At 43.8% G+C, this 142843-nt stretch overlaps 1 protein-coding gene across 1 annotated transcript; it reads left to right on the top strand.

Annotated features, from left to right (window-relative positions):
* The first annotated feature begins 45974 nt into the window (after window positions 1-45974).
* Stat4 (signal transducer and activator of transcription 4) lies at window positions 45975-141990 on the top strand. Its single transcript, XM_052749429.1, is given in 25 exon segments — window positions 45975-47035; window positions 49737-49865; window positions 51811-51955; window positions 97870-97968; window positions 100987-101079; window positions 105474-105552; window positions 108811-108896; window positions 110437-110588; window positions 112383-112541; window positions 113142-113234; window positions 115929-115988; window positions 116238-116255; window positions 116351-116444; window positions 117729-117773; window positions 129055-129138; window positions 130481-130579; window positions 133124-133259; window positions 136458-136507; window positions 136734-136828; window positions 137123-137259; window positions 137478-137669; window positions 139825-139871; window positions 139873-139892; window positions 140285-140393; window positions 141701-141990. Coding segments are annotated over 24 exon segments (2244 nt in total). The 5' UTR covers window positions 45975-47035; window position 49737; the 3' UTR covers window positions 141725-141990.
* The last annotated feature ends 853 nt before the right edge of the window (window positions 141991-142843 follow it).

The raw sequence follows: 142843 nt of genomic DNA, 5'->3' as shown, positions 1-142843 counted from the left end.
CTTAATGTCTTCCTCTCCCATAGTCTCTTTTATTTTTGTAGGCTTATCAGAAAAAAGTTATAAAAGTTCTTCCTGGATTAAAAAAAATGGCATGACCCACTTAAAAGTCTCTTTAATAGTGTCTTTCCTGGATGTAATGCAGTAAACTAAAGTGTGTGTACTCTTCGTGAGCACACAACCAGAACACAGCCAGGGAATAAGTGTGCAGGTCTGTACACAACCAGAACACAGTCAGGGAAGTGTGCAGGTTTGCACACAATCAGAACACAGTCAGGGAAGTGTGCAGGTCTGCACACAATCAGAATACAGACAGGGAATAAGTGTGCAGGTGTGCACAAACCAGAACACAACCAGGGAATAAGTGTGCAGGTCTGCACACAACCAGAACCCAGACAGGGAATAAGTGTGCAGGTCTGCACACAACCAGAACACAGCTAAGGAAGTGTGCAGGACTGCACACAATCAGAACACAGCCAGGGAATAAGTGTGCAGGTCTGCACACAATCAGAACACAGTCAGGGAAGTGTGCAGGTCTGCACACAATCAGAACTCAGTCAGGGAATAAGTGTGCAGGTGTGCACACAATCAGAACACAGCTAAGGAAGTGTGCAGGACTGCACACAATCAGAACATAGTCAGGGAAGTGTGCAGGTATGCACACAATCAGAACACAGCCAGGGAATAAGTGTGCAGGACTACATTCCCAAGTTAACTTTCACCAGTCAAATAGTGGTGGATATAGTTTGTTAAAAAACTCCATGAAGGCAATTTAGAACATTTAAGTTCCAGGCTTACATGGAAAATAAAAACTTTTAGAATCATCTAGAGTCCAGATTATGCATTCTTCTGTGTTTTCACTTAACTTTTAAAGGTAGTTGCAATTTTTAAAGGATCCTTCCTATGACGAATTCTGCAAGTCAATGCAGAGGAGATAGAATTTCTCAGGATATCTTAACCCTGGAGCACATTTGGTACAGTACGGAGTCTGGTTGATAAGTAGTTATGAGACATTTAATACTTCAAAATAACAACAGCCGAACTCTGTTATGAGCCAAAGGTGTGCCAAGTACTGTTCTTGGTAATCTTCATAATGACCCTGTTGAAGACGGCATCGATGTCCTCATCTGACAGGTCAGAACACAGAGATGAGTAGTTACCAAGGTCACAGAACTAGTAAATGATGGCATCCAGGTCCAACTCCAGGCTTCCTGGACCCAAGATCCCAAGTTGTTTCTCTACAAACCTGTTCCTAGATGATAAACTCACTTCGTTATATGATTCCCCCAGCACAGGTGTGAACAATTTCAGGTGTTATTTGGTCAGACTCTTGATGTCATTATTTTGTTTTCTAAGTCTGAAGGTAAAAAAGATGATATTTAATGGTGACATTATTGTTAATCAGCCTGGATTCCTGTCTACATCTGAAATTTCATTTTCCACCTTCTCCATGCCATTATTTGCTGACCTCTTTTGCCCTGAAGCTTTAAATCTTTAGTGTTATGACTTTTAATTTCTACCAGTAAGCTTAGACCTTCCCCAAGCTTCTGAAAGGCAATCCTGACTCTAACTAGACTTTATGGAATAGACTTTATGGATTCTTTCCCATAGCATCAACCATATTTGATGAGAACATAAATCTCATGAACGTCATTGATTCTATTGAGTCAAAATCTTCTTTAACACAGTTTTTATTCTTTAAGAATTTCATACTTGTGTGCAAAGATATATGATCACATCTACCCCTATTTCCTCCCTCCAACGTCCCCTGTATTCCCCAACATCTCTCTCTCTCTCTCTCTCTCTCTCTCTCTCTCTCTCTCTCTCTCTCTCTCTGTGTGTGTGTGTGTGTGTGTGTGTGTATAGGTGTGAGGCCATTCACTGTAACACAGGGAACCTGTCAGTGGCAATACCCTCAAAGAAGGTTTATTCTTCCTTCCCCTGCAGCTAACAACCACCAACAGCGCCTCAGTAAGTAATTCACCCTAAGCATGGGTGACACCATTTCATGGAGGTATGTTCTGGCAGATCAAAAAGGAGAAAGACTAGACAAGAGCAATCATGTCTCTCTTCTTCCTGATGGCAGATGCAGTGTGACCAAGTACCCCACTCTCCTGCCACCACGATGGGCTGCACCCTCAGACCATGAGCCCAGATAAGCCCTTCCCTAAGTTAGCTTCATTAGGTATTTAGTCAGGCAACAAGAAGGGTGACGAGCACAGCATCCATAGTCCTTTGCACACACACCCGACCTTGGGTGTTCCCTGCGATCACTTGGGAGCCTCACTCTGAGCTCTAACTTCTCAGAGTCTGATTTGTCTCTGGGGTGGTCTGGATACAGGAGTTTTCAGAGTTCTCCAGCTGATTCAAATACATATCAAAGACCAGATTTATTGTGTGAGATCTAGAGTCCTTCTCGGACTTGAGTATTAGAATCACCCGTGGGACCGTGAATGCCCAGGCTGCTGGCCTGTCCCTCAGTCTCTGATCCAGTAGGTCCTAGGTTGGACCTGCAGAGGCACTTGCTGCTGAAGTTCCAGGTAATACTGGTGACAGCGTTCGGCAGTCAGACTCTGAGAGCCACTGGCTTAGTCCTGAATCCACCCACTGCTGGGTTTTAACTGAGGGAAACATCTGCCACCTTCCATCCCCAATCTAAACACATTTGCGTGTGTTCGTCTACTGTAGCTTGATGATTACCATTATAAATAGAAGATTTACTAACATGTTTTTTTTTAGAGGAGATTTAGCTTGAGATTGAGGGAGTGAAATCAGCATTTATTTCGAATAGATAATCGTGCTTCCTAAGCGAATTTCTCCATGTAAAGTGGGAAGGAATCAAATCAGTAGAGATCTATAAATATGTAGGTCGTCCCCAGTGATGCGTGTGCCTGCAGTAACAAGCCGTGGGAAGGAAAATGTTTTTGCACAAGCACATGGAGGAGTCTTGGCCTTTTTATTTGGGACACTGTGGTTAGAGACAATAGGTATGGAACTGATGCTTTAGGGACTAGGGACCATTGGCAAGAAGCAGGTCACCGCAACTGGCTTTATAGGCTGTGCCAAGCCCTACTACAGGGGCACCATGCAGGCTTTGTTGGAGTTACATTCTACCCTCTAGAATTATGACAGATTTTCGAGAAGACTAAATATTATTCTGGAGTTATAGAAACCTTAGCAATCCAGGCAGAAAGACCTGGAAAGAATGACAGCCCATGCCCACAGGTCAATGTTGAGGTGACTGCTCTGCCGTTACCACACACACTTCTGTTTCCAGGCACTGACTCTGGATGACCCCCTGGGGAGAGATGAGGAGGACAAAATAATCCTGGGGACATGAGAATGGATTTGGGTAAATCCTGGTATCAGTCCCCATAGCTCTGTATGCTATGAACGTGTTGCTCTGATTGGTTGATAAATAAAATGCTGATTGGCCACTAGCCAGGCAGAAAGTATAGGTGGGATAAGCAGACAAGGAGAATTCTGGGACAGGAAGACTGAGTGAGGAGATGCCAGCCCACCATCCAGGGAGCAGCATGTAATGGCACACTGGTAAAGCCACAGAACATGTGGCAACATATAGATTAACAGAAATGGGCTGAGTTTAAGTGTAAGAGCTAGTCAGTAGTGAGCCTGAGCTAATGGCTGAGCAGCTTTAATTAATATAAGCCTCTGTGTGTTTACTTGGGTCTGAGCGGCTGTGGACAGGACAAGACACAGGAAAAATTCAGCTACACCCAGGGACAGGAGAAGCACAGAAGGAGGCCTTTGAGTGGGGTGAAGACCATGAGTGCACAGGTCCTGAATATCCACCTGGAACCTCAGGGCCTTCTAGAAGAATGACAGAAGATCTTATTCCTCAGCTGTGCTCTTCTGTGCCTTCCTTCCTGAGGGGTCCTCTATTTCTTCAGATGTCCCCCAAGCCTATCTTAGAGCAATCCTAGACTGCTCATATCTGGGAATTTTCGTATTTTAATTACCCTTATCTGAGTTGAGACTGGGCTCAGTCCTTCTTCAGCTCTGGAAAGGTAGGCATTATTGAATGCAGCTTGAGGACAATCAGGACGTTTCCCCTTTATGTCTTCTTCTGTCAGATGCTCTTTCTGGAACCTGCATGAGCATCATGCATTCTCCTGGATAGAAGCACCTTCTGAGACGGGGGAGCAGAACCAGACTGTAGGGGAGTCATGGACCGGGAGTCATTCAAGCACACAAGTCATCTGTTTTTGTGCTAATCTTCCAGGAAAAAAAGAATGAGACATGAAATGATTGCTTCTTCCAGGCATTTCATCTCAAACCCATTGTTACAGTCTTAACCAAAGGTTTATTCACCCAGAATTCATATCTTGAAATACTACATCCCAGTATGGCTGCATTTTGAGATAAATGAAGTTACAAGAATGGGGCCCCAATCCACTGTAATTAGTGTCCTTATAAGAGGGGACTCCAGACAGCTCGTTTCTCCTACCATTTCAGGCTTATGGTTACACAACTGCTTATCATTAGTCCCTAAGTCAAGAAGACAAGCTTCAACAGAAACCAAGTCAACCAGAACCTTGATCATGGATTGCAGGGTTTAGAAATGTGAGAAAATAATTCCTGTTGTTAAGCCACTCAGTCTGTGGTATTTTATTACTGCAGCTGTAGCAGATTAATAAATTGACATTTCTCTTCTCTCCTATCCACAGTGCAGGGTTCACCAGGTTAAAGCTCCTCATTGCTCTTCTATGGTATCTCCCTTTCATCATCCCTGCATTATAAATAGTATAAAGGACTTCCATAAACCCCCCACACTCGGCAGGTTCTTCCCCTGCACTAGCTCAGACAGAACACACAGTGATGGGCAGCCATAGAGGGTACAGAAGAAATGTCTGTGAGGGCCTGTTTGCCAGTAACATCTAGTAGTTACTGAGAAAGCATCTATCCTTTTGCTAAAACTTCAGATAGCGTAGCTGGGAATGGCTAGGATCCCAGAGCAATAATCAAGTAAACAGAGGTTATCATGTCAATGTGGAAGACTTCATCTGCCTGACCCTCGGCACTTGTCTGTCATGCCTGGCTTGGGGTTGCCAGACTTCCTTTCTAGTGGACAGCTTGAGATCTAGGAGATAGTGGTACAGGGGACTTTCTCATTAGGAGCTTGGAGGTGGCATCACTGTGTCCCTGACTTGTCACTAGGATAATATAGCTAGTTCTTAACCGGAAGCAATTCAAAATCTCCACCGCCAGGCTGGGCAGTTGTGCACACAGTGTGTGCAACTGTGTCTGCACATAGCAGCTGCTCACGGAGCTGACCGGGTGGACTATCACTTCCTCCATTCTCATTTGTTTAACAAAAGTCATATAAACAGGGCGCATCTAGACCTAGACAGGTAAATCTCTCCTGTCACTCATCAGAAAACTCTAAGTGCCACCATGAGACTTATCCAAGAACTAAGCCACTAAAAGAGGTTGGAGGTAGGACCCAGTTCTAAATGATGCATGTGTTTAACTAACACAAATGTTGCTTCTAATTTTAAACCAAGAATAGGGAAATAAAGAAAGAATGCCTATAAAGGTCCTTGCCAAATACAAATATACTAAATAAACACACAAACTGCCATCTAATTTTCATGTGTCTTATTCCTTCTGAGCCTTCAAACACTGAAAGGAATAGATATAGAGAGATGTATTTAGGAAATACTCCAAACAAAATGTTTTGTTTAATCTTTAGAAACCATGAAAAGTAATATGAAAAAAATGGTTTCTAGAAGGCCTAGTGTGTAAATTTTGTAATCTAAGAATCAATGATAGAATGAATGTAACTGAAGTTAAGGATTCAAACCAAATTGTTTAGGCCACATAAAATTCTTACATATTCTTTAATTAAAAATAGTGTGTGTGTGTGTGTGTGTGTGTGTGTGTGTGTGTGTGTGTGTGTGTGTGTGTGTGTTGTATGTGTGTGTGAGTACTTGAACGCAGTATCTGAAGAGGCCAGAAGATTGCATTGGATCCCTCGGAGCTGGAGTTACAGGTAGTTGTGGACTGCCCAATATGGGTTCTGGGAATAGAACTCCCATCCTCTGCAAGAATAATACATGCTCTGAACAACTGAGCCATCTCTCCAGCCCTCTTGCACATTCTTAAGGCGCATACTTTAGAGAAACACCTGTACTTGAACTGCAACTATGGAATGTGTGTCAAACTGGGATTTCAAGAAATCCTAGTTTGCCTCAAAAATGTGTCAGAATTAGTTTTCTATCTATTCTATATGGGGAAGATTCCCGAAGACCTTGTAATAACTGAAAGATGTAAGTCAGCACATTCCATGCCCTTCATTTTATTTCCTAAGAGAAACCCACACCACCCAATGTCTGTATAACTTTCTAACAGGCTTGGATGTTTAATGTGGGTGTATGGGGTCTGCTTGCGGTTGACCCTAAGAGCCATTTTCCATTTCTACTTAGGGTCTGAAACTTAATTTATGAACAGAAGTCAGATAAGCCCTAGAAGACTACATTGCCCTCTCACAACTCTAAGCGGGAAAGCATGGGTCTGTACAAGCCAAAATGTGTAGAAGTCTAAAGAGCTCCCTACAAAGATGGAACCTAGTTCTTCTACCTTCTAATCTGCTTCCTGGAGTCTTGGCTCGGTGAGCCACCTTGGTCTGTGACAGCTAGAGCTACATCCTGAGGATGTTGCCGCAGTCTAGGAAACAGAATCCCCCTGATACTCAGGATGGACCACACTCAGCTCTGGGACTCTTATGCACAAGAAGAAGGCTGCTTCTCCCTTGTTTCAGCCACTGTAAAGTTTTCCTTTTCTTATTGTTTGAGAATTTCACACTACATATAATCTACTCTCCTTCCCTCTCCTCCAATTCTGCCCCATTCCCTCCACCACGATTCTTTCCCAATGCCACAAGATCTACTCAGTGTGCATGGGTGTAGGGCAGTCTCCTGGTGCACGCGTAGCTTCTCAGGGGCTACCCGAAGACAACTGACCCTCCCTCCACCAGCAGACGTCATCGCCAGATTCCTCAGCAGATGGGGAAATGCCTGAGCTGCTCCCCCATCCATGTTGAGCTCTTAGCTGGCTTGATCTTGTGCAGGTCTTGCGTGTGCAGTAGCAACTGCTGTCAGCTCATGTGTGCCAGATGCTGTAGTGACTGACCAATGTGACCACAGATGTCCAGATGCTGTAGTGAGTGACCAATGTGACCGCAGATGTCCAGATGCTGTAGTGAGTGACCAACGTGACCGCAGATGTCCAGATGCTCTAGTGAGTGACCAACGTGACCACAGATGTCCAGATGCTGTAGTGACTGACCAATGTGATCACAGATGTCCAGATGCTGTAGTGACTGAACAACGTGACCACAGATGTCCAGATGCTGTAGTGACTGACCAATGTGACCACAGATGTCCAGATGCTGTAGTGACTGACCAACGTGACCACAGATGTGCCAGATGCTGTAGTGACTGACCAACGTGACCGCAGATGTCCAGATGCTGTAGTGACTGACCAACGTGACCGCAGATGTCCAGGTGCTATAGTGACTGACCAATGTGACCACAGATGTCCAGATGCTGTAGTGACTGACCAACGTGACCACAGATGTCCAGATGCTGTAGTGACTGACCAACGTGACCACAGATGTCCAGATGCTGTAGTGACTGACCAATGTGACCGCAGATGTCCAGATGCTGTAGTGACTGAACAACGTGACCGCAGATGTCCAGATGCTGTAGTGACTGAACAACGTGACTGCAGATGTGCCAGATGCTGTAGTGACTGACCAACGTGACCACAGATGTCCAGATGCTGTAGTGACTGACCAATGTGACCACAGATGTGCCAGATGCTGTAGTGACTGACCAACGTGACCGCAGATGTCCAGGTGCTGTAGTGACTGACCAATGGGACTGCAGATGTCGTCAACCAGGACAGAAACCACTGTGAATTTTGCTCTGAATTGCGTCTGAGTTGATATGAATGAATATACTCAATATAAATCAAAAGCCGTCAGTGGTAATTTTATACTTACTAGATCCCTGTGGTATCAGGGAGAGAAGATGCTTGGTATTCTTAACAATGAAGGAGATATAGCAAGAAAAGAAAGTGAGAAAAGAAAAGCAACCCAACCTCTAGGCTTCCTCAATTCCATGCTAAGGAGGAACCCTTAAAGCATAATGTTCTAGCTACTCCAATTTAGGTAACTAGCCCTACAACTCTTCAGTGGGTGCTGAGGATAAAAATATGCCAAAGGAAAATTAGAGTCACCTGAATGGTAATGATGGCACAGTTCCTTTATTTATTTTTTAAGCAAAGAGCAGATGGGAACTGGGGAGATGGCTCTGTGGGTGAGTCACTTGCCATGCGAGCACCAGGTCCTGAGACCAGGTCTCTGCAGCCCAGGTAAAGCCCTGTCTGTCCTCTCGGGGCTGCTGTGGTAGGATGGGCAACAGGGACAGGAGACTCCCTGGAAGCTTGAGGGCCAACTAACCTGGCGCACTCACATAGCGGCAGCCAACAACACGACAGCAGGTGTTGTCCTGCGGCCTCTACACCCACCCACCCCCACTTACGTGTGCCCCGTGAATGCACAAGCGGGAGACATCATGTATAGACAGAAGATACACGATAAAGAGAGAACAGACCATGTTTGCTTTAACAGCTACCACAGAAACATTTTGATTAAAACTACCTTAGTATTCTAGAAGATTTCTTTCCCAATAAGTAATCAAAGGGAAAACATTTACTAGAAATTTTATAATAGGAAAGAACTTTTTCTTTTTGGCTTGCAGAATAAGTGAGATTTCATGCACATGATTATGCTGATTAAGCACTGTGCTGATTTTTATGTGAGAATTATTTTTTTGGAAGAGTTTTATACTTAAGTGTTGCAATAATTTCATTTTGGTCTGCAAAAATTTGTTTTCCATGAGATAAAATAAAATAAAAACACAAAATGATAGAGAATATAGAATTTTCAAATAATATACTTGAACCTTAGATTTAATAACAAAGATGTAATATTTTTCTTCCTTTTATCCTGTTTTCCGTTTCTTTTTTCCTCTCCTTTTCTTCCTTTTTTTTTCTTTCTTTATTTTAATTTAAATCATGTGAAAGTCTCACCTGAGTAAGACTCTACACAGACAGGCAGGGAGCCAGTGCTTTCTGGCAAGAATCAGAGGCAGGCCTCCAGGCAACTTGATCTTTAAGCCAAACTCAGATAAGTGGGAAACCTGTGACGAGTGAGGAACCTACTGAGAACTTGCTGGCTGCGTGCCAGTCTCCAAACAGAGCTGCAGATACCAGCAAAGTAAACAGTAAAAGCAAAAGGTTAAAGAACAAAGCCATTTGAATAAGTCCCTTAGTGCTGCTTTTTATGTAAAGGAACAGGAGCTCTTCTCCCCATGCCAGGCCTTCTAGGTGTCCCAGCTCTCACTCCCTTGTGATCTTTAAATGTTTGGAATTATTTGAGTCCCATCAGTTATCACATTTTTTTTCTCATGAAGTTATCACAGAGGCAAGAATTGTGCCCCTAATTCATGATCTACATAACAGCGTTAATTGCCTGTTATGTAGAGGCCTAGGACACAGTAGGCCGTGTTGGGTCAACAGGAAAATGGGAGGATGAAAGAACGATATAGAAAACAGAAGTCGGTGAGTTTGAGGACAGCCTGGTCTACAGAGCGAGTTCCAGCACAGCCAGGACTACACAGAGAAACTCTGTCTTGAAAAACAAAAACAAAAACAAAAACAAAACAAATAAAACAAACAAATAAACAAAAATAAAATTAAGGAGAAGGTATGACTAGGCACATAATAGGCAAGGCATATTTAACCTTAAATCACCCTGAACTATCCCCTTCAGCCCTCTAAAATGAGGAGAGAGCAGGGTTTGTTTGGGGGAAAGGGAGAAAAAAAATGAAAGAGAAAAAACACTAAGGAAATGTGATTTAGGCTGCTGAGAAGTTTGGTCAAATTGGCTGATACTCAAACACACTCTACACACACACACACACACACACACACACACACACACACACACACACACACACACACACCCCACATCTTCTAGTATCCATAGCTGTCCAAATGGAGTAGACAGGAAGGGTTACTCTGATAGGTTGTAGAAATTACACAGTTTCTGGCCCCAAGCCTGACAGTGGCCCTCAAAATCAGCCCTCTGATGTGGCAGGGTAAGGCAGGGGCCACAACGGAGGTGGATGAATTTGCATTTCTGCTGTTTTCCCTCTGGCTGTGGACTCTGGCTGATGAGTAACAGAACACCTGGAGTCTGGGCAAGAAAGAGGAAGAGGAGGAAAAGGGGCCTCCTTGTCTAGAAAGTGAGTCATACCTGGGGTAAACCACAGGCTTGTCATTCATTTTCCTACCTAGGAACACAAAGCTCATAAAAATACAGGCACAGAAAAGAGAGGCTAGAAGCATGATAGGCCATGTGACCCGCGTCAGGACAGCTATTGCTGTTCTCTTCCAGGCTCTCAGGACAAAAGCTTCTCCACGGCCACCTGCTGGAAGGGATGCAGCCGAGTGATTCGCTCCGTCAGTAAAAGTGACGTAAGTCACATTGAAACTGCGATGAGTCATCATTAAACATCCATCAGAATGAATAAAAAAACAAGGGCAACTCATGGGGAAAGTGAAGAGGGGCCGCCCAGCCGCTGCCCCAGGGATGTAACCTGATTGGGCACTCTGGGGCACGTCCAGTGATTTCTTGTGGAGTGGTGTTCCCTGGCTGCTAAAAAGCATTCGATGTGATGTTTGTGTCTCTGTTTAACTGCCCACAGATCAAGGACCCTCGATTCCTACGCTGGGTCCTCACAAAGGGATCGTCTGTGTACACACACACTTTCGGTTTCTGAGTACAACAGCTGTCCTGTCCTGTAATGTTTAATCTCATAAGACAAGCAGCGGCCTGCATGTGATAAGGCTGTGTGCACAGAGTGTGTGCTTACAGGGAAATAAATGGAAGAGAAACTGGGAAAACCAGGAAAGAATCAGTAGATTGTACCAACGTCAATCTTCTGGTCATGATGTCAAGTTGCGTTTGGCAAAGTGTTATCACTGGAGGAAGCTGAGTTGTGTATACAAAGGGTCTCTCTGCCGTATTTCTTTTAAGTGCAGAGAACTACGACAGCATCAGTTTAAGGCGTGCGTGTGTGCGTGTGTGTCTTGAGATTGTGGAATGATCGAATAACAATAAGTAAACGACACACCGTCCAAGTAAAGCCAACTCTTCTAGATTTCTGTGTTTATTTTTAATTTTACACTTGTTTACTCTTGAATCCTATTCATGTCATTCCCCTAAAGAACCTCGTTGTCCTTTATAAGGGTTAAAATTGTTCATGCAAATAATGTTGAATTGGAAAAGACTGAAAAAAATGCTGACAGAAAAATGATACAAATAAAATAAATTCACATCCAATCCCACCACGCAGTGGTAATTTGAATAATATGTTATAAAAAATATACCATAATAGCAGCTGGGAGATGGCCCATTCTTAAAGGGCTTGTCACACAAGCCTTAGAGCCTGAGTTCGGATCCCCAGCATCCCTGTTGAAAAAGCAAGATGTGGCAGCATATTCCTGTAATCCCAGCGTCAGGACGATCCCTGGAGCTCACTGGCCCGCCAGCCTGGCTGGATCAGCAAGTTCTCACTCGGTTCAATAAGAGACTGACTCAAAAAATAAGGTGGAGGGGCTGATGAGAGGTTCAGCTGGTGGGGGCACTTGCCATGCAAGCCTGGTGACCTGCGCTCGACCCCCAGGACCCAGGTAAAGGTGGAAGGAGAGAACCAAGCCCACAGAGTTGTCCTCTGACCTCCCCATGTGCGTCACGGTACATGTACACACAGCCTCGTATCAGGTACACACACAGTATCCGACACCCGCTTCTGGCCGGCACACCTGCCTGCACACGGTGTACTTGCATGTCGCAATCAGAGTTTCTATTGCTCTGATGAAACACCAGGACCAAAAGGAGCTTGGGGAGGAAAGGGTCTGCTTCAGACATGGTTCTCAGGTCTTTGTGAGGGAAGTCAGGGCAGGGACTCCAGGCAGGAGCCTGGACGCAGGAACTGAAGCAGAGGCTTGCTGGCTTGCTCTCCACACAAAAGAAATATGCCATCATAGTTATTTTTAGCTTTTACATTTTTTTTTTTTTTTTGCTTTTTTCGAGACAGGGTTTCTCTGTGTACCTTTGGAGCCTTTCCTAGAACTCACTTTGTAGCCCAGGCTGGCCTCGAACTCACAGAGATCCCCCTGCCTCTGCCTCCTGAGTGCTGGGATTAAAGGCGTGCGCCACCACCGCCCGGCTAGCTTTTACATTTTCATTATAATTAATGAGTAAGTGGACGTGTTTATTTATTGTGTATGTGTGTTGGCGTGAGTGTGCCAGCACACTTGTGGAGTCCAGAAGACAACTGACGGGAACCCATCCTTCCCCTCCATGTGGGTCATCAGGCTTGGCAGCAAGCTCCTTTACCCACTGAAGGCCCCAGTTTTATAACTCGTTTTCCTTAAATAATTAGTATTTTCGAGGCCACCAAGATGGCTCAGTAGGTAAGAGGCTTCTTGCCCCAGCCTGACAATCTGAGTGTGATCTTTGGCAGCCACGTAAGAAGCCGGATGCAGTGGCTCAGGTCCTGGAAGGTTGTTCTCTGACCACCACACGTGCATTGTGGCGCATGTGCACCCCCAAACATACAAATCACTCTTCTTCAGAAGTTTCTATTTTATTTACAACACTGTCCCTCCATGTTGAGATCAGTCAGTGGCGTCAGTGTCAACGCCTGGGTTATATGACAAGCTATAGTTTTGCGTTTATGCAGATGCTGCACGGGCTGCTTCCTCGGAATCATGGCCCTGCTTGGAGATAGCATCTTGCAATTTCAGACGCATGGAAACGTGGCTGTTACTTCTGCCTACATTGATTCCCAGTACCAAATAAACTGGGTATGATGGTACATACCTGTGATTTCAGCACTTGGGAGGTAGACACAGGGGGATCAGAAGTTTGAGGTCACCCTCAGTTACATGGCAAGTTGGAGACCAGTCTGGGATACATGAGGCCCAGTCAAAAACAAAAAAAAGGAAGCTTCAGAGATTGTTCCTCCTGGATTTCTGTGTGCCTTGCTAGACCTCCTGGGTCTGAAGAGTCTGTGCCCTCTAAAGTTCCCCAATATATAACAAAGTAATGAAGGTGACTATGTGATTGTGTATGCCTCAGATCTCAGCCTCCTGATGCCACAGGAGGGCAACCGCCTTCTCTACGTGAAAGGGATGCCACGGGCAAGGACACCTGCAGGTGAAGAGTCGCTATTCCTTCTGTTCCGGGAGAGGTAGCTTTTAGCGTGAGCACCGCCTGGTAGACCCAGAACCCAGCTCCATTAGTTCGAATGCTTGCCTTGCACAGCTGATGTGACACTCTTGCCTTCAGTGGACTGCGTTTACCTGCGTTTTCATTTTACATACTGGTGTATCCTCTGGTGGAAGGAGACACAGGGGAGACCAGAGAGCGTGGAGATGCGTCTCCCCGAGCTCTGCTGCTGTTTTCTCACTCCGGATTGCTTCACCATGAAGTCAGAAATGACGTTCTCCCTTTGGCAGAAGACACCCTGTGCCAGCCTCAGGGCATATGGTGGTTGGCACCTACTCTTGGAAATCTGAAGCCAGCTTATCAGTTTTTTTTCCAAGCTGAACTGGGGCAGATACTCAAACAATTAGGTTGCCAGGCTAATTTAAAACATGACAGGAAACAGATTTTAGCATGCTAGAAGTAAAATAAATAAATAAATAAAAAATAAAAAAATGCTTTTTTTTTTCTGATGGAAAGTAAAGCGAGAAGTTTCACGGGATATTATTTGGAATAAGAAGAAAGAAGGTTGGGGCTGGTAAGGAGACTTAATGGATAAAAATGGTTGCTGATAACTTGAAGACCCGAGTTTGATCCCCAGGTCCCACACTCAGTTTCCTCTGACCAGAGCCAACTCCCCACTCCAGTTGTCCTCTGACCTCCACACCTGCACTGTGGCATGCACAGCCCCCAGGAAAATAAATAAATAAGTACAGCAAAATTCTTTTAAAGAAAAAAAGAACAGTGGATCCCGTGGCAGCTTTGGTCGCTACGGACCTTGGGCGATGGAAGGAAGAGTTCAGACTTGCGCCTTTCAGCGCTCCGAACCCTTTAGCACAGACATCAGGAGAGCAGGAGTCTCCAAACGGTGTCCCAGGTCATGTCTCCACCAAGAGAAAGCAGTGTTGGACATATTTCCAAGAGACACGCTGTTTCTGTCCTGGGGCTCATCGGTCTTTACGATGGCCACCAATGTCTCCTTGCAGGCCGTGCTACAGGAGCAGACAGAGTCCAAGGCGTCAGCTGACACACGAATGCAAGAGTCAGGGGGAGAGTCTTCCCAGCTACCCTTGAGCAGCGCTTCACGGAATAGAAGGAAGAGAGGCAGGCGCCCCACCGCACACAGTGGCTTTTGTTGACTGTGCTTCCTTCTCTGGCTCATGCCTGATTTCATCTCTAAAGATGAGGAGGCTCTACCTCTGCAAACACAGCTTCTTCTTACACACACTGATTCATCTGCAAGGAAGGTTGATGTTGATAAAAGATTCTTCTTTTTTTTTTTTTTTAGCTCCCAAAACAACAGGGTTTCAAAACCACATAACATTTTCCCTTCAAGATGGCTTTTAGACATTACCTCACTAAACTAACACCTTCAAGAGACCTGTAAATACAAAAGTTGAGTGCTGGCAGCTCCGCCCACCTGCCTTATCAGTGTGATACTGTGGAATGAAGAATGGAATGGAGGGAGGCAGCCCCCCTGCCCCACGAGTGCTTATTTGATTTGGGAGTGTCTCTTAAGGCTTCTAAAGTTCATGCTTTCAGATGGAAAATGGAGAGTCTGAATCAAATGATTTGTATGGAACCTTTTAGTTCTTTAGGTCCGTGGAGTTCTGAAATGAGACAGGATCCTTAGGAAGACAGGTAGCGACCCATCTTTGCATCTTTAACATCTGAACCTGTCACATCAGGCTTTGTTTCCTTCTGGAAATCCAGATTCCCAGAATGTGTGCCCCAATTGCCCTTTCGGTGATTGAAATTCTCCCCCAATCAAAAAGACCCCCACAGTTCATCCCAGCACTACAGTATGAGTCCTGTCTGCTGCTGGGGCCCCTGAGAAGCACCAACAGACAACACCATCCCAGGAAGGAGACCACTGTAGGCACATGCTGCCCAGGCAGTATCTCAGAAGGGCAGGGGTGGCCCTAGATGGGGTTGGTGCACCTCAGATGTGGGGGAGGTGGGCATAATGAGATCTCTGAGCAATAGGAGATGAGAAATACAAGGACTTCTGAACAGGACGGCTTCCACCGCTGCTTGCCCAGAAGACTCTTCCAAGAAGCCATTGTTTTCCTGTGGTTTCTTTCCAGATGTCTTTGCGAGATTGAGTGACTGCGTGTTTGTCCTGGAGTTCTGGCCAGGCTGGTCACACACTCCCGAGTAGCTGTTTTTATATTCTTGGCCTCACTTCTCTTTTTCTCTGGAATCCTACCCTATAACAAAAATCAGCACATTAAAACGTCACCTCAGTTTCTGTTTTCCACAGAACCTGGGCTGGGACATTGTAATAGGAGCACCCCCAGAGAGCAGACCTCCAGAGACAAGCTTGGGTCTCCACGGCCGGCAGCTAAACCATCAGGCCACCATCTCTGGTCTGCAATGATAACAGCTAAAGTATCTGTCTGGCCTTGATTGGCATGTGGTGGAGGCAGAAGCCAAGATATTGTCATTTGAATTGGTTGTCGCTCTATGTGATCAGGACGAGGAAAATGATGGCAAGGGAGGTTTTATGTGGAAGTTGTTTTTGATGTCGTTGGGGTATTTGCAAAAATGAGTAGGAAACCCAAGGAAGCGAAGTGCCCATTTGAAAGACTCTGTGAAAGCCTGGGGGTCTCCAAGAAAGTCTTTAAAATCTTCCTATCTCCTGCAGCTGTACAGCAAATGAGAAAGACAATCATGTCCAGGGCTGCATGTTGTAAGGTGGTAAACCTATAAGGAAAAATGCACACTCTCCAAACAGCTCCCGTGTCAGTGAGGGCTGATAGAGAGTGGGTCCCTGGCATGGGGACAGTTGGTGGCTGTTATTGACATATAAACAAGTAACAGACTGAGCAGGTTACATTTAGTAATATATATATATATATATATATATATATATATATATATATATATATGTACATATACATACAAGCATGTAATACCAATCAGCAAAAAAAAAAAAGTAGCCATAAATCTGAAGGAGAGCAAGAAAGGCATGTGGGAGGGTTTAAAGGGAAGAAAGGGAAGGAGGAGATGACATAATCATATTATGCACTCTAAAAAGAAAAAGAGGGAGGCAAAGCTGTTTGCAAACCTTCCCCTGTGCCACTTGGACCTGGTATCCAGATCTCACCAGTCTTCCTTCTCCCAAAAGAGGACTCAGTCCTTCTGTTGAGGAAGCATTTGTGGAAAGCCCTCAGAGGCTTGGGGACAGCAGGTCCAGTGACCTGGAATCCAGGTGAGTGTGTGTGTGTGTGTGTGTGTGTGTGTGTGTGTGTGTGTGTGTGTGTGTCTGTGTGTGTGTATGTGTGTGGGGGGGGGGGTTGGGGTGAGTGAGTGTGTGTGTGTGTGTGTGTGTGTTGATATGGTATGGGCACGTTTGTATACATGAGACAGTGGTCCAGGGTAAATCGGAGAAGAAACTTTACTTTTCCCCTCAAGAGAACCAGAAGGGCCGAGTGGGAAGACCCCAGGAAGAGTATAGCTATCTACACACGAGCTTGTTGAGACGTGAACCTAAGAGGAAGAGAGAAGAGGGTTCAAACTCTGTTCGTTATGGAAATCGCTAGGCTGCCAAGCCACTGGATTGAGAGTCAGATGGCCGGAAGGGCTGTCCTTAGAGAGAGGCAGTAAAAATAATGACCCAGGGTCAGAGGAGCATCCAGTCTGTGGAGGCCAGGATTCAACGAGCTAACCTGGGTGTTTCTACACAGTTTGGACCACCCCCTTTTTTTTTGTATGCTAAGCACACAAGCATGTGATGAGCTGTAAGAGGACTCAACAAATATTTGAGTGACAAGTAGTTATTTTGAAAAACTGTGGAGAAATTGCTTTAAGCATTCAAAGATTCAAACTTTAGCAGGCTGATAGTTCTAGTAAAAATCTCCTCCCCCCCCCGTCAGTTCCATACATGCATATAAAAATACATATGTGTATGATAAGATAGAGGGGAGGGAGGGAGGGAGGAAGGGGGGGGGAGAGAGAGAGAGAGAGAGAGAGAGAGAGAGAGAGAGAGAGAGAGAGAGAGAGAGGGAGGGGAGGGCCAGTGTGTTAGTCAGGTGGGCTTGGGGCCCAGGAAAGGGGTGCGGCTGAAGTGTGAAAGTGGTCTGTTGGCAGGATGCTGCCTTTGTGGGAGCGGAAAGAATTCAGCATTTGTTTCTGCTTGTTTTGTTTTTCTTCTATTTAGACTTTCAACCAGTTGGATGAAGCCCCCCCCCCCCCGCCCCACATAATGGAAATAATCTTTTCTCAAAATCTGATTTAAATGTTAGTTACATGTTAAGAAATATCCCAACAGAAACACTTAGAATGATATTTGACTAAACGTGGTAAACAGTACGTGAGTCTATTTAACTGGATTTTCATTTGTTTTTCTGCACTAAGACACTGAGTGCATTTGCTGAATCTGAGAGAGGAAAAACGTGACTGCTTTGACTAGATTACTAAAAAGCACCTTTGGAGTATATACACGGATTTGTTCTCTGGGCTGTCCCCACACATCATCTGGTCCTAAGTGTCACAGGCCAGCTAACATCCTAAAGTTTGTGCTGCTTAGTTACAAGGTGACAGTTTTTCTGGCTTTCCTAGGACTTTTGGGGTGTTGACATTGAAACCTCCATGCTCACAGAACCCCTCCTGTCTTGGGAAAACCAGGATAAAGATGGCTGTCATGTGTGTGCCATGCTAAACTGGCCCCCACTTCCCTCCAGAAGTCGAGAAATAAGATGATTATTGTTTGAGCAGATGGAAATCACCTTCCGAGGTTGCTCACCCTCACTGGCAGAGATGCTAACATAAGCAGATGGCCAGCCACATAGCGTTGCCCCTGCTTGGCTTCCTCATTTGTGAGGGCTCATCAAACACTTCCTGTGTTGTCCTGGTGATTTCCCATCCAACATCAGATTTGCTTCTGTGGCCTCTGGCAAAAGCCAGGGCCTCTCTGAGGGGTTCATGCCCTTGCCTCAGGCACTAAGCATGGCTTGTGATTGGCTCTGGTGTCCTCTGGGTCCTAGGATCACCCATGACAGCAGGGCAGGGGTCCTCCAGGTGTTCAGAGCCCTCCTGCCAGGCCATAATATTCCATCTGAGCAAAGACACAGAACTGTCACCTTCATGTGGCATCTGTTTGCTTCCTGGACCCATTCACTCAATCGTCGTGTAGAAGAACTTGGAGTCTTCTAAACTTAGTTTGGGGCCACACGTAAGAGCCACAGTGTCCCAGGAAAATGCCTGAGGGGAGAGACAGGATGGCGCTGATGTCTCAAGGACCCCCCCTTTCCTGTTGGCCAAAGCAGCACCCTTTTCATTTATTTTCACGTTGGGCACCCACATCAGACTGCTCAAAGAAAGTACGTGTTCTACTGAAAACGTGTTAAATAAAATACACGGTAAAGAGCGTGTAGAATGCTTCTCTCTGTAAACCTGACTATGGAGCCTTTGAACTCGAGTGTTAAAATGAACCCACTATCACTGTCTTCAACTACACAAACATCTTTGCCCTTTCCTATCCTCTCCGAACACAGAATCCCTCTCCTTTCCCGCCCCCTTTCAATGTAAGGAGCGAGAGCTTCCAGGTAAATTCAAGCTCCGTCCCTTTCTAACGGTGTGGCTGTGGCAGGTGAACTGCGGCTGTCGGGACCTCGGTTCTCGGTGGGTTCTGGGAGGAGTAGAGAGACAGTGTGTAGAGGGTGGAGTCCCTGAGGAGTAGACAGTGGGGTAGAGTGTGGAGACCCTGAGGAGTGGAGAGACAGTGTGTAGAGTGTGGAGTCCCTGAGGAGTAGAGAGACAGTGGTGTAGAGTGTGGAGTCCCTGAGGAGTGGAGAGACAGTGTGTAGAGTGTGGAGTCCCTGAGGAGTGGAGAGACAGTGTGTAGAGTGTGGAGTCCCTGAGGAGTGGAGAGACAGTGTGTGTAGCGTGTGGAGTCCCTGCCTGAAGGATGGTGGTGACAGCACAACCCCGCTCTGTACCACCATCCACTCCGCACTCTCCTCTCTCACCGCCCTCGGACGGATGGTCCACTTGGCTCTGGTTCGGGGAGCCCCTGGTGTTCTGGCAGAGACACTAAGGAACTACTGAAGGGACGCTGTGGGCTTAGGGAAGGGACGCGGGAAATGACAACTTACACTGCCATGCTGCCCCTACGTCTCCTCCCCTGCTTCAGATTTGAAGTTCCAATTTCTTTTAGGCCACGGTCCTGTCGCAGCCTGGGTTCAGGTCCCAAGACAGGGAAAAGGCGTCCGCACAAAGAAATGAATTGTCTGGTTACCAAACAAATTTCACACAAGTGGCCGGCCCTGCACAGCTCCAGCTGTCTTTATTTATACATCAAAAACAAGCATATGTTTTTCCATACTAACAAGTTTTTTTCCCATCCTCCAATGTTAACTTCTGGCAAAAAATATGTCAAATATGTTGCCCCCCTCACCCAACTTTTACACCAAAACATCCTTTAAACCAAAACAACACTTATCATTTTGCTAGCTTGGCCAAATACGGAGCCAGGTACAGCCTGTCGGTACAAAACTAAAAGGTGATTGACATAGGGACACATTTTCAAGGACAGCAATATCGTTCAAAACTTAACAAATCGATTTACAGAAATAGGGGCGAGTTGCCTCCAAACAGCTCCTAGGCTCTGCAGTGACAGCTGGTATCCCCAGACAAGAAACCTGAGACACATCAGCTCCCAAAGAATTTTAGGGGAAAATATTCAAGAAAAAATGGGGTTTCTAGGAACAATCACATCTGTCCCATGTGTGACTGACAAAGTGACACTACAAAACCTCCAAGAGAACTGTCAATATTACAAGAGAGAAGAGAGCATGCAGGCCACATGGTCCCAGCAGTATTCTGCGCTGTCCCAAAGTCCACTGGTCCTTGCTGAGTGGGACTGTCCCCATGGGCTTTTGCCTCATCTGGAGACCCGTTGGATAAGCACTCATACACTGGTCTGAAATTAGGCCGTGCGACTCCCAACACCTTTATGCCTCCCCCTGACTCGTCTCAGTTGTCTTTCTATTGCTCCACTGAATCACTATGACCAAAAGCAATTTGGGAAATAAAAGATTTGTTTCAACTTACAGTTTATGCTTCTTCATGGAGAAAAGTCAGGGCAGGAACTCAGGGTAGGCTCTAGAGCAGAAACTGCAGAGGGGTGCTGTTTACTGGCTCGCTCTCCATGGTTTGCTGCTTTCTTACAGCACCTAGGATAACCCGCCAAGGTGTGGCACTGCCCACAGGGAGCTGAGCTCTCCCACAACCACCATGAATCAAGGAAAGAGCCCAGAGTTGCCTAAAGACCAATCTGATGGCTGCAATTCCTCAAATGAGATTCCAAGACAAAACTAACTAGCACACCCTCGTATGCATGTGTGTGTTTGTGTGTGTGTGTGTGTGTGTGTGTGTGTGTGTGTGTGTGTGTGTGTGTGCTCACTTGTGTGTGGAAGCCAGAGGTCAACCTCAGAGGGCTTCTAGATTACCTTCCATCTTATTTTTTTTTTGAGACAAGGGTCTGTCACTGAACCTGGTGCTCACCGATTTGACCGGCAAGCCCCTGGAATCCACCTGTGTCCGCCTATCCCCAGCACCGGCACAGATACTCCGGCATCCCCAGCGCTGGGTTACAGGTGTGCACTGGCACACCCTGCCTTGACATGGGTCCCAGGGATCTGAACTCAGGTCCTCAGGGTTCTACAGCCAACACTTTACCCACTGAGCCATCTCCCCAGCCCTGGATCTCCCCCAACTGCTGGCTTGTTCCCTTTCTGTTGGTTTGGCTTTTTCTGCTCTTTTGGGGGCCCGCCATCCAGCTTCCAAATAAATCACAGATGGAGGCTTACCATTACTTGTAAATGAACGGCCTTAGCTTAGCTTGCTTCTAGCCAGCTTTTTTAAATTATCCCGTCTATCTTTTGCCTCTGGGCTTTTTCCTTGGACTCTTACTCCGCGGCTGGCTGGTGGCTGGGTGACTGGCCCCTAGCGTTGTCCTGTTCTTGTTCTCTTGCCCCTCGATCTCTTTTCTCTCTTTTTCTCCTTCTATTCATTCTCTCTGCCTGCCAGCTCCACCTATCCTTTCTCCTGCCTTGCTAATTGGCTGTTCGGCTCTTTATTAGACCATCAGGTGTTTTAGACAGGCAGAGTAACACAGCTTCACGGAGTTAAACAAATGCAACATAAAGGAATGCAGCACATCTTTGCATCATTAAATAAATGTTCCACAGCACAAACAAATGTAACACACCTTCAACTAATATTCTACAACACCCTTCCTATTTATTTATTTTTAAGTTAGTATATAAAATCCCTGGTTCTGTCTCAGCGTTTTCATACATAACTTGCTTTGTTTGTCCTCCTGACCCCTCTTCTCTGCCCTCCCACCTCCAGCAGCCTTCTCTCTCCTTCCAGTCACACATGCTTCTCTTCATCGGACTCATCAAACCCAAGGTTGACTCAGATACTAGCTCCTCGGGGAAGGTCCCCTTTCTCTTCCCATCTGGACCCGAGACCGTCCTCAGCGTCCTACCATAGGATGCATCGGAAGACCATGAATGTGTGCTTCAGTATTTCGCTTTCTGTAGGACTCCTGAAGCAAACAAACTTCAGTGAGTTCTAAAAGGATCATCCTACTGGAGATGGGGCTGGTGGCACTGTAGCCCAGCTCTCCGCCCCACCCACTCTCTCCAGCTGAGACTATCCGGAAGGGTCTGAGACCCTGACTAGAACCCCGTCCTGCCCCCTTACCGGGGCTTCCACCCACGGGTGTGCCAGTGTTGCCCTGGAACGTAGCAAGGGCACACGCCGCACCTGCCATCCTTAAAGATCTAAGTCAGATGTGAGCCCAGGCGGGATGATTCTGGCAAGAGCCAGGATGAGTGACTCTCTGAGACAGCGTGGAAAGAAGAGCTGGCTTCATTAGATTCTCTTTATTGGAAAATATGAAGCAAATCCTATAATCAATAGCGGGATGGAGCATGGGAGACTTTTATGAGCCTGCATGAAAGATGTGCAAAGTCAAAAGCACCACCTGGAACTACCAGGAAGCAGAACAAATGTGGCCCGTGAAGGAGTTGGTCACTAGAGAAGAGAGAACGGAAGTTATATGTGGAGAGAAGCTGACACCATGAGGCAGAGAGACTGGACAGGGCTGGAGCCTCACAGGAGGAAAAGAAGATGGAGAAAGAACCGAGGTGGGGAGGGGAGAGGACAGGTCCACAGGAAGAGTTGGGGTAGTCGGAGAGCTCCCTCTGGACTGTCGCCGCCGCCGCTTTGTCCCCCAAACTAGGAATCTCCGTGACTTCTCACTCACCACCCACATCCCCTTGTCAATTCACCCTCCCCCATGTCTCTGAGATGCAGTTTTCTTCTCCACTTCTGCTGCTGCCGCCTTGATGCAGGCTTTCCACAATGGCTGGTTCTCCTGCAGTGGTCTGCCTCAGCCTGTGCCCAGGCAGTCGGTCATCATACTGCAGTGGTCTGCCTCAGCCTGTGCCCGGTGCAGCTGGTCATCATACTGCAGTGGACTGCCTCAGCCTGTGCCCAGGCAGTCAGCCATCATTCTGAAGTGGTCTCCTCCAGCCTGTGCCCAGGCAGCTGGTTATCATACTGCTCCATCCTTTGGATGACAAAGGGATAGGTCTTTTCTCTCTGCCTGACATCCTGTTTTCATCTGCAACATCTGTCCTCCAGCAGACCTGATTTTTCCTGCCACAGTGTGTCTGGCCTTTGTTCCTGTGAATTCCCAGCCTTTTCTTCGGTTTGGCAGCCTCCTACTAAAGCCTTCGGAATCAGAGCTGGGGACGTAGCTCCGTGGATGACAGCACCATGACCGAGCCTGGTGAACTGAATTCAATCTCTGGAACCCATACAAAGGAGGAGGAGAGAACCAGTTCCACACAGTTGTCCTCTGACATCTACTTGTGTTCTGCGGCATGCACACACTTGTCCAACACACACACAAGCACGCACACACACATGCATGAACCGCCCCCCCCAGAAACACAGATAAAGAAACACACACACAGACACACAGACATAGACACAAGCACGCACACACACAAGCACACACAGACAAACACAGGCACAGACAGACAGACACACACACACACACCACCACCACCACCACTGCCGCCGATGATAATAAAAGGCTGTCTCAATGCCGTCTTTATCCGTCGCTTCCCCGTGGCTCGCAGAGGTCCTGCAGGGACAGGCCTGGGCTGTGAGGGAGAGCCACGGGGAGAGGCCGCCGTTCGTACAAGTGCGTATCTCCACCACCTGGACACACAAAAGAACGGTTTCTTTCCTTTCCACACTGATTCTTAAAGAAATGCCTCGGTTAAACAGCAACACTGGGCTGGTGAGAGGGCTCAGTGTGAAGAAGTCTGCCAGCAATGTGCTGGTCTGAACTAGACTGCCGGAGCCTCGCGATAGGGGAGAACTGACTTCAGCAAGTTGTCCTCTGACCTCCTCTGCATACCACGGCACCCTCGACACATTGCGCCATAAACAAACAAACGTTTAAAAGAGGTTTTTTTTTAAAGCACTAAATTAAACACAAGCAGCTGGACATGGAAGTGCAGGCCTGTGGTGATCCCTCCAGGTACTTAGGACACCGACTCCAACACACTGAACCTTAGAGTTCTGCTGTCAGCTGGACTATGCAGTTTCACAAAAATAAAAAACAAACAACAAACAAAAATCTGAAGTTTAAAATGAAAGAAAGAAATAGTGTAAAAACAGCTCATTCTCTTTGGTCAGAACCTGTCAGTCTCCAAAACTGTTTTGGAAAGAACTCTATATCCTATGGATGTGGAAACCCATTGTGATGCAGAAATGCACACACAAAGAGCTGACGACTTACATATTTCATTCCTCTGGAAAGTGATGACAGATTGAATAACATCTTCCTTCAAGAGAGGAATCCCAGTAGCCTGGATGGAGGTGCTGAACTTGGAAACCTCTAGTAACCGAACATGATGCGTTGAACATTAGTTCTAGGACTCATGAACCTGGCTACTTCCATTGGCTGAAAAATGATTTAAAGTCTTGAATTAGATGGCAAGTATTTCCTTTTGGTTGTGATGTCCCCTTGATGGTATCAGATAGAAAATGGGCAGGGGTGGACTGCTGCTGATCCAAGGGAGAAAGACTAGACTGGGTGTCGCACCATGTAGGATTCAAAATTTACTGCAAGCCAGCTTTTTCAAGGACTCACACGTGTAAGCTAGCACACAACCTCTCCTACAGTGAGCTTTGCTGTCTGGAGTGGAGTGTGCTTTTGAAATGTGTCAACCACCACGAACAGGGAGAGCATTCTGGGCTGGGAGACCAGCTTCACTTGGTAAGAAGAGAATGCCATTCCAGCTGGGAATGTGCTGACAGCCATTGCATTCAGAACACCCACCCACCCAAGGCCTCTCCCTCAGAAGAGGATTCCTGGGAAAGAAAAGGCTCCCCATGCAGCCCTAACTCCGAGAACTTCCTCAGAGTCTTGCTTTGCTAGTGTCCAGAATCCCAGCGACCCTAAAGCCTTTCTTGCTGAAGGGTAGCCTTTCTCCAACCAGCTTGCAAGGCTCCAATCATGCTAGCCACAGAACTTCTGAGTCACCAGGCACTCTTTGAGCTATTTCCTGCCACACCTGTGGCTGTGATTTCAGTGCCTTCCACACTAAAGGTTTGGGACCAGATCACTGTTTCCTCCTCTCTGGCTGGAAAATGAAGTACAGATCTGGTTGACACTTCAAAGAGGCCAGAGTCAAAGTTGGATTTTTGTGCTAATGTTACTTTTAAAAAAAAAGTGTTTATGTATGTGCACTTGCACATGAGCATGCACTCATGTAGTCCAAAGGTTAACCTCTGACATTGTTCCTCAGGAGTCATCCACCAAGTTTTTTGTTGGTTTTGAGAGAGAGTCTCCCCTTGGTCTGCAGTAGACTAGGCTGGTTGTCCGGCAAGGCCCAGGGATGCCCTTGTTTCTGCCTCTCTACACGCCCTACTTTTTATATAGGTCCTCATACCTATAAGGCAAGCATTTACAGGTGGAGCTATCCCCACAGCCCTAGTACTCAGTTTTGAAAGAGGTATGGAAAGAAGAAAAATCCATCAGCTGTTTTAGGGGAATAGAGACCTATCCCTATGAGATATATTTCCTCACATGGGCAAGACCTGTTGTGCTGATCAGGATGTGAAATGTCTCAGATCTGTGGAAGGATGATAAAGATCACGTAGATTTAAGAGCACCTGAGAAGATTTGAGAAGTCATAGCATCAAACAAACTCGATTTAGGAAGACTGTAGTCTAGAATTGTCACCTAAAGTGATGCAGCCAGAAATCCGTATTGGAGATGAGCCCAGAATTGTCATTTACAAATTCATATTTCTGATGACTTCTGAATACATCTATGTGCTGAGTGACATATCAAGTGACCTTAAAATCCCAGTCTTGCCTCTCCGTTGCCATTTGACCTTGAGTCACCTACTTGAACACCCCGACTCTCCATCCTCTCGTCTGTAATAGGGGGTAATAAGTATCTCCTGAGGATTATCTTAAGATGAAATGTAGCCAGGTCTCTCCACTCTGTTTACCCCAGTGAAGCTCCTGCCTGCTCCCAGCTTCGTGCTGAAGCCAACTGCCCCCTGTCTACCCCTGCTCCACATCCCATGTCTTCCCCCAGTCACAGTCAGAAACTCATTTAGTCTGAGTTCCAACCAGTCTGCTTAATTAGCTTGCACTGAGGTGTGCATGTTCTAGTCTCTGTCTGTTCTAGCAATGGAATAAAAAATGAAAGGAAGGTGCACAGCTTACACAAATTAGTGTCTTGGTTTTAACCTACTATGGCCATTGTTCACTGTTGATATATGTGACAACATATATACACGACAAATTATATATATATATATATATATATATATATATATATGTTGATATAATGAACTAAACAAAGAGATGAGTAAAGGAATCACATCTTGTAGGCACCTATATTATAAGGAAAATGTTTAGTAACTGCTTAATTTAGATGTTTTACATCAAGTTCATAAGTGAAATACAAGAATTCTGTTGAAAAGCAAAATCTTGCCAGAGATGTTCAGATGAAGTTTCTTTAATGAATTATTTTTGCAAAATAGCATGCATAATAACAGCAAGCCACAGAAAGTGGGAGTGTTATAGAAACATACATTCAAGAATAAGTTTCCAGGCCTGTAAGGAAGGTAAAAATAAAAACCAACTTTGGGAAGATTGAAATAATTTTCTTTCCATATGCTTTGTTCTCTCTTTATTTCTGACCGTGACAAGAGCAAAGACGGTTAAAAAAAATATATTTTTTTTTGTAAGAGCAAGGCACTGGGCTAGCAACACATGAAAACTGTCTGGAGCAACAGGCAAACAGTACTTTAGGAAATCTGATATCCCAACTGCTAAAACTCCAAGTCCGAGATAGTGCAAAAGATCCCAAGTTGTCATTGAAATGCTTGAGTTTAAACATTACACGTTTTTACTCAATTTTGTTTTTAAATCATAGCTTATTCTAAATCTTCAAAGTACTAGAAAGAGGCAATCCGGACTTAGTTATGCTATAACTTCTGTTCTCTGATTTATATAAAAATTAGTAGTGATAAAAGTCACAATCCGTATGCTTTCCAATACCACCATTATCATCAGGGAGATAGTTTATCAACCAGCTAGCTTTTTGTTTGGTTTTGCTTTGTTTTTCGAGACAGGGTTTCTCTGTGTAGTTTTGGTCCCTGTCCTAGAGCTCACTCTGTAGACCAGGCTGGTCTCGAACTCACAGAGATCTGCCTGGCACTGCCTTCCGAGTGCAGGATTAAAGGCGTGTGCCACCACCGCCCGGCTCCTGGCTATCATTTTTATTTTCTTTATCCCCAGTAACTCATTTTGTGAATAAAACATTTAGTGTGGGGATCAGATGAAGTCCTGAGTGGATGTGTATTATTGACGTCGGCACAGCCATTTCAAAAACCAAATTCTTAGACCCTATGAGTGGCAAAGCCTTTCCGGGTTAGAGGGATGGCAAGACAAATGCTGATAGTGTGTACAGAAAAGTTCCACCACACCTTTCTCCCACGGACATTTATGGCCTGAAGACTGCTTCCCAACAGAAACTGTTACTACTGAGATTAGCTAAACCTACCTCCTTGTTCAGCTGGGTACCACAAACTCTGCCTCCTTATTTGTGGGTAATACCGCTGTTTGCAATAATCCCACCCCCTGTTAAAACTCTGTATGGTAAACATGCTGAGCATCCAGGTGCTGTGGTTTCTCCACCAGAGAGCCCAGACCACGTGACTCCAGCTTTTCTGTGCCCCTGTGTTTGTCCTTCATTCTGTCCCCACCCTCGTTAGATCAATCCCTGAAGCTGGGCCGGACAAGGCAATTCAGACTTGCAAAAGAGACTATTTAGTGAAGCGCTCGCTGAGCAAGCGTGAAAACCCGAATTCTGATCCCAGCACCCACATAAAAAGTGGGGTGTGGCAGTGCACATCTGTAATCCCAGCACCAGGCATGCAGAGAGGCCCACCCTGGAGCCTTATGGCTCAGCAGCCTAAATGGACCCAGGAACTCCGGGTTCAGTGAAAGACTGTCTCACAAAATAAGGTGCAGAGCCATGGAGGGAAACACTATTGTCACTGACCTCCAGCCTCCAAACTCACATGAATATGTCCACACACTGAATAAAACAAGACATTTGGTAAGTATTAGTAAATAAATGGATTGTTGCAAAGAGAATGCAGAAACCGTACTATCAAAAGCAAGCAGCCAATGGCAGCTGTTTGTCTCACAGTTCAACGTCTCAAGGGAACTGAACAGTCTCCGTAGACCCATGCTTGGAAATTCATTTAAAGTTTTTAAAATTACAGTTTTCTTTATTTTGTTTGTTGACGCAGGAGGGTCCAGGCATGTCATGGTATACATGTGCCGGGTAAAGGACAGCTTGCAGGAGCTGGATCTCTCCATCTGTCACGTAGGCCCTAGGGACAAAACTCAGGATGTCAGGCTTGTCTACACAGATCTTTACCTGATGATCTCAGCTTCAGCCCAGAGATGCACATTTTTAGCAGCAGAAGATAACATAATATTTTAGATGAACTACATTTTCTTAGTTTTTGATCTGTGTTCCAGGTACGACCCTGGCTCTGTTCTCTATTTCCTTTACTCTGGTGTTCCATGATTCCTAGGGCCTGGCTGTGCATCATTTCCGCCCACGCACTTAGGGCCCTAGAGCTAATCCACAAATGTTTGTCGATCATTTATTGGTAGGTTAAGATATTAGATTGGCCTGGGAGGGTGAAGTTTATGTAAAATCAGTGTCTTCTTCTGTTTGTTATTTACTTACTGTGGCGTCTTCCTCTCCTGCTCTAAGAGCTGAACTTACAGGTCTTTTTTTTTTTTTTTTCAGTCTTTTTTTTTGTTTGTTTTTTGTTTTTTTTTTTTAATTTATTTTAATTTATTTTGCAATACAATTCAGTTCTACATATCGGTCACGGATTCCCTTGTTCTCCCCCCCTCCCGTCCCCCTCACCTTCCCCCCAACGCCCCCCCCCCCATTCCCATCTCCTCCAGGGCAAAGCCTTCCCCACAGACTGAGGTCAACCTGGTAGACTCAGTCCAGGTAGGTCTAGTCCCCTCCTCCCAGGCCGAGCCAAACAATCCTGCATAGGCCCCAGGTTTCAAACAGCCAACTCATGCAATGAGCACAAGATCTGGTCCCACTGCCTGGATGCCTCCCAAACAGATCAAGCCAATCAACTGTCTCACCCATTCGGAGGGCCTGATCCAGTGGGGACCCCTCAGCCATTGGTTCATAGTTCATGTGTTTCCATTCCTTTGGCTATTTGTCCCTGTGCTTTATCCAACCTTGGTCTCAACAATTCTCGCTCATATAAACCCTCCTCATTCTCGTTAATTGGACTCCCAGAGATCCACCCGGGGCCTAGTCATGGATCTCTGCATCCAGATCCCTCAGTAGTTGGATGAGGTTTCTAGCACGACAATTAGGGTGTTTGGCCATCCCATCACCAGAGTAGGTCAGTTCGGACAGTCTCTCGACCATTGCCAGCAGTCTGTTGTGGGGGTATCTTTGTGGATTTCTGTGGGCCTCTCTAGCACTTTGCTTCTTCCTGTTCTCATGTGGTCTTCATTTACCATGGTCTCCTATTCCTTGTTCTCACTCTCTGTTGACAGGTCTTTATTTTTTTCTGCTAAACCTTTCCCCCAGTTTTACACAACTATGTTACCTGGGCTCTCTCCCCAGGTGTCCTGGCACTTCCCCAGTCCTCCATGAAATGTTCAACAGTCGTTACCCTGCAGAGAAGTCAACCATGTCAGCAAGGACTCTGCAAAGTAAGTCTCGCCCCTTACAGGGTTGAATGTGACTCTAAAAGGAGTCTGCTGTCTCTCTGGTTTTCTTTCTAGAGCTTTCTATCTTCAGGCTTACCTCTCAGTCACAATGATGGAGTCAAGACTGGGTGACCCGATTGGTCGTCCAATCAGGGGTTCAAAGTAGAGGTCATTAAAAAAAAAAGTATGTATAGACTGAGGCTTAGGTGTTCCTCACAACGAAACCTAAAATGAACTGGTATCATGGCCACCACTCCAGAAAACTTCTCACATTCCAGGCCTCATAAAACTCACCTTGAAAATTTGAATTAACTGCAATCAGAACGTAAGAAGGCCATACATCTAAGAAGAAACCCCATCATCTGGAGGTGAGAAACTCGAGGTTTCAGCTGTGCTAGTGAGTAAAGAACAAGCCCGGCACAATGCACGCTCCGAGCCAGAGTTCACACAATGCAAGGCTCAGCAAAGGTGACTGCCACTCTTTTCCCAGGTTGGCTTTGTTTCACGGTGCTCTCAGGGGAAACCCAACCTTGAGTTTAGTGCAGGTACCGTTTATGAGAGCTAATTGCCTGCCACCAGATAGCACTCCTGCCCCTGGTTATCTCCAAGGCAAAGAGCAGCTCTGTTCGGAGTTCCCATTGAAGGCATTAAGTGGGGCGTGAGTAGAGGCAGCTAACACAGTTCGGTGCTGTCGGGCTTCGAGGGAGGACAACAGAGTCACTGTAGGTCTCACTCTTGGCTCTTTGCCCAAAGCACAGTGTTAAAGTTCCAATCTGGAGATCCTGCCCTTCGCAGAAAGATCAGTTGTCTGGATGATTTAATTGGGTTTTCCCCTGTTAATCCCTGTATGTAGCCCATTGTTACAGCTATTAGGCGGCATCCGGTGGAAATTTCTGGAAACGGTATAGAAATGGCTTGAAATCTAAACACGGGGAACTCGGTCTGCCCTGATGATGTCAGTTTCTGTTTTAGTTTAAATATTTTTAGTGGAAAGCCAAGTGAAGCCAGACTTCTTGTTTACAATGGGGCAGTATTGAGTGTAGACAAGAGGACAATGTACTTACAGTAGAGTTACCGCTGTGTGGTTGGTTCTGTCCAAGTTTCACGTTACAGCTCGTTAACTGGATGTTTCTGACAGGGCCAGACATGACAAGCTTCTCCACCCTGAGGGGATCGGCAGGCCAGGAGCCATCTTTTAGGGAGCCTGAACACATAGCTCTTCACTATATTACTACGGATCTCACAATCCCTGGTTTTGTTTAATCTGCCTTTACATAATCAGCAGTACTTGGAATTTTCTATCCTATGCATCAATGAGAAAGTGAATGCAGGGGTCAGGTCTTTATTATAAGTGAATTAGAGTTTCACGTAACAAAACAACCAACTTTACCGGCTCTAGGCCTTTCCTAAACAAAGAGCTTAAGAAACAGCAACTTATTTGGAAGGGGCAGCCAGAGCACTTGTCCGAGCAAGGGGCTTTGCTACGTGAATCCACCCTCTTTAGTTAGATGACTTGAAAGGTAGACATCCCTATAGTGGGTGCTATGAAGAGAGAGGAGGCCTGAGCCATCTAAGGAGTCACCACCCTCTGTAAATCTGACGTCCCCGAGCACCTAAGGCATAGAGATTTTGTTTTGTTTTATTTGTTTGTTTGTTTGTTTTAACCGAAATTAACCCAATGCCTAACTCCCAAGCATGCATTAGACAGAGGCACTGTTCAGGTGTCCAGCTTCAAGAATGCCCAGAGTAAACTCCCACAGCCATTTGGCGTGGCTAGTCCTGTTTCCTTCCCCTTTTCTCCCCTCCTACATTGTCCCTGGTGAATAGGATACCAGTACATTGCCTTTAGCCATACAGCAAGTTGGAAGGGTCCAGCTTGTCACTCTGTAAAACCTGTGATACCACAAGGGCAAAACATTACATGATCACAAGTAAGAAACTGCCAAGGAATAATACCATCTCGTTCAGTGTGAAAGGAATTTAGGAATAAGTGAAAATGATCCCCAGTCTCCATTGTCACGCTAGGGAATTAATTGCTTTCCGTGGGAAAATAGTGCCCCCTGGTGCACAGATAGCGTTCTCGTCTTCCTAGCGGGCCAAGGAAAAGGGACTTTTACAACTTGGCCAACATCAGACTTACACATGGATATGATAGAGTAACCATCCTTCAAACTGTTCTTCTCTATTACATATTCTTCTCTCACTGTGTGTGAGACCACTCCCCACCGATGATCTTGCATGACTCCAAGACTTTGTAGTCTCCACAAGATCAGTAAGGACACAGTCTGTGGCAGCTGGTCACGGATGATCTGACTCTACGCAATAAAATAGTTCTGGGAAAATAAGACATGCTCTTGAGGTTTCCTGGTTTCTGGGGCTGAATCCATTATTTTCACGCACTGCGGAGCTACCTACCTCAGTTCCACCGAACCTTCTTCTGGAAATGTCAAATTTAGTTTGACATTTATTATTGACCAGGTCTACACAAAGGAGACAGAGCACCATACTCTACTTCCTAATGGTGGATTTGCCACAATTTGGATGTTAGTTCCTTTGGGCAATTTCTGTGTGTAGCAAGGCTTTCCAAGTCTTGATGTTCATGTTAAGTCTTCTGGGGAAGGTCTGGTACAGTCCTTGCTCTGCACGACAAAGATGCAACTCTGGAAGCTTTGTAATAGAATCACGCTCACTACCAGGTAAGTCTGTGGTGGGTTGCCTCATTCTTCATGAGAAGACCAAATTGATTAGAGCAGAGATGTTTCCGTTCCCATCTTCCCAAATGCTCAGTGTTCAGTCGTCTTTCTAAAATGGGCAATGTTTGGCTGAGTTCCTTCGCCTTCTTCACATCTCCTCGCCTCTTGAAAGATCCCCAGTAGATACTAGAGAGGTGTGCAAGTGATCAGGGCTGTGTTAGCATGGGCAAGAGACATTAGCAGCTACACCAACAGATGCATGTTATTTGGCTAGCTTGTGTAAGCCTGTACTGTATCCGCAGCAGGGCGTGGGTTTACGTACGTGTTTCAATTTCTGTTAACCCAATGTAATCCAGGGTTTTCTTTAGAGGCCCAGATTCCAGCTGCCTGTGGGAAGGTGCTCCATGGGCCCCACTGTGGGCTGTATCGCCAGGCCTTTCAGTTTCCAGTTACTGATTTCACTGAATGATCAGACCACAGGGTGCTAGTGCTGAGCCTGAGAGGAAGTCTACCAAAATACTTTCAGCTCCATCACGCCTCATCTCCTTTGTTCCCTGCACCAGCAAGACTAAAGTTCCCCGATTCCTTCCTCACCTTCTTTTCCACAATGACCCGGTACAGAAATGTTCATGCTCCGTGTGCCTATGATCGTGGCAACAGCCCCGAAGAATCCATTCAATTAAAGAAGCAATCATTTGGAACTGCTTGGGTGGAAGACACTTGAGTTCCTTTCAGGACTTCAAATGTCTTATGAGATACCTTCCCCTTAGAGAAACCTCTTTATCCAACTAGATGGAGCTCCATAACAACAGGGCTCCTATCTCGGGAACTGGAACTGTTTACATATCAACCCCATTTGCCCTCAACAAGTCACTCTTGCTCAAGGGACAAATTGAACAACTTTTTTCAGAATCCCAGCACCAACTACATTTGTTTAGGATGCTCCCATAACACCCTGTATTCAGGATCTTTTCCTCACAGTGCAGAATGGTTCCCATTTGATGGATTTTTTTTAGAGACAAAGTCTCAAGGAGCCCAAGGTGGCCTCAAACCTCTATGGAGCTGAGGATGATCTTGAACTCTTGAACTTCTTGCCCCTGCGAGACCTGAGATTACGGGCATGCATCACCACACCATATCTGGCTAAGGATGCCAATTTCAGTCTTGCCTCAGCGCCGTCCTTGGGAAGACTGAACCTAGCACTTTCCCCTTGCCCAAACAGAGTTCTGCTTATGGACTGCGAGCTCTGTCCTGTGCAAACAGGAGCTCCTGAATACAGTTCTTCTATTCTTCTCTTTGTTGATGACAAACTTCTCCTGGCATTTGCTCACTGCAGTTCCTTTTAGCAATTATTCTGAGTTGTTGGGCATTTATTCTTGTTTGTTTGGTTGTTGTTTTCTTTTCAACATAATATTTTTATTGATTCTTTGGGATTTTCACATCATACACTCTGATCACACTCACTTTACCAGTCCTTCTATGTCCACCCCCTACCCTATCCCCTCCCTTGTGACCTCCTCAGCGTGTGTGCCTCTGCACACACGTGCATGCACACACACACACACACACACACACACACACACACACACACACACACATATACACACAGGTCCAATTTGTGTCATCTATAAACTCATTGGAGCATGGTCAAACTCTCAGTGGCCTGCTCCTTAGGTAAAACTGAGACCTTCCCCTCCCTCACCCCTGCCAGAAGCCACCAGTGAAGAGAGCTACGCTTCAGCATCGTTATCACATTTTTTAAGAGTTCTCTTTGATGGCTTCCTGTTTAGGCAGTTACTCTGGGGGGAAGCATTTCGGGCTGGGGGTGGTGAGTTGGCATTGTCACAGAAGCCTTCCTTGTCCCTTTCTCTCAACTGTGTGTCTGCAGTCATTGATGTAACTGCAGAAGCAGCTTCCTTGTTCTTTGTTGTTGTTCGTTGAGACAGTTTCTCTGTGTAGTCCTGTCTGTCCTGGAACTCACTCTGTAGACCAGCCTGGCTTGATCTCAGAACTCTGCCAGCCTCTGCTCACAAGTGCTGGTGTAAAAGGTGTGCACCACCTCATGCCACCATGCTGGGCTGGGCGTTTGTTATTAATACTGTTGTTCCACAGAGCCTGTGTTAGCTTCTGATACTTACTTTGTTTTCTCTGCCGGTCCAACCCAAGTCCGTCGTATTCTGATGAGCATGATGTGGGAACTCAGTAAAAATTTCACACTGAATTGAACAGATTTTAACAAGGCTACAGCTTTAGCACCTAAGAGAACCTCTGGGAACTTCTGCCATTGGATGTGATGAACTAACAGGGATTTGAATTTGAATTCCAGACCATCTTATAATATGAATATGGGTCATACATAGAGTAAAGAGTGTGTGCTTGATGTGGAATTCAAATTGAATGGGGGGTCTTGTATAATTCATTTTCCTTGCTAATCCTGGCAACCATTCTGGTATAGATTGATCCTCTCTTCTTGAACGGTAGAAACAATACAACAGGAAGCTGGCCTTCAGACATTGGCTGACAGGCAGCGCAAGGGTGTGATTGATCTCTAAGATGTGAACAGAGGAGGCAGCCATAACCGGATAGTGCTCCCTGGAGAATGTCCCCAAGCTGAAGAGGGAACTCATGGCATGGCAGCTTTTTAGAGTTGAGGTGGCACATATGAGCTTGGGGACACCTAGCTGGTTAGAATTTACAGAGCAGAATACCATAAAAGGTACTGTGACCCTTCAGTTAAGTGCTGGTTGTCCTGGACTGGGAGCGAACACTGCCATGGAGCAGGTGGAACAATTTTGAACCTTGCACAGGCAAGGCCTGGAAGGCAGGGATTGTCAAATTGAAAAAAAGCTCAAGATCCAATCAGATGCTCCCCATAAGAAATCCACCTAAAATATAAATAACTACGTTAAGTGAGCAGACTGGGCAAATGAGGCACCAGGCTCATGCTAATCACAGGAAGCTACAGTCCCTGTAAATATAGATCAAAAAACCAGCGGTAAAGTGGGCTGTGAGGGAATGATAGTCATTTCACAATGACCGAGAGAAAGGTACAACATGGGTTGGGGATGCAGCTCGGTGCAGTGTGTGCACTGTGCCCTCATGTCGATCTCAAACGGCTCCTGAACTGACCCCCCCCCCAAACAAACCTGAGTGTTTTTACAGTTGATAGAAGAGTTCTAAAAAATGTAAAATAAAGTGACAAGCACAGATTTATAACTGGAACTTTCAATAGTCATATGATATCAGATGGAGTAAATAGGAGGAAAACCAAGAAAAGCGTATACAAATGTGCAGAGACCTGCCAACCAGCTCGACCTGATTGCAATTGGCCAAACTCTCCATCCTTCAAGAAGCAGGAAAACAGTAGTCCTCAATATTTGACAAAGGTGGACCATTCTCTGTGTCATAGAACAAGACTCAATAAGCTTATTAAGATGATTTTAAAAAATCACCTAGCTATAACAGTAATGCTGAAAATATGGAAAAACTCTAGAAACGAAACCACACACCCTAAAAACCACAAAACAGAACAATAGCAACAGCAAAGTCCTACAAACCCCGTAACTTGAAGGAGTCACAAACAAACACCAAGCATTTTCTTCTCTCTCTCTCTCTCTCTCTCTCTCTCTCTCTCTCTCTCTCTCTCTCTCTCTCTCTCTCCCTCTCTCTCTCTCTCTCTCTCTCTCTCTTTTGCAGGGGAGGAGGTGCTTGAGATAGTGTTTCTCTGTGTAACAGTCCTGGCTGTCCTGGAACTAGCTCTATAGATCAAGCTGACCTCAACTGGTAGAGATCCCCTTGCCTCTGTCTCTCGGCTGAAATATTTTCAACACAATGAATGAAAATTCACATCCACTACACTAAATTTTCTGGAACACAGGCTGAGCAGCGGAAAGGGGGAAATATGAACAAGCTTATGGCAGGAAAGGAAGGCAGAAGCAGCCAGTCACTGATCTAAGTTCCTACCTAAGAAACACGAGATAGAAAACAAGCCGTAAGCAAACAGAAGGTAAATAAAAACAGAAGAAATACATTTTTTAAAAAAGGATGAAAAATCAATGAAACCAAAGTTTATTCTTCAATAAGATTGATTCTAGTTAGACTTTCCTGGGAAAAAAAGCCAAAAGGGGACACTGCTTACCATTATCTGGGCGGAGAGTGGTGGCCAATACATACCCTACAGGATTTTGTCTTTTTAACAGTTGTTGAATTTTGAAGCTGGATCTCACTGCTGTATCCTTGGCTGGTCCGGAACTCACTCTGTAGATAAAGTTGGCCTGGAACTCACAGAGATCTACCTGCTTCCCAAGTGCTGGGATTAAAGGTGTGTACCGCCATGTTTGGGACATCTTTCTCTCTCTCTCCTTCCCTCCGTCCTCCCCTTTCTTGTTTTGTTTTTGAGACAGGGTTTCTCTGTGTAGCCCTGGCTGTCCTGGAACTCGCTCTGTAGACCAGGCTGACCTTGAACTCAGAGATCTGCCTGCCTCTGCCTCCCAAGTGCTGGGATTAAAGGTGTGCACCACCACTGCCTGGCCCAGTTTTTTCTTTCTATTATGTGGGTTCTGGGGATTGAACTCATACCATCAGGCTTGGCTGGAAGCACCTTTACTTATTGAGCCATCTTACCAGTTCCTTACAGATATTTGAAAAGAAATAGTATAATTTTATGCCTACAATATCTTAGGTAAATGGATAAATCATTTGAGAGACATATGTTATCAACGTTCACTTGAGAAAGAGCAAACAGATAACTTCAACAGTGACAACCAAGCAGGGTTTAGTTCAGAAATGCATGATAGTTTTAACACTTGAAAACCAATTTAATTCATTATAGGAACAAACTAAGGGAAAAAATGCTTGTCTTAGGCACTTTTCTGTTGCTGTGATAAAATCATGACCAAGACAACTTATAAAAGAAAGCATTTAGTATGGTTTATGGCTTCAGAGGAGTAGAGTCCACGATGGTGGAGAAAAGGAACAGCTGAGAGCTCACATCTTGATCCACAGCCATGAGGTAGAAAGAAGGACACTGGGAATCACAGTCTTTTGAAACCTCAAGATCCAGTGACCCACCTCTTCCAACGATGATACACCTCCTAACCCTTCCCAAATGGTGTCACCAACTAGAGACCAAGCATTCAAATATATGGGGGCCATTCGCTTTATTTTTATTTTTTATGTGCATTGGTGTTTTGCCTGCGTGTATATCTATGTGAGTGTGTTGGGTACCCTGGAACTAGAGTTATAGACAGTTGCTAGCTTAGGCTTGTCTCAACTAGCTCCTATAACTTAAATGAACCCATTTATATTAGTCTGCCTTCATTCACGTGACATTATCTCTCTTCCATCTTCCATCTCGTTTCTTCTCCATGTTCCCTGGTGTCTCGCTGGCATAATCTGAGAACCTAGATTCCTCTTCCTTTTCCTCTCTCTATCTGAAAATCCCACCTATCTCTCCTGCTTAGCTATTGGCCATTCAGCTCTTTATTAAACCAATCAGAAGGCACCTTAGGCAGAGACATATCTTTACAGTGTACAGAAATATTCTGCAACAGAACACCTGCTCTATTCCAGGCACAGGTGGACAATGAGATGTGAAGAAAAATCATATTCCATCTTCATACTCTAAATATCCAGCTTTGGGAAGGACTAACATATAAACACACACATGAAATATAAAGTGACTAGGGAGAGTTTAACTGCCCAGACAAGTTTTGGAAAAGAACCTGCAATTCAAATATCTTGTCCACTCTTCAAATTTCTGCCTCAGCTGTGACAGTCCTCATGTGGACAATACAGATGATACTACAGAGCCAGACACCTTGCCAAATGTTTTGGATTCTGTCATCGTAGTATGTTGGGGCATTTTAAATGCATGCGTATGTCTAAGGATGCTGAGGGGTTGTGTCCTGGTTTTTGTTGTTTTGGCAACTTGACACAAACTAAAATCATCTGGGAGAAGGGAACAGCAATTGAGAAAACACCCCCAACCAACTGGCCTGTAGGCAAGCCTGTGAGATAATTTCTCGATGAATGATTGGTGTGGGAAGAAGGCCCAGCTCACTGTGGTGATGTCATTCCTGGGCAGGTGGTCCGAGCTGTACAAGAAAGCAAGCTGAGAAAGCCATGGAAAGCAAGCGAGGAAGCTGCACTCCTCCATGGCTGCTTCTTCCGTTCCTGTCCCCAGGTTCTTGCCTTGAGTTCCTGCTCTGAGTTCCTTTCGTGATGGGCTGTGATGTGGACTGTGAGCTAAAACAAATCCTTTCCTCCCCAAGTTGCTTTTGGTCATGGTCTTCCATCACTGCAATAGAAACCCTGACTAGGATGGGTAAACTCTATTTCTAACTAATGGACGATTGTGAGTGTTTTGAGTATGGGCCACAACAAGGTTGTGTCATGAGGATTAGGTAGACAGTGCAGATGGCGCTCTTAGCACCATGTTTGACAGAGTTCCAGCCAAGTGAGCCCTATGGTTTGGAAGAGTCTGATTGGTACATTGCAATGCTTGGACAGTAGAGGGAGCACAATCATTAGGAACGAGACTTGAGAAACCTTAGCTCAGAGTTCTCAATCTGTGGGTTGTGACCTCTTTGGGGGTGTCAAATGGCCCTTTCATAGGGGTCACCTAAGACCATTGGAAAACACAGATATTTATATTACGGTTTATAATAGTAGCAAAATTATAGTTATGAAGTAGCAATGGAAATAATTTTATGGTTGGGGGTCGTCTCAATATGAGGAACTGTATTAAAGGGTTGCAGCATTAGGAAGGTTGAACCACTGTCTTAGATTTTATTTTCTTTTTTTTCAGTTTTTCTTTTCTTTTTTTTTTTTTTTTTTTTTTTTTGGTTTTTCGAGACAGGGTTTCTCTGTGTAGCATTGTGCCTTTCCTGGAACTCACTTGGTAGCCCAGGCTGGCCTCGAACTCACAGAGATCCACCTGCCTCTGCCTCCCGAGTGCTGGGATTAAAGGTGTGCGCCACCACCGCCCGGCTTTTTTCAGATTTTCAAGTCATGGTTTCTCTGTGTTGCCATGGTTGTCACAGAACTTGCTCTGTAGCCCAGGCTGGCCTGGAACTCACAGAGATCTGCCTACCTCTGCCTCCCAAGTGCTGGGATTAAAGGCATGCGCCACCACCACCCAACTGTTATTAAGCCCTTTTAGAAGACTTGTTCTGATTCTGATGAAGCCAGAGTGACCTGAATACAGATGATCCGGGAAGACCCACATCAGACTGTCTTGTCCCAATAATGTTCACAGTATCATTCCCCTGGTCCTGGCACATGCTACTGAGGAATGGGATATGGTTTTATGTATGTGTATAGTCTGTGTGTCCATCATCCTAGTTCAAATCAAGAAACATAACAGAGGAAGCTTGGAGAAGGGCGATAAGGTCTACCACAAGATGAAAACCAATACATGCTTATATTATTTATACAAGAAATGGGAGGAGATGGAGCTGACTTAATTCTCTTTCTGGCAATAACAATGTTACCCTCCTCTTCCCCCCATCTATCTATCTATCTATCTATCTATCTATCTATCTATCTATCTATCTATCTATTCATCTCTCTCTCCATATATATATATATTCTCTCTCTCTCTCCTTGGTAGAACAGAAAAGTAGCTGTCCTTGGTAGAACAGAAAAGTTCAGTCGGGTGAATGGATGTGGCTCCATTCTGCTCCTTGTTTTACCACGTGACCTGCTGCCCTGGGCCTCTCCTTTTGCATCCACTTACCATCTATATAATAAGGGAGAAGAGAAAGGAGGAGGATCAACCTTTGACCTCCAGAGTTCCCTGTAACTTGACAAATTATTCTTTTACCAACAGCTATTATTGACTGGACATTCCTCCTACCTAATTACCTACATTAGCTCTCTGATCTTGCCACACATTTTATATGGAATCTATATTACCCTTTCTACAGGAAGGAGTTTGGCACTCAGAGAGTTCAGGTGAGTGACATTACCAGAAATAGGCACAGCAGGACCAGAATCTGCCTTCCTGAAGGCCTACAACTGAGAATTTCCCTCCTGGGAAAGGACAGTATAGCATCCAGCATAAGGTTGTTTTTTGTTTGTTTGTTTGTTTGTTTTTAAGATTTATTTATTATGTGCTGTGGGATGGTCTGTATGTCAAATGTGTTGCTGATTGGTCAATAAATAAAACACTGATTGGCCATTGGCCAGGCAGGAAGTATAGGCGGGACAAGGAGGAGAACAAAGCTGGGAAGTGGAAGGCTGAGTCAGAGAGACACCGCCAGCCGCCATGATGACAAGCCACATGTGAAGATGCCGGTAAGCCACAAGCCATGTGGCAAGGTATAGATTAATAGAAATGGATTAATTTAAGCTATAAGAACAGTTAACAAGAAGCCTGCCACGGCCATACAGTTTGTAACCAATATAAGTCTCTGTGTTTACTTGGTCGGGTCTGAGAGGCTGTGGGACTGGCAGGTGAGAGAGATTTGTCCAGACTGTGGGCCAGGCAGGAAAACTCTAGCAACAAATGGCGCCCAACGTGGGGCAAGAGTTTCCACCTAAAAACTAAAAAAAAAGATTCTAAAACAGAGCTAAAAGCGGTTCCTAATTGTCTCTCTCAAATGAGTGACAGATGCCGGTTTGAGCTACTTGTGGGTTCCTAGCGCTCGACCTGCCGCCATATGGCAGGAATGAGGCCTCTGCAAGTGGCACATTAAGCTGCATGGTGGATTTAGCCTTTGCTAGTACAAAACAAAAAAAGAGGTTTCTGGGCTACACGCTGCTTGGATAAAAGCATAGACCCACGATAGCTCCCAGAACTGGTGGTAAACTACCACCGCCATGTTGGGAAGCTGAGGTGGGCAGAGCCAGCAGCCACAGCTTAAAGCAATAGATTCACAATAAGACAGATTCAGATGTAATAATTTAAAATGTGTGTAAAATATACGTAGGCTTAAAAGAGACAAAAAAGGTGATATATACAGTTATAAAAACAAATACATAGTTTTAAAAAATAAAGTCTTTAAAGAGACAGTAAAATTAATATAAAAAATAAGCCACGTGAAGATGAATATTACACAGAGAATCTGGATTGTGCTGTCTTTGGGATTTTTAACTGCAGAAAAATATTTGATTGTAAAAGCTGTTGAGTTATGCCAAAATGTATATTTTAAAGGTACCTTGACTTCAAAATTTGGATATAAGGATATATTGCTTTGGAAAGGAGATTCTGCTTTTGTTCCCACAGAAAGCCAGAGGCTATGGATTTGTTCCAGATTAAGATACATCAGGTTTGACCAGCCAAGACCCCCTGAAAGGTGACACCAAGGCCCAGATGATCCAACATCCAGAATGGTTTCAAGGCAACTGGCTCAGACGATGCAGCCTCACGGACTACTCCATGATCCTAAAATTTTCTTTGTTTCCCCATAAGATACAGCATCCCCCTGCAGCAGGAAGTAGTAAGAGAAGCTACGCCCAAATTCCCAAATATACCAAGCTGACTTTAGAGATATGTAAAGGTTAAAACCTTCCTTTTTAAGAAAAGAAAAGGGGAAGTGCTGTGGGATGGTCTGTATGTCAAATGTGTTGCTGATTAGTCAATAAATAAAACACTGAAATAAAACAAATAAACCATTGGCTAGGCAGGAAGTATAGGCGGGACAAGGAGGAGAACAAAGCTGGGAAGTGGAAGGCTGAGTCAGAGAGACACTGCCCGCTGCCATGATGACAAGCCACATGTGAAGATGCCGGTAAGCCACAAGCCATGTGGCAAGGTATAGATTAATAGAAATGGATTAATTTAAGCTATAAGAACAGTTAACAAGAAGCCTGCCACGGCCATACAGTTTGTAACCAATATAAGTCTCTGTGTTTACTTGGTCGGGTCTGAGAGGCTGTGGGACTGGTGGGTGACAGAGATTTGTCCTGACTGTGGGCCAGGCAGGAAAACTCTAGCAACAATTATGTATACAGCATATATGACTGCAGGCCAGAAGAGGGTGCCAGATCTCATTACAGATGGTTGTGAGCCACCATGTGGTTGCTGGGATTGAACTCAGGACCTATGGAAGAACAGTCAGTGCTCTTAACTGCTGAGCCATCTCTCCAGCCCCAGCATAAGGTTTATAATCCAGCGTGGGGTAGTATCTTTTAGGGAGGGAAGGAGAGTCTGGGGGGGAACTTTCTAGTTTGAGATTCTTCACAGGGAATGTGTTTTAGAACTCAGTTTGCTTGTTTCACTTGGACATTTTTCATTGTTTGGCTCTGAGTTGGGCCAGGGTCAATGGAGGACCTTAACTGTTCAGACTATCTTTAAACAGCGGGGTTAGCGCCTTTCTGAGATGCCTCCTTAAAATGGAGAGGCAGGAGGATGAAGACAGGTACTTCAATCAAGAGAGAAGTGTAGCATGAATCTTAAAGGTACTTATTAATAAAATCAAACCTGAGGCCAGTTATTGGGGTGAATGCTGGAAGATCAGAGAAGCAGAACAAGCCACAGCTAACCTCACCTCTCCAGTTCCTCAGCTGATCCTGTTTCCTCAGACTGAGAGCCTCTGAGTCCTCATCCAGAATGAATCTCAGCTGAACTGCTGCTCAAAGCCTAAAAGCTTAACCAGCCAAAAGCTTAATCAGCCAAAAGCTTAACCACCCAAAAGCTTAACCAGCCAAAGGCTTCTAGTTTCTGGTCCTCACGCCTTATATACCTTTCTGCCTTCTACCATCACTCCCTGGGATTAAAGGCTCGCTTCTTGGGATTAAAGGCGTGAGTCACCATGCTTGGCTGTATCCTTTGAACACACAGAGATCCAGGTAGATCTCTGCCTCTGGAATGCTAGGATTAAAGGTGTGTGCTACCACTGCCTAACCTCTATGTTTAATATTGTGGCTGTTCTGTCTCTGACCCCAGAGAAGTTTACTAGAGTGCATAATATTTCAGGGAACACAATACCCCCACAGAGAAGAGCACTCTAACAGAGACTGCCTCGGGAAGATCCCGTGGGGAGCGTGACCGCAGTGCACAGGGGTGTTGCGTAGAGCAGGTGCTCTCTGTCACCTGCAGATTTTCACATGTGGCCCCAGGACATTGTGAGGGGCCTTGAAATATTAAACTATTTTTATAATAACATTTTGCTTTTCAGTCGGTTGACGGTTGTATTCGCTACAGAAAACACTGGGCACTGTAGTGGCTGCTTTAACCCGCAGCAAAGGAGGCTGTGCCGGTGGATCCGTCATGACCGGAGTCTTCATTTCACACACTTACAACAACTTAAATGCCCTTTAGCTAAAGAATATTGTTGGCAAAGTGGTTAAAAAGTTTTACTAAGTCTCGGACCTTAAAGGTGCATTTTTTAATAGTATGTGTGGTGAAGCAGAACGTTACGTATGAAGGCGTAAATGGGCCTCTCCAGGAAGAGCACTGTTTGGTTCTGAGTTGTCGAAGTGATCCTGTCACTACTGGAAAGCTGGTGACCTGTCAAGCAAAACCCCAAATGGGGAAACTCGTGTTCCCTACCATGAGCTCCACAGCTTTCCAGCACCTAAGGGGCCCATGAAGACATTCCAGATGTGGATTTCTATCATTGCGGATGAGCTGTCCCAGCATTCTGGGTGTCTGCATAATTCAATGGACTGATGACCAGCATGCTGCAAAACCGTAAGTGGATAAGAGTTCTACCAAAACCCAAGATACAAAGGGCTGGGCTAATCCAGTGGCTGAGTTCCTGCTTAGCGTGCCCAGGGCCCTGGGTTTGATCCCCAACCCTGAGGGAAAAGCCACACAAAGTGAAATACAAGTCAGACCAATGAGGTTTATAGGAATAACAGACACAAAGACTTCTGATAAGGGCTTCAGGTTCTACAGTTGGCTCCTGAGAAACGACCACTTACTGAGTGTGGTTTCAAAGCGTAACTTTGTTATCCAAAAGGACATTGTAATGCCTCATCCCCTTTCAACTGTGTAGCGATGTCAGTCTGGATTTCCTTCCCATATCTCAACCAAGTGCTATTTTACAGCATGTTAATTGCAGGAGCAGATATGAGCTTCCAACTGTCATTCTCAAGACAGACAGACATTAAAGAGATTTAGAGAACGTACATCAAGACAGGAGAGGTCCTGCAGCCTGTAATCCCAGCTTGGGAGACGGAGGCAGGAGGATCAGGAAGTTCAAGGTCATACATACTACGTAGTGAGTTTGAGGCCAGCCTGGGCTGCTTGAGAGCCTGTCTCAAATCAAACCCTAAAGCTGCTCTTCTCACTGCACTTTCATGTTGGAAGACAGTCACGTTCTACATAAAACACGTTCATTTTGACATAGAACGGGCATGTTATTGGAAGCTTGACGAGGTGACTTCAGATTTGAGTTTTAAGAGAGTGGATAACTGTTGCAGAGTTGTGATGCACAAACACGGGGGTGCTCAGTGACTTTTAAAAAGTGTGAAGGTGTCTCAAGAACTGCGTGAGAACAGCTAGTGGAGTCATATGGAGAAAGGGAAGACACTCAGCAGTTAAATGTAACAATGAGGAGACAAAAACCAATGTGACTAACACTCCAAGGCAGGAAGCAAAAGTGTCAGATAAGTGGTCTCTGCCTTTGCTGTCCAGGATGGCAGCCACTAGCCACCAGGGGCTTTAGACTCTTGAAAGAATGTAGTCCCAACTGAGAACTCTGGGACTCTAGGTATTCAACATGAAGGAGCACCGAGTATCTTACGTAAAAATTTAAGTTTTTACATTGATTGTACCCAGGAATGTTAATATTTTGTGGTGATTTGTGCTATTGAAGCTAATTTATCCTATTTTTCCTATTTAAATGTGGATGAGCCCTGGGGAAACGACTCAGTGTTGGTAAAGCACTTATATTCAAGTACTTGAATATAATTCAAAGACTTGAATTAGGATCTCCAGAAGCCATGTGAAGCTGGATGGGACGATGCAGGAAGTTCTCCAGCAGCTTTCAGGCTACCTGGGCTGGCTGACTCAGTGGTAACAGGAGTCCCTGTCTCCAACAGAGTTAGCCGGCAAGGACTAACACTGGACGCCGTTCTCTGACTTTCACTTGAGATCTGTGGTGTGCCAGCACTCACACAGTGACCTGCACACACACACACACACACACACACACACACACACACACACACACACACACACACACACATCCTGGAAGTGAGAGGAGCATGGAGGGAGGGAGGAAGAGAGAGACAGAGAATAAGAACATGAGGGGGATCTGAAAATCCAGGGAGTGCATTCTGTTTCTCTCAGACAGCGGTGGTTTGGAAAGAATAACAGAAATTCAAGGTAGGGAAAGTACTGTGGGTCTGGGGCATTGTTGAAGTCTTCACAAAGGCTGGGATTTCACTGTGTGGGGCGGCTGGAGAGGAGATGCTGTGAGGGACATGGGTAGTGGCCAATCTGCTCCCAGGAGGGAGAAAAGTTTCCTGGGTAGGTTGGGGCCAAACTAAACTGAACTTGGGTGTCAAGAATATGGCCCTGTAGGTATGTAAGCAGAGAATGACTCATAGAAGACACCGGAGTTCTCCAGCAGTTCATGGATCTCCCAACATAGGACTTTATTCATGTGGGAACGGAGCCACACAAACTTCTAGAAACGTCCCTGTGGCTAAGCAGCCGTGACCTGGCCCTCCTGAGCTGTAAACGCACAAAGTTGGCCACAGTGTTGGTCGACACACGGTGGGGAGTGGGTGACACCCGTGATATTTTGTCACCCGGGAGAGAAGGATCCAGGTGGTGCGCCTGTGGGATGGTCCTGGAGTGATGCAGGTGTCATGCCTCGGTAGTCTACCCTAGACACGTGTATCCAGGCGGGGCATTGCTCTCTTGTAGTTCACGGATTTATTTCGCTGAACCTTGTAGACCTGTTTAAGGTATTAAGAGCGGAGGTGCTGAGATGGAGAGCCCAGGGGCCACACCCTGCCTAACTTGGCTTACCTGCCAGTCGGTCCTCAGTGTCTCCAGACAGAAAGTGAGGTTTAGAGCCAAATGGAATCGAGGCTGCAGACGAGCTCTGCAATTCTAGAACAGGCCCGCATCACAGAGAAACGAAGACGGAGGCGCACACCACAGTGACCGGTTACTCAGAGCAGGAGGAAGCCGGTCAGAGAGGGCCGACCCCGGGAACCTTGGCAGGAGTTGGCCCAAACCTCTGAGGGAGGCTGTCCTCCTCCGGCAGGAGGGCAGACCTGAGTAAGGCTGGTGTACCGGTCCTGGTTGCCCAGCCCTCCCATCCCAGGGCTGGCTCACTCCAGAAAAAAGTATGGTTTTGTCTGAGGAAAACAGGCATCCCAGGCCTTTAGCTGGGGCGGGAGCAGAGGGTCTCTCCTCTTGTCTGGGAAAGACTGGAAAAAAAAAAGTGTGCAGCCCTCACTGGAAATTTTCGGGTACTCTGGGGCCCTTTGCATTTGTGAGCGTGGCTTCTGCGGATGGTGGCCGGGCTCCGCCAGGGGCTTCAGGCTGACTTGGCGAAGCGTTTCTAGAACAGAGTGGGTGGGAGCCGCCTGAAGTCCCAGGAACGCGAACACTGACGCACAGGAAAGCCTCGAGTGGGTGGAGAAATGCAAATGCCCCGGTGGCATGGCCTCAGCCGCTGCGGACCCTGACGGCCGATTCTGACTTCGGACTTGAGCGGGGCCAGCACCCGGACCCAGGGCGAGCCAGGTAAGAGCTCGCACCGCCCGCCTGTGGCCTCTCGGCGGGCGGGAGGGCTTCTCTGGGCAGCGGGCCCGGAGCTGCTTGTTTGAACATGCCTGGGGAGGGGGGGAGGTGCCTATAAAAAGAAGGGTCTTTCTTCTTACCCTCAAATCACCCAGCAAAGCCATCTTCCGAGGAGCTGAAGTTCTGGCGCGGGTCTTCCTGGAGGAGTGGGGAGCATCGTCCCCGAAGCGGAGCGGTGGGGTCGGGGCTGGGGCTGCGGCCGGAGGTGTGTCCGCGGGGGCCGGGAGAGAGCCCTCCTCAGTCTCTGGAGCCGGGATGTCTGACCTGAGATGGGCATAACTGGGTCTCAGAGAAGCAGCACCCAGCTAGGGTAGCGGGTCACTGTGGCCTTTGAGAAGTCTGAGTGATGCTACAGGGTGGGTCGTCCCCTCTGCAAAGGGGTCAGCATCCACGCAGCTGGCTCCCGGGGATGGACCCCAAGCCGGGAGGGAGCTGCCAGGCACCCAGGTTTTAGATGGAAAAGTACCTGTCCTGAGGCAGGAGAGTAGGCCCTCAGAGAGTGAAAACAGAGACACCCCCGCTGGAGGTCTGAAAACAAAACCACAGCAAACCCCAAAAAACACAACCCAAAACAAACAAACAAAAAACCCCAAAACCCTTTACTTAATTTCTCAAGGTTTCACTGAATGTTTTAATGTGTATTAACATTTATTTCATGTTTTAGAAAAGTAATTTTAAAAGTAAATTATCAAATTCACTCGCACCCCCTTACCCTCCGAATCTTCTGTTCTCCCCTGAGTATTCTCTCTCAACTTTATGTGCTGTTTTGCGTTTGTTTTAAACCCACCGGGTTCACTCACTGCTGCCTGTGTATGCGTGGGTGACGGGTGTAAGACTGTCTACTGGAGCATGGGTAGCTTCAGGGACCGCACCCCTTCCTCAGCAACCATCCTTTAGCTCCTCAGCCCTGGATGGGGCTTCCTGGCAAGCTCAAGCTAGCAAGGTCTGCAGGCTTTCATCACCAAGGGCCGCCCAGAGAGGAGGGTCTCTCTGCACCCTGTTTCAGCCTTGGTTTGAAAGAGTGGCTTTGCTGAATGATTTAACTGTAAGATAAATTTTCAGCTAGAAAACAGACTTGCGTTGGAACCATGGAAAGGATTTAGCAGTAGAAACAATGGAAGTGGCCATGCTGTCTCCAGTCCTCCCCAACCTCCCCCCCCCCTTGGGTATCACTATACCAAGACTTCGTTGCTGGTAGGAGAGGAGAACGCTCCAATTTTGTTCCCAGATCTGGGAGGTCTGTCAGAGCTGCACCCTGTGGGCAGTGGTCACATCCCCTCTTTTGGTCCTCACTTGTTTGTAAACCCAGAGATGCTTCCTGTCTTGCCTACTCATGGCTCCATCAGGAGGGCCGCCCGTGCATCATTCAACAAGCATTTGTGAAACATTCACAGCATGCCTACAAGGGCCAGTTGTGAGTGCTCCTGAACAGAAAGTCATAGGCAAGATCAAGATGGCTTCTCTCCCTAACTCCTTTTTCCTGAGCGAAACACCACCTTTTTTTTTTTTTTTTTTTTTTTTTGTACACGTTAGAGCATTTAGTGGGAGCTCAAGGAAAAGATGTTTTAAAATGTTCCCGCTGAAATCTGAAGACCGTTATGTATATACTCAATTTGTTATACAAGCAAAAGGAAGCATGCTGTGCCTCCAGGATGTGTTGAAATATTGTGATTCACGGTGTGAAAGTTTTCCCTCTGACTTAACATTACTAATCAAGAATTCTGCATTTCCAAAGAGCCAAATACAGTAACTCCAGGAGGATTATGTCATAAAGATAGTTCTAAGCTAGGAAGTACGTTACAGCCTCCTTGCTGGCCAGAGTGCAGATACATAGGTTATATGAGTGGAGCACACACTTCTGTGTGTGTTTATGTTGTGTAAATGGGATGGCTTACTCTACTTTAACTGAGGCCTGAACCATTGTCCGATGCAAAGTAGACTTTGTACGTAAAAAAGCTTTGCCCAACCATAAATCACACGAGAAAAATAAAAATGTTTATTGGTTTAGAGCTATTTTGCACGGATATGAGTAGAACCCAGGAGAAGTACAGGCATGCAGTTCCTCAGGAAGCTGCCACAGAAGTGGCCAGGCCCCCAGAAAGTTGGCTGGAGAGTGCAGAGACACATGAGATAGAGAAAACCAGCCTTAACATTTTCATGTGACGAAGCTTTGGGAAGGAAGGCGTGGATAGATAGGCCTTGGCGGTACAGTCAGTGTGGAGGACTTGTTTACCTTCAGCGTGCTCACTCACGGAGGGATGGCCAGGGAGGCGGATTGCTGACAACAGACTCCGTGATGGAGTCTGTGTGGATAGTCGGGTAGGGCCTGGGGTGTTTGGGGAGGAGGGGTGGGACTTCCTGGAGCAGCGGCCTAGGAGGTCATGGTAGAGCAAGGAAGGATGTGGTTTTGGGGGCAGACAAAGAAGTCAGTCCTGCATTAGGGACACCTTTGAAGAAAACACTCAAGAGGAATTGCTGAACATTGGGCTTTAACTGTATTTTCTCCTTCCTTTCTTCTTTGAGAAACTACAAAAGCTGATTTTTCCCCCTCCAGTGAACTAATACCTAACTCTGTCCGAGGCAAGAAAAAAGCCTGCCTTATGGCTCCCCATGAACAGTTTTAAAACTCTAACTTCTTTTACAGCATGTCTCAGTGGAATCAAGTCCAACAGTTAGAAATCAAGTTTTTGGAGCAAGTCGATCAGTTCTATGATGACAACTTTCCCATGGAAATCCGACACCTGCTGGCCCAGTGGATTGAGCATCAAGACTGGTAGGCTAAGACGGATAGATGCTCTGTGTCCTAGCCACGTACATGTATTCTGTGGTCTGTTTTTGACTCAGTAGATGCATTCATTTCGGTCAAGGTTTTGGAAATCCTTCTCAAAGGCGAGTTTTGTTTTGTCCACTATAGATGAAAACTTATGGACTTAGTGCAGTGCCTTTAAGTACCTCTTATCCAATGGCCTCAGTTACTGGTTCTACAGCTGTGAAAAGATTCCAGGACCAAGACAGCTCTTATAAAAAAATTTAATTGGGGGGCTTGCTTACAGTTCCAGAGGTGTAGCCCATTATTATCATGGCAGGGAGCATGGTGTTGGTATACACGGTACTGGAGTCGTAGCTGAGAGCTACATCTTAGTCTGCAAGGAGAGAGAGAAAGAGACAGAGAGTCAGAGAGAGGAGAGAGGGGGAGAGAGAGGAGAGACGCTGGGCCTGGCTTGGGCTTTTGAAAAACCACCCCCAGTGACACACTTCCACCAACAAGGCCACAGCTCCTAATCCTTTCAAATAATGCCACTCCCTGGTGGCAAAGCGTTCAAATATATGAGCCTATGGGAGCCATTTTTATTCAAACCACTGTGCCAATGTTTTAGGCATAAAGTGTCCCACTGAAACAAGCCCATTAAACATTGTCAGTTCTGTTATCATAGACTCAATGCCAGTAAATACTCTTTTCAGGAATCCCTTTCCACCTTCAGTGGGAAACATTCACCTCCTTCAAACACACAATGTCCTGCCCTTCCCCCCATTTTATTTTCAAAAGCTCCTTTCCTGTCCCTGGCTGCCTCTAATTTATTAGAATCATAGGAAGATGAAGGAAACAGCATACTCCGTGTTTGCCATACCAAACTTTGTACATGAGAATTAAATCAAAAACAGCTGTTTCTATATGAGTATGAGACTGTCCAGCTAATAAACATTTTGCAAAGCTCCGTTTCCCCTATATAATTAAAATTTTCTTTTTGCTTCAGTCATCTTTTCTATTGTGTCAAAGTATAAACCACAGAACGAAGGATTTTAACCACTTTTAACTGTACAGTTTAGTAGTAGTTACTGTATTTGCATTGTTCAGGACTTATCACCCCATCTACAGCACGTAGCCCTCTCAGTCTGACATTCTGGCTCATTAAATAGTAACCTTGGTCCTCAAAACTCAGTTCCAATCTATTCTCTCTCTCTCTTTCTCTCTCTCTCTCTCTCTCTCTCTCTCTCTCTCTCTCTCTCTCTCTCTCTCTCTCTCTCCTACAGATTTGAGTATGGGGGTACTCTGTATGAGGGAAGCACATATGTTTTCCTCTGTGACTGACTTATTTCACTGGATATAACATTTTTCAGATTCATTCTTGTTTGCATGTACCAGAGTTTTCTTCGGATTTGAATAGTATTGCACTCTGTGGATACACTACCTATGGTCAGAACCCTGGACTTACCAATGGACATTTTGGTTATTCTACCTTTAGGCCATTGCCAATAAAGTTGCTAGAAGCAGCCCCACGCGAACTCCTGGTCTCATCCCAGCTGTTTGCATCTAGACCCAAATACAGAGCTATTGGGTCATTTGGCAATTGTGTGTATTATAACTGTTAAACTTTTCACACTGTTTCCACCACTTTCCATTCCATTCAGCAGTATACAAAGGCTTCAATTTCTTGCTGTTTTTGCAAGACTTGTTTTCTGATTTTGTTTTGATTTTTTGTTAAATTAATAGCCATTCCAATGGGGATGAAATGGTATCATATTGTAGTTTTGATTTATAAGACTCTAATGATTAGTGATGTTGAAGTTTTTTATGTATTCAACTTTTAAAACACTTAGAATGCCTTATCACTGTGGAATCAATCTGATATTTTAAAATGTATATGGTAGAGAAATAAATATTTTATTAACTGTTTCTTACTGAGTAGTAACACCTTGGACATTTTTATTTATTTTAGGGAGGTGGCCTCTAACAATGAAACTATGGCAACAATTCTTCTTCAAAACTTATTAATACAATTGGATGAACAGTTAGGTCGTGTTTCCAAAGAGAAAAACCTGCTATTGATCCACAATCTAAAGAGAATTAGAAAAGTACTTCAGGTAAGAAATCATTCTACGTTTAAAAAAATGGATGTGCAAGTCTTAAATTTGGGAGAAAATTTGAATATGTACTCTTAAATTACTTTCAAAGCAGATTTAAAGGTAAAACTTTTGTTTCTTCATCATTTAAAATTTTCCTGCTTATTTTTTTATTATATTTACTTTCAAAAATTTAGTCTAAGATTCTATGGAAGTGAGAAGGTGTGTGTGTGCATGTGTGTGTGTGTGTGTGTGTGTGTGTGTGTGTGTGTGTGTGTGTGTGTTACTCATCTGGCTTATTTCTTGGTTATCACCAAGTTTAATATCATGGAAATATTTAAAAGATTAGCTATTCATAGCTGCCCTGTGACCATCCCGTGCCTTCTTCTCTTGTATGACAATGAGAGTTAGGATTCTTATTTGTATGTGTAAAGCATCATGTATGATGTAGTTGACTAAATAATGTTGATACATTATTATTAGCTTAAAGCCCGAGTTAATTAAGGTGAATTGAGTACCATTCTAAGGATTTTTTTTTTTTTTGAGCTGAGGACCGAACCCAGGGCCTTGTGCTTGCTAGACAAATGCTCTACCACTGAGCTAAGTCCCCAAACCCCGATTCTAAGGATTTTAACAAACATGTCATTCATCTACCATTACAACATTGAAGGGCTTCATCGGGCAGAAGTCTCTGTGCCTCGGTCCTCTTCCCTCCCTGTCTTCACACCGAGGGCCTGAAATCAGTGGCCATTTCCTCCCTGAAGTTTGCCTTTTCTTTAGGGTCTCACAGTTAGAAACACAAAGTTTGTGGCTTTTTAAAGGACTGATTCTTCCATCTAGCAGCAGGCATTTAAAGCCCCTATTTCATGCTGTGATAGATTTATCGTTAATCACTAAATGATATTTCAGTGTACTTATTTCATTCATTCTAAATGAAACTGCTGTTAGGAATCACACGTGGGTTTTCCAAGGGTCTAAGTTTTCATTTCTTCTGAGTCATTACCCAAAACCATGATTTCTAGTGTTGCTATTCTTGAACTTTCTGTTTTTTCTTATTCAACTTCCTTTCTTTCTTCCTCAGATAGAATGATGTACATTCATAATAAAAATGGAAACAATATAAAAAATATGAAGAAAGCTAGAAACAATCCAAAACCTAATTCTTAGAAATGAGCTTGGTAATATTTGAGGAGCATCCGTCCAACACTTACCTGTACATGTGTATTTGCAGATAGCTCAATAGAGTAGATTGAAAGTTCCACCTGCATCATCTCACTCCTGTCCCCATACATCACGTGCATGCACAGATGGGAAGTGAGACAGTTACCCCCTCCCCACACACACACACAGCACAAACTCCCCATGTCCTTCCCTTCCCTTCATCCTTATCAATGCGTATTTTTTTTTTTTTTTTTTGGTATTTTGAGACAAGCTTTCTCTGTGTAGCCTTGGCTGTCCTGGAACTCACTCTGTCGACCAGGTTGATCTAGAACCCAGAGATTTGCCTGCCTCTGCCTCCCTAGTGCTGGGATTAGAGGCGTGTGCCACCACCACGCCCGGCCTATAATTTCTACATCTGTTTATTTCGTGTCTGAATCTCCAGCAGGGGAAGGACTTTGTTTCCTTTATTCTTATATCCTTAATGCCTATATAGGGCCAAAGCACACAAAAGATGCTCAATAAATAATTTTAATAAATAATATAGGATTGTTGGAGTAAAAGTAGAATGATGTTATATGTGCTTCTGAAAATAATTTTTTTTTTGAGACAGGGTTTCTCTGTGTAGCCCTGGCTGTCCTGGAACTCACTCTATAGACCAGGCTGGCCTCGAACTCACAGAGAGCTGCCTGCCTCTGCCTCTTGAGTGCTGGGATTAAAGGTGTGCACCACCACCGCCCAGCTCTGAAAACAAGTTTTTATTTGTATTTATGGAATATTAAAAATTATTTATCAAATAAGTGTTTCCTCATGTCCAAAAAGATTTTTTTCCAAAGAAAGTCTACTCAAGTTAACGAAACTATGAAAAGCATAAAATGGTGGAGTATATGTACTATCTCAAGCTATACTTTGACTTTGACTTAAAGATACTAAATGTGAAGAAACTGTTAGCCGCCTGTCACCCCATCTCTGCGTTTATTAGCTGCCCTTTCCCATTCTGCTCTCAAACTGCAACCTATATTCCTTAATTTTATATTTAATTGGATTCAATGCACATGAGAACTTCTTACTCTTGGTTCTTCATAAGATTTAAACATTTTAATTTATTAATTGCTTAGATTTTAATTAATATATTAATGTGGCCTATTGGGTCTCACATAAATGTGTCTAGTGGTAGAACTTCTGAACTATGGAGTTTGTATGTCTTTAATAGTGCTGAATATTGGTGTATATATCAGCTTCTCTTTGTGTGCTTTTTCTAGCTCCATTCATATGTTTCCTTTTCAATTTTTTCCTTTTTCATGAATGCATTTAAATTTGTATTTTAACATACACTTTCAATTTGTAATACTTTCATTGTATATAAATAATCTATAATTCCTCACAAACTTTTTCAAGAAGGTCTAAATGATAATATATAATATTTGAGAACTTTTATGCCGAAGAATATCTGTACTTTAATCTTTCAAAATAATTATTTACTTATCCATTGTGTATGATATGTCTATGTTTGTGGGTCAATAGTGTCATGTCATGTGTGTGGCAGTCAGAGGACAGCTTTCAGGAACTGATTCTTTCCTTCTACCAAATAGGTTTCAGGAACTAAATGGAGGTGAGTAAGCATGGCTGTCAGTGCCTTTACTCTCTTCAGCCCAGGTCTGCACTTTAAGGGACACTGTGGCTGGGTACAGAAAGCTTAGGTTGCTTTCTGTAGACATTGCTTTATAGACACTGAGGAAAGGCTAGATCAATCACATGTTTGCTTATAGTTAAGATGGCCATGATGCTACTCTACGACGAAGCTAGTATAAGCTCTGACCCCTCAAAAAGATGCAGGGTGCAATGACAGGATAGTCTCACAGATGCACACCCCCTGTGCACCAGTACCACTGATAGGGAAGGTTCATGGAGAATAGCATGCTTTCTCACAAACTTACGTAAAAACTGTCCTTTCCTGTGTCCTGGTCCCCTGAGCTGATTACCGTTGTTTCTGGACCATCTAGAAAAGGCATGGATTTGAAGGTACAAAGCTGGTTGGCTCAGTCTGAGTACTCAAGTGATACCATGCAGTTTGGTGTCTGTCCACTCTTTCTAATACAAAATACCATGGATGGCTCTCTAGAGCTTTGCTGACATTTTATTTCTCTGAAAACTCATCTATTTCCCCCTTAAGTCTGCTGTGTCCCCATCCAGAGGATGATGTAGAATGGGTCTTTACCAGTCTCTTCTATTTTGTTGGAGTTTTACCTTGTATGTTTGCACCCCTAAAGAATACAGAGCAGGTTTGTGGCCTATTGGGTCTCACATAAATGAGATTACACTGTATTTACACTTCAACAATGTTTCATATTCCCAAGATTCATCAGCACCAACCTTGGTTGCAATAGTCTGTCCATTTTTACTGCTACACTGCATTCCTACATGTGGATATATCAAATTTTGTCCATTTCATAGTTGGTAGACACCTGATTTATTTACCATGTTCCTCTTCTGCTTCAAATATCATTGCCCTGAACATCTTGTATGTGTCCCTTGATACCTTCTCTACAATATGTGTCTAGTGGTAGAACTTCTGAACTATGGAGTTTGTATGTCTTTAATAGTGCTGAATATTGGTGTATATATCAGCTTCTCTTTGTGTGCTTTTTCTAGCTCCATTCATATGTTTCCTTTTCAATTTTTTCCTTTTTCATGAATGCATTTAAATTTGTATTTTAACATACACTTTCAATTTGTAATACTTTCATTGTATATAAATAATCTATAATTCCATCCTTGACTCTTTCTGCCTAGATAAACTTTAAAATGACCCCCACTACACACAAACACTGTAGAATAACGCATAAGCACACCTACCAAAATTTAGAGGCATTATAGAATAGTGGAAGTGACAATAGGCAAGATGATTTCCATATGTTCTGAATAAGAGCTCCCAGGTACAATAAAACAAAAAGTTCACAGCAAACTCAAGACAAATTAAAATACATGGCACCAGAGAAAACAGTATGATTATAAAAAAAAGAAAAGAAAAGCAAAACCAGATAACCTACAAAGAAATGAGACTGGATGCTAAGTTGAAAGGTGTCAGAAGCGAAAAGTTAAAGCAGTTTCTTTACAAAACTGAGATACAAAGTCCACCAACTTAAAACTCTACCTAAGTTCTTACCGGATTGAAATGTTCCATGGAAGATTATTTGTTCATCACTGTTTAATGAGTACTGGGCCACACTGTAAGTACCTGGCCACATTGTAAATGCTAGGAATCCAATTAGGGGATGTCATGATCTTGCAGTTTAAAGAGTTCACACTTCCTGTGTTTTGGTTTTTAAATTTAGATGAAATTTTATGGGTAGTCTTCAGGTCTGTGTGGGATGGGGGCCGCAGGCACGCGTATCTGCCCTGATGCTAGAATCTTTTTTTCCTGTCAATCAGAAAGTTCTGTTCGGAGTCTTGGTGCTAGTTCTGTGGTTAGTAATCCCACCACCTGCACAGTGCTTTTCACAGGCCTTGGTGGGAGGCTGAAACTCAGTGGGTGAGGTGATACCAGAAAGTGTAACCTTTAGCATACCTGGCCTACACTCCGCTTCACCATGGCCTCTGGGTTGGAGGGCACCCGAGTGTGCTTGGGTAAAATGTCCTCTTAATTCCGTTAATGTGACCAAGTGAGTAAGGGACACACTTGGCAATGCCACGAAGAAAAAAAAAAAAAAAACAAATTGAGAATTATTGCTTAACAAACTAAGCCCCTCTGAACTCGTCAGATCTTATCCCCAACCCACTGCTTTCTCAGTTCACTCCTCTTCCTTCCCCTTTGTACAACACACACACACACACACACACACACACACACACACACACACACACACACACACGGGGAGAGAGAGAGAGAGAGAGAGAGAGGAAAAAGGAGAGAGAGTCAAGGGATAGCCACAGCCTAAGCCCTGAAAGGAAAGTGCAGCCGCTTTGTGTAAATCTAAAAGTAGAAGGGTCACACAAAGCGTAAACCTCCGAGTAGAAGGTCCTGCACTCCCTTTTCATTCTGCTACTGAACAGTTCTGTCCGTTTGTGCATCAGTCCACAGAGCTGCGTTGCTTCCTCAACCTGAGAAACCCTTCCTCGAGATCTGTCATCCAGACAACTGTCTGGCACCCACCTCACAGCACTTCCAGTTTCAAAGGCTCAGAGACCTACATATTCTTAATTAGTTGTCAGGACTTTATGGCCTGATTTGAAACAGGGGACAGGTGGATGGTGTACAGTTTAACTCCTTGTTTTAGGCACATCACACCCAACTGGAATCTGACACACCAGTCATGGATGTTTCTGAACAGTTCAACTTCCACTCATGGATTTCTTTGTGTGCATCCCTTCAGCCCTTTATCCTCTCTAAGAATGTTTAGATAGCTCTCTAAGAAATTAAACCTTGGGCTGTAGCAGTGGCCCAGTGGTTAAGAACACTTGCTGCTTTTGCCAAGGACCCAGGTTCAGTCTCAGCACTTACATGATGGCTAACAATCTTCCATGACTCTAATTCTGGGGATCTAATGCTGCCTCTTGACTTATGAGGGCACCAGGTGTGCACACAGGGCACATACATACATGCAAAACACACACAAACACACACACCCACACACACAAAATAAAAATAAATAAATCTTAAAAAAAAACAAATTTTAGTGATTTATTACTTGAGTGAATAACAATCTGTCCTTTCCCTGGACTCTGAATGTTAATAAAATTGATGTGAGAGTTGAGGGTGTCTCCATGGCATAGGCCTTTTGTGTATGCTATAGAACACGGGCATATTTCTTTCTTTGCTTGTAAGTGGACTTGTGTATGTGGTGATGTGTGTTGTAAGCGCTTATTCCTCTGACCTGGAGCCTCTCACTGACCCTGATGCTCACCTTTTCACCTGCAATGGCTGCCCAGCAAGCTTGTGGGACTCCCCTGTCACCACCCTGCCCATAGTGTTGGGGTTACAGGCACATACACCACGCCCATGTTTATGTTGGTGCTGAGGATTTGAACCCAGATCCCCGACGCTGGCACAGCAAGCATCCCTAACCACTGAGCCAGCTCCACAGCCCCATGAGTCTTGAATTACCTTCAGTCATCTATTACTATAATCATTTGATCGACAGCTTTGTCAAGAATAACCTATTCCCTCTCCAGCTGTTCTGTGATCCCCCAAGTACAGTGCACAGAGAAGTATAAATTGGTATAGGTAGCTGTAATGGCTAACACTGACTGTCAGCTTGACAAGATCTATGATCATCTAAGAGACAGACTTCTGGGCATGTTGGTGTAGTTGGAAGTTTTCCTGTGTCCCAGCCTGCTGGCATTTGGGACAAATCTCTCCCATTCGTGTCCCCCAAGTAAACACACAGAGGCTTATATTAATTATAACTGCTCGGCCATTAGCTCAGGCTCATTACTGACTAGCTCTTACACTTAAATTAACCCATAATTCTTATCTATATTTAGCCATGTGGCTTGGGACCTTTTCTCAGTTCTGCCTTAACATCTTGCTTCCTCTGTGTCTGGCTGGTGACTCCTGACTCATCCCTTCCTCTCCCCAGAATTCTCCTCATCTCTCTTGCCCTATCTATACTTTCTGCCTGACTCCTGGCCAATCAGTATTTTATTTATTGACCAATCAGAGCAATTTGACATACAGACCATCTCACAGCAAGGAGCTGTGCTGATACTTAGAGAATAAGACCCCCGTCTATGTTCTCAGTGCCAAGAAGCCGCCTGCTTCTTGTCATCTAACCAGGATACCTGCCTTAGTGAATAGACAGGGAAGGGAAACTCAGCCTGCTTTGGGACACAGAGACAACCCAGCTTTTGTAACTCCTCCCGTCTGTCAGGACTTACGTTGGAAAATCCTATGTCCCACTGGCTTTCCGCAGCCAAGCACGTCTTCACAGCCTCGCCGCCTGCTTGAGGTTGTCCTGTTCCTTGTCGGAACAAGAAAACCCTTCCTGGAGATGTAGGGAGAGATTTCCATGGCAACGGTGTGGCTTTAGCACTGCAAGCGTAGATGGGGAGGACCTATTTGGTCATTCTTACAAGTCAGCAAGAAAGAAGCAGGATGCTGATCTAGGCAGGGACACTGGGATGAAGACTGTGTGCTGGAATTGTAGGGTAATTTGGTAAAAGAATTGACATGTCATGAGGGAATGGATGCAAAATGTGAGAGAATTAAAAGTGAGATGATTTCGTCATAATTTGGGTTATTGCACAGATAGGATGCATCTTAAAAATTGGCTTGGGGAAGGGAGGTGAGATAGCAAGGTGAGTTTGATGTGTTCTGTGCTGTTGGAAACTAACATGAAGAACTTGGGACTCCGTTGTCTATGTATTTAATGCCCTCTCTTCCACTAGACCAAGTTCCCAGTGCACATCAATCTTTGCATTTCTAGCGCTTAACATACACCCCAATGTGCAGTAAGGGGCTCTGCGTCTCATTTAATAATGAGGAATGGAGTTGGCATTGAAGATATGAGCATTGCCTTATTCAATGACCGTCCTTTGACTAGCAGCTCAAATGCCATGTCTCTGCAAACGCAGTCCAGAGTCCGCAAGATGAATGTGCACTTGACTTCCTGAAGTCATCAGTTACTGAGGATAGGGTGGGGGGAACTGATTTGAAAAGTAGTGTTTAGAACAGATGGTGTGAAGGGGAGGGTTAGACTTCTAGCCTAAGCAGAAGGGTCGAAGAAACAAGAAGAGCTGGGGAAAACGTTCAGGAAGAAAGCTAAGAGAAAAACAGTAACTAGAGACAGACTGGACTGGAAGGCAGCCACACACAAACACCCTAGAATAAACTTTCACAGAGAGGCATGAGTGAGCTTTCTGGAGCTAAGTCAAGCGTACTGGCTCTTTGCAATGGAAGACCATAGGTTCTGAAGTTCCTCACGCGCCAGAACAATTGAAGCGACCAAGAGACACAGGCTCAGTTAGAAACTGCACGAGGCCTCCACAGGCCTCCACCTCTTCCCCTTCTCCACTCGGCTTTCATGAAACAAGCGTGTCGTCAACTGAAAAAAAAGTTAGTACAATGCTCTGAGAGCCAAGTGTATTTTTTTTTTTTTTTTTTTTTTTTTTTGGTTTTTCGAGACAGGGTTTCTCTGTGTAGCTTTGCGCCTTTCCTGGAACTCACTTGGTAGCCCAGGCTGGCCTTGAACTCACAGAGATCCGCCTGGCTCTGCCTCCCGAGTGCTGGGATTAAAGGCGTGCGCCACCACCGCCCAGCCCAAGTGTATAACTTTAAAAACTGTTTTCAGCCGGGCGGTGGTGGCACACGCCTTTAATCCCAGCACTCGGGAGGCAGAGCCAGGCGGATCTCTGTGAGTTCAAGGCCAGCCTGGGCTACAGAGCGAGTTCCAGGACAGGCACCAAAACTACACAGAGAAACCCTGTCTCAAAAAAAAAAAAAAAATCATTAGTGTGTGGTATGCATATAGTGTAGTACTCAGATCCCGACTGCCGCTCAGGTGACCACCAGGGATGCCTCTCTTCATCACTTCTGCTGTGGACTAAACCGTTTTTCTTCTCTCCACTTAGTGCATGGAGGAACTTAGGACTGAAGGGAAGAATGTCTTATCTTTTAAATTTTTTCTTCATACATTATATATCCTGTGTCTTGTGGGCTATTACTTTCCCATGTCTTTAACCTTTATTTTTTAAATATTTTTGTTATTTAAAAATTTTTAACATGCATATAATGTGTCTGGATGAAGTCCACCCCCCACCCTCCCTGTCCACCCCCCACCCTCACCACCACCTTCCCCTCCAGCTTGTTTTTAAAGCCCACAGAGTCCACTTGTGTGTGCACACCGGTGGAGGGTCATCTCGTGGGAAGCCTCCCAAGGGCCACACCCCTAATAAGCAGACTCTCCCTCCCTTCTGACAGCAGTTGCCCGTAGCTCCTCTGCTTGGGGTGGGCTTCTTGAGCCCCCCGGATGCATGCTGGGATTTTGGCTCACTTGATCTTGTGCAGGGCTTGTGTATGCAGCCCTGTCCCATGAGTTCATGTGTACATGGGTTTGGTCACATTTACCGCAGACATTGTGACTCCTTTTAGCTCTGCTAAACATCTAAAAGAACCGTACATCCTAATCCCAGCATTGCTGATGAATTAATAACACGTATTTGGTAAAATGAATATCTTCCACAGTGCCTTTTGACAGGCATGTGACTGATGTTGGTTTCAGGTCTTCTCTATCAGAAGTAGTCAGTTCTCAGATGTTAATCCTGCCTTGGGAATCTAGAGCCATAAAAAGGGGGTCATTTTTGAGTTCCTTTATATCTTTTTGCTAATGCAGTTTAATATATACCAACTGAGTTTTAAATAACCAACTTTTAATTTTTAAAGATGTGTCTATTTTTATTTTATGTGTTATGGGTGTTTGCCTGCATGTGTATCTGTCATCATATGTGTGCCTGGTGCCCAGAGAGGTCAGAATAGCGCATCAGATCCCCTGGAACTGGTCCTCTGTAAGAGCATTAAATGCTCTAACCAATGAGCAATCATATCAGCTCCGTCAATTACCTCATCACCAAGGTGATATATGTCTAAGAAAGTTCAGAAAACATATATATGTAAACAATCTGAAATCTTATCTTTAACTAATAAACCACTATGATCATTACAGCGCATTTTCTGACAATAATAACTTTGTCAACAATTAGTATTGTTTTGTTTCTTTCTTAAACAGCCAACCTCTTTCCATATCATGAATTCTTTTCATCCTCTTTTTCCTGACTTCTTTTGAGGTAGGTCTCACTGTACAGCCTAGGCTAGTATCAAGCGTCTGTCAGTACCCTCCCCATCTCTCATGTGTTGGGGTTAGAGGCATGTGCAGCTGTGCCTGATTTAATGTAATTTTTATTTACCTTCCAGTTGGAACTTTGTTTTTTTCACTACTATTACAGGTGGCTTACATACCTGTCTTAGTTAAAGCTGTTTTGCTGCAAAGAGACACCGTTTCCACGGTGAGTCTTATAAAGGAAAACACTAACCGAGGCTGGCTGGCAGTCCAGTCCGTTTTCATCATGGCGGGAAGTATGGCGGCACACAGGCAGACATGGTGCTGGAGAGGTAGCTGAGAGTTCTACATCTGGATCCACAGGCAGCAGGAAGAGAGAGAGTCAGCCACTGGACCTAGCTTGAGCTTCTGAAACTTCAAAGCCCACCCCCAGTGACACATTTCCTCCAGCAAGGCCATCCCTACTCTAACAAGGCCACGTGTCCAAATCCTTTCAAATAATGCCACTCCCTATGAGCCTGTGGGGGCCATTTTCATTCAAACCACCATAATACCTATTATTAAATTTTTGTTCATGTTTTTGATTGTTTTGTTAGGACAGCGTGTTCTCACTCTGGGCATCACAATCACTTGTGAAAGAGCATTTATTTTTATATTTTCTGTACGTTGTGTGTCTGTGTGTGGGTAAGTGCATATGAGTGCAGTTGTTTGTGGAGGCCAGAGGTGTCCAGTCCCCTGAACAGTAGTTTCAGGCTGTTGTCAACTGCCTAACACGGGTGCTGGCAGCTGAACTTGGGTCATCGCACACTCTTCTGTGCCGTCTCTCCATGCCCCAATGTTGTAGTTTTTAATTCTCACTGTTATGGTCTAAGTTACCATATCAGTGAGGAGAACATTGCTATCAAACATCGAAATTTTGTCTATTGCACAACCCACCACCTGATACTCATCATTCTGGTAGATAAGTGACTGATCCTCTCATGGCGAGAAGGAGATCTAAGCTCCTCCCCCTTGTGGCTCAGCTGTTTCTTAGAGACCTGATGCCTCTGCAGACAGCAAGAGAGTAAGAATGTGTGTCCACAGCGCCATCTTTAAAATGCCTGACACATTGCGTACGCATCCAGTTAGCGGAACTCCACATCTGACCCCCATCCGAAGAGACGGTGCCAGGAACTCAGCTGGTGAGCTGCCAGCACTTCCTTGCTGGGTTTCACTCTGTCTTTCTCAAGAGGAGCTGGAATTTATGTGGACAGTTCGGTGTGCCACACTTGGCAAAAACATAAAAATTAAGAACATTTTAGAAAATAATTTTCAATATCCAAGTTTAATGACCAAGCGATCCATTTCTGAGGATGCATTCTATACGCACTGTCATGTAGATCAAGAGAGGGATAGACGTCCAATGATGGTCATTGTCTTACTAGTCATAGTAACAAAAATGTGAAAGTGATCCTAAATGCCTGTGCTTGAATGTCTGCAGAGATTGGAGTATTTTCCCATATACTATTATTCTATCGAAGTGTTAAAGCCCTAACAACTTAATGTAGTGGACTAGAAGAAATTATTACAATTGCTAAGGTTCATGTATGGTAATGTTAATCTTTGTGAATGCACTGTAATTGGATAGTCCAGTTTTCTCTGCAAAGGACACATTATCCCAGGTGAAATAGTTATGGCTCGTGTATAATGAAAGAAGTATCTACTATCAGTAAGAGCCAAACCAAACAAAAATGAAATAAACCTGACTACAATGGTTCCTTGCTTAGTGATGAACACATTCTGAGCAACGTGCCGTTAAGTGATGTCAGCATTGTGGGGACATCACGAAGGGTTCCTATGCAGCCTGGACAGTGTTGGTCAGTCACTTACCAGGGGCTTTTGGTGTAGACAAGAGACTCAGTCATGAGACAGAGGAGGGGGATGCCTGTGTTTCACACATACTCTTTTATTGCTATGCTTGCTTATTGAGATAGAAAAACAGCGCTAAACTAGCGCTATACCACAAGCACATGATGAAGGCATTGCATCATGATGTTACAGCAGCTACGGTGTGCCTATGTCCCAGCATTTCACACCTCCACAATAATCTTATGGGATCATCACTGTGCCTGAAACATTGTCATATGGCCCATGACTATGTCCTGAGAGGGAAGGACTGCTACAATGTGTCTCTAACAGTAAAAACATCAGATAGCGTCTGGTGTGATCCCGCAGAGGCAGTAGGGGAGAAAGGAGTTCTCACCAACCATCAACATTTCTATTAGTTGAGCTCTAAAAGGAATAAACCCAAATTATATAAGTATTAGAATGAAAAGCGCCAGATTGACAAATCTTGTTCTCAGACATTCCTGGGAGAGGGCCCAGCAATCTGATTAGTAAATGTTTCACAGTGAACCGCCAAGGCTAAACCCACAGCCTTCAGATACGTTCCTAGAAGTGGAATTGCTGTGTCAACGGAGTGAAAAATGTTAAGGCTTATGATAAGAGTTGCCAGGTTGTCCTCTGGTAATGTGCCAGTTCACATTCCTGCTACAGTGTGTAGAAGCTTATTTCATCGCCCATGTGCCGTGGGATAGAAGGTTTTAATCTCTGCCAGTTTGATAAATGAAAAATGGCATATCTGATTGATTTTGGCAGAGGCAATAGTTCGTTGCGGTTGGTTCTTTGTGGGGGCATTCTGTCCCATCTGTCTTCCTCTTGAGCTGTGTAGGTCGATTCGTCTCCTTCATTTAGTACTTGGTGATAAAAACCACTCGAGGAACTTGTTAAAATGTAGATTTGTGGGCCCACTTGTAATTCCAGTTGTGAAGGTAGAGGTGGGTTTAGAAATGAGGGTAGGCAAGGGACAGAGTTGTGTGTCCTGGGCAAGAAGATCACAATTACAACCAGCCATGGAAGATATACGCGACGCACAACTTGTGTTCCTAAAATGGACTCCTGCTCATCTGTGCCATGTCCCTTCTGCCATGTTCTGTGTGGGCTGCCCTGTGTGCCGTTAAAATCTGCATTGGTTTCTCCCTCTTCTGCTCTGTCGCAGCCCTTAGTGTCCAAATAACCATCCTACACTTGAGTAATGCAGCTACCACTTTAGATAGATTATTATTGTCAGTTGGTTCTTACCTAATGAAGGCAGGTGAAGCATTATTTTAGAGCAAGGGGCTAGCCTAGACTATAACTATGACATAAATTCCACACACGACACGATAGTACTTAATCAGAGGCAGTGCCACTCTGGAAGGTGAGATCTGGGGTCAGAAGAGCCTTAAAGAACTTTAAGCAGGAGCTGGAGAGAGGACTTAGCAGTTAAGCTCATATTCTGCTCCTGCCGAGGACTTGACTCTGGTTCCCAGCACCCACATAGAGCAGCTTACAACCACCTATAACTACAGCTTTGGGGATCCAACGCCCTCTTCCAGACGCTGTGGGTACCTACACTCACAGTTGGACATACCCTGAAACATGGACAGTTAATCGAAAAATAAAACAGATCTTCAAAAATTAGTAATCAAGAAGTTCTCTGCTGATGTGCAACTTTTCCTTCCCAAAAGGCAAAAATTGAAAACCACACATAGCTGGGTGTGAACTGGGCAGCTGAGGAACCTCTCACAGTGAGACGAATTTGGAAAAGAAGGGTTTTCAATCATTGTTCTCAGTGTTGTCTGGTTTAAAAATTCCCACAGGCGTAAAAACCAGCCATGGTCAGCCCCACTGGAGAGCCATTGTTTCACCTGAGAATTTTTTTTAAGTTCCATAGGTATTTACAACAGGTGTAGCCAAGGCTGGACCTCATTGTCCATAAATAACGAAAAAGAGCCATGTGTATTTCACACACGCGCCACTATTCTTTCTTGTGGAAGTGGAGTCCCAAAAATGTAACTCATGCCTCTTGTCATTTCTGACAAGTCGAGTAAATTTGCTTCTAGTCCTTCATTCATCCAGCAAGTGTTACTGAGGGGGACTCTGCTGATGTTAAGAATACAGCAGGCGACAAGCAGAGCTGTGTCCTGTCAGCCTCTGTGACACAGAGGAAGAAAGCGTATGAGTAAGCAGGATTCCACCTGCTTTCACCAAGGAGACAGCCCTTCCAAACACGCTGCCTTTCCTAAATCGACGTCTATAAATCCATGCCTTCTAATTTATCAGAAATATGTACTGATATTATTGAGGGACTTTCTAGGTCAGTTGAGTTTTTTGGGGGGATGGTCCTGAAATACACTTGATGTCTTTCTTTCGGTGAGTGTTGCGCTATCACTTGGCTGGCTCTCCTTGACCTACACTTTAGCTTGCAGGGCAGCTGTGCGTCAGGAAGAGAAGCCAAGGGAGGCACCAGCCCAGGCTGGCATGTAGAAAATGGAAGGATCCCATAGCCAAGGTGCTCACAGGTTGTAGGTCTATGCAGCACTACCAGCCCATCCGGGTCTCTTCAGCCTCAAAGGAAGCAGTGAACAAAGGGACATGTTGTTATTTTCCATTGTTTCATTAAAAAATTATTCTTTCACAGTTTAATCACACACAATACATTTAATATATTTTGTTCCTGTTCTCTCTGGCACCATGTTAAACTAGCCTAACCTCGAATTCTCAACAATCTTCCAGACTCAGCCTCCCTCCTGAGTGTTGGGGTTGCAGGTGTGAGCCACTATACCTGGGTAACACATTTTAACATTTTTCCTTCAGTTCTGGGGGCAGATCTCAGGTCCTCTCACATGCCAAAGTACATGGGGTCTTCATATCACCAATGAAAGCATACTATATATAGCAAAGTCATGACCTTTCTCAAAGTATTCCATGCCATGAGAACTGATTTTCACAAGGATTGTAGTTTTTCTGACAACTCATCGGCAGTCTCGACTTTCCCCATGATTCCAAACGAATGCCCCAGCAGTACCGTCCAACCGATATGGCCTTATATGGGATTCCAAACGAATGCCCCAGCAGTACCGTCCAACCGATATGGCCTTGTCTGGTAGCCATGTGGTATCTATCATTCAACAAAGAACAAAGCATTTAAAATCAGAATTCCGAGGCTATGGATATGGCTTACTGGCAGAGTGCTTATCCAGCATGCATAAAGCCCTGGGTTCAATCCCCAACATAACTAAAGCAAAACGATATTATCAGAATGTAATGTGAACCCCCCCCCCCCCCGCATTGAAACGTGTTGAATATATCTTTGTATAACATATACAAGAAACCACGTAATTTATCAAGGACTTCATCATTTTCTATAAATAGTTGTAAGTCAGTTTCTGAGTACTGAGGTCATAAAAGAGCCGGAACCAAGACATCAACATCACTTGGAGATTTGCATTGCAAGCCGGGAGCCAGAAGTGGCTGTGCACAGACAGGTGAATAACAACCGAACCAGACGCCTAGAAATGGCCTGAAATCGGGTAAAATAGCATCAAGACCAGAGAATCCGTATTCCTAGAGCTGTGCAAGTCACTGAAGTGTGACCGAAACCAGACCATACCCGCCCCCAAAGCTGCGTCCTGGTATGTGCCTGCTTCCCTGGCTTGGCTGTGTGACTAGCAGTCACCTTGGTTCTCTGTACTCTTGCTCCTAGTGAGTCCCAACCTTTCACTGGATTTACAGGTTGGAGTTGTCAATGAACCTGTCTGGCATAAGGGCAAGACATGGCTACCAGCTGAGGAGGCAGTGCTTAGAAGGAACAGCCTAGTACAGAACATCAACAGCTCTGGGGTCTATTGATCAGTGAAATCAGAGCTCCAGAGCCCACTCAACCAGAGGCCCTCACCTGCACAGTGGAGAAATGGCTCTTCCAAGGGGTGGGGACTGTGAGAACGACCTGCTCTCTTTGCTACTGCGTGGCTGTGTTACCTGTGCCTGGGCTCAGGATTGGGCTCTTCAGCTTCTTATCTAAAGAATTAATAACAAGGGCTTGCACAGACTTAGGAAAGAGATAACCATTCAGAGCAAGGCAGGTACAGTTTGAAGACGGACACACTGCCAGAAAGGACAACAGTCCACAGGATGAGAGTACCCAAGGGCTCGAATTCAGAGCATCCTTTTATGGAGTCCTAGAGAGGAGAAGTCTGGTTACCAAGTGGTATAGCCATGAGTATTTTGATTGACATATGAGTCATATACTCATATTTTCTATTATGCATGTCCCTTCCCATAATGCATTTGATTTTAATCATATATATGCCCAATTACGCATTGGCACTGGGTGGTAAATGTGGGATTTACCCTAAAAAGTTTCCAGAGGGCACAATTTTGCCTTAGTGAGTGTACATGCGCCCCAAACCAGTTCAGGCTGGATCAAGCCCTTCTATTCTTCATACTCTGGTGTGTTGGGAATACACTTGAGTGGAGACTGTCTCCCATTGCCCAGAGTACACGTAGCCCCCGTAGGTGGGATGTGAAGGAGATGCTGAGGTTGCCCAGTACGTTGTTTGGAGAGGGCTCTGTTTGCGCAGTAGGTGCAGGTGATGGAATCAGGCTGCCAAGTGCATTAGTGCAGGTTTCATGCCAAAGCGTGTCCCGGTGTACTCAACTATTTTAGGCTTGCCTGCCTCGACTAAAGAGATGGTTGGGGTGTTGTGTTAATGCTTAAAAAAAATTCTTTCTCCTCCTTTCTTCTGTTATTTAAAAACATCCTGTAAGCACAAGGGTGCTTATACTTACATATAAGTGAAAAGAAAGTGGGCAAGGCTGGAGAGACGGCTCTGCAGTTAAGAGCACTTGCTGCTCTTCCAGGGACCTGGGTTTGATTCGCAGCACACACCAAGCTCACAACCATCTCTAACTGCAGTTGTGGGAACCCAGCTCCCTCTTCTGGTCTCCTCGAGAACTGCATGCATGTAGTGCACAGACACAGGCAGGCCAAACAGCCACCCATACAACACATCTTTTTTAAAAAGAAAACAAAACGCTCCCCTGATCTTAGTTTGGAATGAAGTCTGGGGCTCAAACTGGCCTTTAAAATATTCATCATTTAGGTGAATGGCTGGAGATGTGGCTCAGTTGTTCTGGGTTTAGTCTTTAGCCTGTAATCTCAGGCCAGGAGATCAGGGACTTCTCAGCTGCATTGCAAGTTTCGGCCCAGCCTAGGTTATAAGAAATAGCCTCCTTTCACCCACCCACACCATATTTCAAAACAAAACAAAAATTCTAGCTAATTGTAATGGCATAGACCATCCCAGCCCTCAGGAGGCAGAGTCCTGAGGGTCCTGAGTTCAAAGTCAGCCTGTATTACGCAGCAAGCCACTCCAAACACAAACCAAATACTTTCTGCCACGTTGCCTAAAGTCATAGAAAAAGAAATCCTAAAAGACACACACAGATTAACTCCAACCCCTGCATCAGAGACTAGATCATATCAGTCCCCGGCTCCCATCCCTAACCTCAGGAGCACGATATTCTTCTCCTAACAACTCCCAACTTCTGCGTCACATGCGCCACTGACTCAGAAGCATGTTATGGTGCTCGCAGACCTGTGTTCTACTAGTTTGTGAGTTTCAGAGGGCGAATAGCCAGAATCACGTTATACGTGGGTGAACTGATTTCTAATGGATTGACCTGAAGGTCAAATGATATCAGCTGTGGGATCCCAATACTTACTACAGTATCCAGCATGTGACTGTGTAACAATGTGTTGGTGGAAAACATACTTTTTTTTTCTGGCTGTACAATAATATGTATCCTTGCTTATAAAGCAGAATCAAAACATGAAGAAAACGTTTGTTATTTTTTTAATCACACAAGCAGTGGAACAGCAGCCTATCAGTTCTAAAATCACAAAGTAACAACATCAGAAGAGGAGCATCAATCTGGGTCACGGTAGTGGGAACCACCTTATGGCCCTAGTTCACCCTGAATTGGAGGCACACCCCCACTTCTGTCGTTCTCTCACTGGCTTCTCCCCACTCTGGAGGAAACCCCTCATTTCTGCAGCCAAGGACAGTCGGGATCCATACATGAGCGCTGTGGCATGTGAACGATTGTGGTAGGTGAGCCCCAGTGATGTGCAGGCAAAAATGATGTCACGTGCAATGTGGCGTTAGGATGGTATCCTCTCAAAGGCTGGGTATGCGCAGGGTGTGGCACATACAAGCCGGGTCACTCAGAGTTGTGACTTCCTGTGAAGCCTGATGGAGGAGGTGAGAACACAGGAGAAGCAGTACCGACAGGCTCCTGTCTTGGTAGTTCATTTCATCTGCTTCCACCGTTTTCTATTGCACAGAATATTCCAGCACGTCTGCTTATGACAGCGTGTTCGGGAAACTTAGAAGAATAGCATGTTGGGTATAACTGAGGTGTATGTAACAAGTTATCAGCAAAACCCATGTTTAGGGAAAAGAATTCTGGTACCATGGCTTTCCTAAGACATCAGGCTATACTGTTTATTTACTTAGTTAATTTTAAAATCATCTTAGCTTCCAGCATCAAATGCAACACACCAGGCTTGAGTTTTCCATCGCTTTCATGAATAATGATTGCCTCGGTGGTAGCAATTCAGTCGTCGAACAATAGTAGCCCAGACTGAATTAAAACGGCAGCTTCCTGTATCTCACACCTGGGCTCAGACCACAGCTTTCTTCAGAAGTAATGTGTATTGACAGCTCGTCGCTCCAGGGGAGACTCCTGTTGGGGTGGCTGGGAGGAAGGGGCATGAATATGAAACATGACGTATTTGAAGATGTTTTTGCCACACACGTCACTTTCTCTGTGTTACACACTTGTGACCCTAGCCTTCTCTTCTGCTCTTAGGGAAGGTCCTCTGTGAGAAAATAGGGTGTTAAAATGGAAGAGCCACCCACAGTCCAGCACACTGCTCGCTGGCTGTGGTTATTTGCATCTATACTGTTCCCCGAGCCCTTTTGCTAAAAGGCCAATGTGAGACACTCTGTTTACCTTTCGCTTATGTTCCTCTTCCACGTGGTAATCACTGCTTTATGAGACCTTCCCAGAAGCCCAAGGGTTTACTGGACTCTCTTCAACCTTGTTCAAGTTTGCCAAGCTGGGCCTGGAAAGATGGTTCAGCCATAAAATAGGGACTCACAAGGAAAGGCTCACACAAAGGCTTGCTAACCTTCTGTGAATTTTTCTGAGCGTTTATTTAAATGAAATGCTTTTTTTTTTTAAATCCCATCAAACACAGTGCTTTCTCTCCATGTCATCGTTTTTAATTGTTTGTCTCACATAAGTCCTAAACTATGTGATCCTGTTGTATCCCTCAACACTAAAGGGCCATAGTAATCTGCGTAGTAAGCTAGAGGTCACATTCACGAAGAGCGAGGCAAAGGAAGTGATGCTTGTTTGATGTGAATGTTTTTCAACACCCAGAAGGGTGTTGAGGATTGTTGATGACAAATGTGTGGGGCAAATGGCATGAGTGGCATCTGGCACTGGTGATGTCTGCTGGCACCGGCTTTGAGTACACCGGGAAGGTAGTCATAAAAAAGGTGTGTGTAGCTAGCTCTGCCTCCCAAGAGCTGGGATTAAAGGCGTGTGTCACCATGCCTGGCTGTTTCCAATGTGGCCTTGAACTCACAGAGATCCAGAGGGATTTCTGCCTCTGGAATGCTAGGATTAAAGGTGTGAGTGCCACCATTTTCTAGCCTTTGTGTCTAGTGGCTGTTCTGTCTCTGACCCCAGATAAGTTTATTAGGGTGCACAATATTTTGGGGAAGACAATACCACCACAGGTGTGAGCAAGTGTTACAGGTGAGCCAGACTGTGCATGAGGGCACGGGACGGGTAAGGCAACAGGAGACTTGGGGAGCTTGGACTAGGGTAAGTTCGAGGTACCCTGGCTGTCCACGTAGGAGTAGCTGAAGGCAGGTGTAGCAACTGTGTGGGGTGAGGTTGCCCTTTGTGCAAGACCGCACAGTGGAACACAAGGGTGAGCAATGGTTTTAAAGCTTTTCAGTATTTTGCCAACTAGAAAGCTGACATGGTGGATTTCCTCCTTTGGGTTTGTCTGAAGAGTCCAAGACTTGAAGACAGTACCTGTGCACCACGTAAGAATATACCACTCCCAGATGGGTGACCAAAAAAATGTGGTGTTTATGAAACTCATAACCATAAGAACTGCATTTTTATTGATTGATTCCTTCCTGCTTCTGAGTTTACCACAACTTTGTACCGTGTACAGATTGTGCCATGCTATCTAAGTAAAAACTTCACCATACAAATGCCTACATAGGCATGTATACATCCTAAAATAATGGTGATGTTTAGTCCAACAGAGTGCTAACTATTACCATCTCAGTCTTAAAAAAACCTGGTGGGTACTTGCTATTTCCTCCATTTTATAGAAGACGGAATCTAGGCTTGGAAAGGCCAGAAAACTGCCAAAGGTCACAGAGCTAGGGGTGAAAGCATTGAGATAAATCTGTTTTTCCAAATCCAGAGCCTGTGTTCAGGGTGTTACATAGGTAGATTATTTCCCCAAATTGTGTCTTTCTTCCTTTCTAACATATGGTTTATGATATTTTAAGATCTTTATTAAAATCTTATGGTTGTAGAATTATTATCACAATAAAATTACAGTATTTAATCACCCTGAAATTCTTCATGTTGGCAGTGGACCACTTCACTCAAGCTCCAGACCCAGATAACCACTGAGTGGTTTCTCTGCCCCTAAACATCTGTCTTTTCCATATCACATAACTATAGTCACAAAATGCATCATATATCTATAGTCACAGAATGCATCATATACCTATAGTCACAGAATGCATCATATACCTATAGTCACAGAATGCATCATATACCTGTAGTCACAGAATGCATCATATACCTGTAGTCACAGAATGCATCATATGCCTATAGTCACAGAATGCATCATATGCCTATAGTCACAGAATGCATCATATACCTGTAGCCACAGAATGCATCATATACCTGTAGTCACAGAATGCATCATATACCTGTAGTCACAGAATGCATCATATACCTGTAGTCACAGAATGCATCATATACCTGTAGTCACAGAATGCATCATATACCTGTAGTCACAGAATGCATCTTATACCTGTAGTCACAGAATGCAGCCCTGCGCATTTGGTGTCCTTCTCAGGAGGTAAATGTCTGGGGCTTCTGAAAGTGCACTGCTGTTTGAACCTGGTTTGATCATGGTTCATGTAATCCCCAAATGATAGGCTTATGTTTCCTGCACATCTAATTATACATTTAACATGGCCTGCTTTGATTTTTGTATCTTGGTAAGGATTATTCACTAAACAGCAATCATTAACATAAAACTTTGAGGTATAGACATAAAATGAATATCTACGGGAACTGTCCAGCTTGACAGATTTTAATGTAAGGATGTACATGAGAAGCCGTTCCCCCAGTGAAAATAACACACACAAGCACTACCTCTAAATACACCTCATACCCCGCCAGCCTACTTCCTACCTACCCCCCATCCCCTTCCCTGGCAACCACTGGTCTGCTTTTGGTCACTACAGGGTTTTCTAGAGTTTGAACAGAGGCACATAGTTTGTGCTCCTTTTTTGTTTTTATCCTTTGAAAAGATGCATTTTATGCTTACGTATACATGTCTGTGTCTCTGTGTGAGTGTGTGTCACATGTGTGCAAATGCCGATGGAGGCCAGAAGAGGGCCTTGAATCTCGAGCTGGACCTATGACAGGTGCTAAGCTTCCAGATACCCATGTTAGGGCGGTGGTGGCACACACTTTTAATCCCAGCACTGGGAGGCAGAGCCAGATGGATCTCTGTGAGTTCAAGGCCAGCCTGATCTACAAAGTGAGTTCCAGGAAAGGCACAAAACTACACAGAGAAACTCTGTCTCTAAAAACAAAACAAAACAAACAGATACCCATGTTAAAAACCAAATTTGCATCATCTGGAGGAGCAGCGAGCTGTCACCCCATGGAGCCATCTCCAGGGCCCTTGTGCTCCTTTTGAATTGGCTTCTTAGGTCACTGTTTTTCAGGTTCATGAATATATTTGTGTGCATCAACAGTTCATTCCTTCTTACTGCTGAGGAGTGCTTCATGGTATAGACTCTTTTTTTCTTTTTTTTTTAATGACTGCATTTAATGATTATCTAAACTTTGGCATATGTAAGGGGCAAAAACAAATCAGATTTTACATGTAAGTTCTGTTCTTTAAGCTTGTTAATACTTATACATACATCCTTGAAATTTAAATGGGAATCTAAATTGAAAAAGAACCAGATGGGGAAGAGGAGAGGAATGGAGGAGAGGGTAAGGAATTTGCCGTAGAAAGAGCATCATTCTGTCTTCTAGCACCATGAAGAGCTAGGTGTGTAGCTCAATTGTAAAGCATGAGTCCAGTCTGCACAGGTCTTGGGCTCTATCCCCAGAATCATAGACAAAACCCGTAAGTTAACCTTACTTCTGACTCTTCAGTGCATGAAAATAACACATGCAGCTTGGCGTTGTGTATACAATATTCTGTTTGGTAGTTTATATTTATATAAAATAATTTAGTAATGTATATGCTGTCTACATTATTGAAACACTGAATACAGTGCTTCCCTTTTATCATTAATTAATGATCAAATTAATAATAAATTAAATTAAATGTGCACCTTTTCTTTGGTAGTGTAGTTGAAACTAGGCAATAAATTCTTCCATCTTGGGTGCATTCACACTACAAAATAAGAGCAACACTTTAGGAAAGATGGATGGCTTTTTTCGCCAGACTTCAGATTGGAATCCCATGAGGCCTTGCTCCAGGTGATATGCTAGGGTGACTCATGAAGTCAGGTAGCTGCAGCTTCCTTGGCCCTCAATTCCTTGCCTATAAAATGACAATAGCAGTCTTGGAAGGCTACATTGGGCTTTAAGTCAAATGGCATTTGTGAGCACGTAATGGGTAGGAGACACTTGTAAATGTTCCTTGGTCCTGCCCCCCTCTTTTTTCTGAGCGATCCTTAGACACATGGGTAGATTATTTCCCCAAATTGTGCTTCAGCCCATTGCTGTTTTGGCCCTTTCCAGGTGCTTCTTACCACATACACCACTGAGCCAGAACACAGAGGCCTGGGAGCACCCTTGAACAGCTGTCTGAAGGAGCCCTGTCTTTCCAGTGCTGGCAGCAAGCCAACTCTGTGGCTACGCAGACCGAGGAAAAGGGGGGCTTGTTTTGTGATCACATTTCAAGGAGTGACTCACTGAAGGGTGGAGGCTCCTGTGTAGCTAACACCTTCCGCGGGGCCTTTGGGAGAAGATATGGTGGTTGGTCCCAGGTGGGAGGGAACAGCTCATATGGGAAAGCAGAGGCTTGGGTACTGTGGTCTTTATGAAATGTAACAGGGCACTAAGGACACTTGGACTAGCTAGAGTCAACTGTCATAGGTACCAATTAGCAAACCACTGCTGTGAGAAACCCAAAGAAGTTGCCAGGGCATCCTATCGGGAGACCTTGAGAGGACTTTAAGTGCTCAGAAACAGTCATGTTGAATTAGAAGATGACAAAGCCATGGGGTTGTTGCTGAAGGGTAGATGTGGGAAGTGTCATGGTGGAAACCTCTTCAACACTACTGGACTAAGAAGACTCCAGCACAGCTTAAACATTAAAGAAGAGTGATTAACATGTAGAAAGCTCTCCCTACACTATAACAGAAGGGCTTTCAGGGGTCACTGAAACCTGATTTGAGTTTCAGTCAGCCTCTTAGAAGGTCCATGACCTCACAGAGCAACTCGCTTACTGAGTCCTCAGTTCTCCTGTCTAGGAACTTGTGAGTCATAGAAGTCATAGACCCTAAGCTACCGAGCGACGTGTCAAGAGCAGGGTCGACAGTGCTCTGGATCGGCCAAGTGAAATCCTGGAGGAAGTGAATGGGAAACATCATTCTAACACCCTCCTCCTCCCGAAAAAAACAAAAACAAAAACAAAAAACCTATCATGTTCTGTAAGTTTCCAAAGAAAACTGAATTTCTCAAATCTTTGCGTGTGTCTATGTGTTCATGTGTGTGAGTGCGTGTGCCCTGTGAGTGTAGGTCATGGGACATCCTCAGGTGTCAGCCCTTGTATCTGAGACTGCACACACGGACTAGGTGGCCCTCAAGCTCCCAGCAATTCTCTTTACCTCCTGTCTCACCATGAGAGCACTGGGGTGTCAGACACACACCTTTTAAAAGAAAAACGTAGGTTCTGGGGATTTGAACTCAGGTCTGCAGGTCTGCAGCAAGCCCTTTACCCACCAAATCGTTTCTTACTTCCCTGGAAGAATTTTTTTATCAAAGGTCATCAAATTTCCTCTTGGCCTCCTTCTCTCTGTATGGTGGGAGCGATTCCATTTGGCTTCCAGAGGTACTGAGCGCGAATGTGCTCACACCAGACATTTCAAACACTTCTTTCCGCAGGAGGAAACACAGCACACGGTCACTGTTTGTCAACGTGTGAACGTTTCTGGTCGTTGGCAAATGCCTTTGTAGATAGGAAAGTAAATAAAGCAAATATCTGGTGATTTTCCAGTAGAAACCTAGCGGTTTCTGTTTCGCCAGATGGAAAGAGTTATCACACAAACGCTTATTGTTCAGATACTTTGGTAGACATGGAAAATTTAATTGAGTAAAACCATTTTTTTAGTGAGTCTCCATCAAAACCGAGTGGCATGTCCTCAGTGTTTTAGAAACGTAGGGGGGTTTCCATCAGTGTGCAGGGCTTGCTTTGGCTGTGACCTTTCGTCTGGGTTGCATCTGTCAGGCCTGACCACAAGGTCCCAGGCAGAGAGTTCATTTTCTCTTTTTACTTGTTCACTGCCCAATTTGCTGATGCTAACCAAAAAGATTTCCTTTTCTACAGAGGAAAACTCAGCCGCCTTTAACTGTTGCATAACTCTCACGCACAGAGAGACGAGTGAGACCAGCAGTTCTTCACCTGTCTCCCGTCTTCTTCCTCCTCCTCTTCGTCACTTTCTATTTGATGTCCTTGTCCTGGGCTGTCTAATGTCAGTTTCTGAATCTGTTCCTCAAAGTGTGTGTGTGCGCATGCACGTGTGTGTGTGTGTGTGTGTGTGTGTGTGTGTGTGTGTGTATGTGTGTGTGTGTGTACCTATGTGTCTGTCCATGTGTGTGTGCCTGTGTGTCTGTGTCCATGTGTGTGTGCCTATGTGTGTATGTCCATTTGTGTGTGTGCCTGTGTGTGTCCATTTGTGTGTGTGCCTGTGTGTGTCCATTTGTGTGTGTGCCTGTGTGTGTCCATTTGTGTGTGTGCCTGTGTGTGTCTCTGTGTATGTACCTGTGTTTATGTGTACATGTGTGTGTCCATGTGTGTGTGCCTGTGTGTGTGTCTGTGTCCATGTATATGTTCGTGTGTGTTCAAGACAACATTCATCTGTAGAGGACAGTGCTGCCACTGTCCTTACTTTATGGTGATGGTGGTCCACTATAAGTTATTTCTGCTATTTTAATGATGGATAATATCCCTGTTTCATCTTGGATGAACTTCATAGATGACAAGTCTTTGAAGATCATGGAAATGGCCATCCTTTATAAAGTATGAACATTAATCATGAGAATTGTTCTGGGATGTGGCTATAGCTTAGTTGGTAGGGTGCTGGCCTAGCATGTGTGAAGGCCTGGGTTTATCCTGGGTGCACACCTGTAATCCCAGCAGCCCAGAGGTGGAGGCTGGAGAATCAGAAGTTCAAGGTCATCCTCAGACACATAGGAAACTGAAGGCCAACGTAGGCTGCCTGAGACTTCATCTTTAAAAGAATGTGGTCTATAGGTTCTTGGGGGCTTTTATCCTACAGAAATTGGGGACCTTTCAACATAATAAATACTTGCTTTAAAACCATGTAGATCCTTCACTGAAATTCTCTTTATAGCGGAAGATCAAAAGGGGTTGATAATAATTAGGTTGAGAACAAAGGAATTAGATTCTTCTTTTATTTTTTATTTTACATTTATTTTCATTTTATGTGCGTTGGTGTTTTGCCTGCATGTATGTCTGTGTGAGGGTGTCGGATCTCCTGGAACTGGAGTTACAGACAGTTGTGAGCTGCCATATGGGTGCTGGGAATTGAACCTGGGTCTTTTGGAAGAGTAGTCAGTGCTCTTAACCTCTGAGCCATCCCTCCAGCCCCAGAATTAGATTCTTAATATCTTCCCTTTGCCAGGGAAAACTGAAGCCACATGGGTTTTCTCTAAAAACAAAATATCAACACTACAAAAAGCCCAACTGTGGAAAGAGTGTAAGGCTGGCGTGTGTGTGTGTGTGTGTGTGTGTGTGTGTGTGTGTGTGTGTGTGTGTCTGTGTGTCTGTGTGTGTGTATACGTACTCTGAGTCAGCCTCCCTGTCTCGGATTCCTGCTCTATCATGTGCATGGCTTGTAGCAGCTCCTTGTTCTCTGGTCTTCCCTGAAAAACAGGGACAGCAGCAGAACTGTGCCCGCCAGCAGCAGCAGCAGGAGGAGGAGGTTACTGAGACTATGACATAAGTCACATGAAGAGTTTGACGCAGAGCCTGCCACTCAGGGTCATCCGGATGTGTCCTTTTATAGATATTGTCACACCCAGAACTGAGTGTGGATGGCACGTTTCTCTAAGATTATTAATAGGCAGGAGACTAAAACAGGCAGTAACTACACACACTCTTCACATACGTTGGGATCAGCACACCTAGGTTTGACCCTGCCATTAAAATGATTTTTCACACCAAACATTTTAAGAAACACAAATACTAATTGATGAGGCTCTTAACCATTTTTCTTTTTACCGAACTCACTAGAACTGGTGTAACAAATGCATTTTATTTCATGCAACTGCAAGTTTCTCCTGATGATATCAAATGTGTAGAGCACCTGAATTTATTATGTACATCTAATGAGACAGACTTGCTCGGCTGACAGTCTGAGTACATTGACCAGCACTCAACATCTCTCCCTGGAACGCAGAGTCCAGCTTGGCTTGCTTTGTCATATCTTTCTTTCCTGGAGGAGTCCAGGAATATTTGCTCATGAAAATGAAGTTTCATGTTATACTCGATGAGAGGCTCTGGTTGTTTGTAAAGGATGTGTGCTTGATTTCCCGAAATGATCTGTTGGTTCATACACATTTTCCAGAAAGCTCCTTAGATTGGACACATTTAATTTCATTTCTCGAAGCATCCACTACATCACAGAACTCAAACAGCACCGAGCACACGTTTTGATTTGCCTCCTGTTTTGACAAGTTGGAAAAGTTCCCAGGCCAAGTAATTTATTTGGAGAAAAAAACAAAAAAAGGCTCAAAAGCGTGAAGAGACCTCAAGCATGCAGGTTCTTTTGTGGCATATGTGTTCTAGTGCGTGGATAATTATTTTTGGCTTGAGATAGGCTGACACAAAAGCAGGAAAATTAAGAGCTGGAAATCCGCTGCCACTCTTAACTTCTGACGTTAGTGATGTTTCCATCAAGCCCAGGGCGGCCTGAGCAGAATTCCCCCTTAGCAGCCATGCTGCCCAAACGCCTCCTCGGCTCCAGCGCCTCTCTGTCCTATAGTCTTCACAGGAAACCCCAGCGACAGATTCAGCGTCTCAGACCATCGACGAGGTCCCATGCTGTTGCCAATACTTCCCCACTCTAGCTGCCCAGGTTACTAATTTTCCGTTTAACAAAAATGCTGAAGTTCTGTGGATATAAATCAGGGCAAGCTTGGAGTTTACGATGGAAATGACCTGATAGATTGTGGCCCAGCCAGACCATCCAACAGCATACGTTTATTTACTATCCTGTTTCTGAAGACTCGTGTAAAAATGATAAGTGAAAACTCTGGACTACAAACATGCGTCTGGAATGCACATTACATATCTAGATTTTAGGGGAAATCTTTAGATTGGAAGGAAAGGTATCAAAATGTCAGCCATGCTTCTCCGCGTGTGCCGCAGTAATGATTTAGATTTCCATGTTTACCCTTCTCATCTTCCATATCCTCAGTAATAGGTATGAATTCCATTGATAGCCTGAAAAACAAAGAATTTTTAATAAAATAATCCACTATACTAAAAATCAACTTAGAGGGAAGGTGGCAGCTCCATTACTGATTTATATTTTTAAAATGATGTATATTTATTATGATCATCATTTTATTTATGTGCACACATTTGTCTGTGTAAGTGAATGCCACCTGTGTGAGGGGGCCTGCAGAGGCCAGAAAAGGGCATCAGATCCCTTGGAGCCAGAGTTACAGGTGGTTTAGAGCTGCCAAACATGGGTGCTGGGAACTGAACTGGAGTCCTCTGCAGGAGCAGGAAGTGCTCTTAACCACGGAGCGGTCTCTCTGGCCTTCCCCTCAATCCCAGTTCTCCTCCTTTAAAACAGGATTGTAAGCCTGTACTGGGCACTGGACTATGTGCCATCACACTTGGTTTTGGTTTGCACAGGATATTGTACACTCTGGTTTTTATTGTACACTGAGAAGATATTAAGGGGGGGGCTGGGATAGGGGAATGGTGGGATCCAAATTGTATTTTAACATGGTCACTCCAGCTGACATGTTGAAGTAACCTTGTGGAAGCAAGGGCAAGGGCAGAGAACCTAGCTCCAAGACAGTGGTGAGCTAGGCTGATGAGAATGCTTGTGATAAAGGGCTGGATTCTGGCTGGATTCTGGCTAGTTATCCATCGCAGCGTTAGATTTTAAAACTACTTTTCCACATCCTAGCACATTTATTATATGAACATTTATTTATGTCTATTTATATTTGATGAGTAGAAGCCGTGATGAACCTAAAAAGCGTTGCGTATAGGAGGACTTCTCTCTAAAAATTAATGCCAAACCTGATGCTCCCTGGCCTTCTCAAACACCTACCTGCCCCTGTTCCTACGGTGATTCTATCTCTAGGAGCCACATAAGACAGGTTTTTGTATCCAGAGAAGTGGGAACACCAGGAAAGTTGAGTCTCAGTGTAAGAAGGCCACAAACACCAGCCATCAGTCATATTTAATATGCTTTTCACCAGCTGGCAGTATAATAAGAGAAAACTAGAGTTTTTAATTGTCATAATTATTCCTTCCAAAGGTTATTGTTTTATGTTGTGATGATATGCATTCTTTCCAGGCATTTGGGAAGGAATATTCCATATGTAAAATTTTTTCATTTTATTAGTTGTTGTTATTATTGTGCATGTATGTGTGTACGGTACATGTGTGTGCATGAACATGTCATGATGTATGTGTGTCGAGGTGCACATGTGGAGGTCAAGGGAATACTCTCAGGAGTGGAGCCTCTCCTTTTATTGTGGGTTCTGAGAACTGAACTCAGGTCCTCGGGCCTGCCCAGCAAGTGCTCTTATCTGCTGAGCCATTCTGCTGGCTGATGAGATGATAAGGCGTACATTGGTGGTTGTGGAGCATCCTAATATGTTTATTTCAGCCCCAGAATCCTGTACTCAAGATTTCTGGTCCGTAAAATCCCAAGTCTGGGAAATAAAGGTCAGTTTCATAGCTGGGTGCAGGAGACTCTCAGGGGGCTCCAGAGAGAAGCTGATATCTGTGAGCTACTGGACAGCCTGGGTTACACAGTGAGTTCTGGGCCAGCCAGGGCAATGCAAATAAACAAACCAAAATCTTTCATATGTATCCACTATGCACTCCTTTTTTTTCTTTTTCTCTTTAGTAAATAAATAAAAATGATAAGTAGTTGTAGAACTTTGTATCTACAACACGGTCTTATCTTCTCCCAGAAAATGTTAGAGCTGAGCACAAGGAAAATGCAGTTCATTGGCGGTTCCCATACCAGTGGGCCTTTTTCTGCTCAGTTAGAAGAATGGATTTTTCATCTTATAACTAGTACTTTATATTAACTACAGGAAATTTGGAAAATAAAGACAAGTAAAAAAGCAGGCTATATCACAGTCATACAGTGGTAAGTTTTGACACTGCGAGGGTCCCGTGCATTTCTTCTGTTTGTGAAATCTAACTGTAGATGGAGAGATGCATTTTTTTTTCCACAAAATTGAGTTGTGTGGTTATTTGAGTGGTATTTTACATGGACAGATTATAAAAAGGCTCTGATACCTAGGACGCTTCACTACCTACTGCTCCCAGTCTCAAAGTGCAGTTGCTCCCCAGAGATGGGTGAATGGCTTTCTCTGCGCTTGCTGTAAGACAGGAGCCCAGGGGAAACCATACATCTCACTGTCTGAACAGTTTCCTTCAAGTTCAACAGAGAAGAGCAGATATTAAAGACATATTAGCACTCGATGAGATTTTTCTCAGAGTTAAGAGTTAAGATGAGAAGGGAGATAAGGGAAAGGAAACGGGCCGCTGGACTATTTTTATTTTATTTATTCAGTTTAGTTTAAAAACTATTTTAAGAAGTTTAAATGTCTTTAATTGAAATAGAAGCACATCATTTTCCGTCCTCCCTTTCCGCCCTCCAGCCCTTCCCAGAAACCCTCCCTCGACCCCCTCCCAAGTCTTCCCTCAAGTTGATAGCTTCTCTTTCTTTGAACATTAACGTTGCATACATACAAACTAAGAATGTATGTGTACACATATGTACACACAAACGTATATAAACACCACCTGCTAGGTCCGTTTTTCCTGTTAGTATGTCTATGGTTTGAGAGCCCAGCACTCTGCACTGGACAGCCAGTAAGAGGACTCATCCATGGAAGAAGTGCGTTCTGCTTCTCCTGGTAGTTACCAGTTGCCTGTGGTTCTTTGTCTAGTGGGGGGACCCCATGAAATTTCTCCCTTCCATGTGAAGATGTCCATTGATACTGCCATTGTTCCCATCCTGTTTATGAAGCCATTTCTGGGAGAGATTGCTGCCCAGCAGACTTCCTAGTATTCTGGCTGTTCCAGTCTTCCTGCCTCCCTCCCACAGATGCAGGAGCTGTGATGCCATGTATCCATGTGGGCTGTTGATCTCTGTATTGTGTTCAGTTGTGGCTTTCTGTGATGACCTCCATTCGCTGTGAACAGAGGCTTCTTTGCTAACGAGGACTTCAAGTTTATAATTAGCATGAAAATCTCTCACAGGTTTCAGATAAAACATATGAAAGGGCAGGGTGGGGGTGGCACACACCTTTAGTCCCAGCACTTGGGAAGCAGTGGCAACCTGGTCTACAAATTGAGTTCCAGGACAGCCAGAGCTGTTACAGAGAGAAACCCTGTCTCGAAACACACACACACACACACACACACACACACACACACACACACACACACACACACACATCCATTGAAACCTATTTATATATACAACATTAAAACATTAAAATGTGAGATGACTGGATTTTAAATTCTGAAATGTGAATGAAATCTATACAAGGATCAATCAGATAAAAATCACAAAAAACAATCTTGACACCCTATAATAAAAGACTGCTAGGTGATAGATGCCTGATGTACAGCAAGAGACTCTGAGCATGCCTTAAGTATCAGAGGATAGACTTCTGGAAATGATCTATTGACACTCTGTTGTCTGAGGACTTTCTAGGAAACCATAAACCAAGGCAGAAACCTAGGAAGAGCAGACAGGTTGGACTGAAAAATTTAAAAGAAGAATATGCCAAGAGGACAAAGTGACGAACATTAGAAAGGATCCCATGGCGGGGAAAAGAAAACGGGTAGAATTGACACCATGGTGGATAAAGCTGATGCCGTGGAGAGCGCAAAGACGACACAGGAGTCGTGATGTGGGAACGTGAAAGATCGCGGCTCATGGATCTCAGACACGAAAGAGCCAGCACAAGGGATTGGTGGAGACTAAACAAGACGGAAGAGGAGAATGGGAGCTGAGGGCAAGTTCTAGAACACCGCCCTGAGTCAACTGAGACACACGTAGGCACGAATTTGAAACATTTGAGCCAGTGAGACGGTCCAGTGTGTCAAGGCTCCCGCGGCCACACCTCCGGTGGCTTGAGTGAGACTGGCCCGCATAGACTCGTGCATCTGAGCACTTGGTCCCCAGTTGTTAGAGCAGTTGGGGAAGGACTAGGAAGTGCGGCCCTGTTGGAGGAGGTGTGTTACCGGGGTGAGCATTGAGGTTTGCAGAACCCATGCCGTTCCCCAGTTATCGAGCCCTCTCCTCTGTCTGTCTGTCTGTCTGTCTGTCTATCTCATTCTCTGCTTTGCGGGTTCTCGTCTCCAGACATGAACTGTCGTCTACCGATCCAACGCCGTGTGTGCCGCCGTACTCCCTCCCACGGCGGTCACGGACTCACCCTGTAAAACTGTGGGACAAAATTAACTCTTTCTTCCAGGGGTTGCCTCGGTCGTGGTGTCTTACCACAGCAACTGAGAAGTCACTAAGGCAAAGCCCGACCCCCTGAGTTCAGTTCTGGAACCCCGGTGTTAGTTAGGAGGAGAGAGACTCAAGTCTTCCAGGTTGACCTCTGACTTCCACCAGGACGGTGGCGTGCACCCCGCTCCCCACCTGCAGCAAACGAATAGATGTCTAATTAAAACACGCCAAGTTTGTTATCTGCCCTGGAAATTCTAAAACCTTAGCTTTTATTCCATGTAACAAAACTCTGGCTTCGAAGGCGTTGTCCTCATCGTGGAACTCTGTCCTTGGTGCTAGTGAAATGGTGACGGGGAGGAAGCGGGAGTGGGCATAACCACTGCCCACTCTACCGGCACAGCAGCCCGCACCCGCCAGTGGACGTGAAGTTATCGCACAGAGGTGGAAACAGAAACAAGGCCGTGTGTGAAAACACTTCCGGTGAGTTCAATGGTCATTGCTGTTCGCACAGTAGACTACGCACACAAACGTTTGGAGAAGATAAGAGCAAAGGCAACGGCTTGTGCAGCAGCAGACAAGCAAAAGAAACGGGAAACCGAGGGAGCAGAGGGCGGTGTGTTAAAGTGACGGTGAAGCTGATGGAGTCCTCCTGCTGTGAACGTGGTTTTCCTTCGGCATCAACATAAAACTGAACCCTGACCTTTATAAGCAACCACCCAGTGTCTGAGCAATTGGGAGAGCCCAAAGTAAAACACCGAGTTTATAATGGTACAAAACAAAGTATTGTCTCCATGTTATTTCGTAATATAGAATGAAAATGAGAAAATAGGTATGACATTAATTTGGTACTAAGGACATGTAATTTAATTTACCGCCTATGAGATTTATGAAGCCATTTTAAAAATGTCAAATTTAAACCTCAAAGTAATAATTGGGACAAATATTGTAATATTAGAAGAGATAATTTCAAATGAACATTTATGCATCAAGTTTATGGAATTTATGGCATATTAAGTAACATTAAATCACAATATGAAGCAGAAATTATAAACAAAAAAATAGAAAAATGTGGAGTATTTTAATGTATCTTATTCAGTTTTCTAATAAGGTAAAAAATGAGCAAGATCTAAATGTTATAATTTAACAAGTTTGGGTTAATGATAAAAATGGTGAAAAACAATAATCTAAATGGAAAAATTATTTTAAAAAATCAGACCAGGGCTAAAATAACCATTCAATCACTATTAAAATTATATTATTGAGGAATTTTAATGTATTGAAAAAGTATCAGTTAAGCGAAATAGCAGATTAATAATGATACATAGTATGCTTTGAAATGTATTTTTAATGTGTGCCTATAGACTGCACACATGGAGAAAATAAACTGGAATGTATCAAAACATTAAGATCACTTATATAGGGATTTAGATGATATTTATTTTCTTGTGGATTTTCCTGAATCTTAGTGGCTTTTGCATTTTAAAAATTTCCCACAGAGGATATTTTTACTTCTGCAATCAAAAAATACATATATAATTGACCTTAATTTAATAATTGATTGTGATCATGTGAATGTCCCACTTAGTTCTCAACGCTTAGGAGAGAAAGCAGGGCTGAGATTTCAGGGGGAGGGATCAAGTCAGTGGACGGAGGGTGGCCTTTCTCTAAATGTCATTTTTGATAATGTCATGAAAGCCCTGGATTTTGACTTGAAATCCTGAGGACTTTCCAGGGCATTTTTTTAGGTAAACCGTCACCACAAAGGCTGTGTTCTAATGCTTCTGGGTCAGGCCGTCAAAGGCATCATTAGTGCCCAGAGGACACAGAAGGTACAAAGACACAGCTTGATATGAGTTTTCACCCAAAACAATAAGAGAAAGGTGAATATATCTCCAAAATGATCTCTAAGTCAGCTAGAGACTGAGGGACGGAGGCAAACGCATTTGGATTGGAATGGGAAATGGAAAGATGGTCATGGAGGCCAGGGCCAGCCAGCCCACGAGGCTGACATGTGAGAAACGCGGAACCTCGGTTAGCGTCTTCTACGGCGTCCTGATGGAGAAGGGGTGTCCACAGGCAGACAGACGTCCAGTGCAGCACACACAGAGACCACCATGAAGTTCGCTCTGGGGGCCAGCACACATGCTCCCGCACTCTGAAGAGGCTGGGTCTGTCCTTATGTCTGCAGTGGTCCATGAGCACTAACCCTCCGTTATTTATGGGCCACCAGAAACACTCTGAGTTCAGTCTCTGACAGGGTTCCAATCCATCGTCATGCTTCCACCACCACTGAGGTAGACCTCAGACATTTGTTCAGTGGGGCCTGTGTTGGCACTTTGTTGCTTCTCAAATGTCAACCCACAGAATGGTTTTGTTTCTTCTGATTGGGAGATTCTCCGCTTCTGATTTTAGGTCCCAATGCCCTATATTTTGATCATTATATGAATCAATTTTTAAAATTACCAATAGAACTCATTAGAATAAAAACCGTTTGTGTTTTTTTTTTAACCGCTTAAATTAAGCAGGTCCTCGTGAAAATTTAAATGATAACGACAAGTCTAAAAAGAAAGAAAGAAAGAAAAAACCCCTAAAATTCCACCAAAATAATGCAGCTCTATTTACATTTCAGTTGCCATTTTTCTGTACTTTTGCTGTGTAAGCACCCAAATATCATTTCCCCTAAAGCGGATTGAATCACACTTACAGCTTTATTAAACTTTTTGTACTTCTTTATTCCTCGCTTCCATGCACACACCAGCACCACCATTACAGACATCAGTGTTGGCAGTTAAATACACAGGCGTTCATATCCATGATCCCATGATTAAATAAAAGTGGAAACTGTGTGAATTGTGTCCCTGTGAATGTGTGCATGTGGTTACAGAGTTTTCTAAGTGGTGACGTCAAGAGTTTACCACTTACAAAAATGAAACTTCATTATTCATTTCTCTGCTTTCCAAATTTCACTTCACAGAAATCCTCTCTTATCGATGGTAACAAACGGTCCGCAGTGTGGGTGCACTGCGATTTACTGGGCAATTCCTGCTTAGTGGGCAATCTCCGAATTTCCAGTTGTTCATAGATTATCATGGGCATTGCTTTAAGTTTTATGGGACAGGGGCCTAGAAATGTACTTACTAGTTAAAATCATAAGCATTTTAAAACTTGAGAGATATGAGATTGCTTTTCTAAGATGTCACAAATTCACAATTCATGGGGAAAATAGGAAAGAATGATTCTCTACAGTTTCATTAACTAGAGCTGTATATATATATATATATATATATATATATATATATATACATACACACACACTGTGTGTGTGTGTGTGTGTGTGTGTGTGTGTGTGTGTGTGTGTGTGTGTGTGTGATATGTATATGGTGTGAATCCCAGGGCACAGCTGTGGAGGTCAGAAGACAACTTGTGGAAGTTGGTTCTCCCTTCCCAAGTGGGTTCTAGGGATTGAACTCAGGTCATCAGGCTTGGCAGCCAGGGCCTTTAGTCACTGAGCGGTCCTGCTGGCTCCAGGTGCAGCTGTAATATCTTTCACTTTTGCCAATGTGATTTTGGGGAACTCTTTCTTTCTTTTTTCTTTCCTTCTTTCCTTCCTTCCTTCCTTCCTTCCTTCTCCCTCCCTCCCTCCCTCCCTCCTTCTCTCTCTCCCTCTCTCCTCCTCTCTCATTTTGATGACACCAAGTCTTACAATTGAGTATTTATGTTTTCAATTTATTCCTTCTGAAACTTTGATATTTTCAGTATGACCCTAGCTTAATTCATAGAAGACCTGTATTTTTCTTGTTGTATTTGTTCTAGGTTTTTGTTTGTTTTGTTTTGTTTTTCAAGACAGGGTTTCTCTGGGTAGTTTTGGAGCCTGTCCTGGATCTCGCTCTGTAGACCAGGCTGGCCTTGAACTCACAGAGATCCACTTGCCTCTGTCTCTCAAGTGCTGGGATTAAAGGCATGTGCCACCACCATCTGGCTTGTTCTTAAGTTTTAAGAAAAAACTTGTTTTCAAACAGTTTATAGCTATATAAATATTATGCATATTTATGAGTACCATGTGATACCTCAACACTTGGATACATTGTGTATTATTTACATCAACTTGAGTGTGTCTTGCTTTTCTAGCATTTATCCTTTCAGTACGATGTGTTAAAATTTTTTTTTTTTTTTTTTGGTTTTTCGAGACAGGGTTTTTCTGTGCAGCTTTGCGCCTTTCCTGGAACTCACTTGGTAGCCCAGGCTGGCCTTGAACTCACAGAGATCCGCTGGCCTCTGCCTCCCGAGTGCTAGGATTAAAGGCATGCGCCACCACCGCCCGGATAGGATGTGTTAAAATTTTTAAATCATTTCTCTTACTATTTTTAAATGTAATTTCCCCCTATTTCCACTTATAGATGATTATTGCCAATGAGTATTGTATCATCTTGCTTATTTATGATATAATTTTGAGTCCTTTTGTCTCTGAGATACACCATTACATCATCAAGATAGATGGTGTCTACTTTCTTTACCAATATTTACACTTAATAGTCTGTCTCCTTCTGTAATCTTATCTGAACGCCTTTTAAAAATGACAGTGATGTATGCACTATTGTCCTGGCAATAAAGGAGAAAAGGTAACTGGATGATTCTATAAGAAATAGATGGCCAAGGCATCTGTTTTGTGTATAATGAGCAAGACTCATGGTTGGATTCTTCCCAAAGCAGCTCGGGACATTGTTGGAGGATCTGATCTAACCCTTCAGAAGCTAAACCACCATCTCACATTAGAAGCAGCCGCACCCTGCTCTCCTCCTGAAACAATCTCAAGAACAGTTTTATGTATTTATGTTGCTTCGGAAGCATTTAAAGTCAGACATCTGCCAACACAAAGATCGTATAATACAGTTTTAAATTTTGCTTTCAACTAGGAATTCTAAAGAGGTCACATGTGGGCTCACTCGGGGTGTCTGCAAATTCAGTGGGTTGTGTTACAAGTCGAGGCAAACATTGGACTTGAGGAACTCCCTGCTTTTATGGCTGGAAAAGCAAACCTAGTCTTTAGTAGAAGAACTGCTTTACCTCATCAAGGCTGCTACTAAGAATATTCCAGAGGGAGCTGGAGTCAAGAGTGGCCAGGGCTTTACGTTCTCAGCATTCCTCAGTAGATCCTGCAAGGGCCCACAGGAGCACTCAGGAGCCATGGTGGGCTGTCTTTACCAACAAGTAGAACTTCCCCAAGTTGTGAGACCTCTAAGTGACCTCAGCCCAAACCACTTACTTCATGATCAATACGTGGCATCTTTCCACTGTTTGTTTAAGCACTGCACCTATCTTCAGGTTCCATAAATAATGACTGCCCTGAACATATTTCTTATAGAAAATGATAGAATGTCTAACAAAAATAAAATGCAGTTTATGGTTCACAGAGTCTAGTAGCCAAAAAGGTGTCAGGTTGTTGCTGTCTTTAGGTAGTAGTGATTTGGAAAGCCCAAAGTTGTAGAATGAAAAGCACCTGGCTTTGAGGTTGATTTCCCTTGAGTTTCTGGTTCTATGACTCCTTATAGATGATGTAGTACTCACATGTGACGTAACACCTGTGCTTCCTAATGCAAACCTTTCCAGATCTACCTGGGAGTAAAGCTGCCTGTAAAGTATACTGTCGGTACTCAGTAAACACAGGGACTATTTTTCTTGTGTTCAAGCATGCGTGATAAGGTTAGCATCTACCTTTGCTCATTTCCTGTTGAAAATTGAGGTTTATCTGTTGTAAGCTGTGAATTCCCTGTGGACACAGACTGTTAGTCATCAGAGCGGTCTCCAACTTCTCTTTTGACTTGACTGACAATTTTCAAAATCAAAACTCATCTTTTACAAAAAATTTGGCAGAAATCAAAGCAAAAGATCTGCTTTGAAATATATATAATATATATTATATATTGTGTGTGCAAGCTTTATGATTTCTGATTAGTTTTCATTATTAAACCAACACATGCCTAACTATTTAAAAGAGATTCTAAAGCCAGAGAACTGAAGTAGAAGTGGAAACACCATCTTGAGTCTGCTGTCCAGGGTCGTCACTGCTGAGGGCTTGGTGCTTGCTTTCCCTACCTTTTCTATGCAAGAAAAATGTAGCTTTTAATGCGGCTTTGCTGACAACTCTGGGCTGGGGCTAATTATTTGATTCAGAGCCACTTGTGGGGTCTTTCTTGCGCGTCCTCAAGAAATGCCAGCAAAGTCTCCACTGTCATTTATTTAAAAAACACACACACACGGTCTCACACTTTCTGAAGCTTCTTTTATATTTGTAGTTTTATATTTTATATTTCAGTTCCTTTTATACTTCCTGGAACACAGATCAATCAGTTTGGTCATGTCTGTTAAACTAGGAAGAAATTGGGTTTTGCTGATTTATGTGTATGAGAGTCAAAACTCCCCTAACATAACCTTGAAGCCATCCAGAAACCCTCTTATTATTTAGAGTGCTTTGTGAGTTACAAAGGTCTTTCAGTTGACTGGCATGCTCTTCACAAGCATCAGTCTCTCAGCTAACAGGGCAGCTAAAGCAACGAAGATTAACCAGCAATTTACTCAAAGCCACGGAGTGAATGTCTGAGGCACAGAGTCAGGTCCTGCGGCCTCGAAAAACTCTGCAGAGTAACCGTCACAGGTAGGTTAGGCCTCTGTGGGTGCGTTAGTCCTTTGTCTTGTTGCTGTGACTAGGCCTGACAAAAGCCACTTGAGGATGGCAGGAGTGTGAGGCAGCTGGTCACACTGTACCTGTGGTCAGGAAACAGAGGCCAGTGACGGTGCCCAGCCCAGGACCCCCAGCACATGGAGCGGTGGCACTACATTTGTTCACATACTCTAGAAAACCCCCTCACAGATGTACCCGGAATAATGTCTCCTTGGTGATTCTACAAGCTGTCTGTCAAGCCAACAATCCACATTAGTCAATCAAAACAGATATAGGACATTGTGTCAAGAATGTACTCAGAGTTTACAGAAGACATGCTGAGTGCCTTTGGGAAGCATGTTCCTAGGAAACGCACCAGAGCACACACACTGGCAGTTGATTGTTAGCTAGTTAAAGTGCATTGGTGTTGGCATGAAGAAAAGGCATTAAAATGTACACCTTTTGGAAGCTGGGTGTAGTAGCAAAACCGTGTAGTTCCAACACTCGGAAGGCAGAGGCAGGTGGATCTCTATGAGTTTGAGGCTAGCCTGGTCTAATAGTGAGTCTCAGTCCAGCCAAGGCACGGAGTGAGACTTTGTCTCAAACAAAACAAAACAAAACAACTTTGAGAACCTACACTTCATTTCTGTATCATCAAAGCCAGCTTTGTGTTGGGCATGATTGGATCACACCAAAACTCTAGCACTAGAGAGACAGAGAAGCAGGGAATCAAGAGTCAAGTCATCACAGCTACATGGTGATTTTAGGGCCATCCTGTGCTATGCAAGACTCTGTCTTAAAAACCCCAAACAGCCTGGCAGTGGTGGCGCACGCCTTTAATCCCAGCACTTGGGAGGCAGAGCCAGGCGGATCTCTGTGAGTTCGAGGCCAGCCTGGGCTACAGAGCGAGATCCAGGACAGGCACCAAAACTACGCAGAGAAATCCTGTCTCAAAAAGCCAAACCAAACCAAACCAAAAAAAAAAAAAAAACCCAAACAGACAAACCAAGCAACCAATCTACGTTTGCCTGGGAGAGCGCTTCATTTTTACTCCCCTCATTTCTAGTGAGAGGGTAGTAGCTTACGGAGGGAGTGGGTAAGAACTGTCGCTCTCATAAATAAATAAGTAAAATTCCTGAAAAACTGAGCAGAAAGTGCAGAGTTCCCACATCGTCCTACCCTCCCATCCTCTCTCCCACTAGACAGCCTCTTAAATACGTGTGATACGTTTGTGGTAACTGGTGAACTGACGGTGTATTAACATGGAACAATGCCGTGTCTCCACCACAGAAATATTACACAAGACCGGTTCACTGCTCCCCCGCCCCCCGCATATCCTCTTTGCTCCTCCCCTCCAAACCCCTGGCAACCACAGACTCCCTTACTATCTTCCTACTCTGTGTGTGTGTGGGGGGGGGGGGCGCGGTACATGTGTTCATGTGGGTGCACATGAATGTGAAGGTCAGAGGTCAGTTCAGAGTGTCTTCCTCAGTTGCTCACCATCATGTTGTTAGAGACATGGCCTCTTTCTGAACCTGGAGCTCACCAATCATGTGTAGATGGTGTGTGAGTTTCCACCCTCCTTAAATAAAAGGGTGATAAAAACTAAAGAGTGATTGCCAGATGCCATGACAAGAGTATGTTTAGTTTTATAAGAAATGGCCAACTGTCTTCCCAAGCCCCTTCGTTGTTCACGCCCCCGTTAGCCGTGACGGAGAGCCCTCCCCGAATCAGCCCATGCTCCTTACACTCAACACCTCTTAACTGCTGTTGCCGTGTGGCAGTCCCTGTGCCATTGTGACTGTGTGTGATGTGAAATCAGGTCACAGCCATTCATGCGCTTGTCACTTGACTTACACACGCTGTTGTAATAACACGTGTTGTTTAATTGCTTTTTAAATGTCGCCAAAGTAGAGCGCTGCAATTTACAGTCAGAACAAACAGTTGTGTGAGCAGAGACAGTCACGAACAAGTCAGCGTTTGACATTTGTCTAATCCGTATTTGCGTACTGGTTAAAGGATCCAGATTCAGACGTCCTCGGAAAACAACGGTAAACGCTTTACAGGCTGTAAGAAAGGAATCCACCCACCAGGTTGTATTCTGTGGCTGAATTCGGGGTGTACAGATTGCCTGTCACACTCAGAGGAGCTGTGGTAAGAGCAATGGCCAAATCCCTTAGGAGAGATGGACGAACTCTGAACAGTCAGAAGCTGCAAGCTCTGCACAGCGTCACCTTTAAAACACACATCTGTGTCAGAAGCGTCCCGCTGTCTGAACAGAATGCACTTCGCTTCCAGCGCAATGCTACTGTGGGAAAGTGAAAAAAAATGTGTTTAATCAAATAACTAATGCTAAGGAGTGGGAGGTGGATTTGCTTTGGAAGACTAAAGTCATATTATTTGGAGTTCTGGGGATCAAAAAAGGAAAGAAAGAAAAAATCTGTACATGACATAAGATTCAGATCATAAAAAGCACGTATCGCTGCTACCTTGTATCAGCTGATTACTGCAGTTGCCCTCTATTTAATTAAAATTGTACAACAATATCTAAGAACAAGAACGGTGGCTGGAGAGATGACTCAGAGGTTACAACCATTCGCTACTCTTGCAGAGGATCCAGGTTCAGTTCCCAGCACCCACCTACGTGTGATTCACCATAATCTGTAATTCCAGTTTCAGGGCATCTGATGCCCTCTTCTGACTTCTGCTGGCACCCCCAGGCACACACAGGGTACACATATATACATGGAGGTGAAGCACTCGTACACGTAAACAACAAGAACAGCCCCCGTGGTGCCACTGGAAGTAGTAGTAGATGGATAAGGACAGCTAGGTGCGCATTGAGTAGCAATCCCCCTCACTGCACAGTGATGTGGTTGCTAATGACGGTACGATCAGACCACTAGAACTCCTAGCGTGTCAGTCAGCAAGCCAGCTAGCCATCCTGGAAGGGATTTGAAGGCCAGTTCTTGCCTGAAAACCCGCTACTGAGAACTTACGGTGAAAATTCCAGTATGAAACCTTGCAGAAAGGAGAGAGTAGCTATCTGGGCTCCAGAGAAAGGCGTCACTGGCGTCTGGACAGCCCACAGGACTGCTCTATGGACAAACACAGCAGGCATGAATCTGAGCTTAAACAAGATTCTAAATAAGCAAAGAAGGGCTGGGAATGTGTTAGCCGTGCTTATTTTGTGTGCATTTACCCTTTCGTGTGTGTATACTACTGGTTACTCAATTAAGTATCTATATCCACTTTGAAATAGAATTCTTGAAATAAGATAAAATGTATGTGACTAAAAAGGATTATGTCATAGTTAGTCATCTTGCTTTAGGGTAAAAATCATTACTGGAGATAAAGATCAGTTCATCGCCATGAAGGACTTTAATCATGAGCAACATATTATGCATCTAAATATTTCTATCAGAAACAGAAGAACAACTTACAAAGTAGCTTCTTTCAATAACTTATGAAATCAATAGTTAAAACAAGCCAGCACCAAGACAGACACAAAATGACACCTGATTTAATAAAGCAGAATAAATTATTTGGACCCGACAACTACAGAATACCCATTCCTTGAAAGTTAGCATGAAATTTTCACATGTTATCCATATGCCAGGCCACAAAGCAGATATCAACAAACTTAGGGGCTGAGGTCATCAGCGTCTCTATCTGATCAAAATCAAAATATGTCAGAAGTTGTGTTGTAGGAGAAGTAGAAGAAAGTTTCTGTGTTTGGAAATTAACCAGTATACTTCCAAACAAGTCTTGAAGGTGAAACCTGGATGGACGTAAGATATTGAAAAGGAAGAAGATTCTACCAATGTTGTGCAAGAGCCGATTAATGGGTGTAGAAAATCTAGAAGAATCCATAGATAAAAATTTAGAATTAAAAAATATTATAAATACATCATTAGAATCGATAGGAGTCAGCAACTTTGCTAGACTCACAATCAATACACAAATTTAACTGTTTCTATATATCAGCCACAAGAGGAAGATATTAGGTATCCTCGTATCAAAACGGTATCAACTAAACAGAAGCAACTCTAACAAGATGTTTCAAATCTCCTGTGGAAAATTAATGTTTATTAGACATTCTACAGTTGTGATATGACTGGATCAGAACAAAACTATATGCATACCAAATCTCCCTTAATGGCTCTAAAGATCCAGCGGTACTGAAACTGTCAATGGTGTGTGTGTGTGTGTGTGTGTGTGACTGTGTGAATATATGAGGTGTGTGAGTGTGTTAGTGTGTAAGGGACTCTTACAAGCTGATTCTGAAATCTGCATGGAAATGCAAAAAGCTGTATTCTGCTTGCTATCAGGACTTACCGTAAAACTCCAGTGACACCTCAGTGTCACCTCCAGTGATCCTTAGATGATCTCTAAGATGGAACCGAATACAGTGAGAAGGATCTCTCGTGTTGGTGGGAACACAAGATTTATGGCAGAGCTGGGCCAGCAGAGTGGGAACAAAGTATTCTCAATGAATGTCACTGGAATTGTGCATCCAAAGGAAAAACTGAAAGAAACCTTCCTCACTGAAAAGCTCTAAATAAACTGCAATTAACAACAAAGCGAGTTTATTATGGTTGCTAGTGTTGTTACTCTTAATATTACAAAGTTACCCTTGTTTTGCAGATAGAAGGGCTGGCTAGCATGTACCATGATAAAATTGTAGCAGCAATCACAGCCATAACATTTACAACCCATAACCCATGAGTTCATCTAGACTCAAAAAGACAGAAAAAATCCCCACTGTAGAACCTTAGTAAAAGGTTTATTAAGCACATCATTAAACATTCTAATCACTAGGGAAAGGACTAATAATTCCGACTTTGCTGCAATTAAAAGTCTCTGTTGATTGACACCAGGAGACAGCAAGAGGACACCACAGAGAGTGGGAGACCTCCACAATACCTTGACACAGAAAGGAGTAGAATGCCACAGGGGTCTTCCTCGGGACTGCTTCTTCCCTTGCCACCAACACACATGTTGGGGTTCATTTTATTGCTGTTCTGAGATCTATACACATAGTCACTACTCAAAGGTGAGCAGGAGCGTGGTTTTAATACTTAGGGAAGTGAAATAGTCATTTGATATTGAATACACAGTGATTTTTCATAAGACATTTTGTCTCAAATATTTGAGTGAGGCATTAAATTAGGGGGTAATTGAGAAGTGAAAATGTATTCTTCGATGAAAAAAGTGTGGAAAGAAATGAGTGACTTAACCTCAGCAGACATGGAGGAAGGCAGAGGGAAAAGAAAGTGGTGAAGCTTGACAGGAGACGGAAGATGGGCTCAGCATGCAGTGTTGAGGACAGCACCTCCATGGGACATCCTCTTCCTGAGAAGAACAGAGACAGCACCGTGGACCTGCAGCCTCAGAGGGACCCTCATCGCAGAAGGACAAATTCTCAATTAATACCAATAGCAGAGCTCCCACATTAGCCCTAAAAGAAACCCTTTCTTAGCAATGAAATGCTGTGGGATGTTCTGTATGGCAAATGTGTTGCTGATTGGTTAATAAATAAATCACTGATTGGTCATTGGCTAGGCAGGAAGTATAGGCGGGACAAGGAGGAGAATAAAGCTGGGAAGTTGAAGGCTGAGAGAGAGACACTGCCAGCCGCCATGATGACAAACAGCATGTGAAGATGCCGGTAAGAGCCACGTGGCAAGGTACAGATTTATGGAAATGGATTAATTTAAGCTGTAAGAACAGTTAGCAAGAAGCCTGCCATGACCATACAGTTTGTAACCAATATAAGTCTCTGTGTTTACTTGGTCGGGTCTGAGCGGCTGTGGGACTGGCAGGTGAGAGAGATTTGTCCTGACTGTGGGCCAGGCAGGAAAACTCTAGCTACAATGAAACATTTTTTTTAATGCCCTTCAGGTAAAAGATGAGAAAACATAGGTTTTGGGGGAAAAAACACTTAAAAGGCAAGCTGTATGAAAAGAACCAAGAGATGTCAAAATTAACAGGAGCAAATTCAATTAGACTCTTTAATACAGATGGTTTAGAAACATGGTATTTCCACAAACTGAGTGGAGTCACTTTCGTATCTATGCCTTCTGAGTTTCAGTTAATTCCCTTGTTTTCTGCTGGAAATTTCTGATTTAAAGAAGGAAAACATTTTTTCTAAAGAGTGAATATGGAAGCATAGAAACCCGAATAGTTGGTTTTTTACCCCCATTTCACAAATAGAACTATTAATTGATACAGAATCTGATATATTGTCGCAGAAGTCACAGCTGTAATAATGTTTACAACCAACAACCTTCATTTTTCTCCCCAGAAAGATCCTTTGGTTTAGCTGCCTGTATAATCTATATTTGATCAGTGTTAATTTTCTGCTTTTTGGACTGTTAATTTTTTTTGCTATTGACCTTTTGTCCATTTCATGGGTCTCAGTACCACCTCAAGAAAGGATGGCAGAGATTCAGTTAGTGTGCTTGTCTCCTGTGGCTCTTGCTAATCTTGCCTCAGAAAAGTCTAGCAAAGTCCTTTTAACACTACTGTCTAAATGATGGTGTTCCAGAGAGTCCTGTAAATCAAGGCTAGAAAACTCAGTGCTTGCAGGTAAGAAAAATGAGTGCACACTCATTGCTGGGCACTGCGAACCGCCACAACCTGAAGAGATTCACGGTTTTCATTTACAACAATGTATCTGATGGTTCAATTAGTGCCTTGGGCTGCCAATTAACAATGTATGCATCATTAACCTTGGCAATAAAAACAAAACGCATGCTTCAATGTCAAAAATATCATTGCTGAAATGTGGGTATAGTTTTGCTTGAGTATAGTGTTATGAGGTAGTTGGCATGAATGCCATCAACTGCGGATCACAGGAGAGAGCTACCACATGTACAGCGAGGACCCTCTTGGTTCTTGAGAACCCATAGGACATAACCACCATGTCTAAACCTGTCTAGTACCTAAAATAAACACACCTCCTGTGTTCAGGGTCTCTCATAAAGAAGTGCTCAAAGAACAGCTATTGAGTCTTGAAAGCAAAGAGAGCAACGTTCTCTCACTAAGAGTCCAAGTGTCCAAGGCATTGCAAAGGAATAGATTATTGGAACAGACCCCAAATAATTTTAAAGGGAGATTATTGTTGGTTTTCAAGTATGACGTTCCCTTATGACATCAAAGCATGACATGCTGCTTTTGCTTACTATTTTTCAGGGGAAGTTTCACGGAAATCCGATGCATGTAGCTGTGGTAATCTCAAATTGTCTAAGGGAAGAGAGGAGAATATTGGCTGCAGCGAACATGCCTATCCAGGTAACATTTTCCGATCCATAGTCATGTGCATTGTCCATCCTGTCACAGGCTTGCCAATGGTTTCCGAGTGTGTGAGCTTGCTTTCTCCTTGGGTCCAGTTCTCTGCAGAATCAGTTTCTTCCTCCCTGTTGCTGGCTCCACCCTCCTTCCAGGCACTCATGCTCAAGGTCTTGGACTCATCTGTGAGAAGTTTCTTGTCCTTTTTGACATAATTACCAAGTCTTTTCAATTTCCTTTTTTTTTTTTAACCGTGGGGCCTCATGTAGTGCAGGCTGGCCTTGAGCTCACTATGTAGCCGAGGCTGGCCTTGTGATCTTTCTGTTCTCCTTCCAAGTGCTGGGATCAAGAATTGTGGCACCAGACTGGCCGCTCTAGATTCCTTCCTGTTTCCATGGCTCAGTTCCGGTCTAAGATCTTACAGTATTAATCCAGGAATGCAGTGACCACATTTCAGTTGACTTCCCAGTTCCGGTTTGGACTCTGCCTCCTCGGCTGTCTGTCTTTACAGCCTGAGCTTGACTGATGCTTTCAGACCGTCTGACTCCCGAATCTAAGCTGCTACTCCACCAACAGGAATTTTGACTTACAGAAGCTCCCTAAGTACTTGTTTGACTGTTCTTTGCCCTAATGTCATTTACAGTATATTTTTTATCTCATTCTTCTGAATGTGATAAGAATCTAGCAAAGATAAGTAAAGGAATCGACAGTCTCTAAGACACACTTTTTTAGTCAAACCAACAAGAAAAAGATTCATAAAACAATACATTTTCTAAATGACATTCTTCATACTTTAGTGAATCATACAACTTATATAGATCTAACAACAGCATATTAAGTATAAAACTTCTAGTTACTATCAGGTAATGGATGTTTTTGTAACACTTTCAAGTCTTAGCAACTTATTATTCTTGGATGACAAAGAATGGTCTTGTTTTCATTTGAAAACTGTAGTTCTAAGCTACAGTTTAGGGTTGTCCATTTTTATACCCGTCACATATATAGTCATTCCTGTCTCATCTCTCTCTATGTCTCTCTGTCTCTCTCTCTCATTCTCTGTCTCTCTCTCTCTCTCTCATGTATGTGTGCCCTCTGCTCTCTCAAAATGTCAAATATTAGTCAAATCCAAACATTTAAGTACATACTAATCAAAGGAACTCTGAAAAAATGTTAATATTGCATACTACTATAAAAAAAGGAGTGTTTTTTTTTTTAAATTTCAAGTAGGTAGACAAATCATGGAATAATGGAGATGGATGTGACGGAAGGGAAGGCTTTACTGGTCTGAAGGATGTGGGATAGTTAACACTCCACTGAGAGCTGAAAGCATGGGTTTTCCTTGAGGTCCCACCACTGCTCTGCTGTGTGCTGTCCAGTTACCAACCTTTCTAACCTGTTCCCTGCTCCACTGTGTGGTGCAAGGCCGCTTACACGTCTTGTTCTCATCTTCAGATGGCTGTCGGTCTTTGTGTTTAAGGGCCATACTCAGTGTCAGATGGTTAGGGTGGCCAAGGTACGGTGCTGGCAGGAGCCCCTTGGCCTTTCTGCTTAACCAAATCGCTCTTCCATTTCCTGCAGCAAGTTCCCTTTGCTTTAAAGCAAAAATAAATCACATCTCAGCAGGTTCAATACCCTCCATGGCTAACTTAAGCCTAAGTTAATGTGATCCTTTAGCACTACTTTAAAATTACGTGAAGTTCAAGAGTAATGGAAGTAGACTGCAGGAAATTATAAACATTTTTTTAAGACATGAAGGTAGGAGCTGGAAAGATGACTCCATGGTTAAGAGGTCTTGCTGTTCTTCCAGAGGACCCAGTTCAGTTTCTAGCACCCACACTGGCTAGCTCACAACTGCCCATAGTTCCAGCTGCAGGACATCAGACTTCCAGACTCTGCTGTCACCTGCACACACACCCACACACACAGACACAGACACACACACACACACACACACACACACACACACACACACACACACACACACACAAAGATAAAATCCTTTAAAAATCATAAAATGACACACATTTTTATTATTTAGTGTTAATATTACATTTTGGTATATGTGCTGTTCTCACCATATCTACTTAATCCCAAATATCTATGCACATATTCATATACTTACAGATATATATATATATATCTGCATGCATATCCAAGTAGAAATTACAGCTAGTGTTTTATAATCTGCTCAGTTGCTTAGATTGTAATACTGTCTACATCATGTCATTTAAGAGTTTCTACAGTGCACAGAGCCAGACTGACCTAAGGCTTTCTCTAAGGCCCCAATGAAAGGACAAAACAAAACTTTAGTCCTGTGCTCTTGTCCAGGAGTGGACTTATCAAGGCTGGTTAGAGCTGGAGCCTATGCCTCAGAGGAGCCAAGGTTGTGGCTTCTGGGGACCCACCTCTTCCCCTTGGACTGTGGTTGTCTGTCCTTAGGCAGCTGTCTGGGGTATCCTGTGTTCTCCCTGCCAACACTGTCTGACTTAGCGCTCTGCTGACCTTGGCTGCCCGCTCCCTGCAAACAGTGCATATGATGTTGTGCTTCTTAATGAACTTCCTTGGCATAAGCGACCAGTTTGTGTAAGATCTCCAGGTTTCATCTACTGATTTTTCTTCTTTATTTCTTGTCTTCTGCTGGTTGGGGACAAGTGGAACCCAATGTGAGGCACGAGTATGGACAAGTGGTACCAAGCGTGGCCACCACTTGTCCCAAACCAACAGGAACAAGGACACAGAACTAATGTTCCCTTTGTGTTTTCATCATGGCATCTGAGAAAGTCTTGAGTTGGTCTGACTATGGACACTACAAGCATGATTTTTTTTCTGTTCTGGGGCTGGGAATCTGGAGCCTTGTGCATTCTCTGCCAGTGGGTTATATGCCCAGCTCTTTCAGCGGGAGTTTTAATGGCCGTAGAGTGTTATACATCACATTGATCTAAACCTCAGGTCAAAGTAGGTCAAATAACCATAAACAGGTTTTATCAACAACAATGAAATTTCAATACATTCTTTTTCCAGGGACCTCTGGAGAAATCCTTACAAAGTTCGTCAGTTTCAGAAAGACAGAGAAATGTGGAACACAAAGTGGCTGCCATTAAAAACAGTGTGCAGGTGAGTGGCCTTACGTAGATGTCTCAGGTGAGTAGTGGCAGCCTGTGTGCCACAGGCCAGTGCAGATGGATCTCAGAGGGCAGGTGTTTCTCACAGGCCTCATTTGTACAGCAAAGATTCCCTTGAGGAGGCTTTTAAACTTGACTTGTTTCTGATACCAAGCCGCCACAGTACCTGTCTTCTAGAGTAAGTTTGGTAACTTGTAGTTCTTAAAAAGTGTATGCATTCCATCTAATTGAGCTCTATATTCTTTTATTATCCTTTACCTGTGGAACCCTTTATATCACTCACTTCCTTTGATATTAGAACATCTAGTTTCCCCTCCCCATTAGTCTTGTAGATTTGTTACTTTCCGTGATTTAGAAAAAAAATCATTTTAAGGGGACAGACTTTCCACTGTGTTGTATATGGCGATAATAACAATTTCCCTTTCCAGAATCTATGCAGCATTCATTTACTTGTTGTTTTTTCATGGAAATAGTAACAATTCTCTAAAAGTGAATCAGCTACAGACAAGGCAAAGCTCTCCACACACTATCCGAGTTTCAGTGAACGGACTTCTAAGCTTTACTTCCAGGGAAGTTTAATGATCTTTTACAAGTGAACAAGCAGACATGCCTTTGTTCCCACCATCGGGAAAAAAAAAAAAAAAGAACCAGACTCCCAAGGCTGACCTAGGTCAATGCCTGAGCATGCTATGATGGTAACCCAGGACTAAACTGATTCCATGAGTATGTAAAAGCAGACGGTGGCTAGTGTATCATTACAATAAAGATGCTTATGTGCATTAATCAAGTACACAGATGGCCCCAGTGGTTTTTGTGGGTAGTAGTATATGCTAGGCCTGAATCCAGGACCCGGTGCCCGCTAAGCCAGTCCTCTACCACTGAGCTCCATGGTCCTGGGATTCCTTATTAACTCCTGAGAAGTTTGGTGCAACCGAAGTCCACCATTTATAGCTCTGCCCTGGTCCTTCCCTCAGGCCCAGAGACCTGTGAATACTGGTTGCTAAGGTCTTCTTTGAGATTGCCTGTCCAGGGAACACTAGGCTGTAGCAGGAATCTTAGATGGTCTTATTAATAAAATCAAACCTGAGGCCAGTTATTAGGGTGAACGCTGGAAGATCAGAGAAGCAGAACAAGCCACAGCTACCTCACCTCGCCAGTTCCTCAGCTGATCCTGTTTCCTCAGACTGGAAGCTTCTGAGTCCTCATCCAAATGGATCTCAGCTGAATTGCTGCTCAAAAGCCTAAAAGCTTAACCAGCCAAAAGCTTCTAGTTTCTGATCTTCACGCCTTATATCTCTTTCTGCTTTCTGCCATCACTCCCTGGGATTAAAGGCTCACTTCTTGGGATTAAAGGCATGAGTCACCATGCCTGGCTATATCCTTGAACACACAGAGATCCAGGTAGATCTCTGCCTCTGGAATGCTAGGATTAAAGGTGTGTGAGCCACCATTTTCTAGCCTTTGTATCTAGTGGCTGTTCTGTCTCTGACCCCAGATAAGTTTATTAGGGTGCACAATATTTTGGGGAACACAATACCATCACACTAGGCCGTCTTCACACAGAGTGGATGACACAGCCTGAGAGGAAACACCAGACCCTGCTCTCAAGTTGGTGTTAGCTCTGCGATGCAGGTCACGCTCCTGAGTTCCCTACGGGAGCAAAGCAAAGCTAAAGCCTGGGACAGACCACCTGCTTGCTCAGCTCCTTCCTGCCCCACCCCTATTCACCAAGTCCTTTCTGAGAGCACACCATCATTAGGTCCCTGTACCCAATCCGGGGTGCAGGCAGATTCCAGGATGCCAGACCTGACCCCGAGGCAGAGCAGTCGTTTCCCACCCATGTACTCTGCCACTTAGGCCATAGCCTCCATCTCTCCACAGAGTGGTCTGGAATGTAGCGTTCACAAAAGGATTTCTGACCATCGTGAGAGCTCTTGTAAGTTATTACAACAAACTTTTTACAAAATTTTTTTGCCAAAAAAATTGCTATACCTGATGACAATTATCTGAAGCCTTTTAATTAGTTTATTGTTGATTTTTTAAGTCATGGTTTAATATACTTTTTATTTAGTTAGGTTTTTTTTTTTTTTTGGTTAGAAGACTCTGAAAGCATCTTTTAATTCTGAGGTCAAACGATATAGCTCTGCTTTAAAACTATATTTAATTTTATCACATTTCCCCCAAGTATGTGAGGTCCCTGTCTCTTAGCAGTCTGTCGCTTTCTGTAGATCTTTGCTCTTGAGAAATTGAACAGTCAAGTGAACTGCTGCAGGTGTGTTGAAGGGGTGTGAAAAGGAGCAAAGACTTTGAAGCTGAACTGGATCTAGGTGGCTTTGCGTTCTCACCTGGAACTTATCGCCATGTGTCTATGAACCTCAATTTTCTCATATGAAAAACTGAAATAATTTTTGTGGCAGGGTGCCGAGAGGACAATGCACGTAAGGTTCAGGCCCGATGAAGTCGCTGAAATATTGTAGCGTCGTTACCAGGTGGACAGTATGCGGCATAGCCAAGAGTTAATGCCTTTTCTTTTCTAAGATTTAAAAATGTCAAGAGCGTGAGATAACAGAGGAAAAGCGTAATCATAACTAATGCTGAGGAGGCATGTACTTGATAATAGGCGATGTTTTAAGCACTATATACAACTCACATGACGTGACATGACCTCCCTGAAGTAAATATGGCTACGTCCTTTCCTTCCTCCCTCTCTCCCCCTCTCTCCCTTTCTTCCCCTTCCTCTTTCTCTCCTCCCCCTCCCTTTCTTCTTCTCTCCCTCCCGCCTCTCTATTCTATAAACAGAGCATGCACATTTTGTGAACTGTGGCGCACACCTTTAATCCAGCACTCAGGAGGCAGAGGCAGGAGGATCTCTGTGAGTTTGAGGCCACTGTGGTCTACATGACAAGTTCCAGGACACCCAGGGCTACATAGAGCCTGTCTTAAAAAGAAACAAAACAAAAACACATATCTATGCTTCAAGCATGGATATGTGTTCAAGTCCACAAACGTAATAAGCCACAGAGGTGAGGCATAAATTCATACTGACCCCAAATTTGATATTTTTCCTCATCAGTAATTTAAATGGTGAAATTGAGAGATTGTGGAGACAGGAAGGATGTGTGCATCTTTAGAGAAGACCTCTTGGGATGAGGGAAGCAGTCTAAATGCAGGATTCGGTAGTCTGGTTTGGGTTTGGGGACCACGGCTGTGCTGCTGGATCTCCTCAGACATGTAGCTCACTTCACATTGTTAAGCTTGTGTTTTCTTTTTCTTTTCTTTCTTTTTCTTTTTCTTTTCCTTTTTTCGTTTGCTTTTTTTTTTTTTTTTTTTTGAGACAGGGTTTCTCTGTGTAGTCCTGGCTGTCCTGGAACTCACTCTGTAGAGCAGGCCGGCTGGCTTCAAACTCACAGAGATCCTCCTGCCTCTACCTCCTGAATGAATGCCAGGATTAAAGGCATGTGTCACCATGGCCAGGCTCAAGCCTCATTTCTTTGTCTGCAAAAGCAGGAATGGATACAGTGATGAGTCGTGAGAGGAGATAACCCGTGAAAAGCCAATATTCAAGACCTCAACTATTATGACTGAACAGAAAGCACTAACGGGTTTGGAAAAAAAAGTCAAAAACTCAAAGACAAATAAAAAATGCAGGCATGTGTTAAGAAGTAGGGAGAAAAACTATTTAGACTATTGTCGTAAAGCCTGCTTCTCTGATTATTATACACTAGTACAGGGCAAAGTAGAACCGGAGAGAACAAAAGGATCAGTTTTGTCCAGCAAATGAAGTTATGTGATCAGCAGCTCTTGTAACTAACAGAGAAATGAGAAAAATAAAAAAAGATGCTGAAAGATTTCCTAAGCAGGAAGAAAAAGAGTTGGGAGAGAGAGAGAGAGAGAGAGAGAGAGAGGGAGGGAGGGAGGGAGGGAGGGAGGGAGGGAGGGAGGGAGGGAGGGAGAGAGAGAGAGAGAGAGAGAGAGAGAGAGAGAGAGAGAGAGAGAGCGAGCGAGCTCAGGGCTTAAGAGCACTTGCTACTCTTGCAGGGGGCCTGTGTTTGGTTCCTATATGGCAACTCACAACTCTCTGTCACTCCACTTCCAGTGGATCTGATATCCTCTTCTGACCTCCTCAGACACTGCATGCATGTGCTCATAAGCATAAAATATAAATATTTCTTAAGGTGGAAGAGAACGTTTAACGCGGTCTTCCAGCAGAAAGCAGCTGTCCTGTGGAGCAGCTCTTTGGAGGTATTGGCTCCTGACAGATGCTGTTGGCGGCTGGGATAGCCAGTGTATTATTGTTTACAAGTACATGCGATGTTTCTATGGTGTGCTTGAACATTGCAACATAGTTTGGTATTTTCTTTTGATCATGTTTTCTTTTGTTTAAAGATGACAGAACAAGACACCAAATACTTGGAAGATCTGCAAGATGAATTTGACTACAGGTATAAAACAATCCAGACAATGGGTAAGTGGCTGTTTTGTCTATAACTCTACATGGGGACACAAAAGGGCATAATTCCTAGGGGTCTTCACTAGTCAGAGTCAAGCTGCAAGCCAATTTGATCTTCTTCCTTACGTGAGCCCCCCACCAATTTCATTTTTGAGGAATGTAGACAAAGACTATTTCCAGTTTTGCTTTTTGCTTTTCTCCATTTAGATTATACACATATATTTATTTACTAACCAATTCAAAGCAAATTACAGGTTACATGAGAAATGGCACTCACTGCAATGTGTATCTCCCCCTGGAAGAACATTCTAAGGGGTCGAGATCTCAGGGATAGGGTGTGGTGCACATGCCTAGAATCCCAGTGAGTGGAAGGCTGAGCAGGAGAATGGAGAGCTGGAAGCCAGTCTGGGATACATAGCGAAAGTCTGGGATACACAGCAAGAACTTCCTCAAAAGAAAAATAAAACCCAACTAATGAAAATAAAAATAATCATCTAATATTGTCAGGAAGTTACTGATAGTTGATAAGTTCTTACAATTTTCAAAAGTTATAAAGTAGAACTATGCTTCATAGAAAAAAATTTGCAAAGTAGGCAAAAATATTAAAAATCACATGAAGTCTCACAATCTGCAGATAAACATGGTTAAAATGTCTTACATTTTCTCTACATAGTCACAAACATATATGTCTAGGTATTTATCTTCCAAAGAGTTAGACATTTTATATATATTCTTGTGCATAAAATTTTAAAGTTTTATCTTTAGGTATTTCTAAAACAATTTTAATGATTGAATAAATGTCAAAATACAAAGATACTGAATCTATTTGACTCTGTGTACTTAGACATTAAGTTCATTTGTAGTTAGATGATTTTTAATAGATGGATGGAGAAAATGAAAATACTTTTAAGGCCTGAGATGCACGAGCAGTAGTGGATTGATATTCTGTGCTATTGATAACTATGCTGCAATCATTGGGCTAATGGCTGAGGTTCTAGTTGGTTCTGTGTGGATTAGCTGCAGGACTGCGCCAGTATAGATCAATTGGTTTCCATCATCATGCTCTGCCCGTGTTAGAGACTAGAAGACATTAGACACATGTCTTAGTTACTTTTCTATTGCTGAAAAGAGCAACTTTTAGAAGAAAGCATTTCACTGGGGCTTGCTCATAGCTTCAGAGATTTAGTCCACTGTCATGGCGGGGAGCATGGTGGCGTGTGGGTAGGCACTGGAGCAGTAGCTGAGAGCTACATCCTGATCCATGGGAGAAAGAGAGAGGCAGACCCTGGGCCTGGCATGAGCTTTTGAAACCCCAAAGCCCACCCCCAGTGACACACCTCCTCCCACAAGGCCACACCTGCTCCAATCCTTCCCAAACAGTTCCACTCACTGGGGGTCAAGCATTCAAACATAAGAGCTATGGGGCTATTCTCATTCACACCATCACAAGGAAAGATGGGAACCCTGTGATATTTTCACAGTTTTACTTATTTCAAAACATTTTTAAAAGAAAGGAAAGCTAAACATCTAATTCACTGAACCGCCTTTAACTATTCAGATGTTAACACAGACTGTGAAGGCAGCAGGGGTGACTGTTATCGAATGCTTCCTTTTTCTGAAGAAGGTATTTTGCATTCTCCTGTCATCATCAGGACGCCATGACTGCCATGAACTGTGCAACATGTCCACGATCATTTACATGTTCAGACTTTCTCTTTAGAAGAAACAGCGAAGCTTAGGTTTAATCACTTACCAAAGGGATCCACGATCCTAGAAAAGTCTGAAAACACTGTGTGTTTCATCAAGTGTCATTGAAGACAAACTTATTCCAATTTCCACATAACCTATGAAGTTTAAGAATTACAATATGACAAGATACGTTAAACAATAAAACTGTTTTGAATGTAACATTTATTATCTATGTCACCTCAATATTTTTCAACTTTCATGTGCATTATAAAGAATTAAAAAGTGAATCCAGCCGGGCGGTGGTGGCGCACGCCTTTAATCCCAGCACTCGGGAGGCAGAGCCAGGCGGATCTCTGTGAGTTCGAGGCCAGCCTGGGCTACCAAGTGAGTTCCAGGAAAGGCGCAAAGCTACACAGAGAAACCCTGTCTCGAAAAACCAAAAAAAAAAAAAAAAAGTGAATCCAGGTGCGTGGTTTACACCTTTAACCCAGCACTTAGGAGGTGGTGTCAAGGAGAGTTCAAGATCATCCTCAGCTACACAGGGGATAAGGCCAACGTGGGTTGTGTGACAGCCTGCCATAAACAGACAGACACCAAAAAAACTGTTTGACAATGATCATTCTTAATTACTTAAATCAACAAATGTTTGCCCCACCTAGATACAGGTGAAATGAAGGATAACCAGAGAAACAAATTATAGAGTAAACTGGAAACTATTGGCTAGTCAAGTTTCAGTTGATAAAGCAATAGACACACATTTTACTGTGTGTAGCATCCAAGAACTGGAGAATTTGTGAACTGTTACAACCTGAAATAACACCCTGAAAATTAGTGATAATTTGTAGAGAAATTTGTCACAGTGGTTTTGTTTGGCATTTTTTTTTTTTGTTTTGCAATTATACAAGTTAGATAAGCATCCCCAACCCTCAGAATCTGCATGTACCAATAGGTTTAATGTTCAAACTAAGCAATAGGGTATTGGTTTTTGCCTAGCTTCTCATCCAAGGGACTAAATAGTTTTTCATTTTGTTTTATTTTCTATTCTGTTCCCTGACCAGTTTTGCTGTGAGGCTAGTCCATTTTGTAAGGAAAATGAGCAAGTAAAAATTTTAGTTTTATTAGTTCCTGTAAGTTGATTAAGACTAACTCTGTCAGGCAGAGATGAATGGGTTGGGGAGATGATAGAGGCTTCAGAATGAGTCACGTGATTTAATTACGGGCACAAGGAATTCCCCTTGTATCTAACAAACGTTGTTTTCCTCAGTTCAGGCAGAGCCAGTAAAACAAGCCCATTATAAAACCTTTGTCCACCACCAAATGCTGAGGACTAGAGCACCCTCCTTCCTGCTTGCAGCTAGATAAAAGGTCCCTGTGCATGCTTGGCTGGAATTCTTCCTGGCAGGTCGAGAACATTCCCAGACTGGACTTCCACGCTCAACGCCAGGAACCCACTTTGTCTCTAAAGCCTCGTCCCTGGTCCAGTCCAGGGCTGGTTTGTCGTTGGACTGAGATGGACTTGACCTTGGGGATAAAAGACTTGTCCCAGAGATGATGGCTCTGAATCCGCTCTCCTTCCCTTTGCAGACCAGGGTGACAAGAATAGTATCCTAATGAACCAGGAGGTTTTGACACTGCAAGAAATGCTTAATAGCCTGGACTTCAAGAGAAAGGTTGGTGAAGAATTTGCCTGGTGTTCTATTCCTAGACCTCATCCTACTGAAAAATAACCAAGGCCTCAGAGTTTATCTGTTCCACTTACGCTGTATGAAGAAAAAAATGGTACTGTTTGCAGGAACTGTCCTCCGTAACTCAGTAAACTTGTATGGCCACCCTGCCCCACACCCCCCTGGCCTGTGAAATGCTGCTGGAGATGTCATTAACTTAAGGTGGAAACTGTACCAAGTTTTATTTTTCACTGTTTAATGTGCTAAAGTGAGTTACACTACACATTTATGATTAAAAACTACTTGATGACTTAAAACATGATTGGAAAAATTAGTGTTCTCTAGTCTATTCTGAGAGCAACATGGTTAAATATTGTCCTGCTCATGAAATCTCCCAAACTTAAGAAAAGTTTGTTGGCAACCGAACTTAAAATAGTTTTTGGCTCAATGAAATATTTCCAAGAGATTAAATATTTCTATTTCAATTTTCTACCTGTCTTTAAAAGTAAATGCAATTGGTATTTAACCAATAACTGTCAAATCAGTTGTTCATTTCTAAAAGATCACTTTCTGGTGAATTAATATGAATCCACATAAGTTTATTTTCACCTTAAATTGATTATAAATATAACTAAGAATATATAATATTGCAAGCATGTAAGGAATTAGTCCAAGCTAAAATGTAAGGCTTTTACAGTTAATCTGTTTAGATCTTACATGTACCATCTTATTTTGCTTGAAAAATAAAATTCAAGAGAGAAGGAACTCTGAAAATAATTTAACCCATCCACCCAATTATGTATACGAGAAAGCTAAGTTACAGCAAGGATAAGTGCTTGTCCAAACTCTCAGTGATATTGAAAACCTGAAGAGAAGCTCCGTCTCCTACTCTCCATGCCTATGAAAGTTCCTTCACTATGCCTCCCTAAACACAAATAAAGTCTGAAGAAAAGGAAAAACACAGAAAGACCCAAGTTTTAATCAGTGTATTTATGAATAGATTGATAATCACATTCATAAAAAACAAAAGTAGAAACAGGGGCTGAAGCAATGGCTTTGGGGTTAAGAGCACTGGCTAGTCTCCAGAGGATGTGGGTTCCATTCCCAGAACCCACATGGTGAGCACTCACCACCAACTGAAACTCCACTCCTAGAGGATCCAACACCTCTTCTGGCTTCTGTAGGCACTGCACACACATCCTCTGGACATACATGCAGGCACAACACCCATACACATATAAAGAAGTAAAAGAAACTGTTCAAACGCATGTTTAGGACAGCAAGATCCAATACTGGCACAGACATTCCCACTGGACACATTTAAAAGGAAACATGAGAATGTCAACTGTGGCCGCAGTTCTTGTGACATTATCCGATTGTAACGACGTTACTGTTGGAAAAGGCAATGCTATACCAAGTAGAAACTAGTCTTGATCAAATGTTTGGTTAATTTAATCAAAGCTTCATCTCTCAGATGAGTGTGCTTTGTGGGCAGGATTGTCACTGGGGTGTTCTGTGGCTCTTGTCACCTGCCGTCTGTTTTTAGGAGGCACTCAGTAAGATGACACAGATAGTGAATGAGTCGGACCTGCTCATGAGCAGCATGCTCATAGAAGAACTACAGGACTGGAAGAGGAGGCAGCAGATCGCCTGCATCGGTGGCCCGCTCCACAGTGGGCTGGACCAGCTTCAGAACTGGTAAAGCGACTGACTTCAGTTTCTAGTGAAAACCACAGGAAGTGTGCCAGAGCACAGGTTACACCAAGCTGGGAACTACTGAACTACTGAGCGCAAAGGCTCCTCTGCTCAGTGAGGTCTTGGCTCTCCCGCTCTGGGAAGGAAAAGGAAGCATTTCCCGTGCATAAGAATTCCTAAATTTGCAGACCTGATATCCTAAAAGACTCGAATGATTCTTTTGAAGCAAACCATGCATTGTCTTTAAGGATATAATAAACCTTAGCTTCAAAAATCTTAAAAACAACTTTTTAAAATGTGTGTCTTATGATATGAGTTAAAAGTTTAGTTTTATGCTTTAAACACATTCACTTTGTTAAGGATGTTGGTCAAGGGTGCAAAATTTCAGTTGGAAAAAATAAGTTTAGAAAATCACACATTGTGATGACTGTAGTTGGAAATAGTTTATATACTTGAAAGTTACTAAGTAGATTTTCTGTTCTTACAAAAAGGTTGTGTGAGACAATGCATGTGTCTGAGTTTTGATTTGTTCATTCTTCAATATACAAATACAGCATAAAACATGTATAAAGCTACAAAAATACATGATGTTTGCTGGCCAATTAAAAGAGATAAGCTAGGCATGGTAACACATACTGCCATCTCAGGGGAAGGACACATGATCCAAGCCATCCTCATCTACACATCAAGACTCTATACAAAACTATAACACAATAACAATGATCTCCAGCAGTCAGCACAACAGGGCATCTCTACTCAAAATACAGACGTGCCATTGTCTTTTTTACATTGCAAGATAAAGACGTTGACAAAGTTTCTTGACTCCTACATACAAAATAAGACTGTCAAGAGAACAATCAAAAAACATACAGAGAACCAAAATCGCTGAGTTGAAATTCAAAATTGCTTTCTAAGGGATAATTCCAGAGGTTTGCCATGCCCCTGCTTGTTCAGAGAAGTAAAGACGTGTGCTAATTTTAAAACACACTGATTCTCCTTCACTCTCTGAACCCAGAGAACTCTGCTGTGAAAACAAGACCAGCAATGAAGGGAGTGATGAAGGCCCTAATGGTGCATAGGGTGAAGCCCAGCAGGGCCGCAGCTGGTCCCCTGGTCCCTCCTGTCTAATGCTTGGGAGAGGAGTTGCTGTGAGGACGGCTGAAGTGCCCTGCTCCTCTGGCTGGAGCCCCTTCCTCTTTCTAGTCTGTATTAGTCTTTCTTGTCCTTCTTTAGCTGACCTAATCCTCACCTCCATCTCTAAGGAAGGATCAGCACATAGTGAGCAGAATTCCACTCGGATACCAGCAGCAAGCATTCCCAAACACTGTGTAGCTTCTGCCAGAACGACTCAGTCCTCATTTCCACTAACACCCAGGAACTGTAAATGTGCATAGTAGAGGAGGCAGGTGGATTTCACACGTGACATTCTCCATGTCCTATACTCTATATTTTAAATTGTTCTGTCTATGACTCGGTGAAAGCCATGTTCTTAATATGCATACTTAAGAGGATCTAAAGACCAATTAAAGGGGATTTGGCTCCAGATGTGGACAATATTTTATAAAGGATTCTGTAAATTAAAATCACAAATTAGAAAATATTTAACATGATACATGATCAAGAGGAAAAGGTTTAGGAAAAACAATGAAGATCATCATAAATCATAATTGAGATTAAATGATTTGTTTAATTTAATCACTTAATCATTTATTAATTATGAAATATGATCAGCTGTTAAACTAGCTCAGTCACTAAATTGGAAAAAAAAAAAAACAACTGTCATTTGCTGTTCAATAGCTTTACCCTGTTGGCAGAAAGTCTTTTCCAACTCAGACGACAGCTGGAGAAATTAGAGGAGCAGTCTTCCAAGATGACTTACGAAGGAGACCCTATCCCCGCCCAGAGAGCACACCTGCTGGAGAGGGCCACCTTCCTGATCTACAACCTTTTCAAGAAGTGAGTGCATCATAGCTGTGATGGTAGCACTGGCTCCCTCTGCATGGAGCAGAGCGGTAGGGACCCCAGGAAGCAGTGGTAGAACCCAGAGAAGTCCAGAACCACATTTCCACTCTTTACTCCTCACTCATGTCTTTTCCATGTGGTAATGAACCACATCACCCACCACCTCCCACTCCATTTTCACATCATAGAGAAGAGGAAGGATTTCTTCTTGAGAGCACATCCAAGAAATGAGGGTGGGAAGCACTTTGTAAAGATCACTGGAGAAAAAAAAAAAAAACCTCAAATTTTTGGCACTGGAAGTTCCAAAATGGCATAAAATTAAGTTTCTCTTTCGCTATATAGGATAGGCATGGATCTTTATTGAGTCCATAACAGGTAATTAAGAACTACTATTGTTAATCAGGGATGACCTTCAGGCATTTTTTTTCTGTTATTTTACAGTAATGATTTGAGAAGCTGCTCAGAAGACTGGAGTGGAATGGGAGTTTCAGCATCTTACAGATGCAAAAAGTTTGGACTTTGTGGGAAAATAGCCTCCAGTTATCTGTGGATAATATTTTTAACGTTTTCCAATGTTATTTCCTTCTCATGTAGCTCATTTGTGGTTGAGCGACAGCCCTGCATGCCAACACACCCTCAGAGGCCGCTGGTACTTAAAACCCTCATTCAGTTCACCGCGAAACTGAGGTACGCAGAGCGCACGCACTCTGTTGTTTTATGTCTGCCGCGCTGCAGCCACGGCTAATTACGGCTCCTTACATCCGGCTGCTCTCCATGGAGCTCCTGCTGAGAGCCCAGGCTGAACTTTGGCAAATCCCTGCAGAAAAGTTATGATGAGAGCTTACTTGTCAAGAACGTGACAACGTGGGGTATTAATGAAGACGTGAGGGAGATTAGACGAGAGTGTGCAGTCATAATATCAGGCACTCTGGGATTAATTGCCGAAAAGGTTAATGTGTGGAAAGACAGAAGAGGAGACTTGTAGGAGAGTGAGCGTACAGAAATAATGGCCGAGTCTGTTCTGTAACCGTGGAGCGGAGAGAAACAGAACAGAAAAGACAGATGGGGACAGGCTACGGAAGACGGAATATCCAGGAAATGAGTGGTACATGCTTCCCCTGTGATAACCCGGGAATGGCTTAGCGGGTTTCCCACAAAAACTCTGAGCACTGCAGTTTTCGGTACATCCTTGCTGAGTACCTGAGTTAGGGACATGTGGGCTTGGGTGATTTTCACTGAGCGTTCATTGTGTATTTGATATGTTTTTATGAGCATGAACAATCAAAACTTAGGTTTCCCCTAGTAAACTTAAAGACAACGTGCTTCAGTCTCACTTTCAAAGATTTTGATTGTGCCTTTGACTCCAGGCCCGGAGCTGCACATTCCTCATCCCTAGGAATGTGGATCAAGTTAAGACGTCTTTATTGATCCCACGGTGGAGGGCGACTGAGGTTCTGTGGCAGGACTTTTGACCACCTAGCAGCACTGGAACCCAGTTTTTAAAGGGAAGGCACTTTACAATTTGCATTTCAAAACCCCTGATTAAATCTCCCAGTCAGTTTCGATTTCTTTGTGTGAATTTTGCACCAAGATACAAGAACAGAAAACAGGGGATTAGCCAAGTTCCTTTTTCAAATTTCTCTCTTAAACGCTGTTCATTCCTCATCTCCAACCCCTATGGAAGCCAGGAGATGGTGACCAGGATGGAGTTAGGATGGAGACGTGGTAGATATTCTACTTTTACTTGAGACATCCGTGTAGATGACAAGGAAATTGGAAATGCTGTATGAGAAATGAAAAGATAATAAGGACTGTCTAGCAAAGCATTCTGAGTGGAAGAGGTCCCTGAGCAGGTAGCATTTAGCGCTTGTTTGAAATGATGCCTGAGCATGGGTCCCTGTCCTGATGCAGGCACCCTGTCCTCCACCTCAGCTTGACTGCTGGGTCCTCATCCTCCTTCCCTGAACTTTGTATGCACTCTCTTGCTAGATGATGCAAACTTTTCCTCTAAAGCGTCTCTCTGCCATAGCATTGTGCTCTCCTGTTTCAAAGAGAGGGTGGCGTGGGAAACTCTCAGACAGGGGTTCTCCACCATTCTAACACTGCAGCCCTTTAATATAGTCCCTCATGTTGTGGTGGCCCTCAACCATAAAATTATTTTTGTTGCTACTTCATAACTGTAATCTTGCTACTGTTATGAATTGTAGTGTGAGGGGTCGAGACCCACAGTTTGAGAACCACTGCTCTAGGATCGGTCATCGGTGCTTGACAGTGGATCAAACCCTTTCTGGAGGAGGAAGATGGAAAAGAAAACTGTCTGTCCATGTCCATGAGACCACACACCCTCTTCTCCATCTACTACTGACTTCACACTTAGCATATTCCACCCTGAAGCCCATCTGTGCTTCATGCAAGACGTCTAAGGACCCTTTGCTTCCCTGCATGGGCATCTTCGCGTGGGCTGTTGATGAGCTATGGTTTTGTGTCTCCAATTCTAATGCATTTCCTCCATATTCTATAAATCCCATCTGCTTGGCTGGATTCTTTTCTTTTACACATAGCCATGCCCACTTTTCTCCTTTAGCCAATCTTTGCTGCATAAGTTCTCAGATATCTGAGTCTATACTCAATATACATTGGATGAATGTATAAGGCTTAGGCTGAATGAATGAATGAATGCATAAGTGAATGAGTGAATATGTCTGCAGATGCAAGGAATCCACAGACATAAGCATGTCATGGATACCTTGGAGATTTTTTTGGGGGGAGCAGGAGAAACAGAAAAAGAGGCGGGCTGATGTCAAAAGAAGGAATTCTTACCTGAGCTTGGATTGTTCCTTTGTTTGAAATTGTCTTCTTTAGTTATAAGCATGTTTGCTGCTATGAAAATATATTACTCTTCTTGAAATTACAAATATAATTTAATAGAGATTTTCTGTAGTCATTTTAGAAATTTGGTCTTTCTCAGTATTTTCACCATCAAAACTCTCAAGCTTAGTTTTGCTAAGTTCACAAAACATTTGTTTCTGTAGTATGGGGAGAAGAGGGCGTCATGTTAATAGACTTGCAAAGAACCTTTCTTAAATACATATGTTTCAGATTTCAACCCAAACATACAGATGTTTATCTGAATGGGCCGATGAATCTAACACCTATCAACTGAAAAAATGTGCAAACAGCCAGTGTGTGTCAGTAGTGACACTGACTGGTGCCAGCAGTCACAGAGCAAACTCAAGAGGTTTTACATTTAAAGCACATTAACATCTAAGTGGAGATAATGTTTTATTTATATGTATGTGCTAGAAATGTTTAATTATTTAAATGTAGCTTTTACCACTTCTAAATTTTTATCTTTCATTCTTTATTCCTGTTTCTTTCCAGACTACTAATAAAATTGCCGGAGCTCAACTATCAGGTGAAAGTGAAAGCATCGATCGACAAGTAAGTTTTCTGATTTCATTTCAAATATGTCAATGAAAGATCTTTTAAATTCTTATACGATAATTTTAAACTTTTGTATCTATTTCTCTAACTTTACACATCACTGTACTTCAAATACTTGATTTCAAGTTCAAACATTTAACAGTGAAGACTTAGATGATGCTCCGTGTAGTGTGAGACAAAGTAGTCTAGAAATACCTTCCCGGGTCTAATAACCAGCTCATTTAAAAACTCTTCTTGGTTTTACAGGAATGTTTCAACGCTAAGGTAAGATATTTACTTTGTAGATTTTTTTTCTTGATATTATCTTAAGTTTATGTTGACCCAAAACCTTTTTTAAAAGTGAAGATTTTTCTGTCTAGCAATAGAAGATTTGTGCTTTGTGGAACTCAAGTCAAAGCCATGTCCATTGAGGAATCCTCCAACGGGAGCCTCTCAGTAGAATTTAGACATTTGGTAAGTAGCAAATAAAATGACATAAGCATCTCCCTTCCACCCCCCACCCCTGCCACCCACCCCCACCACACACACACACACACACACACACACACACACACACACACACACACCGCCCAAAGCTTTGCTAACAGGCTGTATAATTCAGAGTATTTTGTTGTCTTCCTTACATGAGAGTTTCTTATGTACCACCGTTTCTTACTTGTTTCTTACTTATTTTATATAGTTTCTTACCTAATTTACTTACTGTAAAAAGTAAGAAGTTTCTTACACAATTTCTACTTCTCACTATGATAACGTTAAGTACCATAGTGAGAAACAAAGCTGCCATTATTGACAAATTAAAACAGTAGAAAGGACATTGAGTAGGAATCCTGACAGTGAGTTCTGAGCAATTGCAACGCAGAGCTGCCAGACATCCCCAGTGACTGGCCAGTGTTGATCCTAATCACCATAAAGATATACATTCCTGGTGACTGGCTAGTGTTGATCCTAACCACTACAGAGAGCATCCCCAGTGACTGGCCAGTGTTGATCCTAACCACTGCAGAGACCATCCCCAGAGACTGACCAGTGTTGATCCTAACCACTGTAGAGAACATCCCCAGTGACTGGCCAGTGTTGATCCTAACCACTGCAGAGGTCTATATTAAATGCAGAGCAGTTTTGGTTTGTTTTTTAAAGTCCCCCAGGAAGTGACATCCAACAAGGTGTGGCAGGAAGCACTTTCATTTCAGAACAACTTGGGCTGTTCTTGGGGTGTCCCAACACACCCTTGTACAGTCTGTCTTGGCATTGTCTAGAAAGCTCTGACCCCGCCCCATCCTGTGTACTTCTCCTGTTTACCACTTCCTCTTGACCTGGAGTTCTCTTCCTGTCTTCTCTCTCTCTTTCTGATAGTTCTGAGATTTCCAAGACCCTATTGCCTTTCTTGCTGCGAGCATGCTATGTCTCTGGTTTATTAACACATAGCTAGCGTCCACCTGAATGCTGGATGCCTCTGCACCAATCCGAAGGGTTCACTTTCTGAAACACAAAACTGGTTAGCAGAAAGACATCTGCACAAACAAATATATGATGACTTGGGGTTTAGTTTATTTTTCAGTATTAACTTCTGTTGGATCTAGGCAGATAAGTGAGGTCTCAGTGAGTGAAATGACATGAGTTATTGTTAAAGAAGTCAGAACTGTGTCTGTGGAAGTGGCGACAGTAGTGGGTGTGACCAACTTGATACGTTCCTGATAATGACCCTCCATCTAAACTCTGCCATTTTCTTTCACACAGCAACCGAAGGAAATGAAATCCAGTGCTGGAAGTAAAGGAAATGAGGTAGGAAATACCAACTCTTGGGAAATTTTTCTAGGAAACAATCCTATAACAAACACCATTTTCCCCAAAGCTCTTAAATTGCTTAATTTTATATCAAATGGAATCTATGTTTCCCTGATTATCAAGCTTAGTCATTGCAGATCATATGGGAATGTTTGAAGGGTAAAATTAAAGTAACACATCATACCACCCTGCAGAGAAAACATTAACCTACAGGGGATATCAGTCTAATCTTCTATGCCTCAAAAATATGTCAGCCGGGCAGTGGTGGCACACACCTTTAAACCCCAGGACTTGGGAGGCAGAGGCAGGCAGATCTCTGAGTATGAGGCCAGCCGGGTCTACAGAGTGAGTTCCAGGACAGCCAACCTCGTATTCAAAACAAAATAAAACAAAACACGTCGCGTACATTGTTTCATTACCTTTTGTTAACATGGCTACCCATGGCTAACCGCTTGCCCTCATGCCCAGTCCTTTTGGAGAACGGTTTAAATTGTTTCATTGTATTTTATGTAGGTGTCATGGTTTCTTTAATTAGCCCTCCACCATGGTAAACTATCTTAAAATCATTTATTTTCCCACAGATGTGAAGTATGTTTCAAAAATTACGCACATTACATGAAAATCATAGCTGAAAAAACAATTCTTTTATTGTGTAGCATCAATTACTTTGGTCTCTAAAGTTCATATTTTACCAAGTGAATTGGACCAACATGTCAGTCTGAACACACACATTCCAGTCAATAGATTGGTCAAATCCTGACCATGAACGCCATCTTCTGAGTCGTGCTGGAAAAGTCAGCATTCTATTTTTTTAAATCTTCACGTTTGAATGTGGAAAATCTAAGTTTGAGTCTGAATTCCTAACAGTGTCTGAAAAGGTTATGTTTGGGAAAATACGATAGAGAAATATTGTACTTGATGTTCTAAGAGATGGGATGACACCTGACACACGCTGCCTAGAGATGCTGCCTAGGTGAACCTGAGTCCTTGAAGCAAAGCAGTTGCCCAGCTTCAGTATTACAGTTCAGTTTGTACAGATCTGGTCACCGGGCTTTGAAATTATAGCTCTTAGGACAAAGATGTTTGAATCCTTTAGAAAAGCTATATAAACCTGGCATCGAGTGGCAGTCTATCACACACCCAGGCCACATGACCCACCCCAAAAGTTTGTCACGCGCCCTCTGTGAACCCTTCATCTTCCCAGTTGTACCTTAGAAATCGTCACACACCCATTGACGAGCTGCGGTCCTCGCAGAGAAGTCACCGCTTAAGGCAGAGCCTCAAGCAAGTCTTTCCTCCCTGTAACGCCACTTGAATGGAGCTTCTGAGTTTGAGGATTCTAGCAAACCAAATAATTCCTTCATGGGAGGAATTCTTTCCCATGAAGGTTTTTCTAAGTTTCCTGAACTACTGTTATAAACAAAAGCCCATGACGCACACCTCGGTGGAATTTTGAACACAGTTGTAATATTTCATTCAGCTTGACATCCCTGAATGTTATTATTTACAAGTCTGAACAAACCAAGTGCAATTATTCTGAACTTTTCTTAAGCAAAACAGATCCAGTGGGAATACATCTAAACAGTCAACTCTTGCAGTACATTGTCATCTTTATCAACGTGAAATCAAAATCTGTCCTGGGATTCCCTCAGAGACAGAACTCTAAGCAAATCATCTTCCCCTATAGAAAACCCAAGCACTGTCTTATTAGTAATGTCTACTTTTATTGCTTTGAATTTATGTCCTCTTATTTTCCAGTTGATAACAAAACCATACAGCCATACAATGACTTTGCTTCTTTTTTATTTTTTCAAGTTTGCTAAAGGAGGGCCGTTGCTTAAGATATTCCTTGAGCTCCCCCTATTGATAGACTGGTAGTATGGCGCCAAGGTACATCTAGAACAAGCCAGAGGCTCCAATGCTGTTTTGAGTGCTCAAGGAAACAGTTGACTGGTAGGAAACACGTGAAGAAAGATGATCCAACCTTCAGGGGTTTTGTCAATCAGTAGAAATGACCAAAGGAACGTGAGGGAAAGTAGACTAGTAGGCATGAGGTGGGGTTCATAAAGCCACAGGGCCATCGAACATTTTATGACCTTGTTTTCAAGCTTCAGAGGTTGCTGTTGCTTATCTAGGAGCACCTGCAGCCAGTGTGCATGCCCTGCTGAGAGTTCATTCAGCGGTTCCTCCTGGCGTGTACTATGAACTGGGTGTCCGGGCCTACACTGTTGAGTAGGTAGCATACGCATTCCAGTTAGGGGAGCTGAGCTGTGCTTGAGTTTGCGCAGGTAGTTTAATGACAGGGATCAACATTAAACCCAGGCAGTCCGTACTGCTCATCCTTCTCACACTCTCTGGGAGGGTGGAGCACCTCCTGCTTCCACCCCACTTCATACATTGCCTGCTAGTTCAGAAGTGGGGGCTATTTCAGCATAGTCTAGAAGGAAATTAGCATAACACTTCCTTAGGGAATGTTAATGCCTTTCATCTGCTGGCCCCCTTTGCATCCCTGCTGTACCTCTAGGGAGTGTGAAAACAGCACTTGATTTGGGCTCTGCTTCTCACGGGAAAGCTAACTTGGGCAAGCCACTTTCTCCCTCAGTTTCCTTATCTACAGAACATGGTTGATGTTGCCCTACACGTCTCAGGGTTTTTGACAGGACCAAGTAAGGATGCTGTGTGAGTTAGCTATTGGTGGTATACGGGCCGAGGTCGGCCATGGCTCTTACAGGTCAGGACTCCATGCTGCCTGCTCTGTGGAGGGCAGGTGTTACATTGATGGGAAACTCACGTTCGATGACTTGAAACAACTGTGGATCCTTGTCCTTCTCTGCCCAGGTGCCACACACTTAGCTGGAGACACGGCCTCTTTCATGGGACGCAGGACACATCCCCTATCTGTCTCCAAGTCTGCAAGGCCTCCTCAGACTACAGTTTAAGTATGCCTCCTTTTGGAGACTTCTTGTCTTGAATTTCCTGAAACCACCCTAAGGCCTCCTATGCCGACCCTACTACACACACACACACACACACACACACACACACACACACACACACACACACCATACCACAACAACCAAACACAAGCACACACAGAACTTTGGGTTCTTAAGTTGTGCTCTTGTGATTGCGAGACTCATATTGGGTGGCCGTTAAGCGACAATGGAGATGGCAAGGTGTTGGGGATGACACGTTCCTTAGTGTCTTCATTCTCCCTTAGGTTTAAAGTACCCTCTAACTGCAGGCTTCTGCAAAGGGAGGAAGTGGCCTGAGGCTCATTCTGTTCTCAAAGATCCAGGGGACCCAACAGGGGCTTCAGGCCTCCCCGCTGTGGACTGCGGATTGGGAATCAGTGTGACTCTGGGTTTTTGCCCTTGCTTAAACCAGGACAGCTTTACCTATTCTTGTTTATAGACAGGAGCATGGATGGGGAAATTAAAAACTGTGTTTTGAAGTTTAACAAAAAGGAAGCTCAGGTCAGTGGAGACGGCTCAGTGAGCAAAAAAGCTTGTCACCAAGCATGCTGACCCGTGTCCAGAAGAGAAACAGCTCCCACAAGTTGTCCCCGACCTCCCTACGTGAGTCGTGGCTTGTACCCCCCCCCACCCCCCACACATCTGTTTTTCTTTTTAAAACTCATTAGAATAGATAGTCTCTGAAAAAGCTTCTTTGACTAAAATCTTACAGTCCTCAGAAGTACAGCGTAGGGTAGGAGCTTCAGATTGTTTTAAAACAATCCTTGTTTTGGAATATCTCAGCATTCCTTGAGTCTAGCCGTCACTGCCTGCCTCCTCCACCTTTGTCCCTTCCCAGGGAGAGTCACAATAACACTAAGCAAATACATAAAATGATCCTGCCATCTCTCAAGTGACCAGACTTGGAAGCTCCCACTCTATCCTGTAAAATAAGCATTCCCTGGAAATGACCTTTCTCCCGGGTCCTTGCCCAATAGAGAGCCGGCCAGAGAGAGAGAGTACCGAAGTGTGGAAACTGTCTGCAGAAGGGTGCTGGGATTTCAGTCTCTCCGGCTCGCTCTTTGTCCTAGGCTGAACTGATAAGTGAGTTTTAGCCACGGACTGAGGTGCTGTGGAAAGTCGTGAAGTTCAAAGAAGCTATTGGTAAAGCCTGCATGACGGGTTTCACAAAACAGCCAAACAGGTGTTCTTTCACGGTTCGGTGTTCTCGGACACAGACGCACTCCTCACAACCGACTGGCCCCTGGCATTTCACATCAGTGTTTTCTTTGAACTGAAGGGAGGAGTTGCAGCACTTTCTTTAGGAGAGGCAGCGGCAGCAGCAGCATCTTCCCGTAAACCCGGCCCTTTCTGAGTGCAGCCTCCATTCAGTATCCTCATTGTCCATGTCCATACTTGTCGTTTCACATGAGTCTGTGCCTCCGGGCTCTCCTGGGACGGTACCATTAGCTCTCTCTTGTAGCATGAATCTTAAAGGTCTTATTAATAAAATCAAACCTGTGGCCAGCTATTGGGGTGAATGCTGGAAGGTCAAAGAAGCAGAACAAGCCACAGCTAACCTCACCTTGCCAGTTCCTCAGCTGATCCTGTTTCCTCAGACTGGAAGCCTCTGTGTCCTCATCCAAATGGCTCTCAGCTGAACTGCTGCTGGAAAGCCTGAAGCTTAACCAGCTAAAAGCTTCTAGTTTCTGGTCCTCATGCCTTATATACCTTTCTGCTTTCTACCACCACTCCCTGGGATTAAAGGCTCACTTTCTGGGATTAAAGGCGTGAGTCACCATGCTTGACTGTATCCTTGAACAGATGGATTTCTGCCTCTGGAATGCTAGGATTAAAGGCGTGTGCTACCACTGCCTATCCTAAGTATCTAGTGGCTTTTCTGTTCTCTGACCCCAGATAAGTTTATTAGGGTGCACAATATTTTGGGCAACAAAATACCACCACACTCTCTTCTCATGATTTGCCAGCATCCAAGCCAGTTCTTGGTTTTGTTTTTGTTTTTAAGGGGCTGCATAAATATTTGCTGAGAGGATTGTTTCCTAAGTACTGCAGCTTTGCCTGTGCTATTATGTAGGTTACAGCTTGTTAAGCAAAGGGCTGGAATTGTGGTGCATGCCTGTAATCTCAATACTCAGAAGCAGGGAGTGTGGGAAGGCAGAAGTGTTCGGCAGCTCACAGCAAGTCTGAAGCCAGCCGAGGCTACAGCACACCCACCTCAAACAATCGGACAAGCAAACACAGAGGAACGGACAGGAATTTCTTCTTCCTGGAGGATTTGAGTATTTGTTCATATTGCCTAGGTTTCTAGGATGTGGTACTACAGAGTCAGCAGAAAAAATAATCAGAACAGGCTGAGGGAAAGACTCCAGGACTGTGACACCGAGCCGCGTCTGGCTTGGGCCGCACTGACAGAATAATGAAGACTGTGATTGATGGTCACGGAAGTGTTGGAAATTAATGATGCATCTCTCTGCCAGACTTCTTTTATCCAGCCCTGTGTATTGGATGTTGGCCTCATTGCTGTATTTGGTTGTAAATACGCATCCTAATGGATGGGGGGGGGGGGTGATTTCAGGTAAACAACATAAATTGGTTAGAGTCACCAAGAAGACTTCTTACCAACCAAATTTAAAGAAAACAAAAAACAAAAAAACCTAAAGCATGACATTTTCCTCAAAGTTAAAGGCATGCACCACCACCACCTGGCCTGACTCTTTTTAAATTAAAATACAATAACTCCATTTCCCCCTCCCTCTTACCCCTCCATGTCCCTAACCCTGCTCCCTCCCAAATGTGTGTGTGTGTGTGTGTGTGTGTGTGTGTGTGTGTGTGTGTGTGTTCCAAGACCCCACATTTGGATGTTAAATGCATGTGTAATAACTTTAAAAAGACAGATGAAAATATCCATAATGAACTATTATGAAAGTACTTACTCATATGTATTAGGCTACAGACTAGAGGGAGGGGGAGCGGGGAGGCGGGGCTTTTCTACTCCCCCAAGTATATACAACTCTGAGGTGCTGAGCTGGTCAGTTAAGTTAGGTGAAGGCTGTATGTCAAGGCAAGAGGCTAGACCATATCATAAGAGTTTGTTAACTTGGTTTATGGTTATCTGTGGTCTGTGCTCCTGACCAACAAGTAACAAGTCAGTGTTCCCACAGCCCCCTTCTTGGGCTCAGTTATTTTACTGCAGAGGCCCCCAGAACGCATGGAAATACACACTTCTATTTCCCAGCGTATCATAGAGGCTATTACAAAGGAATATATATATATGACACATTGGAAGGGCTGTGGCATGCCACCTTCCAGGAACCTCCATATCATTCAGACAGAACCTTCTCCAATCTTGTCCTTTGGAGTTTTTCACAGGATTAAGTAGGCATGGTTGATTATGTCATTGCCACTGGGGATAATGCAGCCTTCAGCTCCTCTCCCCTCCTTGGAGTTTGAGGCTGGTCTGAAACTTCCAACTTTTTTCTTTCTTTCTTTTTTTTTTTTTTTGAGACAGGGTTTCTCCGTGTAGTTTTGGTGCCTGTTCTGGATCTCGCTCTGTAGACCAGGCTGGCCTCACAGGGATCTGCCTGGCTCTGCCTCCCGAGTGCTGGGATTAAAGGTGTGTGACACCGCTGCCCAGCTGAAACTTCCAACTTCTAATCATATGGTCAGTGACCCTAGCATCCAGCCCCCATCCTGGAAGTATGACTAGAAGCCACCAAAGTCGCTTCATCAGAATAAAAGATACTCTTGTCATCCAAAAAAAATCACAAAGGATTTAAGAATTCTGAGTCAGACCTTCTGATCACTCAAGACATTGCACAGTCTGTGTTAGGAAATGAAGTCAAGACCAAATATTAGAACAAAGAAACCTTGAGGCTCATGTGGGGGCGCACACCTTTAACCCCAGCACTTGGGAAGCAGAGCATGTAGATCTCTGTGAGTTAGAAGCTGACTGGGTCTACATAGACAGTTCCAGATCAGCCTGGGCTGTCTAGTGATGAGACCCTGTCTCAAAACCACACAAAACAGCAACAGAGGGCTCTTTGGGCACCTCCCTATAAAAGCCTTAGAAATGGCAAGAACTGGAGACAGAGACCACCGTGGGGGTATTGTGTTCCTTAAAATATTGTGCACCTGCCGGGCGGTGGTGGCACATGCCTTTAATCCCAGCACTCGGGAGGCAGAGCCAGGTGGATCTCTGTGAGTTCGAGGCCAGCCTGGGCTACCAAGTGAGTTCCAGGAAAGGCGCAAAGCTACACAGAGAAACCCTGTCTCGAAAAAACAACAACAACAAAAAATATTGTGCACCCTAATAAACTTGTCTGGGGTCAGAGAACAGAACAGCCACTAGATATAGAGGCCAGAAAATGGTGGCACACATGCCTTTAATCCTAGCATTCCAGAGGCAGAGATCTATCTGGATCTCTGTGAGTTCAAGGTCACACTGGAAACAGCTAGGCGTGGTGACTAGAGCCTTTAATCCCAGGAAGTGATGGCAGAAAGCAGAAAGGTATATAAGGCGTGAAAACCAGGAACTAGAGCTGGTTATGCTTTCAGGCTTTTGAGTAGCAGTTCAGCTGAGATCCATTTGGATGAGGACACAGAGGCTTCCAGTCTGAGGAAACAGGATCAGCTGAGGAATTGGCCAGGTGAGGAAGCTGTGGCTTGTTCTGCTTCTCTGATCTTCCAGCATTGACTCCAGTACCTGGCTTCAGGTTTGATTTTATTAATAAGAACCTTTTAAGATTCATGCTACAGACCACATGTGTATTTATTATGTCATAGTATTGTAGGACTTCCAACTCAGGAAGGCCTCTTCCAGCTAGAGCCTCTCAACCAAGGTCCTTTCTAGGTGCAAGGAAAGCCCTGGGAACCATGATTGTCATTTGAGGCCCTTCACAGACATGGAAGAGAAACCAGAAACCATGGCCTTTCCCACACCACCATGTTCTTGAGTGGAACTCTGGGGTGTCAAACTGGCCAGTTAAGTTAGGTGAAGGCTGAATGTCATAGCAGGAGGCTAGACCATATCGTAATAGTTTGTTAACTTGATTTATGGTTATTAAATATTTAAACATATTAGTATTGTGTTTTCATGTGCATGCTTGCTGAAGGCCTCTCAAATAATCTGCACATTCCTATCTACTATTGGCCTGAATAAAAAAATAAAATGAAGACCACCCCTTTGTGAGCATAAAATGACAATTTAGTTTCCCCAGTCGTCTTGGCGATGTGCTTGTACAGTGTAAGCACCTGTCTTCACAGCTAGTGAGATTTTCTCTTCTGTAAAAGTAGTTTGATGCAGTTGGAGCCCCAGTAGAAGCCAGCTACTTGGTCTTAGGCTCAACCAAAATGACAACGATAGACTTCAGTGCTGTGTGGAGAAGGGAAATTGGCTAGTTGGCATGTTCATGTACTAGGAATACCTTCAGTGGTTGTCTAAGGAATTTGCTAGCAGCATTTATTACACATACTTTTACACATTACCCATAACCTAGTGCAAAGGGACTAAGTCCACTAATTTCACTGTATCCGGGCAATCAAGCATAGAACGACCTTGTAGCCCTGGGAAGAGGAGACTTTTTCACTCTGTGCTTTCTTCTGAATAACACATCCTAAGTTTAACATGATCAGCATTACTAAAGTTCTCTCATGCAATTCTTATTCATATCATAGTTGGTTAATTTTTATTATTTTAAAATTAATACAATGGATCCAGAATTGTTATTGATACTCAGTGTTATTCCTCTACTTCTCCCAGGGTGACCCTGTCCTCTGGGAACTCACCTGACTTTTAGAATTTAGACAAGTCCATTTCTGCCCACTTGTTCCTAGGCTTGCTTTATGAATGGTTTAAGCTTTCTATCACAAAACTTCCCACGTCCCTTTTGAGACTAAATCAAATGTTAATGGACCACGTCAAGAATAATTGCTTCCAAAATTCTGCCTGCAGTTCTTGTTAAAATGCAAAATCTGCTTCTGTAAGCCTGGGCTAGACACCCCATTTTTCTAGTAAGCTTCTGGATGATGAAAGTTCTGTTGGTTGTAGGCATAGCAAAGTACTGTAGGGTGTCATCAGAGAAAAACGACCATTTCTTTGCCAGTCATTCCCACCTGAACCCCTCTCTTTGAATTCATTTTTGGAGTCTGGATATAATACTGGTATTTCTTGAGTTTTTAAATTTTTTGTATTAAATTCCTAAATTCTTTCCTGAATACAGGATTAAGTTATGACCTTTTTCTGGGAAGTATTGGTACATACAGGTTTCCCTCTACTTTCATAATATTACACAAAGTAATTACAATGATGTAAAACTTAACGTCTGAGTCAAGCTGCACTCTATGATTATGTTCCCGTTCTCACAATGCTTTTAGTTTTCTCTGGATATGGTAGTTCCTTGAGTTTTTGCTTGATTAAGAACCTGTCACTCATGTAGCCCCAAGCTTTCCATCAGAATGAGAAGCTCCCTCATTTATGGTCAAGCATGTCAATCTGAGCGTTTCTCTTCTCCTTTCCTTCCATGGTTATATCCCCCATACTCATGGCTAGTGAAGTTTTCTGTTATTTAAAAATACAGTTTTGACCCGATTTGGGCTGTGGTTTCTCCCTCCAGGCCCGCCTGTTCGCCGTCCAGTTCTGTTTACGATTGTTACTTGGCTTGCTTTTGCTTGGTGGTTTGGTTTTCTTTCCTGTGTTAAAGTTCTTTCCATCTCTCTGCTAGGGATCTCCTCCCCATTCTTCTGGCTACGTCTATGTCCTCCTCTTTCTCAACTGACTCTTTCTTTTGATTTTATTAGAGGAAATCTTGCAATAGCTTTCAGAGAGAAGGTTGTGGCAGCCAGCGTCCTGAGGCTTTGCTTATCTAGAACATTTTCTGTGGGCACATTGGACTGGTAGTTTGGGTGGGTATAGAATACTGAGCTGGAAATAATTTTCTTCAGAATTAAAAAAAAAAAAAAAACCTGCCTTCTAGTTATTTTAGATTCTGATTCTCAATCATTTGTAAATGGTACTTCATTTCTGTACTCCTGAAACTTTAGACTTCCCGTTCAATCTCTGGTTTTCTGAAAATGTACAGTGATGGGGATGGGTATGGCTTTTCATTATCCATTGTGATTAGCATCTTTGGACTCTTTATATGGTTGCTTGGCACAGAGTAGTAGCAATATCCACTCACTACAGTGGGGTCATTTGACATTTATTTGTTGAGCAAACTGAGCCTGGTGTACATTTTTTACTTTTTAAAAAATCGTTTGTTTTTTTGTATTTTCTTCAGAAGTTTTTTTGTTTGTTTGGTTTTGGTTTTTTGTCTGTTTGTTTTGCATCTATATTTCAGATGTGAGAGACTTTGTCAAATATCTAACGGTCATTAGCTTGCTGTTTCACACTTAAGCCATAGGGCCCATTTAGAAGTCCCCTGTGTATGATGAGTCTGCAGAATCAGGATGAATTAAGAGCTGGCTGTTTCTTGGGGAACAGCTCCCCAAAAGTAATATTTGTGAGTTTGCCTTTGGTCTGGTCCACATCCAAGGTATATTTCCTGATGTCAAGGTAGACGGAGACTGGACTTCACCACAGACTCTCACAGAATCTTCCTCCCTTCAGCTTGACAGGGCACCCTTGCCCACAAGTTGTCCTCTGCCCAGAATGCAAAGTTTTCCTAATTCCACTGACTCCTCTGCTCTGAAGAGAAAACCTCTCACTTGACAGGTCAAGGAGTGGTATAGAGGTCACTGCATGGCCAGGACTCTAAGCTGGCCTGTTTGGGATCTTTTCCAGCCTCAGAGCAGTTGAGAGCTTTGAACCTCTTCCAGCTTCTCCACACTTCCCTGCCTCTCTCTGGGAATCTAGATGACAATTTTGTTTTACTGGAATCTTATTAAAGTTTCTGGAGCGAACAGAAGAAAATGTATGTATCTCACATGCCATCTTTAGCCAGAGGGGCCTTGATTTCTTTTTCCAATCAATTCATTATGAGATTATAAATTCTTTCTATAGGCTCATTAATACATGGCTTTTTTTAATTAGTTTTTTTTTTTTGGCAAATCCAAAGGACTAATTTTCAAGAATTAGAATAAAAAATGACTTTGCATTTCAACTACTGAAAGTATACCAGAGTTTTAAAAGCAAGAACTCATGTTTTGGAAACTGAAAATCATTGTTTGTGGGAAAGAAGATTGCTCTAACTTTACCTTATTTTAAAGCAATAATATGGAATTTTTGAGGACACTCGCTTTGTGAATTGCCAGATCTCTAATAGAAAAGCTGCATTTGTAAGAAAATAATTCCTGTGTCTCCCCCATAGGGCTGCCACATGGTGACGGAGGAGCTGCACTCCATAGCCTTTGAGACCCAGATCTGCCTCTATGGCCTCACCATCGACTTGGAGGTAAGGGTTTCAGGAAACATCTACTCACTAGTAACATTCACAGCAACAATTCAGCATTTACAACGAAAGCCCAGTCATTCCAGGCTTTGTCTAGTCTTCACATATTATTTAGAAAAACAGTGCATCAAATGTCCACTAAGTAGTTAAGATGCCATTCTGGTTAAATATAAATGATTAAAAAAAAATTCATTACCATTGTGAATTCAATAGATGTTGAATAATTTGTTATACACATTTTTATTATTTTCTGAATCACGAATATTTAGTAGAAAGCATAAAGAGAAATAACTATCCTTGAGCTGTGTCATATAGTATTATATTTTCAAAAATTTAAGTTACATATCAAAATCTCTCAGCAAGTTTCTCTGCTGTAATGAACAAGGGAAAGCGGGTAGGAATGTTGGCGGTATGTTGTTTTATGATCATCTAACAGTCGCCATTGAACTCTAAGAATGAAGAAACTTTGGGGTGTTAAACTGAGCACGTTAATCATGAATTCTTTAAAGTCAGGGCACCATGCTTTGTTTGTACACCGTTGTCTATACACAACTCCTAGCACATGCTAAAGGCCCCATATATGTTGAATAAACAAATCAGTGTATCCGTCAACGTGCTCCATTTCAGGTATCTTGAGGGTGATTCTACTTAACAGTGTGTTGTTTTAGATTCTGTCTTTTCCTTTTTGTTTGAGCATTCAAATGTGTGTAAAATCCTCCACATCTTTCCCCTAAGCCACCACTTCCATAAGCTGCTTGGTTCCTCAGTTCCTGGGTATTTACTAGCCACAGGAACTTTGTGTCTATTAGGAAAGGACTAGTGTACAGTACTTAGCCTCTCAGGCTATCTGTGAAAGCCTGTTTACTTTGTAGGATAGAAAACTGCATCAGCAATGGTATGAAACTGAAGCAGACAGGGCAGCTCCAACTCCCATAGGGCACCTCTCCAGTACGGACTTTAATTAGGCACTAGGTCATAATTTGATTATGGTGGTTCATTACCAAAGTAAATTTCAGATCAAATTCTTTAGTACATCTTAAAATCATCACTAAAGCCACTTTGGTTGTATTTGGGACATTGTGTGATGTAAGGAAGTATAGTCATTTCTCAATGTCCAGGAAGATGCTGAGGAAACTGCCTGATTGCTGGCTTCAGTTGCCCCGAAAGGGTTCCTGTCTTATTGTTCTCCAGCTTGTGTGTGCTCAAAAGTTATTCACATGGCACCTGGGTACCAGGATTGGAAGAAGGGGGTTAACTTGAAATGGCCTTCTAGAAGAGAAGGTCAAGAGTAAGTAGTATTAATGCAAGTTTGGACTACCTGTAAACTTCTTCTTCTTTTAACTAGACAAGCTCATTACCTGTGGTGATGATTTCTAATGTCAGCCAACTGCCTAATGCTTGGGCATCCATCATTTGGTACAATGTGTCAACCAACGATTGCCAGGTAAATTTCCTATTCCTGTCTCTCCATTTCTCATCCGACGTAACTTTTTCTTTCAACAGTGTGCATGTGGTGGTGGTGGTGAGGGCTTTTCTAGATGTGTGAGTCCTGTTAGGTCATGTTTAAGGTGTTCTGCTGGAGCTGATGTTAGGTCATGTTTAAGGTGTTTTGCTCAAACCAAACATGATGGCACATATCTAGAATTCAAGCACTTGGAAGTCTAGGGCGGGGAGATTGTGATTTGAAGCAAGTCTGAGTCAACCCTGGGCTACACAGCAAGATCCTGCCTCAAAATTAATTATAACAATAATGAGGAGGTTGTGTGTTCTGGCACTTGTACTCTGAGAGTTCTGGAGAGTGACTGTGGCAGGTGCTGGCCGTTCCTGCGTTCTGATCGGCCCCACGACTGCATCACCATGAGTTCTGAGGCTGTCCTGTGGCTACACTAACTGGACTGCAGGGAAACACCTTGTTCCAGAATTTTCTAATTGCTGTCAGAACATGATGTCTGACTGCCTTAACTTCCCAGCACACTTTTTCTCAGTCTCTTCTAGAAAGGCACAGAATTAGTTTCCAAATAAGCAGCCAGGATATCCATCAATCTTGCCTGAGTTCTGACAGCACAAATTTTGCAGTTGATTAGGTATAGATTTGAGCCTCTCTAAGGTTTAGGCTGGATGTTAGTGCCACCTGGTGGTTATTTGAGGCATTTGACCGAACTGCTCCAGTGATTATAGATGTTTTTACATGAAAATCAGGGGAGAGAGAGAGAGAGAGAGAGAGAGAGAGAGAGAGAGAGAGAGAGAGAGAGGGAGAGAGAGAGAGAGAGGGAGAGAGAGAGAGAGAGAGGAGAGAGAGAGAGAGAGAGAGAGAGAGAGAGAGAGAGAGAGAGAGAGAGAGAGAAGAGAGGAGAGAGAGGTGATTTCACACTCCCTCTTGCTCTGTTCTTAAGACAGAGAAAATGAAACCCCAAATTGTGTGTTGTGTTGCCAAGTGTTTAGTTCCAGAAGAAACGGCTAAAATAAAACCGTCCTTCTTTACACATATCAGTTTCTGCCAGAAGATTTCCACTGGGTGACTGTGTAAGAATTGATCACTAAATGGGTCCTCTGTCTGTGCCTTTTCCCTTTAATGGAATATTCCGAAAATGGCTCAGCCCTGTTCACCCTCATCCCCAGATGCCCGGGCATCTGAGACAGATCAATAGCTCAGCCCTGTAACACAAATCTTAGAAGGTTTTGTTAATAAAAACAAACCCAGGAGCCAGATATTAGGGTGAACACTGGAAGATCAGAGAAGAAGAACAAGCCACAGCCACCTCATCTTGCCAATTCCTTGGCTGATTCTGTTTCCTCAGACTGGATGCCTCTCAGCTGAACTGTGCTGCTCAAAAGCCTAAATGCTTAACCAGCTTAGTTCCTGGTTTTCACACCTTATATACCTTTCTGCTTTCTGCCATCACTTCCTAGGATTAAAGGCATGAATCACCATGGCTGGCTATTTCCAGTGTGGCTTTGAACTCACAGAGATCCAGATGGATCTCTGCCTCTGGAATGCTAGGATTAAAGGTGTGAATGCACCATTTTCTGGCCTCTATGTCTGTCTAGTGGCTGTTCTGTTCTCTGACCCCAGATAAATTTATTAGGGTGCACAATATTTTGGGGAACACAATATCACCACATAGCCCTGTTCACCCTTATCCCCAGATGCCCAGGTATCTGAGACAGATCAACTGCAAAGAGAAAAGCTGCTGGGGCCTAAGATTCCTCCTGGGCCAAAAAATCTACAGGATAATTCTTTAGTCTTTAAGACCAAGAAAAGCCCTTGGCACTGAATGACACTTTACATGTCTGCTCATCTCTTCCAACCTTGGGGAATGGGAGGAAAGTGAGGTGCTTCTGTCCTTCAATGTAGCACCCCACTTGGATTTCCTTAGCAACATTCTGCTAGGAAGCTGCCAAGGCCACCACATGCACCCTCCCAGAGCAACTTGGCTCCAGCGTAAAGATCTGGAGACTGAGGTCACAGCCTCTTCACGAAACCATACCAGGCAACTAACACTGACTTATTAACCCTCTGTTCCTTCAAACTCCAAGCTCTCATGCCTTAATTAGACTCTGCCCTCACTGGTCATTTTCCAGACATGCTTCTCAAGGAGAAAACCTTATCCCTAGAAATTCTTTCACTTCCCTTCTCTTCTTCCTGTCTTGTGATCTTTGTTGGACGCCCTCATTCATGATGAGACAATTAAACATGTTTAAGATGAACAGTATTTCAGGAAAGGTTGTCTGTCCAGTTACAGTAACTACTTGTATAAGTTGATTGCTAGTTGAGTTGGTAGTCCAGAGAATGTTGGGGAATGTCAAGTGATTTTATCAGGAAAGACGGATCCCGAGCTGAATTATATTAAGGAACAAAAACACTGAAGAGATCGACAGTCTGTATTGTTGACTTCACTTGACCCTGAATTTAAATCAGGACTGTGATGTGTTCAATGTGATGCTCCCTGTGTGATTAACAGATACGATCACCGTGACTCTATTTCAGAACTTGGTTTTCTTTAATAATCCTCCGCCTGTCACTTTGAGTCAACTCCTGGAAGTGATGAGCTGGCAGTTTTCGTCCTATGTCGGCCGTGGCCTTAATTCAGACCAGCTCAACATGCTGGCAGAGAAGCTCACAGGTGAGAGCTGGTAGGCACGGAGGGTGTGTCTGTTTGTAGCAGTTACATCACTACTGCTGATAAGTTTGATGACTGTCACAGTTCACTGAATGCCTCCTATGTGTTGCCGGCACAGGGCTAAGTGTTATTTTACTTTTAATTCTCACAGTGTTCCTTGGGGCCGACGGTAGTGTCTGATTTGAGGACAGTGAGGCTCAGGGGTCACAGCCTCACCTCACAGCCAGGAGGCAGCAGAGCCACACTGTGAGCCAGGCCAGTGCTCCTTCCTTTCCCCTCACACTCTGTTTTCCAGAAGTGCTTAAACCACTTCCTCTGAACATGCTGTGAAGCTTTCAGGGTGATGTTCACCAGCTGGAACATGCTGGGTCAAGTACAGGAACGGTAACAGAAGTTTAAACACACCAGCAATGACTCAATTCTGCACATTAAGGAAGCTTCGGTGTCTGGATTTTGCAGATGTCATCAGCATTTCATGTACTAACGTCAGCCTAAGCTTTGCCTGAGTTTCTTAAAGATACCTGAATTTTGACAAGCGAGCGCCCTCAGCACCAGGGAGAGCTCACACTGAATGTGTGTGCATTTGCAGCTAAACTAGTACCAAAGCCCGATCTGCTCAGAATCCGTGGCGGTAGATGGGCTCATGTGATGCTGGCTTGCTTGTCACTGCACCTTTTGGCTCATCAGTGGGCATTCAGACACATCTGGTCTTTTGGACAATTTAAACACTTACTGAATGTAATTTTTTATCCTGGATTCGCAAACAGCAGCAGTAGCTATTGGTAAAGTTTTGTTAATGAGTAGCTAACGCTTTTAAATGTATTAGTATGTTACTAGCAGTAGCATAGATTAGTATGGACTACAACTACAATCTCAGAGTCTTTAGCAAATTATCCACAGACATGTAGTTTCCTTAGACATTCTATAGTAGTTCTTTTCAGTGTTCTAGGTCAAAATAGCTGTTGCTGCTTATTACCTACATGATTTCTAGTCCATTCTTTTCATTTTAACGGGCAAGTCGCTGCCCTAGGCTGTTTCTGCTATTCCTAGTAAGTGCCATGCTCTTCCCACAGCTCCTTGTCCTCCATTATTCTTCCTCCCTGGAGTGGCTTCCGTTAGCCCTCTGCCAGCTCATCCCGCCATTCATGGAGCTTCCTAAAGCCATTGTCGGCTCCTCCCTCATAAAGCAGTTTACAGATACTAAACTTCTTAGGCACCAGGATGTGTAGCTGGAGTTTTCCTGCCTGGCCCACAGTCAGGACAAATCTCTCTCACCTGCCAGTCCCACAGCCGTCAGACCCGACCAAGTAAACACAGAGACTTGTATTGGTTTCAAACTGTATGGCCATGGCAGGCTTCTTGCTAACTGTTCTTTCAGCTTAAATTAATCCATTTTTATAAATCTATACCTTGCCACATGGCTCGTGGCTTACCGGCGTCTTCACATGCTGTTTGTCATCCTGGTGGCTGGCAGTGTCTCTCTGACTCAGCCTTCCACTTCCCAGCTTTATTCTCCTCCTTGTCCTGCCTACACTTCCTGCCTAGCCAATGGCCAATCAGTGTTTTAATTATTGACTAATCAGCAACACATTTGACATACAGAACATCCCACAGCACTTCCCCCCCTTTTTTTTTTAAAAAAAAGGAAGGTTTTAACCTTAACAAAGTAAAATTACATATAATTTGGGAATTTGGGCGTAGCTTCTCTTACTACTTCCTGCTGGAGGGGGGCGCTGTATCTTATGGGGAAACAAAGAAAATTTTAGGATTATGGAATAGTCCATGAGGCTGTATCGTCTGAGCCAGATGCCTTCAAACCGTTCTGGATGTTGGATCATCTGGGCCATGGTGTCATCGGAGACCTTTCAGGGGGTCTTGGCTGGTCAAACCTGATGTATCTTAATCTGGAACAAATCCATAGCCTCTGGCTTTCTGTGGAAACAAAAGCAGAGTCTCCTTTCCAAAGTAACATATCCTTATATTCAAATTTTGAAGTCAAGATACCTTTAAAATATACATTTTGGCATAACTCAACAGCTTTTACAATGAAATGTTTTTCTGCAGTTAAAAGTCCCAAAGACAACACAATGCAGATTCTCTGTGTAATATCCATTTTTACGTGGCTTATTTTTTATACTACCTTTACTGTCTCTTTAAAGACTTTATTTTTTAAAACTATGTATTTGTTTCTATAACTCTATATATCACCTTTTTTGTCTCTTTTAAGCCTACGTATATTTTACACATATTGTAAACTATTACATCTGAATCTGTCTTATTGTGAATCTATTGCCTTAAACTGCAGCAGCTGTGGCTGCTGGCTCCGCCCACCTCAGCTTCCCAACATGGCTACGTTTACCACCAGCTCTGGGAGCTATCCTGGGTCTATGCTTTTATCCAAGCAGCGTGTAGCCCAGAAACCCTTTTTTGTTTTGCACTAGCAAAGGCTAAATCCACCATGTAGCTTAATGTGCCACTTGCAGAGGCCTCATTCCCGCCATACTGCAGGTCGAGCACACACTCTAGGAACCCACCAGTAGCTCAAACCAGCAGCTGCCGCTCATTTGAGAGAGACAATTAGGAAGCTGTTTTTAGCTCCGTTTTAGAATCTTTTCTCTCAGTTTTTAGGTGGAAACTCTTGCCACCACGTTGGACGCCATTTGTAGCTGGAGTTTTCCTGCCTGGCCCACAGTCAGGGCAAATCTCTCTCACCTGCCAGTCCCACAGCCGTCAGACCCGACCAAGTAAACACAGAGACTTGTATTGGTTTCAAACTGTATGGCCATGGCAGGCTTCTTGCTAACTGTTCTTTCAGCTTAAATTAATCCATTTTTATAAATCTATACCTTGCCACATGGCTCGTGGCTTACCGGCGTCTTCACATGCTGTTTGTCATCGTGGCGGCTGGCAGTGTCTCTCTGACTCAGCCTTCCACTTCCCAGCTTTATTCTCCTCCTTGTCCCGCCTACACTTCCTGCCTAGCCAATGGCCAATCAGTGTTTTAATTATTGACTAATCAGCAACACATTTGACATACAGAACATCCCACAGCAAGGATGACACATCAGACCCTCCATAAGCACTCAGACTCTGTATCTCCATTGCAAGCCCATGAGAGATGCTTGCAGAGGGGGGGCAGGAGGAACTAAATCAAGCACAGAATAAAGTCTCACTGTGGTTAATTTTTTTCTTTCATTTTAGTTCAGTCTAACTACAGCGATGGTCACCTCACCTGGGCCAAGTTCTGCAAGGTACACACGGCAGTGGGGGGTGTCGCCTAGGAAATTCTTGGTCATGATGCTGCTTTCTAAGGCTCCATGTCATTACCTAAGCTTTGGAGGAGTTCCTGGATGAGGGTGACTGTAGCAGAAAGTCCTGTCCTGCTCACAGGGAACATTTGTCCAAGTTAGAATGAGTTCTGTCAGGGTGCGGCTTCAGTCACTGTCCTTGTCCATGTGTACGCCTTCCTCCTGACAGGAACATTTGCCTGGCAAACCATTTACCTTCTGGACCTGGCTTGAAGCAATATTGGACCTAATTAAAAAACACATTCTTCCCCTCTGGATTGATGGGTGAGTTTATAGACTCTCTTGTTCATATGAATACCTTTTTCTGCTTTAATTATCTTTTTTCCTTTTTTTAAAGTGTATTTAGGAGAAAAGCACAATTGTAGTTTCTTCAGAGACTATAATATTATATATTCTATAATAATATATTGTACATATATCCTATATGTGTGTATTGTCTAATATATATATATGAATTGTGTAATGATGTGAGAGCTCGGTCTTTTCTTTATGAATGAAATAAATGAAGATGCAACAATAATCAGATGAGACCGTGTCTTGCCCTTCCTTTAATTTTAGGTACATCATGGGCTTTGTGAGCAAAGAGAAGGAGAGGTTTCTGCTCAAGGATAAAATGCCCGGGACATTTTTGTTACGATTCAGCGAGAGCCATCTCGGAGGGATCACCTTCACCTGGGTGGACCACTCTGAAAACGGTATGTAGCCACACTCACTCGTTGGTTTGAGTGTGAGTTGGTCCAGTTGGCCTATAAATAACCGGGTGCCTGTGGATTCTGAACGCCCACCTTGCCACCCTCCATTGCACATACGGCCTGCACTGGCCAGACTTCACAAGCTCATACCCTTTAGCTGTGGAGAGAACGTGGGTAGAAGGAACGACCACAAAGAAACGTTCCAGTCTCTGTGTTTTCAGGAGAAGTGAGATTCCACTCCGTAGAACCCTACAACAAAGGGCGTCTGTCGGCTCTGCCATTTGCTGACATCCTGCGGGACTACAAGGTCATCATGGCTGAGAACATTCCCGAGAACCCTCTCAAGTACCTCTACCCCGACATTCCCAAAGACAAAGCCTTCGGTAAACACTACAGCTCCCAGCCTTGCGAAGGTGATGCCCTTTGTATTTACTTTTCTCTTGAGGTTTTGGAAAATGATGTCAAATCGGAACAAAGAGAAGGAAGTTCCTCCTTTTCATTACTTTGACCTCTGTAATATCCTAGGGTCAGATGGAGACAGAGTCTTGGGAAGCGAAGTGCTGTGTCAGTGGTTAAAAAGAGTAACGTTCATAGCGGCAGCTAGACTTCACCATGGCTGCAGCTAGACTTCACCATGGCCAAACCAGCCCTGTGTAGAGCCTGGAGTTCATCCTCCTTCAAAGAGGAGTGCTGATCCTTGCACTTCTGTGACTCCAGGGTAGGGGGGTTGGGGGGGGATGATGGCAAAAATGCAGCAGGTCTGGAGACCTGTATTTTGTAAAGAAACTTGAGAGTTAAGAATTAAGTTTTTCGCTTTACTGTGATCTGTGTGTGTGTGTGTGTGTGTGTGTGTGTGTGTGTGTGTGTGTGTGTGAGAGAGAGAGAGAGAGAGAGAGAGAGAGAGAGAGAGAGAGAGAGAGGAGAGACTGGGGATGGAACTCAGGATTTGATGACTACTAGGCTAGTCATATGCCCCATCTGGCCTTACTGTAATCTTTACTCAGTGTTTATTCTCTGCCAAAGAAGATACATGGGGATCTGTGCTTCATTCTCCTACCTTGGCATACTTTTCTTCCTCATACCCTAAGGGCCTAGAGGAGTAACTGTCCAAATAGGCATTCAGTAAATACTGAATACACAAAAGAAAATTCATAAAATTAGCTGTCTGAGGTAAGGGCCTCACCATTCTCTCGCACGAAAGCGCAGTTGGCCTCTGTATCCACAGTTTGCACATCTTACTCAGCCAACCAAAGATCAAAAATGGCTTTTAAAAATTGCAACTGCGTTGAGCGTGTAAAACTTTTCTTTTCTTTCTTCTATAAACAGCATGGGATAACAACTATTAAAACAACATTTATATTGAAGCAGTATTGTAGGTAACCTAGAAGAAATGATTTAAAGCATATAGACAGGTGTGCTTAGATTCAAAACAAATGCAACACCATTGTACACAAAGGATTTGAGCACTGTGGATTAAGTGTCTGCAGGGGTCCTAGAGCCCAGTTCCCTACAGGTACCGAGGGATAACAGTGTACCATCTCTAAGGCTCTTCAGCTGTAGTGAGTAAAGGAGCACTGTCTTGTGGAATATTCTTCAGCTATCACAGACAGTGTAGCTTATCGCCACCCAACTTCATCTGAAACAAATAAAATACAGAAGAAAACAAATACAGAGGACTGGCTTTTAGCGGCACTCTGTGCCTAAGAGAACAAAACACAAATGTCAATACAACGAATTAAAACTGGAACACTGTGCTGCCACTAGATCAGCATGGTGTAGCTGGGAAGACCAAGGTTTGCCCATTGCCATTACTGTGGGACTGTGGTGGTTGTCATGGTATAATGTCACTTCTAGGCAAGCTGGTGTACCTGCTTCAAAACCTCTGTGAAGTAATAAGGTTATGACTGGCGTTCTGATGAAAAGAACTGTGTTCCTATATGTGTCAGTCAAAGACAAAGATTTGTTGGGCTTACAGTTTGGAAGCTTTCAGTCTATGGAGGTTGACCCCATCACCTCTAGGCCTGCAGTTAGACATCATGGTGGGAGTGTGTGACCTGGAAGAAGAGAAGAAAGAGGCTGATGTCTCAATATTCCTTATAAAGCGCACACCCAGTGACTGTCCTTCCTCCAGGCCCCACATTTTAAAGGTCCTACTACTCCCCAGTTTGTCCCACAGACTGATAACCAAGCCTTTAAGGCAAGGACCTTTGAGAGACACTACAGCACTATAAATTTCCTCATATACAAATGAATAGGATACTACTGCCAAACTTTAATGCAACATGAAGGGCAGATGATGAAGGGGAGTCTCAGTTGTCATCAGATATTTTAGAGTCATTAGTATTTGAGGTCACATCAGCCTCCTAAGAGTCTTGATGTTTGCCCTTGCATTTCATGTTCACCTGTGTGGCTGTTTCTTCCATTCAACTAAAAGTATTTGTGAATTACGAGACAACCACATTATTTATTTTCTTCTGAGCATTGCAGATACTTTCCTAGATGTTTTATTTCCAATTTTATCAATGGTGCTAACATTTCTCCCCAACATTGTGCCTTTTCTTTTTTCAGTTTCAAGGCCAACAGAACGGGGAGACAAAGGTTATGTTCCTTCAGTTTTTTATCCCTATTTCAACAATGTGAGTAACTTTAGCCACATGTTAAATATTTATTATTGAATTGATTTTTTTTTTTCAAAAAGCTTTCCTAAAAGATTTAAGGGCAGATCAGAGTACATATAACCGAGGATAAAGCATTTTTAATGCCCAATAAAGCCTTTTATGTCTCATTTCTTTGAACACATAAAGCTAGTCTTCAGGGCACACTCTCCAGTCTGTTAAGGGTGGAATTATAAAGCTGCCTTTTTATATGCCATATATTCCATAGCAGATTGAATGCTCTGATATGAAGTGATGAATTAGGCAGCTCAGTGTCACAGAGAGATAAAGCGCTCAGTGAGTCCTGGACACAGCAGGTGACCATGAGCTATTATGTTATAACCCTTGTAATATTCTCCTGTTGTCTCTTTAAGCCGCAGCGACACCATGGAGCCACAGTCTCCTTCAGACCTTCTCCCCATGTCTCCGAGTGTATACGCTGTGCTGAGAGAAAACCTGAGCCCCACCACAATTGAAACTGCGGTACGTCCTCCCCCTTTCCATGGTCTAGGGTGTGTGCAATGAAACAAGTGTGAATCCCAGGGTTTGCCGCACTGCCTGGGCGAGGAGAAAGCGTGGTTGCTAGCCTGAATTCGAGAGTCTGTAACAGAGGGTGCTGTTGGTGCGGCATGCACGTTGCTAAGGATGTAGATACCAAGAGCAAACACCGTGGCTTGAAAGAGCTTCTTTGAGGTGTTTACCACAACACCAGAGGGCCAAATATCCCTGTACCTCTCTTCCTGGTGCAGCCATGGGCCATACCACCCCCCAGCACACACATAACCAAGGTCTGTAAGTCTGCTCTGGCAATTCTCTTAAGACATTCAGGAACCACACGTTCCAACTTCTCTTGGCTGTTGCATAGTCAGTCTCTGTGGCCCTTCCATTTAGCGCATGAAGAACAATAGGAGCACAAGTATTTTTTAAATAATTTATTTAACTTTGCTTTATGTGCATTGCTGTGAAGGTGTCCGATCCCCTGACACTGGAGTTACAGACAGTTGTGAGCTGCCATGTGGGGGCTGGGAATTGGACCCGGGTCCTCTTGAAGAGCAACCAGTGCTCTTAACTGCTGAGCCATCTCTCCAGCCCAAGTATAAGTATTTTTTAAGAACCGTGTCATCATCTGTAATGTTACTTGGGATGCATTCTATTTGTTGCCGTCCCCCAAAGCTGTAAAAGGGTTTAACAGCCCCAGTTTACATAAGATGAATGCATCAGGTGAACCAAAACTTACAGGGATCTGGATGCCCAGGAAACTGGTTCTTGGCTAAAAGTCAAAAGGTATTAAATTCTTTAAGACTTCCAAGGATGGAAAAACCATGGCTTACTCCAATGTTGGATGTCCTTAACTCACCAAGTTATTTATATCTATTTGAAGTTTTGCCATATTTTGTACCTGTTTCCTATTATTTTTAGTGTGATGAGTGGGTTTTTAGTTTTTAATTATTGTGTGTGTCTGTGTGTTGAACGCGGGCCTTTGGGTAAGAGCTTTCACCCCCCCCCACCCCCCCACCCCCCCACCCCCCCCCACCCCCCCCCCCCCCCCACCCCACCCCCACCCCCAGCCGCTTTGCCTGCCCCGTGAGTGGACTTCTTAGCACAGTTTTTCATCGACTCGAATTGCACCTTTTATTTCAGGGTGATCAGCCCTAATTACTTTAATGAATGCTTAGTTAATTGGTAGAAAGATTACGGATTGTTTAGTAGACAAAAGAGTGTTTACTCCCTCAAAACTGACTCATTTGCAAAACAGCTTCCTTAACCATCATTTCCGTTTTCAATCTTAGATGAAGTCTCCGTATTCTGAATGACGGTAAAAGCAACTCTTCAAGGAAGAGAGCAGATGAAACAGAGACTGTTCTTTGCCAAAGTCCACAATTCATTTCTTCAGCTTTGTAAATACCGGTTTCTAGAAAATGGCACAAATCCGAAGCTTTCCTCTCACTAGGTGACATCCCCAACCGGGAGTGCCGTGACTGAAATGCTAAAAACCAAAGCTTCAGATAAACACGCAGGAAAAGACAGCTTCGAGAAACCTATGTTCGTGACAATATAACAGAAGGCTGCTTTGCATGCATTTGTTTCTGACTTTATTTCTCAGGCCTTATTTATTATTTTGGCTCTGGAAGCTATGTTACATTTCAGGGTGGGTCAAGAATACAGAATCATGTCTGAATTACTCAAAACCACAGGAAGGTTTAGCTGGAAACCTAGATAAGAATCATCAAAGTAGATCCAAGATGGGGAAATGATGGGACATGAACAGCAGAGATTCACAGGCCCCCCAGGGATGAATCATGAAGCCTCCAGATTGCCAGGCCAACCTCATCACATCTATGATGCTCACAGCTACTGGTGCCACTACCAGGCTGGGCCTCTCAGTAGGAAGCAGGATCCAGAGTCATCCCTGTACATAAGTACGCTAACATTAAAAGCACTGCGCGTGGACAGATGGGTAGAAGTCTCAGGAAATGCAGACTGGGATGCAGATAGCAGCCTGGACCTGGGATTCCTGACATCACCTGTAGGTTGCACACTTCCCATCTCTAGAACACATTGGATTGAATGGGTTCAGCCATCCCTTCTGATTCCACTCGTCTCTGGTCCTGGTAACTTAACCTGAGATTACAGAGGGGGCAAGACCTTTCAGTCTCTGGTGGAGAGAAGGGAGGTGCTTGACTGAGTAGTATTGCAAGTCTATAAGCTGCAGGGGTACTTTGGGCATTATTTCAGCCTGACTGTGGTCTATGATGTCATTGCTTACTCTGCCTTCGGCCTTTCCATGTGTACATATTCATGTTCACACATGCACATACACACGCACACACACGCACACGCACACACACACACACACACACACACACACACACACACACACACACACTCACAACCGGTTATCCTTATCTCTGGTGCTCACTCACATTCCCAGC

This window comes from Peromyscus californicus, unplaced genomic scaffold (genome assembly GCF_007827085.1).
Source record: "Peromyscus californicus insignis strain IS unplaced genomic scaffold, ASM782708v3 Scaffold_21__1_contigs__length_65335640, whole genome shotgun sequence".
Lineage (NCBI taxonomy): Eukaryota > Metazoa > Chordata > Mammalia > Rodentia > Cricetidae > Peromyscus > Peromyscus californicus.
This window is presented reverse-complemented; position numbering and strand designations above follow the sequence as displayed.